Genomic DNA, 144179 nt, shown 5'->3' on the forward strand with positions numbered 1-144179 from the left:
TTCTCTTCAATGAGGCTAAGTCATTTGTAGTACAATTAATTTTTTTAACAATCTGTGTTCACTCCTGTGATTCTCCTGTGCTCCTGGCCAATGCTTTTAAATTTGTATAGATTAAATTTCACTCTATGCTAAGCATAGTTCTATGGGTTTTAACGAACCCATAGAATGAGTCCATTGCTCCATGTCCGGTTCTAACTGTTACATCCTGACCTTCATACAGATTTTCCAGGAGGGAGGTCAGGTGGTCTGGTATTCCCATCTCTTTAAGAATTTTCCAGTTTGTTGTGATCCACACAGTCAAAAACTTTGGCATAGTCAATAAAGCAGAAGTAGATGTCTTTCTGGAACTCTCTCGCTTTTTCGATGATCCAGCAGATTTTGGCAATTTGATCTCTGATTCCTCTGCCTTTTCAAAATCCAGTTTGGACATCTGGAAGTTCACAGTTCACATACTATTAATGCCTGGCTTGGAGAATTTTGAGCATTACTTTGCTAGCATATGAGATGAGTGCAATTGTGCCATAGTTTGAGCATTCTTTCGCATTGCCTTTTTTTGGAATTGGAGTGAAAACTGACCTTTTTCAGTCCTGTGGCCACTGTTGAGTTTTCCAAATTTGCTCGCATATTGAGTGCAGCACTTTCACAGCATTGTCTTTTAGAATTTGAAATAGTTCCTGGAATGCAAAAGTAGGAAGTCAAGAAATACCTGGAGTAACAGGCAAATTTGGCCTTGGAATATAGAATGAAGCATGGCAAAGGTTAACAGAGTTTTGCGAAGAAAACGTACTGGTCATACCACACAACCTCTTCCAACAACACAAGAGAAGACTCTACACATGGACATCAACAGATGGTCAATACCAAAATCAGATTGATTATATTCTGTGCAGCCAAAGATGGAGAAGCTCTATACATATACATTTTTACTATAAAGTGAATAACTGTTCTAAATTTTGACATATGTGCAGAGATAGCTGGAGGAGAATGAAAGGCAAAGGAAGGGAACTCATGATGACAATTTTTCTTGTTATCTGTCATTGTATTAGAAGGTTTCTATGTAAGCTTAAATTTAATATTTATAGCTTTGGGAAATAAGTATACTGGATATTATATAGATAGGACTTTTAACAGGAATGAAACTAGGATTCAAGGACTGGCAAATAATATTCCCAAAACCAACTCCATCTGAGTTGGTAATTGGTCACACTTATCTGTACAATCCAGGAAAATTACTAAAGTCCATGCAGTACCCTTGGGTAAATAGTCTCTGGGTATCTTCTCCTACATGATTATACTACACTTATAATCGGACAAATTGTTCCTTCTAATTCTTCTAAGTTTCCATATTTTCTCACTTTATCTCTCGTTTGTCTCTCTCCTTCTCTCTCATTCCCTCATTCAGTCTTTAAATGAGTTTTTGATTGTGACTTATGCTTTGTTAGTACTATAATATTATCAAATTTTATATTTATAGCATTTTTATTACTTTATACTTTTATCAATACAATACATTGCTGGGGTCCAGCCCCGGTGGATCCAGGGAATTCGAAGCGGGGACGGCGTTGGCGAAGATCAAGAAACAACTGCTTAATTAAACGTTAATTAAGGATATAAAGAGTAATAGAATAAGGATAGCTCAGTGAGAAAATTTAGTGGAGAAAAGAGGCTGAATAATTCAGCCAGAAGGTGAGAGAAAGAACCACATGGGGAGACCAAGTTTCGGTGAACAAGGCCCGCACTTTATTTTTCAAAGTAGTTTATACCTTAAGTTATGCACAGAGAATAATGTGGGAAGGGGTAGAGTCATGCAGTAAGCCAGGCTTTCTTCCTGAAAACATCATATGCAAAAGTTTAGGTGATTTGCATCATCTTCTGGCCTGGAGGCCTGTTAACATTTTAAGACCCTTTCTTCAGAAAACTTATTTTTCTCTAAAGGTGATTAGTCAGGCGCCACCCTTCAAAAGCATTAGATAAAGTTGCATTCCTATAGGGCAAAGGTGTGGTGGGCTATAACAAGAAAAAGAATTAACTCAAGGGTCCAAGGTTACAAACATTAAAGCTACTACTTACACCAATTATATTAATCAATACACTGCCAGGGACACAGTAGGTAAGGGATATGGAAACTTAGCAGCAAACATCAACCCAACAAGTGAAAAACCCTTCACCAATACAATTTCTAATCAATCTTTTAACTGCTCAAAGGAATCTGTATTCAGACAGTTTAGAACATCTCCTGCCTCTCACAGTTGGGAGGCTCTGAACAATCACATGTGGCCGGAAAAACCTATTCAGGCAGGCTAGAGGACTTCCAAAGGAGTTTGTAGGTTGAAACACTGTCACACCCAGGAATTATTAACTGGAGCTGTAAGCTAACTCTTTTTTCAGAGAGAGGTAGTGGGGGGCAGCCCCCTATAAAGTCAGAGGTGTAGGTGAGAGCACAAAGCAGAAAGTAGGCAGACTCTGGTTTTGGGGGTAGATGCTCGAGAATTTCCAGGGGGACTCCTGAGGCTCGATCCCACCTTTGCGTATGCCGAGCCTCCTTCCTCATGACCTTTGCTACCTGCGGAGCTCCTCACGCTGGCTCCCGGCAATCCATTGTCTGCTATGTTAGTTCTAAGAGCATTAATAGTACTAATAATAACAGCAGTACTATGAGGAATAGTAGATTTCTATACTACTATGGCTTAATTTACTCCACTCATCTAATTTAAGTGGGGAAAATGTTATTATTCTGATTGTTCGGATGAGAAAAGTGACTCTCAGAAAAGTTATTTAATTTGAACTGCATATTTAAAAGGACAATTAAGATTGTAAATTTTAGACAATTCTGCATGTATTCTAACATCATTTGAGAGCTGGAAATAAATGAAAGAAAAATAAGTGGTTATAATTTAGCAACACACAATATGAAAAGGAAACCAAGAAATCTTCAAAATAAAATACACATTAATAAAATATGCGGAGATTAAAGAAATACTTTTTAAAAATGGATCAAAGAATAAATCTCAAGAGAAATTTTAAGATATTTTGGGCTAAATGAAACTGATAACACAACTTATCAGAATTTGTGGGATACAGAAGTAGTATTTAGAAGGAAATTTACAGCATTGAGTGTATATACTGGGAAATAAAATAAAGATTTAAAATGCATAATCTAAGCTTCCACCTTAGGAAACAAGAAAAGAAGAACAAATTAAATCCAAAGTAATCAGACAAAAATAAATAATAAGAATTAGAGCAGAAATCTGGTGGCTCAGATGGTAAAGAATCTGCTTGCAATGCAGGAGACCCAGCTTCAATCCCTGGGTCAGGAAGATCCCCCGGAGAAAGAAGTGGCAACACACTCCAGTATTCTTGCCTGGAGAATCCCATGGGCAGAGGATCCTGGTGTGCTACAGTCTGTGGGGCCACGAAGAGTCAGACATGACCGAGTGACTAACACTTTCAGAGCAGAAATCAATGAAAGTGAAAACAGGAAGTCAATAAGAGAAAATCAAGAGAAGAGAAGTCAATAGGAGAAACTAAAAGCTATTTCTTAGAAAAGATTGATAAAATCAATAAGCATCAAACCAGACTTACTAAAACACACGGAAAGAGGACACAAATTATTCACATCAGAAAAGAAAGCTGGGATATCACTTCAGATTCCGTGGGCATTAGAATGATAATAAAAGAATAGTAGGAAGAGCTCTGTGCATACAGATTTAGTTACCTAGATGGAAATGATTAATTCCTTGAAAGCCACAGTTTGCCAAAACCACACAAGTAGACACAGACAATCCCAATAGGTCTATATATATTAAAGAAGTTGAACTAGCAATTAACAATTTTTCAGAACATAAATTTTCAGTCCAGTTTATTGAATTCTACCAAACATTTAGAAAAAATTATACCAATCCTTTGCAATCTTTTTCAGAGGGTAGAAGCAGAGGGAATGTTTCTTAACTCATTCTATGAATCCAACAATAACCTAATAACAAAACCAAACAAAGGTATTACAACCAAAAAAGACCAATATCTTTCACAAACATAGATGTAAAAATCCTCAAAAGCTATTAACAGATCAAAGTCAATGGGTAAAAAGAGTTATACATCATAGCCACCTGGGATTTATCATAGGCATGCAAGATTGTCTATCATTTGAAAATCAATTAATGTAATCCATCAAATAAAGAAGCTTAAAGTGCATTATCATATCAATAGATAAAAAGCTTTTGACAAAATCCAATATCCACTCATGATGAAAAAGTCTCAGTAAATAAGAACAGAATACTTTGGCCACCTGATAGGAAGAGTCAGTCAACTCATTGGAGAAGCCCCTGATGCTGGGAAAGATTAAAGGCAGGAGGAGAAGGGGGCAACAGAGAATGAAATGGTTGGATGGCATCATCGACTTAATAGACTTGAGTTTGAGCAAACTCCAGGAGATAGTGAAGAACAGGGAGGCCTGGTGTACTGCAGTCCACGCACATAAAGTCGGACATGACACAGCAACTTAACAACAACAAAATAAAAAAGTTTAGCCAACTCAACTTGATAAAGACTACCTACAAAATGTCTGTAGCTAACATTGTACCTAATGGTTAAGAAAATAGATTTCTCACTAAGATCAGGAATGTCCTTTTATATCATTTCTTTTAGCACTGTACTGGAAGTCCTAGCTAATGTAATATGGTAAAAAAGTGATATAAGAGGGAGAGAGACTGGGAAGGAAGAAATAGAAACTGCCTTTGTTCACAGATAATGTGATCATTAATGTAGAAAATCAGAAAGAATAGACAAAAAGCTCTCGGGACTAATAAATGATTAGCAAGGCTATAAGATGCAAGGTTGAGATGCAAAATGTTATCACTTTTCTATGTACTGGCAATGAGCAAGTGGAATTTTAAATTTAAAATGCAAGATTTTTTATATTAGCACCCCAAAAATGAAATACAATCATCCTTGCATATCAACAGGGGATTGGTTCAAAGGATCCCTCAGATACCAAAATATACAGAGACTCAAGTCCCTTATGTAAAACAGTGTAGCATTTGCATGTATACATTCTTTCATTTACTTTAAATCATATTTAGATTATTTAAAATACCTAATACAATGCAAATGCAATGTAAATAGTTGCTGTCATCTGACAAATTCATTTAGCTTTTTGGAAACTTTTAGGATTTCCTTTGAAATATTTTCAATCCAGTACACTGGTCTGTACAGCGACAATGAGTGCCAAGAGGAGTACCATCAGAGAACCTCCAGGAGGGTGATTTGGAGGAGAAAAGAAATCCATCTGACTACAGATCTAACTTTCCGATTGACTTATCAGAATTAAGGCACAATATATTCTCTCTCTGACACACATCCTATTTGTCTGCCCTTGGTAAACTTGGGAAAACACACATAATATTTATCAACTTCTTAACATTTCTAGTAGCCTAACATTTAGTTGTAGCACATAAAAGAATGGAAAGGACACAAACATAATAAAAATGTGACAGATAAGAAACAAATTAATTTTTAGAAATATATTTCAAGTATCAAAAATCAAACTAAATGTAATTTTTGTACTCTTGATCTTAATTTTTTAAGTGGGAGAAGAAAAGATACCAAGATTGCAAATACATGCATGTGCTATTCAATGTATCAAATTATGTCCCTGCACAGTTTACTTGTTTCTTCTTTATATCAAGTGGGGTGAGGAGAAGGGATTGCACACAGCTGGGCCCTCACAGGTGCCCTATTCTCCTGAGAGACACATGCCTGTACAGTTTTCTTCTTTTTCTCATTCATTAGTCTCTGAAATCCCATCTCGACTCCACTTGACATTGTCTTAAAAGGACCAGACTGTAGGCAGATCCCATTCTGTCACCACTTATTGAGATGAGCGTTTCTAATTTTAGTATATACCAGCTTCTTCCCAAACTGAATATTTGCAGTGAGTCTGAAACCACAGGCAAGGAAAACACTGTAAGATAAAAGTTAAATTTATTCATGTTGAAAAAGTTAAACCCTTCTTAAGATATTTTATAAAATTTACTTTCATCTGTTACAGGAAAAAAAAGTTCCAAAGTGGGTAGGGGAGAGAATTTTATTATCTCTATATCACAAATAAAATTAAGATCCACAGACGGTAAATACTTTTCTGAGTACCCAGAAAAATCTGCAGTAGATGTAATACTTAAATCCAGGCTTCTAGCTCAGGGATAATGATCTTTTCTTCATCTCTTCAGCTTCAAGGAACTTGGAATTTTTTGACCATTACATAAAAAAGACTTTCTCCTGTATTATTTATACATTCTTCTAAGGCTGAATTTCTGATTTCAGATCCACACTTCACTATTGTCTTTTCCTTCTTTTCAACAGCAAGGTAAGAATCTATATTCAATATATGCTTCTAATGAAAAATACAACTGATGCAGAAGCAGTGAAAAACCACATGTTTTGAGTCTTTGACCTCGTATCTGGTTGTTTGAGCACCTTTTCTGAAGCACTGGTAAAAGTGTAGAATTCAAATGCATAGCATTTTAACCAGCAGAGAATAAATTAATATTTATTAAATTCCATGCTGCTTTCCTTGTGCTGTGCTGGGCTTAGTCACTCAGTTGTATCCGACTCTTTGCGACCCCATGGATTGTAGCCCACCAGGTACCTCTGTACATGGGGATTCTCCAGGCAAGAATACCAGCAGAGGTTGCCATGCCCTCCTCCAGGCTGCTTTCCTTAAGTGGAAAGACCTACGATGGGCTTCCCCAGTGGCTCTGCCATAAAGAAGCCTCCTGCTATACAGGAGACTCAGGAGATGTGGTTTCCACCCCTGACTGGGGAAGATGCCCTGGAGAAGGTCATGGCAACCCACTCCAGTGTACTTGCCTGGAAAATCCCATGGACAGAGGAGCCTGACGGGCTACAGTCCATAGGCTCTCAAAGAGTCAGACACGACTGAAGCTACTGAGCAAGCACTCATGCAAAGACCTACAGTAGATGATCGGCTGACTGAGTGGGTTGCAAATTCTTTTTGTTTATCACATGTTAACTTGTCACTGAAGGGACAGATAGCCAAACAGGGTGTGATGGCACTTCTTTAAAAACCAGAAAGTTTTTGGTATGTCATGAAACTACCGAGATCCTTACTGCATTTTCACTATAATTTCCCCACAATCTCATCCTTTCACTACTTGCTTATGTAGAAAAAATCTGTCAATGCAGTGATTAAGTGTACAGGCATTGGGATCAGTTAGACTTGAGTTTGTATCTTGGATAGCTCATACTATTTGTAAAATTTCAAGAAGTCACATTTTAACTGCAAATTAGATTGTGTGTGTGTGAGTGTGTGTGTGTGCGTGTAGTCTGTATCTTTCTGCTAATGTCTATTTATCTATCATCTATTATCAGTGGCATCTGTTATCCATATATCTATCTCTCCATCTATGAGACAAACTACAAGTAAGTAGTAAATTTAAGCTGTTCACTAACTTCAGGAGACCTGTTCGTCGCGGTTTATATGTGTGTGTAGATATGGAGATCTACGTCTATATCTATACATCTTATCTTACTGTGTGGGTGAGGTTTTGACAAACACAAATAATTTAAGGGGCAGACATGTAAAGTAATGTTTTTCAGGGCTGAAAGGAAAATGGTAGAGAATGATGGTTACCAAGAATGTGTTCCTTTCTCCAATCTCCTTTTAGAATACAAAGATTTATGCTTGCTCACAAATAGATATGCAGGTTAGTATCATCCTCCAAACTATGACTTTTCAACCCTCCACACCTCAGTACCTATTTTCCAGCTAACTGTTGTTGGGAATGACAGCAAGATTGAGTCTAAGATAGAAGGGCACTTTCAACACAAGCTAAACTGTGGATCTCAAGAAAGACATTAACAAAAAGAGGATCTGAAGATGCCTGAGTTCTGACCCAAAATGATTGACCCAGCCAAGAGGACAGACTGAGAAATACAGGGTGAAGCAAAGTATCTGAGTGGACAGTATGTAGGAAAAGGCATATTAAAGATTAAGGTTGCTGCTGCTGCTGCTGCTAAGTCACTTCAGTCGTGTCTGACTCTGTGTGACCCCATAGACGGCAGCCCACCAGGCTCCCCCGTCCCTGGGATTCTCCAGGCAAGAACACTGGAGTGGGTTGCCATTTCCTTCTCCAATGCATGAAAGTGAAAAGTGAAAGTGAAGTCGCTCAGTCGTGTCCAACTCTTAGCGACCCCATGGACTGCAGCCTACCAGGCTCCTCTGTCCATGGGATTTTCCAGGCAAGAGTACTGGAGTGGAGTGCCATTGCCTTCTCCAAGATGAAGGTTATCGGAGTTCAAAGCCCACCCATCTGCGTCTGTCACCTGAATTTCCTAAACCAACACAGAGACCCACTGATCTATGCTAATCCATAATATTATAGCTAGCACTCATCAGAATTGTGTTTCAGACCCACATGGTGCTGTTTTCATGCATCAGTTCTTTTCACTTTTACAATAATCCTTTAAGGTAGGTCTCAACACCACCTTCATTTTCTGACAGATAAAATGAGATGCAGGGATAAGTTAGGACCAGTGTCTCCTAGGCAGTAAATGGTAGGTCTGCTCTGTCTAACACATGTTTTCTCAGAGTAAAGCTTCCCTGCTCAATGCTGTATCTTCTCTTCAGACCTGGCTTTGTTTGTTGCAGATACCTCTAATGCTGCATTTAGCCCACATCTAAATGGGCTTATCTACTGTGCATTTATTTGTGTGTAAATCAACCATACGACTCTATGCATTAAATTCAGGACAATAAAGATAACTAAATGTAAACTGAATGAAGGGAAAATCAATTCAAAATTTTTTTAAGGTTTTTAAAATAACATTTATTTCTTAAAAGTTGACATGTGCATAATAGGAAACCAAAAAGCACAAGAAGCAAAAAATGAAGTCATTCATAATCACAAGCAGTTTACCATGACGTGTTCTTCTAGGTCTCATTTGTGTATCTTCACAACTAAGCATCCATTTTTATGTAATTAAGACCATACAGTTATGTATCATGCTGTTTCACACATCATGAATATTTACCATTTCAAAGTCTCAAAGCTATGAGTATTTTGATAACCAAGAATACACTACACCAACTCAATCTGGAAGGAAAAAAATGTAATCTTGCCTTTCTTGGCAACAAAAATTTCAAAGACAAAAATGGCAATTCAAAAATTTTAATGGCATTTAGGTTGAGAACCACTCAGGGTCTAAAGCTTGGCTTCATTCATTAATAGCATAATATCTGCATAACCTTGAGTAAATTATTCCGTCTCTTTGTTGTCAACTTGCCACATGCAGCAATGAGAAAAATAAATAATCAATCATAGAACTGAGAAGAGAATTAAATGAATATGCACACATAAAGCATCAAATAAGTGAGCACTAGAGAAGTGTAAACTATTCGAAGCCTCAAAATGACTGACTTAGGAGATGGATTCACTGTCGGCATATGAACTTAGAAAGCTTTAGTTCTAGCTGTAACCCAGTTTACTCACATACAAAAACAAGAACTTGAGAAGGTGATCCACAAAGACCCTTCCTCTTCAAAGGTCTGCTACTGTATACATAAGATATCACTACACTGTGCTGTCATGCCCATGTTACAAAAATGGTAAATACTGATGAAAAACTGATTGTTCTAATAAAATAATACTGTGCATTTCAGCTTCCATGCAACTGCTTTTTGTTCATCCATGTGTCCCATTATTTCTCTTTGCCACAGAGCATCTTGTGACTCTCAAATCACATTCATGGAAAATAATACAGAGAGAGCTGATTTCATCCTGCTCGGATTCACAGATGACCCACAGCTGCAGGTCCCTCTCTTCATATCCTTCACCTTCGTTTACCTCCTCTCTCTGATTGGGAACCTGGGGATGACCACGTTGATCCTGCTCGACTCTCGTCTCCACATCCCTATGTACTTTTTCCTCAGTAACCTGTCTCTGGTGGACTTTTGTTACTCCTCTACCATCACCCCAAAGGTGATGGCTGGGCTCCTTATAGGAGACAAGACCATGTCCTACCATGCATGTGCTGCTCAGATGTTCTTTTTTGTAGCCTTTGCCACTGTGGAAAATTACCTGTTGGCCTCAATGGCTTATGACCGCTACACAGCAGTGTGCAAACCCCTACATTATACCACCACCATGACCACAAGTGTGTGTGCACATCTGGCCATAGGCTCTTATATCTTTGGTATTCTGACTGCTGCTATCAATGTTGGGGACACATTCTTTCTCTCTTTTTGTACGTCCAATGTCATCCATCACTTTTTCTGTGATATTCCAGCAGTCATGTCCCTGACTTGTTCAGATAAAGACATTAATGAGCTGATTCTTTTTCTTATTTCAAGCTTTAATATCTTTTTTGCACTTCTTGTTATTCTGATTTCCTACTTGCTCATATTTATCACCATTTTGAAGTTGCAGTCAGGTGAAGGATACCAGAAGGCTTTATCCACCTGTGCTTCCCACCTTGTTGCAGTCTCCATATTTTACGGGACCGTAATCTTCATGTACTTACAGCCCAGCTCCAGCCACTCCATGGACACAGACAAAATTGCATCTGTGTTCTATACAATACTCATCCCCATGCTGAACCCTGTAGTCTACAGCCTAAGGAACAGAGAAGTCAAGAATGCATTCAAGAAGGTTATTGAGAAGGCAAAGTGTTCTCTAGGTTTAACCTTTTAATGATGTGAAATACACAGAAGTTATTTCATCTCTCTTAGACCTACTCTATGTCATAACTCAATGTTCACAGCCATGTAGGGACTTGAACATAAAAATTTTGTCAAATTTTGTTTATTTCTTTAGTTTTGGAACAGGTCCAAGCATTCAAAATGCAGAAATATGATAATCATTTTGAATAAAATATTTTAATGAAGCAAATGTGGTTTTTGACACATTTTAATAAAATTAAATAATAACATCATCTTAGAAGTTCAAGTTTGAGTTGTTACTGAGGGTTTCGGTAAGAGAAAGCATGTTCACATGACAATTTCCAAAAGATAAATAGTCACATTAGACTAAAAGTGGAAAGAATATTAAGACTTTTTTTACATTAATTTTAAGACTACCATCTCTCTACATTATGTTAAAAATAGTGCAGTAATATTATTAAGGCTATTTTCTTTCATCTTTTCTTTTTTGCAGAAATGCTTTGAAGTGGCTGATTTCACCATAATACCTAAGTTGAGCTATTCCCTTGTCTTATCACTCTCCTACCAACTCACCCCCTTTACTCACACTGATTTCTTGCTTTCCTGGACAGTGCCATGCATGCCTCTGCCTCAGAAGCTTTGTATTTGCCCTTTTCTCTGCCTGGAATACTTCTCAAGTCATTTCAGATTGCTTGTTAGATGTTATCTGTTTAGGGAAGTCATATAGGCCTTCCCTGGACTACTTTATAAAATAGTCGCTTCGCTCCCTTTAGTGCTTGTTCCTCAGCCTGCTTCATTCTTCACATTTGCCACCAACACTCATTCTTTCATTTGTTCACCTGTTCATCTATATCCCTCAACTTGAACGGAAGCTCCCTGTGAGCTCTAGCTTAATCTAGTAATGTAACTGGAAATAAAACTTTGAATCTTAAATTAAAAGTCATTTTGTTTAGCATTAACAACTCATTAAATTTCAAGTTGTGTTGGTGGAAGTAAGCCATAAAAACTCTATAAACTTCAAGAGAGAGAAGGCACCCTAACAACCACTTGATAATGACTTCAAATTTTGTAATAAATTGACATTGCCTGTCACAACAAATATTTGACACATGAAGCAAAAATATCTGGAAAACCAAACATCTATCTACAGATACAACTACTGTCTTGATCCAAAGAAATTTTCCAAAGTTTATTATTTATGTTGTCATCGTTTTTCTTATTGTGTCTGTGGATTTTTTTTAAATTTTATTTTATTTTTTAACTTCACAATATTGTATTGGTTTTGCCATGTGTCTGTGGATTTTGAATAATAAGAATAATATTGATGATGATGAGGATTAGGTAGATACACAGACAGATAGATAGATAGATTTAGATAGATAGCATATTTGTTAGACAGTTTTTGCCTTCCAGGAATTGTGACATTTGCTATTTCTTGTTGTTGCTGTTTAGTCACTAAGTCACATCTGACTTTTTGCACCCCATGGACTGTATAGCCCACCAGGTTCCTCTGTCTATGGGATTTTCCAGGCAAGAATACTAGAGTGGGTTGCCACTTCCTTCTCCAAGGGATCCTCCTGACCCAGGGATTGAACCCACATCTCCTGCACTGACAGGCAGATTCTTTACCACTGAGCCACCACGGAAGCCCATGCTTGATATTTGCTATAGGACTTATCTAATTTAATAGTCTCCAGAACTCTTTGAGGCATGTTCTATTATTATCCCTGTTTACAGGTAGACGAGGTACCTGGGACTTAAAGTTGAGTGATTGTCCCAAGGTTGGCAAGGACATGCTAGAGTGGGGCTCCATGCCTGAGCTCTTCATTGTCATAAACACAATCTCTTGCTATGATCTCCTACCTATCCTATATAATCACTCAATCTGACATTTACTGCTATTCCATTTTTCTTTTTCCTTTTATGTAGTAAAGAAAAGATAAAAGTTTAATCTGTAGAGATAGGAAGCAGTCAACACCATGTATTTTGCAGCCCTGATGTGCTAGAACTTTGTGATGTGTGCAGCACATACAACTCACATACTCGTAGTTGTATGTGAGAAAATGAAGCTCCTAGATTAAATGGATAGTATCTTTTGAACTCTAGAAACTTTCATTTTGAGGACATAAAAATTTTAGAAAAGTGTTGCTTGGATGTGTCTAAGAAAAAATGTTGAGAAAAATCGCACTGGTGGCCACGAGATTGGGATTCACAAATCAGCCTTTGTTTTCTTTTTCTTGCCTTATTGCACTGGCTTGAACCATCAATACCAGGTTTATTTGTTTTTTATTCCAAATTTTCCCACCTGATGTGAAGAATTGACTCCTTGGAAAAGACCCTGATGCTGGGAAAGAATGAAAGAAGGAGGAGAAGGGGATGACAGAGGATGAGATGATTGGATGGCATCACAGACTCAATGGACATGAGTTTGAGCAAGCTCCAGGAGTTGGTGATGGACAGGGAAGCCTCACATGCTGCAGTCCATGGGGGTCACAGAGTCATAAATGACTCAGTGACTGAACTGAACTTAATCCAAGTTTGCTACCATGAGTTCTCCTTGGGTACTTCTTTCTGAGCCTCTGGGATATTATTTTGTCTTACATGTCTTAGTTAATATTTTTATTTATTTACTTAATTTTTATAGTTTTATCAAGATGTAACTGACACATGACAAAAATTTAAAGTGTACAAAATGATTTGATATATGTGTATATAGTGAAATGATTGCTACAATTACTTAACATCCATCACCTGACATAGTTACAAAATTTTTTTCTTGTGATGAGAACGTGTAAGATGTAGTCTATTAGCAACTTTCAAATATACAGAACAGTATCGCTAACTGTAGTCACCATGTTGTACATTACATCCCAGGACTTATTTGTCTTACAACTGGAAGCCTGTGCCTTTTGACCACCCCCACCCCAGTTCCCCCACCCTTCATCCTCACCTCCAGTGCCCCCACCCTCTATCCCTTGCCTCTGGAAGCCACAAATATCTATTTCCGTGAGTTTGAGTTTTTTAGATTCTACTTATAAGTGAGATCAGATAATATTTGTCTTTCTCTGGCTGACTTATTCACTTCCAATAAAGTGTCGAAGAGAAGTGATGAGAATGAAAATGCCTTTCCTGTTCTTGACCTTAGGGAAATCGTCAGTCTCTTGGCTTTCATTATGCACAGATGACTTTTTACCAGGTTAAGGGAGTTCCTTCTGATTCTTAGTTCGTTAATAGTTGTCGTTTTTTTTCCCCCTAAAATCAGGGATGAATACTAGGTTTTGTCCAAAATCAATTTCTGCGTTCACTAGAATGATCAAACAGTTTAATTTTTTGCTTATTAATGTGATAAATTAAACGGATTGCTTTTGAAATGTAAATAGTGTTAATTTTCTCTGAGAGAAACCATACTTGATTGCAGTGTACTAATACTTTTATTGTCAAAGAAAGCAGAGGATGTTCCTGAGTATTCTTGGCTGGTTAAAAATGGTCCCCAAGGGTATTGCCTAAAGTCATAGGCCAGTTTTAAATGGGATTTGTCGTTCTGAGTCATCTAAATTCCTCTGTTAAAAAGAGACTACAGAAAGAGACATAAGCTGTGGAAGGAAGACAGAGGCAAATAAGACATCTGAGATGTTTACATCTTCTGAGGAATATGTTCTGAAGGAGGCATTCCCAATCTGAATTCAACCCTGAGGATGTAGATGTGGTGGGGAGATGGCTAAGGATGAGAGCAGCATGGACTGGCAAATGCAGACGTGTGGTTTCAGGAGTGATGGTGGCCCCTGTGGTATTTGAAACAGTTGATCCCCCCTTTCTTTGGAAGAGCTCTCACTTCCTTCCTCCATCTTCCCGACTCTGTTCTGTCTCCTGCCTCCTGGGCTGCTGTCCTCAGCCTCCTTTGCTGGCTCCTTATTTCTGAATATCAGAGGCATCCAGGACTTAGTCATAGGCCCTACTCTCCCTCTGAGGCCACTCCTTGGGTAATTTCATCCCATCTCATGGCTTTAAGTGCTTGGGGTATTTGAATAAAATTCAGACTCTTTGTCATGACCTCCAGGACTATACTTACCTCCCCTTCCCCCTAGTCCAACGCACTTACAATCCCTTCAACATATCAGACATGTTCTCATATCAGGATCTTTATTTATTTATTAAAGGATCTGCTCTTCCCTTTTCTTGGAATGTGTTTTTCCAGATCTTGTCATGGCCACTCCCTAATTTTATTCAATTCTCAGCTCAAATACCTGAAGCAAGCCTTCCTCAACCCCTGAACTTCCTTACTGAAAATAGCTGTTTCAACCTGTGACAGTCTATGGCCTGACCTTCCTTTTCCTATCACAGGCCTTCCTGTCCCCGCATATGAAAGCCAGCACTGTGAGTCCATCATCTATCTCACGCACAATGAAGCAACAGTTAGGAAAGCAACGGTGCTGCCATTTTTCCTTTTGACTCACTATGTACTCAAAAAACATTTGTTTGGTGGAGAAATAACAAATATTTACTGACACTTTATGCATTAAGTTTTACAAATCATTTCTACTCGATGTATCGATTTTTTTCCCCCAGATATTTCTCTTGCAATTGTGTTACTTACACTTAGATGGCAGGATTTTCTATTAATTTATTCAGAAAGACTAAATTTGCTTTTCTCAGGGATAGCGAACACAAAAGAACAAGAATGTTATAAAATTTGGTTGTCTGTCTCTTGCACAAAATATTTATGCTTTCTAAATCTAATGAGATGAATTATTGATTAAATGCCATCTTTGCTTCTCAAGTCTTAAAAATCCTTAATTTTTTTTTCAGTTTCTCTCTTTAGTTTGTGAGTGCATTAAAGGCATAGACTGTGAATTATTCATTCTTTTAGTCCCAGGGCCAGACTTAGAGCCTGGTGAATAGAAGGTTTATAATAGATGTTCCCTGAAAATGACAGAGGAATGACACAGGGAAATATAAGAATTTAAGTACAGATTTATGTCTTTCTTCTGTAAAAATTGTCAAGGTTTTCATAAAAGTTTGTGATTCCTTATCTTCTTAATTAGTTGTCTTTTGTGTCCCAAATGATCTTAATTTAATTTCTCAAGAAACTCCCAACCTGCACTTAAATCTATTTCTAACCAGCCAACTTCCCCATTACTCACTGCAGATGGAGTGATATCTTAGAATGAATACACCTTCTGTAGGATCTATAAGAAAGAAGTAATAGAGGTCCAGGACAGGTCCACAGGGATGAGGCACAATTCAAACCAAATGAGCAAGATCTGACCATCATGGTTCTTATTCCATCACATATGGGCTCAATGGAATCACAATAAAGAGAGAAACTTATATCTCTGCCTAACTGATGTTTATGCAACCTAGAAGGTTCTGGCATGATGGTTTAGTAGGCAAGACAGCCTTTATTCCTTAAAATTAAATTTAAAAAGTGCTTTATTTCTTCCTAGAGTGATAGTCACTGTAAAATGTTAAAATGATATTATTAATATCATAGTATTAATAGATATAGTATTAATCACTTTACCCCATGAAACAAAACCACCATTTTGGTTACATGCTGCTGTATAACAAACCCCAAATGTAAGGGGCTTAAAATAATAGTAGTCATTTGATTGTTGTGTCTCAGAGTCCTAGGAATTGACTGCAGACAACCAGGGCAATTTTCACTTAGAGCTGTGAAACTTGACAACATTTTTGCCATCAGTGTTGAGGCTAGGATATCAGCTGGAGTCTCACTCCCTCACGGGGCAGGTGCCTGGCAGGGAGACTCAGAGGCTTGTTGGCTGGAACATCCGGGGTACCTTGTGCGTCTCTCTCTGACTCTCTGTGGTCTCTCCAGCAGGGTGACCTCAGAGTAGAGGGACTTCTTCCATGCTGATTCAGGCCCCAGAGTGCATTCTTGAGACAGTGCTACAGGAAAGTGTACAAGGTGTTCTAAGAGCCTTGGGGATCACGCAGCACCACTCTGGGATCCTCTGTTGGTCAAAGCCACCCCCACAGTCCTCCAGGTTCAGGGGAGGGACCTCAGACTCCACCTCTTGATGAGGAAGTGGCAAGTCCTTCAAGAGCATGTGGGACAGAAATGTTGTTGCGTCCATTCTTGGAAAACATAACCTGCCATGGCCACTGTTAATATTTTGCTGACTCTCCTCCCAAGCATCTCCTTCTGCATATTCTGTTTTACATAAGTGGATTTTAATGATGCAGACCATTATAAAACCTTATTTGCTCTTATTAGATCACTTGTTACATTGCAACTCCAGTACTCTTGCCTGGAAAATCCCATGGATGGAGGAGCCTGGTGGGCTGCAGTCCATGGGGTCGCTAAGAGTCGGACACAACTGAGTGACTTCACTTTCACTTTCACTTTTCACTTTCATGCATTGGAGAAGGAAATGGCAACCCACTCCAGTGTTCTTGCCTGGAGAATCCCAGGGACAGGGGAGCCTGGTGGGCTTCTGTCTATGGGGTCGCACAGAGTCGGACACGACTGAAGCGACTTAGCAGCAGCAGCAGTTACATTGCAGGTTAGTAATATGTCTTGTCACACAGTGAGTTAGCAGCAGACTTGGGCCAGATCCGAAGCCTCTTGAGGAAAAATCTAGCTCTCATGCTGATCCACGTGGAATAAAGAAAGCAGAGGTCAAGTGACAGTTCCTGTTGGAGCTATGGGATAAGGTGGATATTGAGGTACTCGAGGAAGGATGTTAAGAGGATGTTTGGTAACCTATAGAAAAGCAGGTGGATTTTACACCTGCTTTTTAGTAATGTAGTTTGAAGGAATTGGTAACAACTGTCCTCAAAGATGCACTAGCTAAACTATAGGTACTACATGCATGTCTTACTGTCGAAGTTATGAACAATTTTCACAGAATTCTCTAGTTGCATAGATTATAATCAGTATGTATGTTACTGTTGTGAGTCACCATGGTAATAAAGCACTCTGTTTCCAAGACCAGTGCTGTGTAGAAAAGCCCCAGCCCCGCAGTGACTGGAATAGGAAGCAGATTTCTGAAACTCCATCAAAAGTTAAACCATCACATCTATGCCATGAACTCTGAGCAGAATCATCCATTTTGCAATGGGGACAAAGGAATTCAGATGCTCAGGGCATCACAGGGAGAGCCCTTTTCCCATGGAGGAGTCTCCTCAGGGCCCCTTTCATGTCCTTGTTCCTCAGGCTGTAGATGAAGGGGTTCATCATGGGGATCACCACGGTGAACAGTACCGCCCCAATCTTGTCTCTGTTGTCAGGGTCAGAGGATGAAGGGAAGAAGTAGACCCCTGCGATGGTCCCATAGAAGAGGAACACAACTGTCAGGTGACAGCCACAGGTGGAGAAGGCTTTCCACCGCCCCTCTGTGAGTGAGAGTCTCAGGACAGCCCTGACAATGCAGACATAGGAGATGAGGGTGAGGGCAAAGGGCAGGGTGACGACCGATGAGCCCACGACAAAGAGCACGAGCTCATTGGCCATCGTGTCTGAGCAGGACAGCCTGAGCAGCGGGGCCAAGTCACAGAAGAAGTGCGGGAGGGCATTGCCATCACAGAAGACCAGTCGAAGGAGCAGAAGGGTATGTGTCAGGGCGACAGCATTACTGAGGACCCAGGGGATGGCAGTCAGCCAAAGGCAGAGCCCGGGTCCCATGATGGCCGTGTAGTTCAGAGGGCAGCAGATAGCCACAAAGCGGTCACAGGCCATGACCCCCAAGAGGAAGTTGTCAATGACAACAAAGACAATAGAAAAATACATCTGTGTGATGCAGCTCTCATAGGAGATGGATGGACTCTTGGTCTGAATATTCATCAGCATTTTGGGGACTGAGGTGGAAATGGAGGAAATATCAGCAAAGGCTAGGTTGGCGAGGAAGAGGTACATGGGGGTGTGAAGGTAAGAGTCCAAGCCGATGGCCAGAATGATGAGCCCGTTCCCCACCACGGTGGCCAGGTACATAGCCAGGAAAAGCGCAAAGAGGAGCTCCTGCTGCTCAGGTTGGGTGGAGAGTCCCAGGAGGAGGAATTCAGAGACACTTGTTTGGTTTCCTTGATGCATATTTCTGCTGATCTGGAGAAAGGAACACAAAGTCTTCACCCACACATGAAAACCCAATGTAATACTATTCAACTGGGGTCATGGCAGGGAGGTGGGCACTCCCTCCAGGCTGAAGGGGAATGAAGGGTGGAAAAAGGTTACTTAATAAGGGAACTATTTCAGCTGTGCAGAGACTCAGGAAATGCCTTAGAAAGAAAAGACAGGGACATGATAGATACTTCTCGATGAATATGTTTTAAGCTCTAACATGGTTCTGAATGTGATTTTTACAGTTGGCTCCAAATTAGTGATAAGCCCTGAACTGAGGACAATATATGAGGTATGTTCCATTCTCTAAAGATGTGAGATAGTTCTGAAGGAATTACTTAAAAATTAACTAACCAGTCCCAAGACCTTCCCCACCGTTCACTTGCATCCTTTTGAAGAGTCATGAAAGTGAAGAGTTTGGGGAGTAGCCAACTGAGTGTAGGTGTGCTCGTGAGAATACACTATATGTGGGTTCTCCTTCCCACTCAAATTCAAGGGACAATCCCAAAAGAACTGTTCTCGGAGAAGGTGTACAAGAAAGGGAGACCAGACAATTACTTCATTTATGGTTAGATGTTAGGTGAATGGAGAAAGTTTACGGGACACGTAAGAGCCTAAAGTCTTCTGTTTTCCTCTCTGTCGGAAGATGGGAGGCACAGTGCATCAGCTCACGACTGATACAGCAGGACCGTCCTGCATCCTCACACGGGACACAGCGCGAGTTGCCCACAGGCCAAGTGGTGGCTGCAGGAGCTCATTGAGCTCAAGCTTCCTTGTTGGGACTCCAACCAGGAAGAAGCCTTTTGGGGAAGAGGAAGTTATAGAATAAGGGATCAGGGAGGGGCTGTCTTAGGAAACGGGCAGTCATAGAGAGATCAGGGAGAAAGCTCATCGCCTTTGTCAAGGAAATGCTTCATGGACCAGTGCCTGAAAGGCCTCTGAAGAATCCCAAGTGTTCTCACGATGGAGCAGGCCTGCCACCCGCAACTCACCGCCCCCTAGTATTCCATGGCAGCAGACAGAAGATGTCCCTTTCCACTGCCAGCCTTCTCCTTGTGGCTCCCTGCGACACACCCCCACACTGCAGAGCAGACTCAGCTCAAAAGGGAGGACACAGACTGTGAAGGATGCGAAACTGAAGTTTCTAATTGGGCCGGGCTTTTGGCCACCTGGAAGTGAGCCTTTAGTTCCAAGGTAAAACTTATTTTTAAATAGTAAAAATGATCAGAAAATGATGAGAACCTCCCAAGGTGTTACCCGGGGCAGGGGTATTGGACTGAGTATGGTTTTTCTCGTGACTATTGGGAAGAACACTGGCTTGAGAGCCAAGAGGTTTGGGTCTCATCCTCTGCTCTCATAGTATTGTCTCCCTCTCATTTTTTCTCTCTCTTCTATTATCTCCAAAATCTTCATCCCTCAAAGATTAGAGAGAGAGCCAAGTCTCCATGTAGGTTTTCTTTCCACGAAGGAGTCAGAAGAAAATCAATTCTCAATCCCAGGATTCTGGAAAACTGAAGGCAGTGAAGACTGGAGTAGGAGGTCTGGGGTCTCTTTGCCCCCATGAAGAGTGGTTTACAGACTTAGAGAGAGACAGAGAGAGAAGCTTAGAGTGGAGGTGCCAAGGCAAAAATAAAGAGAGACAAAGAAACAAGCAGGCCAGACACAGACCAGACATCTAACCTCAGGGCCAGACACGGAGCAGCCTTAGAGGGTCCTATGAGGGTTAAGCCCTGGACTGGTTTGGGATTGACTAGCATGAGCAAGTGTGTATTTTGAGTGACAATCTCACCTTCCTGCCCTCCCTGTCCTGCCACCAGAAGTCCTGCAAAACTCGCCCGAGTCCCTGGGGCCCCTGCCTAACTAGCTGAGAGCCGCGGTGCTACAGTCTAAACGGGCTCACCTCTGAAAGACGCTAGGACCTCAGGAAGTCACTGGACTGTAGACCCCGCAGCATAGCTTGTTGATGACAAGGCTGCAGGGGGAGACAGAGAGCAGGTCCCGTGTACTTCCCAGAAGCAGGCTCTTTCCCCAAGCACAGAACTGATAAAGACACGGGCCGGACTCACAAGGGACAGTCAATTCCTCCTAGGCCCTGGGGACGGTGTCCCTGAAGGCTTTCCTCAGGACAGATGGTTGTTTTCACACCCCAGGCTCAGTGAGGTATACGGGGAATAGATGGGCTGCTCGGCTTTTTTGTTTGTTTGCTTTCAGATGCCTCTTCCCACCTGTGATTCCAGGTTTGTAACTTAGTCGCTTATTACCTTTGGTAGCAAGTGAATTGTTTGCTGCATGTCTTATGTTCCTAGTGAGGTAGATGGTAAGAATTTTGAGAGTTCCTTCTCTGCTTTCTCACTAGTGCCAAGTAGAGAGAAAACAGTAAACACCTCAAAAGCCAACTGTAATTCCTGCACTAGGGATTATGACTCCAAAGAGACACCATCTCTCGTGGAAGAGGGTAGGCTACAGTCTCCTTCCCACTTGAATGAATGTTGGTGTTGGAAGGGAATCTAGGGACCCAGTGATTTGGCCCTTGGGGCTCGTAGTTGCAAACTAAAGAAATAAACTCTGGGGTTTTAATGTTGAATGGAAACGTATTGCAATGATATTCAGTTGTTCACAGATACACTGGGAAGGCTGGAAATATAGACCCTGAAATAGACAGGAAAAAGAAGGCTGCGTATACAGTGAACATGAAAGTTGCTCAGTTGTGTCTGACTCTTTGCGACCCCATGGACTGTAGCCCACCAGGCTTCTCCATCCATGGAATTCTCCAGGCAAGAATACTGGAGTAGGGAACTACCATTCCCTTCTCCAGGGCAACTTCTTGACCCAGGGATTGAACCTGGATCTCCTGCATTGCAGGCAGATTCTTTACTGTCTGAGCCACAAGGGAAGCTCATATAGCCAGAAAGACAACCAAAATTAGTAGACTGCTACTTCTAATCACTGCACGTGCTTCATAATCTAGTCAGTTACTTCTCACCCAAACCAAGAACAGTCATCTCCTCCTCAACAGGAATCAGTGTAACCTATGGACTAACGGTATAGATATTTGTGACTAATATTTAAAATAACTGAGTAATGGAGAAAAAAAAGGCAAATTATTCTATCTGTCTGGTCATGACTAGGAAAAAAAATGTGTGTGAAGCCAGAATCCTTATTTCTATAACTTGACCACGAGACATATTTTTGAGTTCCTTCTCCTACTACTGCTATGGTCTGAATATTTGTGTCCCCTTAAAATTAATATGCTGAAACATGACCCCAGCTTATGGCATTAGGAGGTATAGTCTTTGAAGTTGATTAGGTCATGGGGACAGAGCCCTCAGGAATGGGATTAGCATCCTTATAAATGAGGTCTGAAAAAGCTCCCTTGACCCTTTCACTTTGTGATGATATAATCAAAAAATGGCAGTCCATAAACCAGGAGGCAGACTCTCACCAGACACTGAATTGCTAGAGTCTTGGTCTTGGACTTCTAGCCTCCAGGACTGTAAGCAATAAATTTCTGTTGTTGATAAGCCACCCGATTTATGGTATTTTGTTACAGCAGCCCAAAGGGACTATGATGACTACTATCTCATCACAGGTCTTCTCATTTCTAGAGCCTGAAGGAAGAATTTAAGTCTTGATATTTTATGGGGCAGATGAAATCCCAGGGGTTTAAGGAGGAGGACAGTAGAGGATGCAGAGGCTAGGCTAGATGCAACACAGTGCAATGAAAGACATTGTTGCGAGGGTGATTGTTCACATGGAGAGAGGTCTCCTTAGATATATTCAATCAACATACTCCTTGGAAGGAGAAATCCTAGCTGGGATCAGTCCAGGGAGAGAGGAAATAGATACTTATGTGCCCTGTTCCTTTTTGGCTCTTGCTTCCCATCAGCCAACGTCCATCCCATGGGGGCCTGACAATCTCGAACTTGCAAGTTGCATCACCTGTCCCCTTGGTGGCCACACAGGAAGTCAGGAATCAAATTCCACGAGAAGACTATTGGAGTCCAGAAGCTGAGGGAAGCTCTGCATGAGCATATAGGCTTAATGTGGGTGTCAGCCAGTGAGAGAGCTTGGAAAGAGATGGCAGAGTTCCACAGGGGAACTATGCCTAGAAAGACAAAGGCAATATAAGGCTTGTGTCCAACACCATCCAACTCTGTGCTACTCATATCTATTCACATCCTCTCATTATCTCTAGCTCTCTGGTATAATTTTTGCCAAGCAATGAACATACTCTGAGAAGGGAAGTTCAAGCCCAATTAGTGTAGAGCAAGGCTTCTCGTTCTTTTACCCATTGTTGCCCAGGCACGTTCTTAAGGAGCCTTTATAGATCCTTTAGCCTCACTTCTCAAAATCTCCCATGAAATCAAACACGATGACATAAGATTTTGTCAGACAGGGTTGAGGTTTGGAAAGGCACAAACAATTAAAATGTCTGATGTTTTCACCCCCGAAAGACTTTTACCCTCTTGAGGGTGAATATCATCCTTGTTGAGACCCTCCCAGGGCGGTGGCAAGTCTTGATCTCCTGCAAAATTGTCAAAAATGTCATCAGAAAATAGTGCTGTCCTCCTGTCTGCAGCTGGCACTCCCTCCCTCCACCAATGGCCTCCCCCCCACCACCATCACTCAGTAGATGCCCTCGCTCAGGGCTCATCCTGTGGCAGGTCTAGATGGTTTTCTGGGGAACCCAGAACTTTCCCCTAGCTCCGCCACAGTATGAGCCATGAGTGAGGGAATTCACCAAAACAAAGCCTTTGTTCACTCATACAAAAATTTAGCCAATCTTTAGGCCAGCTTTCTTTATAATCACCAAGCATCAGAAACAGCACAAAGGTCCTCACAAGAGGAAGGGAACAACAAGCACAGCAACAACGAGAAAACCACTGCATAAAATGTACATTACGGAATGCTACTCTGCAATTTAAATAGTCTACTATGGATATCAAGTAACAATATAGGGGGACCTCAAACTGAATTATTCTAAGCGGAAGACATCACAAAGACTGCGTATTCCATGATTCTAGTTAAGGACACATTCGCAAAGGCAAAATTATATGCAAATATGATGGGTTATGAGGGGCAATGGGTTGGCGACTGGGTTAACTGCAAAGAGACTCAGGGAAATGTATAGTGGGTGGTATGGTAGTGGCTACCTGACTCTGCGTTTGGTCAGATTCTTACAGGAAAAAGTACGCATCTTACTGTTTGAAAATTATGTGCCAATCAAAAATGAAAATAATATAAAATAACCAAAAAAAATGTACACACTCAAAATATCCAATGTGGTCCCCACAGATAGTCTAATTACTTCTTTCTAGAAAAGTAGGAAGAAACACTGTAGATGTTCTCATGGAGACAGCCCTTGAGAGCATCATGTCTCTGTAAGTCACTCCTGGTTCCCATGCATTAGCTTCTGAAATCCAACATGACTCTTGATGACCTCCCTTTAGAGGAACCAGACTGTGGTCCTAGGCTCTGTGATCACCCTGTATTCATCTAATGTTAATAATTGTTTGTACCCCCAGGTCCTCTTCTGGCTGTTAGGATTTCCTATGACTCTGCAGCCATAGCCGAGGAAATACTCCAAGGTAAAAATGACATTGAGTAAATATAATAAGCTTTACTTATATTTTGTATAATTTAATTATATTAAAAATATAAACCCTCCTCTCAAGTTATTTTATAGACATTTCTTTATTTGCTATTTATAAACACAATTCTGTGGATTTGGGGGGGAAAATAATTTATTTATTTTACAAATGAAGAGGTAAATGATTTCTCCAAGAGCACATAAAGAATGCATGGAGAATTCTGAACTTGAACCCATATTAACACAGTTTCCACTATTATTCCCTGACTTAGAGACCTTGAAATCTTTGAACAGCACTTGAGAGAGCTTCTCTAACAGTATTTATGCATTATTCCATGGCTGAATTATTTATTCCAAACAACTCTCAGGATTGGCTGCTGCTTGTTTTTAAGCAGCCAAATAAGCTTCTATACTCAATTGCTATTGTTTAGTAACTAAGTTGCATCCAATTCTTTGCAACCTCACAGACTGTAGCCCACCAGGCTCCTCTGTCCATGGAATTTTCCAGGCAAGAATACTGGAGTGGGCTGCCATTCCCTTCTCCAGGGGACCTTCCCGACCCAGGGATTGAACTCATATCTCCTGCACTGTCAGGCAGATTCTTTACTGCATTACACACTTTCAGGGAAAACCGTAATTCATGCAAAAGCAGTGTGGCAGCTACACCCAGTGATTTACTAAGCACAGATATGTTAACAGATATTTCAAAAAAAATTTTAAACATGGAGGAGTTTTCTTTTAAGAAGCTGCATATTAAATATCGGTAGGAAGTTAGGTGATACTTAGAAACATTATCATGATGTTGCTCTAAAAACATTATTGAAAAAAATAGTCTAGGTGATGCTCTGATTAGGTACTAATTTTATCTTGTTCACTATATGTGAGCCTCTTATTAGAGGCAAAAAAAAAAAAAAAAGGAGAGTTATATGACCCTTCTTTAAATTACAACAGAGACCAAAGCAAGTTAGTAAGATCCAAATTTCATTTTAATATTTTCCCAGAATTTTATTTTTAATATTTCTAGCATAGCTATCTATGTTGGCAGTGATATGGATAAAAATATAGACTTTTTTTCAGGATGGGGTTCAGGATGGGGTTCAGGATGGGGAACACATGTATACCTGTGGCGGATTCATTTTGATATTTGGCAAATCTAATACAGTTATGTAAAGTTTAAAAATAAAATAAAATTAAAAAAAAAAAAAAACAAAACTAGTTTTGATCAAAGTAGTTGACCCAATGTCATACAAGAAATATGGCTGTTACTGGAACTGAATAGTTTATTGCTAGAATAATAAAGACCACAAAAGGAAAAAAAAAAAATATATAGACTTTTGATTAGGTTTTAAATGGGTTTAAATCTTGAATCATCCTCATATCAGCTGTGTACTTGTAGAGCACCACATTCCTTCAGAAATCCTCAATTCTCCAACAGTAAAATAAGAAAAAGAATGCTACCTACCTTGCACACAAACACACTTTTATGTATTACGCTCTTAGCATTTGTTTCAGAACATAGTATATAATAACATGATGTGTACGTTAAGTTTGGCAAGCATAAAGCCTTCACGGGCTAGGCTTGTAAAGTGCAGTTGCTTTAGGTGGAAACTGATAGAGAATATGAGACAGCATCGGATGGCTGTCTGTCCAGAGGGCTCTGATTCAAATAAAAGGAATTAAAATATTGTTCCTTCTGGCTTACTTCACTCTGTATAATAGGCTCCAGTTTCATCCACCTCATTAGAACTGATTCAAATGTATTCTTTTTAATGGCTGAGTAATACTCCATTGTGTATATGTACCACAGCTTGCTTATCCATTCATCTGCTGATGGACATCTAGGTTGCTTCCATGTCCTAGCTATTATAAACAGTGCTGAGATGAACATTGGGGTACATGTGTCTCTTTCCCTTCTGGTTTCCTCAGTGTGTATGCCCAGCAGTGGGATTGCTGGATCATAAGGCAGTTCTATTTCCAGTTTTTTAAGGAATCTCCACACTGTTCTCCATAGTGGCTGTACTAGTTTGCATTCCCACCAACAGTGTAAGAGGGTTCCCTTTTCTCCACACCGTCTCCAGCATTTATTACTTGGAGAATGGCATTGAAACATGTAAAATGTCATGTATGAAACGAGTTGCCAGTCCAGGTTCGATGCATGATACTGGATGCTTGGGGCTGGTGCACTGGGATGACCCAGAGGGATGGAATGGGGAGGGAGGAGGGAGGAGGGTTCAGGATGGGGAGCACATGTATACCTGTGGCAGATTCATTTTGATATTTGGCAAAACTAATACAATTATGTAAAGTCTAAAAATAAAATAAAATTGAAGAACAAAAAAAAAAAATATATTGTTCCTACCAAGAACAGGTTCACATAAAATATTTAACAACTTGGGGTTTGCCGCTAAAACAGACCTGCAGGGTAAAGGCAAGCCACAAATAATTATTCACCTTCCATCTGTGGTGCAAATATGGGATTATCGTACTGAAAAAAGAATGAGTTTAAGGAAAGGAGCAGAGAATGCAATGGCAACCCCCTCCAGTACTCTTGCCTGGAAAATCCCATGGACGGAGGAGCCTGGTGGGCTGCAGTCCATAAGGTCACTAAGAGTCAGACATGACTGAGCGACTTCACTTTCCTGCATTGGAGGAGGAAGTGGCACCCCACTCCAGTGTTCTTGCCTGGAGAATCCCAGGGACGGGGGAGGCTGGTGGGCTGCCGTCTCTGGGGTTGCAGAGTCGGACACGACTGAAGCGACTTAGCAGCAGCAGCAGCAGCAAAAGGAGACTCTTTAAACACAAGTTAAAATATGTATTTCAATAAATATTTTTTTTTTAAGAAAACTAGCCACATGAAAGTACCAAACCAAGCAATTGTATGAGAGGAGCAGGAACAGAGTGAAACTTACAGTGACTTTATGGTGCGACAAAAGGCAAATTGAAGAAGAAGTTTCAAGATTTCACAGCTCACACATAAAGCACCACATATTGCACCCACCTTGCCAAATCATTGCAGAAACCATCATTCTCTCCTAACGATGTTATAGCTGACACTAAGCAGGCCATGATAACAGGCTTACTCATTGGTTTTTAATGCAATATCTCATTTAATTATTCGATAGCATCTTGAGTTAGATCTCATTAATATTTTTACTTTGTAAATGGAAAACTTTAGGTTCAGGGGACTTATGTTAGGATTCATGATTTCTGGACAGCAAACAGTAGGGCTGATCTGCACCTCATCCCAGAGTCCAAGCTCTATATGTGATGTTATGCTTTCCCTGCAGAATCACTAGTTGTATAAGTCCCTACTGCTCGAGTTATCCCACCACATACACTATGTATATAAGTCTCAGTAACTACACTGGGGAACTCCAAACACAGGATTTGAACCAATGGAACGAATGAGCAATTTTAAACTAAGTTAAATTTAATTTGATTTAAATTCAATTTAATTACAGTTAAATTTACTTATTTACAGTTAATACTTTGGCCACCTGATGTGAAGAGCTGACTCATTGGAAAGGACCCTGACACTGGGAAAGATTGAAGGCAGGAGGAGAAGGGGACGACAGAGGATGAGATGGTTGGATGGCATCTCCAACTTAATGGACATGAGTTTGAGTGAACTCAGAAAGATGATGAAGGGCAGGGAAACCGGGTGAGCTGTAGTCCATAGGGTTGCAAAGAGTCGGACACGACTGAACAACAACTTGATTTAAATTCAATTAAGACCATTTTGCTTAGGAATCACTCTATTTGGACCAGAAACTTGGCTTGCCATCAATACTTATATAAATATGAATCAAATCAGTCAGTCCTAAAGGAAATCAACCCCGAATATTCATTGGAAGGACTGATGCTTAAGTTGAAGCTCCAATACTTTGACTACCTGGTGTGAAGATTTGACTAACTGGAAAAGACTTTAATTCTGGGAAAGATTGAAGGCAAAAGGAAAAGGGGGTGGGAAAGGATGAGAATGTTAGATAATATCACAGATTCAATGGGCATGAATCTGAACAAATTCTGGGAGATAGTGAAGGACAGGGGAGCCTGGCATGCTGCAGTCCATGGGGTCACAAGGAGTTGGACACAACTTAGCAAAATTGAACAACAGTGACAACAACAAAATATGAATAAATTACTCACCATCTTGTTCCTCACTATTTAAATGAAAATAAAAACTAACCAACCTCTAGAAATTGCTGAAATGAGTCATGAATGGATATATATGCAAAGTGTCTAGAGCGATTATGGCAGTTGAGTAATGTAATAGTGTAAGCTTTTACTAGGATAGAAAAAACTGAATTAGCAGAGACAGAGTATCCCAGATATGTCATCTTGGACAAGTCATTAAATTTTCCAAATCTCAGTTTGCAAATATACAAAATTTTTAAACTAGAGAGATAGGGTCTCTGTTGGTTTGGGAAAGTTTACAATTTAATAGTTTTTAAATCTAGATAATTAATGTATTAAATTTTGTAGTTTGATATCAACAATCTTGAAATATGTATTCAGTTCAGTTCAGTCACTCAGTCATGTCCAACTCGTTGCAACCCCATGAATTGCAGGACACCAGGCCTCCCTGTCCATCACTAACTCCCGGAGTTCACCCAAACTCATGTCCATCGAGTTGATAATGCCATCCAGCCATCTCATCCTCTGTCGTCCCCTTCTGCTCCTTGCCCCTAATCCCTCCTAGCATCAGAGTCTTTTCCAATGAGTCAACTCTTCACATGAGGTGGCCAAAGTATTGGAGTTTCAGCTTCAGCATCAGTCCTTCCAAAGAACACCCAGGACTGGTCTCCTTTAGGATGGATTAGTTGGATCTCCTTGCAGTCCAAGAGACTCACAAGAGTCTTCACCAGCACCACAGTTCAAAAGCATCAATTCTTCAGTGCTCAGCTTTCTTCACAGTCCAACTCTCACATCCATACATGATCACTGAAAAAACCATAGCCTTGACTAGACAGACCTTTGTTGGCAAAGTAATATCTCTGATTTTCAATATGCTATCTAGGTTGGTCATAACTTTCCTTCCAAGGAGTAAGCGTCTTTTAATTTCATGGCTGCAATCACCATCTGCAGTGATTTTGGAGCCCCCCAAAATAAAGTCTGACACTATTTCCACTGTTTCCCCATCTATTTGCCATGAGGTGATGGGACCAGATGCCATGATCTTCATTTTCTGAATGTTGAGCTTTAACCCAACTTTTTCACTCTCCTCTTTCACTTTCATCAAGAGGCTTTTTAGTTCCTCTTCACTTTCTGCCATAAAAGTGGTGTCATCTGCATGAAATATGTATTAGCTATAATGAAATAAGCATGTGGTATATATGACAGAGGATGAGATGGCTGGATGGCATCATTGACTCAATGGACATGAGTTTGAGTAAACTCCGGGAGTTGGTGATGGACAGGGAGGCCTGGCGTGCTGCAGTCCATGGGGTTGCAAAGAGTCGGACATGACTGAGCGACTGAACTGAGCTGAACTGATATAAACATTTCAGTTTCACTGCAATTTTTATTTCACTTAACACTCTTGTCCTTACTTTCACTTGCTACAGGACATCTCACAATTCCCAAAGAACATCAATGGATAACAGGATGGAAGTGACCCAATGTGTCCTCATGTCCAGCTCTGCAACCCCAGGGACTGTCACCCGCCAGGCTCCTCTGTCCATGGGAGTCTCCAGGCAAGAATACTGGAGTGGGTCGCCATTCCCTTCTCCAGAGGATCTTTCCAGTCCAGGTTTTGTTTTGTTTTGTTTTGTTTTTCCAGTCCAGGTTTTGAACCCAGGTCTCCTGCATTGCAGGCAGATTCTTTACTGTCTGAGCCATCAAGGAAGCCCTCTTTGCAGTTTACAAGGTCATCTCCTATAATGCTTGTGCTGCTCAGATGTTCTTTTTTGCAGCCTTTGCCACTCTGGTGAATTACTTTTTGACATCAGTAGCCTGTGTTCACTATGCAGCAGTGTGTAAGCCCCTAAATTATACCACCACCATGACACCACGTGTGTGTGCACATCTGATCATAGGCTATGTTTGTGGCTTCCTGAAAGCCTCCATCCATGTTGGAAATACATTCTGTCTCTCTATCTGTAGACCCAATGTGGTCCATCACTTTTTCTGTGCTATTCCAGCCATCATGGCTCTGTCTTGTTCTGACAGGCATGTAAGGGAGAGGGTTCCTGTTTACGTAGCCAGCTTCAACATCTTTTTTGTTCTATTGGTTATCTTCATAGCCTACATAGTCATATTTATCACCGTCCTAAAGATGCACTCCTCTGCAAGGTACCAGAAGGCTTTATCCACCTGTGTCTCCCACCTCACTGAAGTCTCCGTCTTCTATGGGGCACTCATTTTCATGTACTTAGAGCCCAGCTCCAGACATCTGATGGACACTGACAAATGGCATCTGTGTTCTACAGTAGGGTCATCCCCAAGATCAATTCTGTGGTCTCTAGCCTGAGGAACAAGGAAGTCAAGAGTGCCTTCAAGAAGGTTCTTTAGTAGGCAAAACTGTAGGTTTGTGATTTTTGATGTCATAGGATTCATGTCAACCTTGTTTTATTTTTCTCAGGTCTTCTCCATGTACGCAATCACATTTAAAGGCCACACTGAATTAAATTCCTGAAGGGATATCCTTCTCAAGGAAAATTTATGTCCAGAATAATAAAACCTGAATGCAAATGGCTAAGATGAAGCACATCATATCTGTGTCCCACTTGTCAAAAGCTTTGTCAAGGAGATTTTTGACTAAATAACTTATTCTATATGCATGTCCTCTACCACACGCCACTCTAAAGATACGTGTGGAACAGAGGCACAGGTAAGCCTGTGAACAGAGGTCCATGTATGTGCCTCACATGGATGCATGTATATGGGATTGTGAAATTTGCCATATATGATGGAATGTGTCTGGTTTCTTTATCTACATAATTCAAGTAATTAATTGGAGTATTAAAACATCAATTTAAGTTTAATGCTGCTTATTTTTTTGTTGAATTTCATAAGTGTTATAGCACTTATAAATGTTATGTGTCCTAAAATTGAAAATAAAATGATAAACTTTAAATAAAAGTATTTGCTTTTTCACCAGCACATTTTATGTGTAGATTCATAAGTATAGCACATTAACTTAATTTTTATGAGTTGACTGAGTCATTTTATACAATCAACATGTTCACATTAAATTTCCCAAAAGAGCCAGAGTCCAATAAGAATGGAGAAAAAAAATTAAAACATTTTTAATTAGAAAATCACTGCATATAGGTTATAATTGACTGAAATTATTCTGAATGTTCATATAAATATAAACATGACATATCTGTCAGCATGTTTCTCATCTTGGAACCATTTCTAATTATTATTTTAAATGGTTCTTTAATTTAAGAACTATTTTAGATTACATAAAATTATCAAAAATAGAACCAAATGCTTCTATGTAATACTGTGGAAGGCTGAAAATAGCCTGCCTAAAGATCCAAGGCTTAATTACTGGAATCTGTGAATACTAATTTATATGGCAAGAAAAATGACTATGTAGAATGACTATTAAGAATTTTAATTTGAGAGGTTATCCTGAATTATCTCTTTGTATCCTAAACCCTAAGGAAATCCCATGTATTATTATAGGAAGGAGTTAGAGAGGATAGGATTCTGGGAAAATGCTGGAAGAGAATGCAGAAAGACCAGGAATATGGGTGCTTATCTAAACAACAACTGCACAGGCAGAATCTGTCTAATGTAAAAATTTGGGAACTCTGGACTCTGAAGACTTGCAACCTTCAGAGGAAGATTTCGATGATAAATTTTGCTTGATTTCAGCTTTTAGAGACCCATTCCCCACCCCTCGTGGTGTTACAGAGAGCTGTGTTTGTGTTCCTAGAGCAGCTTTCAGCAGCCAGAGTGGCAAAAAGGACTCTCATCTTCCCAATATTGGGAACTTGTGCCCTGCTTTCTGATCGTTGCTTCTAATCACAAAGTTGCAGAGATAGGCAGCCATTTTTGCTGCAATAGAGATCTCCTCAAGAAAATTAGAGATACCAAGGGAACATTTCATGCAAAGATGGCACTATAAAGGACAGAAATAGTATGGCTCTAACAGAAGCAAAAGAGATTAAAAGGTGGCAAGAATACACGGAACTGAAATGAAATGAAAGTCCCTCAGTCATGTCCAACTCCTTATGACTCCATGACTATACAGTCCATGGAACTCTCCAGGCCAGAATACTGGAGTGAGTAGCTGTTCCCTTCCCCAGGGGATCTTCCCAACCTACGGATAGAACCCATGTCTCCCTCATTGCAGGCAGATTCTTTACTGTCTGAACCACAAGGGAAATCCAAGAATACTAGAGTGGGTAGCCTATCCCTTCTCCAGCAGCTCTTCCTGACCTAGGAATTGAACCAGGGACTCCTGCATTGCAGGTGGATTCTTTGTCAGTTGAGCTACCAGTGAAGCCCAGAATACACAGAACTAAACAGAAAAGATTTCAATGACCCAGATAACCATGATGGTGTGATCAGTAACCTAGAGCCAGACATCTTCAAGTGCAAAGCCAAGTGTGCCTTAGGAAGCATCACTATGAACAAGGCTAGTGGAGGTGATGGAATTCCAGCTGAGCTATTAAAAATCCTAAAAGATGATGCTGTGAAAGTGCTGCACTCAGTATGCCAGTAAATCTGGAAAACTTAGCAGTGGCCACAGAACTGGAAAGGGTCAGTTTTCATTCCAGTCCCAAAGAAAGGCAATGCCAAAGAATGTTCAAACTACCACACAATTGCACTCATTTCACACACTAGCAAAGCAATTCTCAAAATTGTCCAAGCTAGGCTTCAACAGTACATGATCTGATAACTCCCAGATGCTCAAGATGGATTTAGAAAAAGCAGACAAACCAGAGATCAAATTGCCAACATCCACTGGATCACAGAAAAAGCAAGAGGATTCCAGAAAAACATCTATTTATTCTTCATTGACTATGCTAAAGCTTTTGACTCTGTGAATCCTAACAAACTAATGAAAACTTTTCAAGAGATGGGAATTCCAGACCACCATACCAGCCTTCTGAGAAATCTATATACAGGTCAAGAAGCAAAAATTAGAACAATGGACTGGTTCCAAATTGGGAAAGGAGTACGTCAAGGCTGTATATTTTTACCGTGCTTATTTAACTTATGTGCAGAGTACATCACGGGAAATGCTTGGCTGAATTAAGCACAAGCTGGAATAAAGATCGCCGGGAAAATATTAGTAACCTCACATATGCAGATAACACCACCTTTATGGCAGAAAGAGAAGAGGAACTAAAGAGCCCCTTGATGAAGTTAAAACAGAAGAGTGAAAAAGTTGGCTTAAAACTCAACATTCAAAAAACTAAGATCATGGCATGCGGTTCCATCACTTCAAGGCAAACAGGTGGGGAAACAATGGAAACAATGACAGACTTTATTTTCTTGGGATCCAAAATCACTGCGGATGGTGACTGCAGCCATGAAATAAAAAAAATGCTTGCTCCTTGGAAGAAAAGTTATGACCAACCTAGAAATTATATTAAAAAGTGGAGACGTCACTTTGCTAACACAGATCTATCTAGTCAAAGCTATGGCTTTTTCAGTAGTCATGTATGGATGTGAGAATTGAACCATAAAGAAGGCAGTCAAAGCTATGGCTTTTTCAGTAGTCATGTATGGATGTGAGAATTGAACCATAAAGAAGGCTGAGCACTGAAGAATTGATGCTTTTGAACTGTGGTGTTGGATAAGACTCTTGAGAGTCCCTTGGACTGCAAGGAGATCAAACCAGTCAATCTTAATGGAAATCAACCCTGAATATTCATTGGAAGAACTGATGTTGAAGCTGAAACTCCAATACTTGGGCCACCTGATGCAAAGAACTGACTCATTGGAAAAGACGCCAATGGGGAAAGATTGAAGGTAGGAGGAGAGGGAAGGCAGAGGATGAGATGGTAGAATGACATCACTGACTGGATGGACATGAGTTTGAGTAAACTCCAGGAGATGGTGAAGGACAGAGAAGACTGGCATGCTGCAGTCCATGGGGTTGCAAAGAGTCAGACACGACTGAGTGACAACCCCCTTCAGCTTAAGTGATTTCCAGGGAATTTAAAAAAGATGTGTGTGTGTGTGTTTGTCACTCAGTCATGTTTGATTCTATGTGACCCCATGGACTATAGCCCACCAGGATCCTCTGTCCATGGGATTCTCCAGGAAAGAATACTGGAGTGGGTTGCCATTCTCTTCTCTTGGGGATCTTCCCACTCCAGGGATTGAACTTGGGTACCCTGCATTGCAGGTGGTCTCTTTACCATCTGAGCCACCAAGGAGCTGCATTTAAAAATACAGTGCTCTTTTCATTTGCTCACATTATTTTTCTCTTTTTCCCCTCTTTGCGAGCGCCCTAAATTAAAATCTAAGACATTCAAAAATTACTACATATATGGAGACATTGGTAAGTGACCACAATTACCCAGGAAAAGTTCAGAAAAGATCTGAGAAGACCTTAAGTTTACATTCTAGGCTGATTGTTGGCATCCTACAACAATAAAAAAGCAAAAACAAGAAACAAATGCAATAACAGAAAGCATCAAACCCTAGGGAAAGAAGAGAATCTTATGTCCAGAATTGTAGATTAAATTGCTTAGTTTTAAACAGTAACAACAACAAATCACTTGGCAAACAAACAAACAAGAAAGTCTGTCCGATTCAAAGGGAAAAAAAATAAACAGAAACTGTCTCTGAAAAAGACCTGATTTTAGACTACTAAACAAAAGCATTAAAACAGTTGTCTTTAAAATGCTCAAAGAACTGAAGGAAGATGTGCAAAAAGTCAAGAAAACAACATGTGAACAAAATGGAAATCTCAATAAAGAGATAGAAAACCTAACAGTAGAAGCTATCCCTGAGGAAAACCAGATGTTACTCTAACAAGAAAAAATTTAAATTAGATAACACAAATCTGGTCAAAGAACTAAAGGATACCAAGTCTGAAAATTCAAAGGAAAATGTGAGAACAATGTCTCACCAAACAGAGAACATCAATATAAATATACAAATTATTTCAAAAACCAAATAGAAATTTTAAGTTGAAAATAAATGAAATATAAAATTTACCAAAGTTGATTAGTAACAAATTTAAGCTGAAAGAATAAAAAATTAAAGAGTTTTAAGATAACCAGTCTGAGGAACAAAAATTCAAAAGTAATGAAAATTAAACAGTCTCCGAGACAAACAGGATGCTATCAAGAGTACCAATATATGTATAATGGGGGATCTTAAAAGAAGAGAGAAACTGCAAACAGGATATTTGAAGAAGTGATGCCCAAAATGTTCTCAAGTCTGAGGAAAGAATGAAATATAAATAGATTCAGATATTTTAGCAAAGTGAGACTTAAAATATTACTGACAAAATTATTAACATATTTATAACATTACATATAATTTGTTGTTGCTTTAAGAATCCACCTACAATGCAGGCGACCCCGGCTCATTTTCTGGGTCGGGAAGAGCCCCTAGAGAAGGGATAGGCTACCCATTGCAGTATTCTTGGGCTTCCCTGGTGGCTCAGTTGATAAAAAAAAATCCACCTGCAATGTGGGAGACCTGGGTTTGATCCCTGGGTTGGGAAGATTCCCTGGAGGAGGGTATGGCAATGCATTCCAGTGTTCTTGCCTGGAGAATCCCCATGGACAGAGGAACCTGGCAGGCTGCAGTCCAGGGGGTTGCAAAGAGTTGGACACGACGGAGCAACTACGCATAGCACATCACATTGTAATTCTTGGTGCTTAAAAGCTTTAAATCAAACATTATATATTTAAGTCCATTAAAGTATGCCTTTAACTCTCCCTATCATATTAATCATTCTTTTTTTTCTTCTTACAAGATTACATTGCTTTACACGGGCATTTATTTTCCTAACTAAATTTCCATCTTAATAAATCATCTAAAAGGAATATATTTTACATGATAATTTTAATTGAGGAAACATGTAAAGCATGGAAACAAATGTAGTTTTAGGCCTGCCCACCCAACACTGTGGGAGCAGGCACACACAGTCTGGCTGTACTGCAGCAGCCAGGCCTTGGCTGATAGGGAGCCCTGCAGTGACATGGACTAGGCTTTTGTTTATTTCTTAGGTTTTATTTGTTTATTTCTTAGGTTTTATTTCTATAAAAAATAAAACTACTCTAAGAGGAACAAGATGGCAGAGGAGTAGGTGGATGTGGAATACATATCTCTTCACAGATACATCAGGAATACACCTTCAGACACAGAAGTGCATGCAGAATGCCAGCTGAGAGAAGACAGGAGTAGCTGACCAGCAGAAAAGAATATATAGACCCACACAAAACTCGAGATCAAGCCCTGAGCCTTTGGAGTAGGAGCACTGACTCCAAGACCCTAGACTACCAGAGAACTAACCCTAGGGTGTATCAAATAGTGAGAACTCATACAAAAGAAACCACTGGAATACAAGACCCAACATCACCCAACCACCAATAACAGCCTGCAAAGGACACTTCATCTAAACAACAAACAAAACAAAAATACAAACCCAATCATCAGCAGACAGGATTACTACCTCACTGAGCCTTGCTCATCAGAGGAAAAACAAACAAATAAACAAACAAAGTGAAAGTGAAGTCACTCAGTCATGTCCGACTCTTTGCGACCCCGTGGACTCAGCCTATAAGAAGCTTACAAACCACTGGACCAACTTTAGAGGGCAGAAACCAAAAGGAAGACAGAATTCAGTCTTGAAGCATGGGAAAAGGAGACCTCAAATACAATAAGTTAAAAAAAAAATAAGAAAAGGCAGAGAAATGCTACACAAATGAAGGAACAAACTAGAAACATAGAAGTCCAAATAAATGAAGAGGAAATAGGCAAACGGCCTGAAAAAGAATTCAGAATAATGATAGTAAAGATGATCAAAAACCTTGAAAGCAAAATGGAGAAAATGCAACAATCAATTAACAAAGACCTAGAAGAATTAAAGAATAAACATTCAGAGACAAACAACAAAATTACTGAAATTAAAAAGTCCTCTAGAAGGAATCAACAGCAGAATATCTGAAGCAGAGTGAATCAGTGAGCTGGAAGATAAAATGGTGGAAATAACTTCTGAAGAGCAGAATAAAGTAAAAAGAATGAAAAGAACTGAGGATGGTCTCAGAGACATCTGGGACAATATAAAACACACCAACATTCGAATTATAGGGGTCCCAGAAGTAGAAGAGAAAAAGAAAGGATATGAGAAAATTTTGAAGAGATTATAGTTGAAAATTTCCCCAACATGGAAAAGGAAATAGTCAATCAAGTCCAAGAGGCACAAAGAGTCCCATGCAGGATAAATTTAAGGAGAAACACACCGAGACACGTACATAGTCAAACTAACAAAGACTAAACACAAAGAAAGAATATTAAAAGCAGCAAGGGAGAAGCAACAAGTAACATACAAGGGAAGCCCCATATGCTTAACAGCTGATCTTTCAGCAGAAGCTCTGCAGGCCAGAAGGGAACGGCAGGATATATTTAAAGTACTGAAAAGGAAAAATTTACAACCAAGATTACTGTACCTGGCAAGGATCTCATTCAAAATTGATGGAGAAATAAAAAGGTTTTCAGACAAGCAAAAGTTAAGAGAATTCAGTACCACCAAACCAGCTTCAAAACAAATGTTAAAAGGACCTATATAGTTAATAAATACAAGAGAATAAAAAAGATCTACAAAGTTAACCCCAAACAATTAATAAAACTGCAATAAGAACATATATATCAATAATTACTTTAAATGTAAATGGATTAAATGCCCCAACTAAAAGGCACAGACTGGTTGATGGATACAAAAACAAGACCCATATATATGCTGTCTACAAGAAACCCACTTCAGACCTCAAGATACATATAGACTGAAAGTGAGAGGATGGAAAAATATACTGCATGCAAATGGGAAGCAAAAGAAAACTGGAGTAGCAATCCTCGTATCAGACAAAATAGACCTTAAAATAAAGACTACTAGAGATAAGGAAGGACATTGCATAATGATCAAGGGATCAATCCAAGAGGAAGACATAACAATTGTAAATATCTATGCACCCAACATAGGAATACTTCAGTACATAAGACAAACACTAACAGACATAAAAGGAGAGATTAACAGTAGCACAATAATAGTAGGAGACTTTAACACCCACTCACACCATGGACACATCATCAAAACAGAAAATTAATAAGGAAACCCAAGTCTTAAATAATACATTAGATGAGATGTATCTCATTGATATCTTCAGGACATTCCACCCAAATGCAGAAGAATATACCTTCTTCTCAAGTGCACATGGAACATTCTCCAGGATAGACCACATCTTGAGTCGCAAATCAAGCCTCAGTAAATTTAAGAAAATTGAAATCATATCAAGCATATTCTCCAACCACAATGCTATGAGACTAGATATCAATTACAAGGAAAAAAACTGTAAGAAACACAAACACATGTAGATTAAGCAACACACTTCTAAATAACCAACAGGTTACTGAAGAAATCAAAAGGGAAATCAAAAAATGTCTAGAAACAAATGACAATGAAAACATGACAACTCAAAATTTATGGGATGCAGCAAAAGCAGTCCTAAGAGGGAAATCTATAGCAATACAATCCGACTTCAAGAAACAAGAAAAACATTGAATAGACAGCCTAATATTACACCTAAAACAACTGGAAAAAGAAGAACAAAAAAACCCCAAAATTAATATAAGGAAAGAAACCATAAAGATCAGAGCAGAACTAAGTGGAAAAGAAATGAAAGAAATAATAGTAAAGATTAATAAAACTAAAAGCTGGTTCTTTGAGAAGGTAAACAAAATTGACAAACCTTTAGCTAAACTCATCAAGAGAAAAAGACAGAAGAATCAAATCAACAAAATTAGAAATGAAAAAGGAGTGGTTACAACAGACAATGCAGAAATACAAAGGATTATGTGAGACTATTATGAACAACTCTATGGCAATAAAATGGATAACCTGGAAGAAATGGACAGATTTTTAGAAAAGTTAAATCTTCCAAGACTGAACCAGGAAGAAATAGAAATTATGAACAACCCAATTACAAGCACTGAAATTGAAGCTGTGATCAAAAATCTCCCCAAAAAACAAAAGCCCAGAACCAGATGGCTTCACAGGAGAATTCTATCAAACATTTATAGAAGAGCTACTGCCTATCCTTCTAAAACTCTTTCAAAAAATTGCAAAGGAAGGAACACTTCCGAACGCATTCTACGAGGCCACCCTGATACCAAAACCAGACAAAGACAACACTAAAAAAGAAAACTACAGGCCAAATTCACTGATGAACATAGATGCAAAAATCCTCAATAAAATTTTAGCAAACAGAATTCAGCAACACATCAAAAAGCTCATACACCATGATCAAGTTGGGTTTATTCCAGGAATACAAGGATTCTTCAATATACAGAAATCAATCAATGTGATACACCATATCAACAAATTGAAAGACAAAAACCATGTGATCATCTCAATAGATGCAGAAAAAGCCTTTGACAAAATTCAGCACCCATTTATGACTAAAACTTTTCCAAAAATGGGCATAGAAGGAACCTACCTCAACATAGTAAATGCCATATATGATAAGCCTACAGCAAACATTATTCTTAATGGTGAAAAACTGAAAGCATTCCCCCTAAGATCAAGAACAAGACAAGAGCGTCCACTTTCACCACTATTATTCAACATAGTTCTGGAAGTTCTAGCTACAGCTATCAGAGAAGAAAAATAAAGGAATCCAGATTGGAAAAAAAGAAGTAAAGCTCTCACTGTTTGCAGATGTACATAGAAAGCCCTAAAGATAGTATCAGAAAACTACTAGAGCTAATCAGTGAATTTAGCAAACTTGCAGGATACAGAATCAATGCACAGAAATCACTTGCATTTCTATATACTAACAATGAAAAATCCGAAAGAGAAATTAAGGAATCAATCCCATTCACCATTACAACAAAAAGAATTAAATATCTTGGAATAAACTCACCTAAGGAGACAAAAGAACTGTACACAGAAAATTATAAGACACTGATGAAAGAAATCAAAGATGACATAAACAGATGGAGAGATATTCCATGTTCCTGGATAAGAAGAATCAATATTGTGAAAATGACTATACTACCAAATGCAACCTACAGATTCAATGTGATCCCTATCAAATTACCAATGGCATTTTTCACAGATCTAGAACAAAAAAATTCACAATTTATATGGAAACATAAAAGACACCAAATAGCCAAAGCAGTCTTGAGAAAGAAGAATGGAACTGAAGGAGTCAACCTTCCTGACTTCAGATTATACTACAAAGCTGCAGTCATCAAGACCACATGGTACTGGCACAAAAACAGAAATATAAACCAAGAGAACAAGATAGAAAGTCCAGAAATAAGCCCATGCACCTACAGGTACCTTATTTTTCACAAAGGAGGCAGGAATATACAATGGAGCAAAGACAGCCTCTTCAATAAATGGTTCTGGGAAAACTGGACAGCTACATGTAAAAGAATGAAATTAGAACACTTCCTAACAACATACACAAAGATAAACTCAAAATGGATTAAAGATTTAAGTGAAAGACCAGAAACTATAAAATCCTTAGATGAAGCCATAAGCAGAACTCTCAATGACATAAATCAAAGCAAGATCCTCTATGACCCACCTCTTAGAGTAATGGAAATAAAAACAAAGGTAAACAAGTGGGAAGTGATTAAATTTAAAAACTTTTGCATAGCAAAGGAAACTGCAAACAAGGTGAAAAGACAATCCTCAGAATGGGAGAAAATGACACCGAATGAAACAACTAACAAAGGATTAATTTCCAAAATATACAAGCAGCTTATATAACTCAATACCAGAAAAACAAACAACCCAATCAAAAAGTGGGAAAAAGACCTAAACAGACATTTCTCCAAAGAAGACATACAGATGGCTAACAAACACTTGAAAAAAATGCTCAACATCGCTCATTATTAGAGAAATGCAAATCAAAACCACAGTGGTATATCACCTCACATCAGTCAGAATGGCCATCATCAAAAAGTCTACAAACAACAAATGCTGGAGAAAGTGTGGAGAAAAGGGAACACTCTTGCACTGTTAGTGGGAATGTAAACTGATACCACCATTATGGAAGATGATATGGAGATGCCTTTAAAAACTAAGAATAACACCACCATATGACCCAGCAATCCTACTCCTAGGCATATATCCTGAGGAAACCAGGGTTGAAAAAGACACATGTATTCCATTGTTCATTGCAGCACTATTAACAATAGCTAGAATATGGAAGCAACCTAGATGTCCATCGACACATGAATTGATAAAGATGTTGTGGTACATATACAAAATGGAATATTACTCAGCCATAAAAAGGAACACATGTGAGTCAGTTCTGATGAAGTGGATGAACCTAGAACCTATTATACAGAGTGAATTGAGTCAGAAAGAGAAAGGTAAACATCACATTACAATGCACATATATGGAATCTAGGAAAATGGTTCTGAGGAATTTATTTACAGGGCAGCAATGGAGAAACAGACATAGAGAATAGACTTACGGACATGGGGAGAGGGGAGGAGAGAGTGAGATGTATGGAAAGAGCAACATGGAAACTTACATTACCATATGTAAAATAGATAGCCAATGGGAATTTGCTGTATGGCTCAGGAAACTCACAGGGGTTCTGTATTAACCTAGAGGGGTGAGATGGGGAGGGAGATGGGAGGGAGGTACAAAAGGGAGGGGATATATGTGTACCTATGGCTGATTCATGTTGAGTTTGACAGAAAACAACAAAATTCTGTAAAGCAATTATCCTTCAATAAAAATATAAATTAAAAAGAAAAGAAATTTTATTAAAAACAAGAACAAACAAAAAGGCAATAAGAAAGCAATACTCAGATCTTTGGAACTATTTTCATAAAGGTTAATTTTTTTTAATATAAAACCACAATAAGGTACCATTTCACGCCAGTCAGAATGGCTGCTATCCAAAAGTCTATAAGCAATAAATGCTGGAGAGGGTGTGGAGAAAAGGGGACCCTCTTACACTGTTGGTGGGAATGCAAACCAGTACAGCCACTATGGAGAACAGTGTGGAGATGCCTTAAAAAATTGGAAATAGAACTGCCATAAGACCCAGCAATCCCACTTCTGGGCTTTCACACTGAGGAAACCAGAATTAAAGAGACACGTGTACCCCAATGTTCATCGCCGCTCTGTTTACAATAGCCAGGACATGGAAGCAACCTAGATGTCCATTGGCAGATGAATGGATAAGAACGCTTTGGTACATATACACAATCGAGTATTACTCAGCCATTAAAAAGAATACATTTGAATCAATTCTAATGAGGTGGATGAAACTGGAGCTATTATACAGAGTGAAGTAAGCCAGAAAGAAAAACACCAATACAGTGTACTAACGCATATATATGGAATTTAGAAAGATGGTAATGATAACCCCGTGTGAGAGACAGCAAAAGAGACACAGATGTACAGAACAGTCTTTTGGACTCTGTGGGAGAGGGCGAGGGTGGGATGATTTGGGAGAATGACATTGAAATATGTGTATTATCCTATGTGAAATGTCACCAGTCTAGGTTCGATGCATGATACAGGATGTTCGGGGCTGGTGCACTGGGATGACCCAGAGGGATGGTATAGGGAGGGAGGTGGGAGGGGGTTTCAGGATGGGGAACACATGTACACCTGTGGTGGATTCATGTCAATGTATGGCAAAACCAATACAATATTGTAAAGTAAAAAAAAAAAAAAAAAGAAAGAAAGAAAAAATAAATAAATAAAATAGAATTTAGAAAAAAAAAAACAACAACAAATATAAAACCTGCTGCATTTTCATATGTGAAAGGACAAGGTGAAATATAATTTTAAAAAACTAAATAGATAATATTTATATACATTATATATACTAACATAGTCTATTTCCATAAGTCAAAATATTTATATTAACACTATATTCTCGGACACCAAAATATAGTTCTACATACTATAATGGTAGATCTACCTCATGTCTGTGTTAAGTTTTTCCATCTGTAGTTGTTTGGGTTTCATGAGTTTCTCGTGAGTGACATGCATGTGTGCATATGCTAACATAGGCATGTAAATGTACATGTTCTTGTGAGAGTGTGGGTGAACATGCTTATTAAGATGAATTTTTGTAACATGAACTCCATGTTCATGAGTGATTTTTCTTAACCTATTACTCCTAGGTCTGATTTTTTTTTTTTTTTTTTAAGATTTTGGGTTTGTAGACTTAATCAACAGTTGGAGAAACTACTATAAGAAATTAGAAAATTGGAAATAAAGAGTTACATATTTTTCTCAGATGAATCCCAAGTGGATGGACAGTGCCTTACTGTAAATTGAAGGTTTTTAAAGTATGAATCCTAGAGAAGACTTTGCCTTCCGCACCGCCGTCTTAAAGGCACTCTTGACCTCCTTGTTCCTCAGGCTGTAGACCAGTGGATTCAGCATGGGGATGACCATGGCGTAGAACACGGACGCCGTTCTGTCTGCGCTCATGGAGTGGCTGGAGCTGGGCTGTAAGTACATGAATATGACGGTCCCGTAGAAGATGGAGACAGCAGTGAGGTGGGAAGCACAGGTGGAGAAGGCCTTCTGGCGTCCTTCGGAAGAGCGCATCCTCAGAATGGTGATAAATATAGACAGGTAGGAGATGAAGATGACGAGGACAGAAAAAAGAGCATTGAAACCCACCACAAAGAAAATAACCATCTCACTGACGTAGTTGTCTGAGCATGAGAGAGCCAGCAGAGGAGGAGCGTCACAAAAGAAGTGATTGACCGCGCTGGACCTACAGAAGGAGAGCCTGAAACGTTCCCAGTGTGGACGGCGGCGTTCAGGAGCCACAGAAGTAGCAGCCTACGAGCAGACGTGCGCACGCTCTGGTCCTCATGGCCGTGGTGTAGCGCAGGGGGTCGCACAGGCGGCATAGCGGTCATAAGCCATTGCGGCCAAGAGGAAGCTTTCTACGGTGATAAAGGCTACGAAGAAGAAGAAATGGGTGACACAAGCCTCGTAGGAAATGGTTTTGTCTCCTGTGAGGAATCCAGCCATCACTTTGGGAGTGACAGCTGAGGAGTAACCCAAGTCCACCAGCGCGAGTTGGCTGAGAAAGAAGTACATGGGCGTGTGGAGACGAGAGTCCAGCAGGATCAGCTCGGTCATGCCCAGGTGCCCAACCAGGGTGAGGAGGTAGATGGGAGAGAAAGTGATGAAGAGCAGGATCTGCACTTCCGAGTCATCGGATAACCCCACGGGGAGGAACTCAGTCACCTCTGTAGTGTTTTCCATGGAGATCAACTGGGAATTGTGAGGCTGCTCTGTAGCAATGGGAAAATAGAATGAAAATAATAAATGAAAGGAAGGCTCCATTGAAATCAATTATCATGATCACTCTGTGCTTTATTTCAGCATTAAAATAACTTGTTCCCAGGAGTTTTTAGATTTAAAGCCTGACCACAACAGCTAAATTATAAGTTATTTAAAGGTCATAGAGTATCCCGGTTAAAAGGATTTGGAGGTAATGCATCCCAACCTCCTAACTTCATTTGTCACTCAGTTGTGTCCAACTCTTTGTGACCCCATGAACATTAGCCCACCAGGCTCCTCTGTCCATGGGATTCTCCAGGCAAGAATACTGGAGTGGGTTGCCATTTCCTTCTCCATCTTAACTCTATAGAAGACTGAATTAAGGTAAAGACAAGAAAAGAAAGAATTTATGCTATTTCATCAGATTGGTTGCTAACTAGAACAGCTCTGGCTCCCAATTCAAAGTTTCCAAAACAAAAACAAAAATTATTCTTTAAACTAAACTAAACTTAGTAAAATAAATATGAAATTGGATTAATTTTACTTCAGCTTACTTTTTTTGGCTTTCCATTGTGTCAAGAACAGTGTTGTATATAGCCTAAAATGTTCTCACTATACTGTACAATAAATAGGGTATATAATTTACCCCATAGTAGAAAACAGTAGAAATTCATGCCCAGGGAATAAAGACATCTATAAAATAACAGTTTTTAACTTTTACTAAATTCATGCAGCTTTTAACTTCTGCATTCAAATGTTCCTGATCTGGATTCATGTTATAGCCATATTAAAAGATGCAACTTCCAGCATCACCATGTACAGAACTGATGAACTTCTTTTCTGGTGGCATGCAACATCACTTGGCTGTCAATTATCCCATCAATTTTTCCCAGCAGCCAACTAGGTTGGTAACGCAAACTCAAACTATGTCAGTTGCTAGATATTATAATTCAAACAGCGGGTTTGATCTATCTGTATTGGAGAGGTGGATGACCTAAGATATGACTTGCCAATAAGGGTGAAATCAAAGGACTGATAACATCATTCATGTCATTTGTTTTCCCTGCAAATTCCTTCTACTATATGATTTTAAATATGGTGGCCTGGGATAGACTCATTCACAAAAATGAGAGTTTTTAGCAAATGCCTGAACAGAGTAGGGGAGCAGGCCTTGAGTATACGTGGGGGAAGAGCACAGCCCAGGCAATGAAAATGAAAATGTTCGTCACTCAGTTCTGTCCCTCTCTTTGCAACCCCAAGGACTGCAGTCTGTCAGGCTCCTCTGTCCATGGAATTCTCCAGGCAAGAGTCCTGGAGTGGGGACGTTCTCCAAGGGATCTTCCCAATCCAGGGATCAAACCTGGGTCTCCTGCATTGCAGGCAGATTCTTTACCTGCTGAGCCACAAAGGAAGCCCATAACCCAGGCAGAGGAAACAGCAAATACATGGCACTGGGATTTAAACATGACAAGATTGTTCCAGGAACAGCAAGAAAACCAATAAGGCTGCAGTTGGAAGATGAGAGAAGTACAGCAGTGTGAAGCAAAAAAGACTTCACACACTACTTTAAGTTATTAAACTTTTATTCTGAAAGAGATTGGAAAGCATCATAGGATTTGAACCCAAAGTGACCTAATCTGAATTCTTTGAACAGAATCACTCTGGTAGGTCTGTAGGTACTTGTATTTAGCAAGATAAAGATGAAAGTTGCAAAAGAAATTATAGGTTATTATATTATTCCAGGTAAGAGAAGATGATTGTTTAGACCAAGGTCGTAGTGAGAGAGATAATAAAAAGTTGTTCAATTTTGGATATATTTCAAAAATAGAGCTGACTGGATTTACTGATACATTGCATATTGATGGTAGAGAGAGGGGTCAATACTGACTCCTGTTTTTGAATAGTGATACAAAGAATGGTGGGAAAGGAGCAGATACTTGGGACAAAGAGAAAAAGAAATCATCATTAAGTTTGAGATTCCTTTTGGCCATCCAAGTAAAAGTATTGCATCAACAGCTCTGATACAGAAGTCTGGAGCTCAGAAGAGATGGCCAGATACCTCAGTTTAGTTCAGTTCAGTCACTCAGTTGTGTCCGAGTCTTTGTGACCCCATGGTCTGCAGCACGCCAGGCTTCCCTGTCCACCACCAACTCCCAGAGTTTGCTCAAGCTCATGTCCATTGAGTCGGTGATGCCATCCAACCATTTCATCCTCTGTCATCGCCTTCTCCTCCTAGAGAGAGAAAGTCTCAAATTAGATTAATTTTAACTTTCTTAGGCTTCCCTGGAGAAGGCAATGGCAACGCACTCCAGTACTCTTGCCTGGAAAATCCCATGGACGGAGGAGCCTGGTGGGCTGCAGTCCATGGGGTCGCAAAGAGTCGGACACGACTGAGTGACTTCACTTTCACTTTTCACTTTCATGCATTGGAGAAGGAAATGGCAACCCACTTCAGTGTTCTTGACTGGAGAATCCCAGGGATGGCGGAGCCTGGTGGGCTCCCCATCTATGGGGTCGCACAGACTCAGACACAGGTGAAGCAACTTAGCAGCAGCAGGCTTCCCTAGTGGTTCAGTTGGTAAAGAATCCACCTGCAATACAGGAGATCTCCTGCAATGCCAAAGACTTGGGTTTGAATCCTGGGTTAGGAAAATCCCCTGGAGAAGGAAATGGCAACCCAACTCCTGTATTCTTGCCTGGAAATGCCTTGGACAGAGGAACCTGGTGGGCTACAAACCATTGTGTCACAAGAGTCGGACACAACTTAGCAGCTAAACCACCACCATGAACTCTCTTGGAAATTTCTGATGGCTCAGCATACATATGTAATATTAAATCCAACACATTAAAACACCAAAGGTGCTTCCCTGGTGAGTCAGTGGTAAAAAAAAAAAAAACAAAAAAAAAACTGCCTGTCAGTGCAGGAGACATGAGTTTAATCCCTGACCCAGAAAGAGCCCACATGTTGCTGAGCAGCTAAGCCCATGTACCCCAACTGCTGAGCCTGTGCTCTAGAACCTGGGAGCCACGATACTGAGCCCGCATGACACAGTAGTGGAGCCACAGCCCCTAGAGCACACGCTCTGCAGCAGGAGACGCCAGCTCAGTGAGAAGCCCTTGAACTGCAGCTGGAGTAGCCCCTGCTCACCACAGCTGGACAAAGCCCGCACAGCGACGAAGACCCAGCACAGCCAAGGGTAAATAAATAAATAAAAGTTCTTAAAAGTAGCAAAGAAAGCGTTTAGACAGACCAATACTAGATTGCTCATAAGGTCTAAAAAATAAAGAGATTTAGTAGCAAAGGGAATATTGGAGAGGAGGTTACTGCCTCCTGAGATAGCTGACCTGTCCCAGGACATAGAGAGATTTTTGGTTACACAAGGGAGGTAGAGAACTTTTGAAGGAAAAGTTAAGCATGTATTGGGTTATCCTGGTAGTTGACTGTAAATTCCAGAGTAGAATGATATCAGAAGTTGAGCAGGAGTGGAGCTGGGATCAGTAAAGGAGAGATACAGAGATGTGTGGGCATGATTTCATAGGAGTTGAGGGCTGATATGACAACCCTGAGCTTCGTGCTGAGTGACAGCAATGAATGTAACAGTAAGGTGAGTCCTCTGGTCTCAAGGTAAAAATAGGGGTTGGAAGGTAATTAAACAGGTGAGGGTCATGACCGAAGCATGAAGATTTCTGGGCAAAGGTCACTCCTGAGGTTAGTGGTATGAGAGTCATTTATACAGAGCAGGGTGACTAGGATATCCTGTTGATTCCTTAAATACTGCTCACTTGAGTAATAGTGTAGATACAAATTTCTCAAATCCTGGAAACAAAATTTGTTCTAGGAATCAATATAAAACTCCCCACCCACTTTCTCCTCCACATGAGAAGTCTTAGGTTTTAGTACAACATTCTCCTGGAGGAAAAATAAAGATAAAGCTTGTTAGTCAAGATAACTACTATGATCACGTTCCCTAAAAGGGAAAATTGAGATTGGAATAGTTTAAATAACTTGTTCAAAGTCAAGCAAGCTTATACTTGGCCAAGCAGAGACTCAAGGTCTTCCTGTGCTTTACTCAGTGTCCCATGATAAATATACTTTGTAAATATATAGATATAAATATATAAAACATACAACATAAATATATAGAAGTTCTAATAGGACCTCTATAGTGTTTAGGCAAAAAACTTTCAATTGTATAAAACAGATAAAAGAAATATTCAGAGAACTTAAGCCCCAGCTCTGAATAAATCAAGGGATAAATGGCTTCCTTAATACATTTTCTTGACTATGTCTATTTATGCAAATTTATGCACTTTCATCCAGTTGATTTGTAGGCTTACCTGACTGCCTGAACAATGCAACATGCAAATCCAGTACCTTCATACGTGAGTTGACCTCAAATCAGAAACTCAGCTAATGAAAGCAAGTAAACATTCTGTTGTGATGCTTTTCTTTAGTGTTTGACCAAAAGGTTTAAAGTTCCCTAGCTGCAGAAAGAAACTGGAGGGAAAAAAAGTGGTTTTAGCCTTGGAAGCAGTGAACAAGAGTTCTACTCCTGGGTCTGGTCCTCACTCTTCCTAAATAAGTCACTTAACCTCTTTGAGCTCCAGTATCTTTATCTATAAAGTAGAAATAATAAAAAGGCAGTCCCAACGACATCTTGCCTGAGGACTACTGCTACGATAAGAAAATCCCTACAATACTTCATACTTGGTAAGGGGTGGTCATCACAGTCATGGTCATTATCAGTGTTATTTAGGACTGTTCTTCCCTGGACGTTGTTACTGCTCCTAGCAATATCACAACTGGGGGGAAGGTCATCGTTGCTACGTCGTTGTTGCTACTGGACAACTATTAACACACATCAAAAGAAAAACAAATGGCCAAAGTAACTCTGATTCTTGGGCTGCACTTTCTAATATGAGGACAATTAGAGTCATGTGGGAACCAGGAGGGAGTTTTGTAGACATGGAATTCTCAGAGGACAAATACCCTAAGAGGGCTATAATTCTTGTTATCTCACCTAACTAGGGAACACGTGATTGACCTGTCTAAGGGGATTCAGCTCTGCCTGTCGAGGGAGATCGTGAGTGTATGTTCACTATTTGCAGTAATTCTCTTTGCTGTTGTTTATCAGTTGCAAAGCCGTGTCTGACAGTTTATGACACCATGGCTGCAGAATGCCAGGCTTTCTGGAGTTTGCTCAAACTCATGTCCATTGAGCTGGTGATGCCATCCAACCATCTCATCCTCTGTCACCCCCTTCTCCTCCTGTCCTCAATTCTTTCTGATATTGCACTAATTCAACCACAGCATGACCTCCAGAGCTGCAATTTGACATAAATATTGGGGGACAGAGACACAGGCTCTGTCATTAAATAAGACATAGTGGACCCATGGAATTAACAGTTCACTTAATTCACCTTAAATGCTTGTACAATGAGAAGAAATATCAGCTCATTAAACTGTTTACCAATCCCAGATGGATATAAACTATAACTGTGAGACATGGGACTATATACCCATGCAAAATTAAATCATTCTTGCATATACGATGCTTAAACTTGGTGAAGAAGATAGGCATCAAACAAGGAAATAACCTAAGCCTATGAATATATATAGAAAAACATATATTTATATAGCCTATATAATTTTGTGTATATGTATATATATGTAACATTATGTATAGGATAAGCAAGTAATTGTACATGGAAAAATAAAAGAGACAAGAAGAAATCTGACTGGACAGAATGCTTTCTAAGGGAATATTAACATGTCAGCCAGGCCTAAAAATGACAAAGAACCAGTGTGGGGAAAATCATTCCATGGGAAAAAAAAAGCATGGGATCACAGTTCCAAATTTCAAGTAAATTGCCAGAATGTAAAAGAAGGCAATGTTGCTGCAGCATAGGTAGCAAGGCCTCTTCCTCAGCACTTTACATTTCAACATCCTCCCAGAATAAAACCCTGACGCATTCCCTAAGTGAAAGCTGGCGTCAGGATTACTGGCCTGCACCGCCGCACTGTGGCGGATGGCGTAAAGGAAAGCACTGCCATCGTCCTGCCAGAAGCAATGAATCTGGGATTCACACTTAGCTTGAAACTGGAAACTATTTGTTCTCACTAACCTGGGAATCTGTATCATCTGGAGAAAAGTCATCACTATGCCTTAAAGAGTATCCATCATGTCAAAAAATCATAGCAAGTAGTTTTAAGAACCCATAATAATATTAGTACTCTGCTGTGTGAGCCGAGGGTGAATGGGAAATCTCTCTACCTCCTGCTAAATACAGCTCTGAACCTAAAATTGTCCTTTAAAACATCTATTAAAAAATTAAGCTATTGGTACATTGATAAAAGGGCTTCCCTGTTGGCTCAGCAGTAAAGAATTCAACTGCAAAGCAGGAGAAGCAGGTTCAATCCCTCGGTCAGGAAGATCCCCTCAAGAAGGAAATGGTAACCCACTCCAGTATTTTTGCCTGGGAAATTTCATGGATAGAGGAGCCTAGCAGGCTACAGTCCGTGGGGTTGCAAGAGTCAGACGCAGCTTAGCGACTTAACAACACATTGGTAAAAATCAAGTTACATCATTACCTCTAGGGCACATATTTGACATAACCATGGGAGTATAGAGACACAGGCTCTAACATTAAACAAGCAAAATGAATCCCAAACTTACTGCAACCCCTCATTCCTTACATCTTTACACCACTGTTAAGAATTATCCATTCATTCAACTATTTCTTGATCCCAAGTGAGTATCAGCCACAGTTTGGAGTCTAAGAAGACATATTCATTCAAAACTCCAATATTAGTCTTACTAGTCTGCTGTACTTGAGTTTAGTGGAGAAGACAAACATGAAGCAAACACACAAATAAGAATATAGTTTAAATGGAAAATGTGTCCATATGACAGTGAACAGTAAAATTCTACTGTGAACTGAATGGTCAGAATATTTTCTCAGGAGAACCAACAGCTCAGCCAGTGCCTGAAGGGTAATTAAAAGCAGTGAGGCAGAGATTGCCCAAGAAAAGAGAAAAGTTATGGTAAGGCCCCGCGTTGTCAAAGAAGTCGGCAGAATCTAAGGAGGACGGAGTGGCTGCTGCACAGTTAACCTGTTCCTTGGCAGTTTCTTTTCATTGCTTTTTTTCCAGAACAAAATATGTATACAACATTTTTTTAATTTCGGTGTCAGGGTAATGCTGCAATGAGACAGAGATTAAGAATGAGATTGGAAGTATTTATTTCTCTTCAATTTTTTGGAGTAGTTAGAGAAAGATATTTAACTCTATTTAAATGTTTAGTAGAAAAAAATAAAATAAAATAAATGTTTAGTAGAATTCATCTGTAATGCTCTCTGGTCCTGGACTTCGGTCTGATGGGAATGTTTTTTTATTATTATTCATTCAATTTCATTACTAGTGATCAGTCTTTTCAGATTTTCTATTTCTTCCTGATTCAGTCTTAGAATATTGTATGTTTCTTGGAATTTTTCACGTCTTCCAGGTTGATGGATTTTTTGACATATAATTGTTGGTAGTAATCTTTTGTGGATCCTTTGGATTTGTGTGTTGTCTCTTGTAACGTTCTTTCATTTCTGATTTCATTTATTTGGGCCCTTTATTTTTCTTAATGAGTCCTGCTAAAGGTTTATCAATTTTGTTTATCTTTCTGAAGAACCAGCTTTTATTTTCACTGATATTTTCTGTTATTTTTTTAGTCTTTATTTACCTTGCTCTGATCTTATTTCCTCCCTTCTACTAATTTGGGCTTTATTTGTTCTTTCTCTAGTTCCTTGAGGTATAAACTAAGATTATCTTTCTGAGATTTTTCTTTGTGTCCTGAGGTAGGCCTGTATTGTTATAAATTTTCCCCTTAGAACTGCTTTTGCTGCATCCTGTAGATTTTAGAACATTGTGTTTCCATTTCCACTTCTCGCAAGGCATTTTTTTATGTCCTGTCTAGTTTCCCTGTTGGTTCACTGGTTATTTAGAAGCTCATTGCTTATCTTCTATGTGTTAATGTTTTTTTTTCTGGTTTCTTTCACAGCCACAGTGGCATGACACTAGAAGCTACTTACAAGAAGAGGCTATGAGGGGAGCTAGGTCAGAGATAGGGTTGACCACAGAGAAGTTTAGGAAAATTTATAATGAGTAATTGTGGACACGACTTGGCAAATCAACAACAACACGTTAGCAACAAGAATTGTGGTAGTGGCTACGTGACTCTACGTTTGACCAAAGTCTTAAAACCATAAACTGAAACGTATGCATATTACTGTTTGTAAGTTATACATCAATTTTAAGTGGGGGCTCTAACAAGAAATATAACAAGTAATACCAACAAATGTATTGACCCTCAAAATACCCAGCTTAGCCCCACAGGAAGTCACATCGCTTCCTCCTTTGGAAAGTAGGATGATGAGCTGTAGACGCCCTCTTGCTCTCCCAGGAGGTCATCCCTGGAGAGATGGATGTCTCTGTAATTCCCTGCTGGTTCTCACGCATTAGTCTCTGAAATCCCACCCTGGTTCCAGTCAACATCATTTCAGGGGAGCAGACTGCACGCTGAGCCCCTGTTACCACCATTTATTAATCTGCATGTTAATAAATGCGGGTTGTTAGTCTGGCGGGTCCTCAACTGACCTAAGGATTGGCTGTGAGCCTTCAGTCATCAGGGAAAATACCCCAAGGTAAAAATTATACTGTTGCTGCTGCTGCTAAGTCACTTCAGTCGTGTCCGACTCTGTGTGACCCCATAGACGGCAGCCCACCAGGCTCCCCCGTCCCTGGGATTCTCCAGGCAAGAACACTGGAGTGGGTTGCCATTTCCTTCTCCAATTCGTGAAAGTGAAAAGTGAAAGTGAAGTCGCTCAGTCATGCCCGACTCTTAGCGACCCCATGGACTGCAGCCTACCAGGCTCCTCCATCCATGGGATTTTCCAGGCAAGAGTACTGGAGTGGGGTGCCATTGCATTCTCCGAAAAATTATACTAAGCAACCTTAAAATAATAACCTCTTAGTGTTTTATAGACCTTCCTTTATTTGCCATTTACAGAGGCAATTTTGTGAATTCTATGGGAGAAGTAATTTAATTGTATTTATTTTACAAACAGGGAGGACATACGTGGCTCCTCCAAGGGCACAGAAAGAATGCATGGTAGATTCAGAACCTGACCACACACTAGTGTTCTTCCCCTCATCTTCCCTCCCTTAAAGACCTTGGAACATTTCTACCACTGCCTGAGAGACGACTTCTCTAACAGCATTTATGCATTATTTCATGGCTAAATTTCTGACTTCAAACTTACTATTCAGGATTAACTGTCCTATTTTGTCAAGGAGTAAGGTAAGTATCCATAGTCCATATATACATTTAAATTTAAAATATTTAAAACAAAAAGATTGCCAACAAAATAGATCTACAAACTAAAGGTAACCCACAAACTGTGAGCTTTCAACCCTCTACATCTGTGATTCAACTATTGGATAAACAGTAATAAGAAAAAAAGAAGAGAAGGAGACTATTTCAACTTAAGCTGATATACAAGTTAAAAAAAAATTAAGCCAAAGAATGGCTCACGTGGACTGACCAGAGCAGACAATTATACAGGCAGAGCATGAACAGAAGGTGATATACTGGAAAGCACCAAAAAATTGAAAGGACCTAAGTGGTGTGTGAGCAAAAAGCAAAATGAAGAGGAGGTTACAAGGACTCAAAACTCATCCTCACCTGGAGCCCTGCATACCATCATCCACCTTTCTCAAACCAGCATAGAAAACCACTATTCATGTTTAATAGTAATAGTACCTTCTTCAGACTGTGCTGAACACTCAGCTTTTTGCCCATTGTTTTTCATGTATTATCTAACTTAATTCTCAAAATAACACCTTGAGTTAAGTCTCCTTACTATCTTAATTTTTCAGTTGGAGAACAACTGGTTCAGGAATGTCAGTTGATGACCAAAGACTCAGGCTGTTAACTTGGGCTCTTCTCAGAGTCGAAACTCTCCACCTAATGCCATGTCTTCCTTTGAGAATTGCCTCTGCTGGCTGTACACGCCCCTATACTCCTCTAGTTACCCCACTACATACACTATGCATCTAAGTCTCAGTTACTTCTCTGTGCAACCTCTAACACTGAGTTTGGACCAATGAAGACAATAAATAATTTAAACAGAGCTAAATTCAGTTTAATTTAAATTTAGTAAAGACACATCAAACTTGAGAAATGCTTTATCTGAGCACAGAATTTGACTTGCCAATGAGTATTTGTGGAAATACAAATTACTCATCCTCTTGTGTCTACAAGGGCCTTGGCATATAAACAGCAAAGAAATGTGTGAATTTAATAGGCTAGGAAAAAGCTGAACTGTCAGAGTTATTAATTCCAAAATGATCGTGTTTTGACATATCTGAAATAATTAAAAACTGGAGAGATGATTCATTACGATCCCTCATTCAATCGTTTAGAATTCTAGATGAATAATACACTAAATTTCACTCTTAAGTCCATGCTTTAGATGTGGAGAATCTTGAAGCACGTATCATTTCTGTAACAAAAAAACGTTCATGAGATATAAACATTTCAGTTTCGCTGTTACTGCAATCTTAGCTAAATTTGACGCTCTGTTCCTTTGTTTCTCTTTGCTCTGGACATCTGATTCTTAAGTAACCCGGATGGAGAACACGACCGAAGTGACACAGTTCATTCTCCTAGGACTAACCAGCACTAGAAATCTGCAAGTTCCCCTCTTTATAATATTCGTTCTCATTTACTTGGTCAATGTGGTTGGAAACGTGGGCATCATCCTGCTGGTGCTCCTGGACTCGCATCTCCACACGCCCATGTACTTTTTCCTCAGTAACCTGTCTCTGGTGGACTTTGGTTACTCCACAGCTGTCATTCCCACAGTCCTGGCTGGATTCCTGAAAGGCCACGGGGTCATCTCCTATAATGTGTGTGCTGCTCAGATGTTCTTCTTTGCAGCCTTTGCCACTATGGAAAATTTCCTCTTGGCAGCAATGGCCTATGACCGCTATGCAGCAGTGTGCACGCCCCTCCATTACAACGCAACTATGACGACAAGCATGTGTGCTGGTCTGTCCACAGGCCCCTGTGCCTGTGGCTTCCTGAATGCCTCCATCCATGTTGGAATCACCTTCAGTCTCTCTTTCTGTGGGTCCAATGTGGTCCACCACTTTTTCTGTGATGTTCCAGCAGTCATGGTTCTCTCTTGCTCAGATAGGTATGTTGGTGAGATGGTTCTTGTTTATGTAGCCAGTTTCAACATCTTCTTTGCTCTCCTGGTTATCTTAATATCCTACATATTCATATTTATCACCATTCTGAAGATGCACGCCTCTGCAAGATACCAGAAGGCTTTATCCACCTGTGCCTCCCACCTCACAGCAGTCTCCATCTTCTATAGTACGGTTATCACGATGTACTTACAGCCCAGCTCCAGTCATTCCATGGACACTGACAAAATTGCATCTGTGTTCTATACCATGATCATCCCCATGCTGAACCCTTTGGTCTATAGTTTGAGGAACAAGGAGGTCAAGAGTGCTTTCAAGAAGATGATTGCAAAGGCAAGATTGTCTCTAAGATTGTCATTTTAACATTTTAGAATACATAATGATCCAGTTTTACTCTGCTCACATTTTTCCCATTCACTGAGTCACATGCAGAAATTAAGTGCTGAATAACACCCTTATTTTTTTCTAAAGTATATTGTCTAGAATAAGGAAACGTGTTCAGAAATCTAACAACTAAATGAGGATGGCCAAAGAGAAGCATAAAATATTGTGGTTCTGCTTGTCAAAAAGCTGGTTAAGGACATTAACATGTTCAACATGCATTTTACCTGCCGCAGGCCCTAGGGCACACAGGCAAAGCAGGAAGACAAGCCAGCCGTGGACAGAAGGGCGCACCTGTGGCCTTAGACACACACTCGTAGGAGAAGAAAAGTAGTGCGAGATAGATGGAGAGGGTTTGTTTTTATTAAAAATAATGAGAATAGTGAGTTAGTGGATTAAAATATAAATTTATATCTAATATGACTTTCCTTAGCTGAATATCTGTTCTAAAAGTCTTCGTCTGAGAAAAAAATAATAAACTTTTGATGAAACTATGTGCTTATTTTGTTGGCATAGTTTACTGACAGATGTATAAATATACCATCTTAAGTGAATTAATAATTGTCTTGATTGAGTCATTTTATTAAGCTGAATTTTCACGTCACAGTTTTCAAAAGGATACAATAGCCATAGTACAAGGAAAATGGAGGGAAAATAATATAATAATTTTTAAATTTTTCATCCATGACTATCAACATTCACCTTTTTTAAAAAATGCACTGATGTATAGAACAGTCTTATGGACTCTGTGGTAGAGGGAGAGGGTGGGAAGATTTGGGAGAATGGCATTGAAACATGTAAAATATCATGTATGAAATGAGTTGCCAGTCCAGGTTCGATGCACGATACTGGATGCTTGGGGCTGGTGCACTGGGACGACCCAGAGGGATGGAATGGGGAGGGAGGAGGGAGGAGGGAGGAGGGTTCAGGATGGGGAACACATGTATACCTGTGGCGGATTCATTTTGATATTTGGCAAATCTAATACAGTTATGTAAAGTTTAAAAATAAAATAAAATTTTAAAAAAAAATAAATAAATAAATAAAATAAAATAAAAAATAAATAAATAAAAAAAAATAAAAAATGCACTGAGATAGCAATAACATTGTATATTTTTCTGTTTGCAGTTGCTTTAAAATAAGCTAATGCTGCTTATTAATTCCCTTTAAATGGTTTATAGTCTTATATAAGTTTCATATCATTGTTGTTACTGTTTAGTCACTAGGTCATGTCCAACTCTTGCAACCCCGTGGACTATATGGCCCACCAGGCTCCTCTGTCCATGGGATTTCCCAGGCAAGAATACTAGAGTTGGTTGCCATTTCCTTCTCCAGGGGCTCTTCCTGACCCAGGGATTGCACCCATATCTCCTGCATTGGCAGATGGATTCTTTACCACTGGAACCACCAGGGAAATCCAAGTCTCATGTGTACAATGTTATATTTCCACTTCTGTATGCAGCACAGTACATTCATCACTGACAGCTTAGTTTCTACTCATCACCATACAGTTTACTTCCTTTAACCATTTCACCCTGCCCCTAGCCCTCTTCATCTAGAATTGTGTATTTGCTTTTATTTGGTTTAGTTTATTCAGCCATAAAGAGAATTAAAATTTGCCATTTACTGTAACATGGATGGACCTAGAGGGTATTATGCTAAGTAAAATAAGTCATAGAAAGAAAGACAAATACTGCATATTTTCAATTACAAGTGGGATAAAACAATAAAACAAATAAATGAATGTAACAAAATTGAAACAGACTCACAAATGCAGAGACCAAACTATTGGTTACTAGTGTGGAGAGGCCAAGGAAAAGGAGCAAGAGAGAGGAAGGAGATTAAGAAGTATGAACTAGGATATAATATAGAGCACATGGAATAGAGCCAATATTTTATAACTTTAAATTGAGTATAATCTGGAAATCTATTGAATCACTGTTGTATACCCAAAACTAATATAATATTGCAAATCAACTGTACTTCAATGCAAAATAATAAAATGAATAAAATAAAGAGTATTAATAGCCAAGCCATGCCTTAGACCCAAAACAACCCTTGAATCTACATTGCGTGGTTCCTTAGACTATGATCTGCATTGTTGTTCAGCCTCTGGGTCATGTTCAACTGCAACACACCAGGCTTCCTTGTCCTTCACCATCTCCTGGAGCTTGCTCAAACTCACGTCCATTGAGTCGGTGATGCCATCCAACCATCTCATCCTCTGTCGTCCCCTTCTCCCCCTGCCCATAATCTTTCCCAGTATCAGGGTCTTTTCAAATGAGTCAGCTCTCCTCATCAGGTGGCCAATGTATTGGAGCTTCAGCATCAGTCCTTCCAATGAATATTCAGGGTGGATTGGCTTTAAGTATATTTAGATCAAATTTAATTTAACAAAATTTTCAACTTCACCTCGTCAAGGGTTCACATTGAAGTAAAGGATACGTGCATAGAGCATGTGTAGAACTGGATCAGCGGGGGCCTGTCCATCAACAGAGGTGACTCTGAGAGGAAGGCGTAGCATTGTGCATGGAGGACAGGCTCTGGGATGAGGTACACACCAGGCTTCCATTATCTCCCTTAAGGCATTGTGAAAGTGAAAGTGAATTCACTCAGTCGTGCCCAACTCTTGGTGACCCCATGGACTGTAGCCTACCAGGCTCCTCCGTCCATGGGATTCTCCAGGCAAGAATAGTGGACTGGGTTCCCATGCCCTCTCCAGAGAATCTTCCTGATCCAGGGATGGAACCCATGCCTCTTATATCTCCTGCATTGGCAGTCAGGTTCTTTAGAACTAGAGCCACCTGGAAAGCTTTCATTTGGATTAGGCATATGTCCAAATCCACTAGAGAAAGAAATGGCAGCCCACTCCAGTATTCTTGCCTGGGGAATCCTATGGACGGAGGAGAACTGACGGGTTATAGTCCATGGGGTAGCAAGGAGTCAGACATGACTGAGCGAATAAACAGCCAACAGCATGTCCAAACCCATAGCGTGTAGAACACACAGAGAGAGCCAAGCTATAGAGTTTGGATAATTATTGTATCTTTTTAAAAATTATGATGGCAACATGTTGATTTAACAAAAATGACTCAGTCAAGACAGAAACACTGATTCATTTAAAATATGATATTTATGTATCTCTCAACAAAATCCTCCAAAAGAGTAGACACTTTCATTTAAAAGACTATAATTTTTCCTTCTATTCAGAATATTAAAACAGTTATTTCACAAAAGGAATAATTGCTATTAGACACAATTTTATACTGAATATCTCAACTAACAATTTAAATTATTTTTATCAAAAACTAGCCATGCTCCATTTACCTCTGACAAATTTCCCATTCCAGTGTGTATGTGCCCATAATAATGACAAATCAAATACATCAGTACATAATTAATACATTACTACACAATGAATCAAATATCAGAAGTAAGTTTTGACAAACAGGTCCCAAATTTTCTAATGCTTTTCCTTAGCTATCATCATTCAGATATTGAATTTCTGAATATGTTTTCTTTTTACCAAAATCAGACTTTTGAAAAGATAAGGATGCCATCTCAGGAATTTAAATACAGTGTGGGGATTAAAAAAATAACTCATTGCATGGGGAAAATCTGAGAGGAATTAATAAAGGTTCCTGTACTTACACCCCACTCCAGTACTCTTGCCTGGAAAATCCCATGGATGGAGCAGCCCATGGGGTCGCTAAGAGTCGGACACGACTGAGCGACTTCACTTTCACTTTTCACTTTTCACTTTCATGCATTGGAGGAGGAAATGGCAACCCACTCCAGTGTTCTTGCCTAGAGAACCCCAGGGACAGCGGGGCCTGGGGGGCTGCCGTGTATGGGGTCGCACAGAGTCGGACACGACTGAAGCGACTTAGCAGCAGCAGCAGCAGCAGCAGCAGTACTTACTGGGCTTCCCAGGTGGCGCTAGTGATAAAGAATCCACCTGTCAATGCAAGAAATAAAGATGTGAGTTCAATCTCTGGGTCAGGAAGATCGCGTCTTAGGAAATGGCAACCCACTCCAGTATTATTGCCTGGAAAATTCTGTGGGCAGAGGATCCTGGTGGGCTGCAGTCCGTGGACATGACTGAGCCACTGAGCACACACACTGGGCATGCTGCAATGTCAGAATCTATAGAAAATGTTGCCTTCTCAATGACTTTCTTGAATGCACCCTTGACCTCCATGTTCCCCAGACTATACCCCACAGAGCTCAGCATGGGGATGAGCACAGAGTAGAACACAGATGCCACTTTGTCTGGGTCTGTGGAGTGCCTGGAGCTGGGCTGTAAGTCCATGAAAATGATGGTCCCGTAGAAGATGGAGACAGCAGTGAGGTGGGAAGCGCAGGTGGACAAAGCCTTTTGATGCCCCTGAGCTGAGTGCATCTTCAAGATATTTACAAATGTTAATTGATGCTTTTGAAGTGTGGTGTTGGAGAAGACTCTTGAGAGTCCCTTGGACTGCAAGGAGATCCAACCAGTCCATTCTGAAGGAGATCAGCCCTGGGATTTCTTTGGAAGGAATGATGCTAAAGCTGAAACTCCAGTACTTTGGCCACCTCATTGGAAAAGACTCTGATTCTGGGAGGGATTGGGGGCAGGAAGAGAAGGGGATGACAGAGGATGAGATGGCTGGATGGCATCACTGACTCGATGGACGTGAGTCTGGGTGAACTCCAGGAGTTGGTGATGGACAGGGAGGCCTGGCATGCTGTGATTCATGGGGTCACAAAGAGTCGGACACGACTGAGTGACTGAACTGAACTGAACTGAATAGATAGGGAAATCAATATAATCAGAAGAGCAAAAGAGACATTAAAGCTCATGATGAAAACAAGAACCACTTCACTAATGTGCTTATCAGACCTAGAGAGAGCCAGGACAGCTGGAACATCACAAAGTGATGGGCTATGTTGGACTTGCATAAGGAAGGACCAAATATGTCCCCAACATGGAAAGAAGCATTCAGAAAACTACAGACATAGGATCCCATGGTCAGATGTGCGCACACATGTGTTGTCATGGTGGTGGTGTTATGCAAGGGCTTGCGTACTGCTGTGTGGCAGTCATAAACCACTGAGGCCAAAAGGCAAGGTTCCACACTTGCAAAGGCTACAAAAGGCATTGTAGGAGATGATCTTGTCTCCAGTGAGTAATCCAGCCATTACTACAGGAGTGACAGCTGAGGACCAGAGTTCACCAGAGACAGGTTACTGAAGAAACAGTGCATAAGATTGTGCAGACAAGAGTCCAAGAGAAGCAATGTGATCATTCCCAGGTTTCCAACCTCATGGATGAGGTAATGATGGCAAACATGATAAACAGGAGGACCTACAGTTCTGGGCACTCTCAGTCAAAGGAGGATGACCTGTGTCACCTCTCTCTTGGTTTCCACCAGTGCTCTTTGGGAATTATGAGCAGCACTGGCAGTAGTGAGGAATAAAGGGGGAGAGTGACAAACAAAAAGACAAACAAAAAGACATTGCAATGAAATTTAAATGCATTAGATTTCTAACAAAAAATAACAATTTCTACTTCAAAATTATCCTGGTCTAATATTAAGAACTTCACATGTAACTGTGTGTGTGAGTATGTGTGTGCTTCTGTGTGTGTTTATGTGTACAATGTGTAGTACCATTATTTTTATTTTGCTATTAAAGGAGTTAGAGACTTGAGAGATTATATGATATTCTACAATTCTATTGCTAGTCTAAAAAATTCAAGACTGAAGCCTAATTTTCATCTAATCAAAATCCAGGGGCTTTTAGTCACCTCACTGTCAACACATATAAAGGTACCAATAAATATAAGGGTGGTAAAAGGTTAAATTCCTGCTAGATCTTGCTAATTTATTTATTTCCTTTTGTTCTCTGTGTACTTTAAAGAATAGTCCCTTCACACTTATCCTTTTTTTAACTTTAATGAGAGACCAACTGTTAATGAACAAGAAAAAAATATCGCTACCTGCTCAATCAGAGCACCATCTGTCTTATTTTTTATTCTTCTTCTTTAGGGAAGCAACAGGAGGGTTCATAAGTACCATTAAATTTCTCACCAATGGAAATTTGGATATTAAGACTCCAATCTCAGATCACTATTTTGGAAAAAAGTTTCAAAACATCATTTCTATGCTCAAAAAACTCATAGTATGTATAGGCTTCCCATTGTTTTTGCATGAATTACACTTTTCACTAATAGTGTTTATGGAATAATTATCTCATTCCTTGAAGAGAAGGGACAGTCAATCCTGAATAGTGAGTGTGAAATCAGAAGTTCAGCCATGAAATAATGCCTAAGTAGTGATAAAGAAGCTGAACTGTGGGTAGTGGTCAAAAGACTCCAAGGACCTTAAGACAGTGAAAGATCAGGATGAAACACTAACAAGGACCCAGGAACCAGGACTAACAGGGACCCAAGAACCCAGGTTCAAGTCCCAAATCCACCATTAATTCTTGCTGTGCTCTTGGAGGCATCACCTTCTCCTAGTTTGTAAAATAAACATGTGAAATTACTCCTCCCATGTAGCTTACAGAATTGTGTCTGTAAATAGCAAATAAGGGAAGGTCTACTGAAAAACTCAGTAGAGAGGGTTACCATTTTAAAGTTATTCAACATAACTTTTATCTTGAGGTGATTTCCTTGGCAATAATGTAGGCTCACAGCAATTCCTCAGGCAGGAGGGAGACCTGTGTGCAAGGACAATGACTAACATGCGGGTGAGTGTCCAATGACCAAGGAGCTTGGCATGCTGTCAAGTCCCTCTAAACTGATGTTGCTTGGAGTGTTGTTGGTATTTCAGAGGCTGGTGTAAGGGAACCAGGAGTGAGTTACAGAGACATGGAGCTCTCCGGGGGTGCCCCCATGGGGCCATCTGCAGCTCCTCACCCCACCTTCCCAGGGAAGAAGCAACTGAACACCCTGTGGGGACCTTATTGCATATGAGTGTGCACGCATATTTTGGTATTACTTGCTGTTCTTTTTTTTTTTTCTTTAAATGCATAATTGCAAAACTGCAAAATCCACAAATTTGTGTGTATTATTCCAATAATTTAAATATGTATAGCTATCTAACCATTTATAGAACACTTCTAGCATGTAAATGAAACCCACGGTTCTTTGTGGTCCACTCCTTCTCCTAGCCACTGCCCCTGGAAACTACTTAATTGTTTTCTGCATATACTTTTTTAGCAGTACTCCATTTTTTAGACATTACAGATTGTTTGTTACTCAGATGAGGAGCGTTATATTGGTTTAGTGTTTGGTGATTATGAATAAAGCTGATCTAAACATATACCCTAAAGAGTTTTTCTGCAAATATAGGTTTTTATTTCATTTAAGTAAATATCTGTGAGAAAGATAGCTCGGCCATACAGTAAATATACGCTTAATTGAAAAAGAACGTCAAACGGTTTTCTGAATTTGTTCAACTAGGTGGGTCCCACCTGCAATGCATTCCACTTGTGTCATATCTTTCCCAGGGCTCAGTGTTTTATTGTGTTTTGTTTTTTTTTTTAATTTTATTTTATTTTTAAACTTTACATAACTGTATTAGTTTTGCCAAATATCAAAATGAATCCACCACAGGTATACATGTGTTCCCCATCCTGAACCCTCCTCCCTCCTCCCTCCCCATTCCATCCCTCTGGGTCGTCCCAGTGCACCAGCCCCAAGCATCCAGTATCGTGCATCGAACCTGGACTGGCAACTCGTTTCATACATGATATTTTACATGTTTCAATGCCATTCTCCCAAATCTTCCCGCCCTCTCCCTCTCTCACAGAGTCCATAAGACTGTTCTATACATTCTTGTCTCATATCTTTTCTTGCTCTTTCACAAATATGTCTCAAAGAAATCTCATAAAATCCTCTTTAAAATCCACATTTGCCTTACCACCACAGCTCTGTCCTAGGAACTTTCTTTCAACAAAGGAATTGGATCCATGATTTCGTCTGACCTTTTGCCTCTGATCTCACAACCCACTCCAGTACTCTTGCCTGGAGAATCCCACAGAGGGAGGAGCCTGGTAGGCTACAGTCCATGGGATCACAGAGTCGGACACAACTGAGCAACTTCACTCACTCACACGTCACCAAAAGACATCACACATTTTTTAGTGCAGCAAGTCTAGTGGTCACGCATTTGTTCTATGCACGGAGATGGTGTCACCCTAAATGTAATTAGTTATTTATCTCCTCCAAACTCTAGTTTCTCATCTGTAAAGAGGGAGATAATAGCACGTAATCATCAAAGGATTGTTAGGAGGATCATGAGACGACATCTATACCAAGGGTAGTACAATTTCCAGGAATATCAGGTGTCCCTTAAGGTTAAATATTACTCTTTTCTTAGTCTCAAAATTTGGTATAGGAAGTTTCACAAATATACTGGTGCTCAAACATTCGATTAGCTTTGCCTCATGTGTGACTGCTCCATTGCAACTCAGCAGAGATATTTGCTAATTGTAGACGATGGACTTTGGAAAAACGCGTCATGTCAGGGTGGGTGAAAGCATATACCTAATACACTAGTTGTCTCTTCTCCTGACAGACTGAGGCGGCTCAATTTTCTAGCTCAGTTTGCTTCTGTGGATGATGACACCTTCATTAACTGACATCTTTTAGTGACCACATTCAGAAGCGCTCTTTTTCACAAAGCAAACTCTGATGGACATAGTAGCATACTGAGAAGCAAATCTGGGAGAGGCTGAATAATGTCTCCAAAGAAATGAGCCCCTGATATCTTGGACCTTTATATGGCTACTGTTATGGACTGAATCATGTTCGTCCTCCCCAAATTTAACATAGGGAAGATATAGCCCTTAATGTGACTGTTTCAGAGACAGGGATGACAAAGTGGTAATGAAATTATGTAAGGTCATAACAGTTGGGCCTTAATCCAATAGAACTTCTGCCTTATAAGTAGAGGAAAAAGTATCAGAGCTCTCTTTCTCTACCATGTGAGGGCACAGTGAAAAGACTGGCATCTGCAAGCCACAAAGTGATTCCTCACCAGGAATTGAATTGCCCAGCACTTTGATCTTGCAATTCCCAGCCTCCAGTAATGTAAGAAAAGTAGTGTCTGTTGTTAAGTCACCCAGTCTGTGGCATCCAGTTATGGAAGTTCACGCTGACTAATACAGTTATCTTCTGTGACAAACACTTTGCAGTTGTGATTAAGTTAACAGTATTGACATGGGAAATTAACCCAGATTATTCAGTGGGTCCTAAATGCAATAGCCAGAGATAAGGCAGGAAAAATGGCAAATTAAGGAATTCCACAGAAACACCAAAAGAGCAAACAGAAATCTTCAGAATCAATTTTTTGTCATAACTCTGAAAAGTGTTCAAAGGTTTATAGCAATTAACAAACACTGTGGTTTTTCCAGTGGTCATGTATGGATGTGAGAGTTGGACTGTGAAGAAAGCTGAGCACCAAAGAATTGATGCTTTTGAACTGTGGTGTTGGAAAAGACTCTTGAGAGTCCCTTGGACTGCAAGGAGGTCCAACCAGTCCATTCTAAAGGAGATCAGTCCTGGGTGTTCATTGGAAGGACTGATGTTGAAGCTGAAACTCCAATACTTTGGCCACCTCATGCAAAGAGTTGACTCATTGGAAAAGACCCTGATGCTGGAGGGGTTGGGGGCAGGAGGAGAAGGGGACGACAGAGGATGAGATGGCTGGATGGCATCACCGACTCAATGGACATGAGTTTGAGTGAACTCCGGGAGTTGATGATGGACAGGGAGGCCTGGTGTGCTGCAATTCATGGGGTCGAAAAGAATCAGACATGACTGAGGGACTGAACTGAACTGAACTGAAATCATAAAAATCATGACTTAATCATGGAGTTTCAGTCAGTTCACTCAGTCGTTTCCAACTCTTTGTGACCCAGTGGACTGCAGCACGCCAGGCTTCCCTGTCCATCACCAACTCCCAGAGCTTGCTCAAACACATGTCTATATAGTTGGTGATGCCCTCCAAGCATCCCATCCTCTGTCATCCCCTTCCCCTCCCACCTTCAATCTTGCCCAGCATCAGGGTCTTTTCCAATGAGTCAGCTCTTCACATGAGGTGGCCAAAGTAATGGAGTTTTAGCTTCAGCATCAGTCCTTCCAAAGAGCACCCAGGACTCATCTCCTTTAGAATGGACTGGTTGGATCTCCTTGCAGTCCAAGGGACTCTCAAGAGTCTTCTCCAACATCACAGTTCAAAAACATCAATTCTTTGGCACTCAGTTTTCTTTATAGTCTAACTCTCACATCCATACATGACTACTGGAGAAACCATAGCCTTGACTACACGGACCTTTGTTAGCAAAGTAATGTCTCTGCTTTTTAATATGCTGTCTAAATAAGGGCATTTAGTCCCCACCTTATTAACTCCCCACCTTCATGATCAAATCTAACTCTAAATGCCTCTCAATGCTGCACCTCCAGATGCCATGGCACTGTGTGTTAGGACTTCTACATATGAACTGGGAGGAGGAGACACAAGAAATTCAATCTGCTGCAGAGGGAAACATAACAGAGAAATAATAGTAATTGTCCTAAATCAGTTTTCTTATTTTAAAAAATTTGAAGTGATTATTCAGCAGCCTGATAGCTTTAAAAAAAATAGGACAAAATAAATATCAATCTAGATTTCTATAGCCAGATAGACTACTATTTGAATGTGATGGCAAAATCAAACTTTATCAAAGATACAAAAATCAAAAGTTAATATACAATCCACAGGTGCAGAAGTTCAGTGAAAGTGCTTCAGCAACAGGTAAGAGAGTAATTCATCAGATTGGGGAATTTGGAAGAGGAGTAGAGCATAATTTGTTCTTTCTTTTTCTTCACTCTTATCTGCAGCAAAGGTGTCTTTTGATTTTCTATCCTGCTTTATTTATGTAGAAAAAGTAATGGGATAGAAACTGCCCGTCAAAGGAGAGACCACTAGTCCTAGGATAAATATTAGGTTAGATTTTCCATAAGCAGACCCAGAGTCAAGGAATGTATTTCAGGAAATTCCCTGAGGGTCCAGTGGTTAGAACTCTGCACTTTCTGAGGTACTGGATTCAATCCCTGGTTGGGAAACTAAGATACCACAAACTGAGTGATGTGGCTAAAAAAAGGAGAGGGGGGATTTCATTTCAAATAGTTGTATTTTAGAGTTAACAGAAGAAAGCACTGAGTGAGTAGCAAGCAAGTGAATCAGGACCAGAAACTTGGCCAATACAGGCATCATGAGCGAGTGTGTTACCTGTGTGGACAACTAGGGCTCAGTTACACCAGGGGTCACTTGAAGACAGTATAGACCTGCCTCAGAGTTTTACTACCTGAAAGATGAAGAATCTGAGGGATTTATCACTCTGCTTCTATCTGCCAACTATTGATGCCTGCCACCAGAGAAATTATATGGCTCATACATAGACTAAACATATTCTAGCAGCAAAAATAAGCCCTCATTGTTAAGAGCTGGTACTCTACACAGACAAAATGATTGCCATGGGTTTGTAGATAGGGTACCACTAGCGTATACAAGAGGGTAATTCCAGATCAAAAGAAGCCCATCTTCCTAGAGACCTAAACCAAAATTTTAAATTATCAGTATGAAAGTTGATTTAATTCCCATCTTTCTTATCCCTGTGCCATATCTGTGTGTTCACTGCAAACCCATAAAAGAAATCAAGATATTGTTTGTCAGCCTCCTAACACTTGCAGTAGCCTGATCTTTGGCTAGAATATTTAAAAGAAGGAAAGGTGAAAAAGGAAAATGTTTTGTCCATAAAAACAAAATAAAATTTTAGTAGAGACTCTGATTCTAGGAAAGATTGAAGGCAGGAGGAGAAGGAGATGACGGAAGATGAGATGGTTGGATAGTATAACTGGCTCAATAGATCTGAGTTTGAGCAAGCTCCCGGAGTTGGTGATGGACAGGGAAGCCTGGTGGGCTGCAGTCCACAAAGAGTTGGACACAACTGAGCCACTGGAGTGAACTGAACTGATAGTTCAAGTCTCAACAGTCACAGTCAATTAAATGGATTAAATCTGCTGTTCATGTACATAAATTACATCTTAATAAAATATGGGGGTGGGGGGGGTGACATGAGTTGCTGAAAAATGTATCCGTGTGCTCCTCAACATACCAAGCTATGTCCCTGTGGGCAGTTGAATGGTTTCTTCCCCAGATAAGTGAGGAAAGAAAAATCGCTTGCTCTCATAGGACACCTGCTCCCCCAAGAGCAATGCACCTTGATAATTTTCTCCTGCTCCCACTTATTAGTCTCTAAAGTCTTATGATGACACCACATGGCATTAGCTTTTAAAGGCTAGACTGAGCAGAGGCCATTAGTTCACTATTTATTTAGGTGAATGCTAATACATTTTAGTCAACACATTGGCCTTTCCTTAAGCTATTTATAGAGAGTCTTTAAAGACAGCAGGGGAAATGCCCTATGGTAAAAATTCTATTGATTCTTGTTTAAAGGAAGAGGTCTAAGGTCTTTTATAGACCAACTCTCATTTACTCTTTTTTTTTTAATTTAAATTCATTTATTTTAATTGGAGGCTGCTGCTGCTAAGTCGCTTCAGTCGTGTCTGACTCTATGCGACCCCATAGATGGCACCTCACCAGGCTCCCCCGTCCCTGGGATTCTCCAGGCAAGAACACTGGAGTGGGTTGCCATTTCCTTCTCCAATGCATGAAAGTGAAAAGTGAAAGTGAAGTTGCTCAGTCATGTCTGACTCTTAGTGAGCCCATGGCCTGCACCCTATCCGGCTCCTCCATCCATGGGATTTTCCAGGCAAAAGTACTGGAGTGGGGTGCCATTGCCTTCTCCAAATTGGAGGCTAATTACTTTATAATATTGTATTGGTTTTGCCATACATCAACATGAATCAGCCACTGGTGTACACGTGCTCCCCATCCTGAACCCCCGTCCCACCTCCCTCCCCGTACCATCCCTCTGGGTCATCCCAGTGCACCAGCCCCAAGCATCCTGTATCCTGCATTGAGCCTGGACTGGCGATTCGTTTCTTATATGATATTCTACATGTTTCAATGCATTCATTTGCTCTTTATAGGTGAAATATTGCAAAGTATGTGGGAGTGACAATTTTATTATTTCTTTTTTAAATACCATAAATAAAAAGGCTGAACTTGGCAGAAGATAAAGAACTCTTCCAAATACTCAGAAAAACCCACTAGATGTGAGACTTGAACTCAAGCTTTCTAGCTCCATATTAATTATCTTTTCTTCATTTCTTTATGATTCAGGAACATTGGAACTTTTGAAGCAGATCGTGAAAGACAATCTCTACAACTAATTTTGAGGATGATTTCTGACTTCAGATTCATATTTCAAGATTGCCTTTTCCTTTTCTCAAAGAACATGGTAAGCTCCTATATTCAATATTCATTTTTAGTGAAAAATGCAATTCATGCAGAAGCAGTCACATATTTTATGAGTTTCTGAGCTCATATCTGGCTCTTTGAATACTTTTCTGAAATCATCATATGGATCTAGTATTTAAATGCAAAGATATTTCAATCAGGAGGTAGTACAGTAATATTTAGGATATGTCAAGCTGCTTTCCTTCAGAAACTGAGCAAAAACCTAGATTAAATGATGCTCTGATTGAATGGGTCATAAACGCATGTTGTTTTTCCATGCCATACCCTCCTCCAGGGGATCTTAGGAGCTTATATGTATATGGATATGAATATGTATGCACAAACTCTCCTTCTCCTGTCTAATCTCCTATCTCTCCATCCATGCATTCATCACCCAGTCATGCATCCACTATCCTCTATATTTCTGTCTATCTGCCTGCCCACTTGTCTGATTTCTGTCTAGCTGAGAGATAAACTAGCGCATAAGCATATGTCAGAGCTCTCACTAATCCCCATAAATGTGATTTGGGAATGGATTCATTCTACATATATGACTTCAGACAAGTTAATACTTCTTTTTGCACATCTGTTGATTAATAGACACAACTAGGAATTTGGCCACACGATCTATGAAGACACCTCGGATTCAATAATCTCTAATTCTATAGATAATTTATCTATTGTATACTTTTTCATTCCCATTGTAGCAGTCTAAATAATGGCTCCCAAATATGCCCACATTCTAACACTAGAATGTGTGTTTATGTTCTCTAATGTGGTGACAAGTATTGTGTGCATGTGACTAAATTCGTGAATTTTAAGAAGCCAGTACTTTACTGGATTGTCCATTTGGGCCCAATAAGAATTGACCTGTCATCATAAAACATAGCAAATGCTAAACAAAAAATTATAGCTTATATTATGATTTGAGTGATGTGTTTATATACAAATACAATCAATTCAGACACATGAAGGAATGTGTGGAAGGGCCAGGAAGAGAATGGTAACAAGTAGTAGTTACCAGAAAATGCGTGCCCTCTCAAAGACTTAATGTACAAATTAATTGACTTAAAACATTTGTCTTGCTCTTGAACAATCTGCAAGGTTAAAGTCAATGCCACAGACATGAATTTTCAGCCCTCAGCATCTGCAATCCAGCTAAAAGTTGACAGTAATGACACTAAGAATGAGTCTAAGAGAGGAGTCATTCAACACAAGCTAAAGTGGGTATCAAACTAAAAACAGAACTTAAAAGAAGTCTTGCAGATCCCTGGGTTCCTGCATAGAGTAGTTGACAAAGCCAATAATATAAGACAGGAAGACAGACTGGGAAACAGTGTAAAAAAATAAAAAAGAAAGAAAGAAAGTTCCAAATGGACATAGTGTATGAAAAAAGTAGAAATCAAAAATAAAACTACAATACTTAAAAACCCATCCATGCCTTAAAGCCCTGCATGTTGTCACCAACCTTTTCTAAATCAATAGGCTCCATCATTCTATCTTAATTATAAGATTATAGATAGCACTCATCAAGATTGCACTGAATACCCACATTATATGAATTGCTTGTCATGATTATTCCATTTAACTCTCACAAGAATTCTGAAGTAGATTCCAATATCACCTTCATTTTATTGACAGATAAAAAAGAGCTTCAGGAAACTTAGTTTAGGACAAAGGTCTCCCAGGTAGTCAATGGTAGGGTTTATATGGGAATACATGTGCCTGTCTCCTCAGAACCCAATATCTTACATCCAATTCCATACCTTCTCTTTAGCCCTTATTTTGCAGGCTGTATTTGTCTCTAATGCTGCATGTATCTTACTGCATCTATGCACATATTTGTGACTTACTCTAGTGTGTCATCCCAAGCATAAAACTTGGTGGAATGGATACCATAATCAAATGTAAATTGAATGAAATTAAAGCCAATTCAAATTCATTAATGTTGTTTACTTTGGAAACCATTCTGATGGCTCTAAAGCATTGCTGTCTCTTAATAGCCATGTAAACTTGAATAAATTACTCAATCTCTCTTTTGCCATGTTACTTATATATAAATAGTCATAACAACTATCAATTTAATAAGAATAATGAGAGTATTGGGGAAGGCAATGGCACCCCACTCCAGTACTCTTGCCTGGAAAAATCCCATGGATGGAGAAGCCTAGTAGGCTGAAGTCCATGGAGTCAGTAAGAGTTGGACATGGCTGAACGACTTCACTTTCACTTTTCACTTTCATGCAATGAAAGTGACTTAGCAGCAATGAGAGTATTAAATAAATACACGTGAGCACTATAAAAGCATAAGCTCGTGGGCTGCTAATTCACTTCAATCGTGTCTGACTCTTTGCAACCCCATCAACTGTAGCCTGCCAGGCTCCCTGTCCATGGAATTCTCCAGGCAAGAATACTGGAGTGGGTTGCCATGCCCTTCTCCAGGGGATCTTCTGCCCCCAGAGATCCAAGCGGCATCTCTTACCTCTTCTGCATTGGCAGGCAGGTTCTTTACCAGTAGCTCCACCTCTTGGGAGACTCAAAAATCTAATTTAGAGATCAATGCATTCCAGGCATATAATCTTCCAAGCTCATTATCCCTTCCTGTAACTCAGATTATTCATATAGAAAATTTACATGTTGGAAAGGTGTCTATGAAGAATCTTCTCTGTGAATCCTATTGTAATAAATAATGCTTGTGCATTTCAATTTCTGTGCAACTCTTCTTTCTGCATCACTCTCTCCCTTATTTTCATTACGAGAGCATCTTGTGATTCTCAAATCCATGAAGAATAGCACAGAGGTAACCGATTTCATCCTGCTCGGACTCACAGATGACCCACAGCTGCAGATTCCTCTCTTTATAATCTTCACCTTCATTTACTTCCTCACTCTCATTGGGAACCTGGGGATGACCACGTTGATCCTGCTGGACTCTAGTCTCCACACTCCTATGTATTTTTTCCTCTGTAACCTGTCTCTGGTGGACTTTTGTTACTCCTCCACTGTCACTCCAAAAGTGATGGCTGGGCTCCTGAAAGCAGACAAAGTCATCTCCTACCATGCATGTGCTGCTCAGATGTTCTTTTTTATAGTCTTTGCCACTGTGGAAAGTTATCTCTTGGCCTCAATGGCTTATGACCGCTACACAGCAGTGTGCAAGCCCCTACATTACACCACCTCCATGACGAAAAATAGGTGTGCTTGTCTTGTCGTAGGCTCTTATGCGTGTGGTGTTCTGAATGCCTCTGTCAACACTGGAGACACGTTCAGTCTCTCTTTCTGTGGGTCCAACGTGATCCATCACTTTTTCTGTGATGTCCCAGCAGTCATGACTCTCTCTTGCTCGGAGAAACGCATCAGTGAAATGGTTCTTGTTCTTGTCTCAAGCTTCAATGTCTTGTTTGCACTTTTTGTAATCTTGATTTCCTACCTGTTCATATTTATGACAATTTTGAAGGTGCACTCACAAGAGGGGTACCAGAAGGCTCTGTCTACCTGCGCTTCTCACCTCACTACTGTTTCCATATTTTATGGGACTGTCATCGTCATGTACGTACAGCCCAGCTCCAGCCACTCCATGGACACAGACAAAATCACATCCGTGTTCTACACGATGCTCATCCCCATGCTGAACCCCGTGGCCTACAGCCTGAGGAACAGAGAAGTCAAGGGTGCATTTAACAAAGCTGCTGAGAAGGCGAAAGTTTCTCTAGATTTTCTCTTCAGGTAGGTAGAGTCTACAAAAGCTATTTTACCCCTTTGAATCTGCTCCATGCAATGACTCAAATGACAATGGCCATTTGGGATGGTAGGATATAGATTTTGTCTCATATTTTTTCTCTCTTTAGTTGAGAAATAGTTCCAACCATTTAAAACGCAGACAAAATATAATAATAGCTTTTAATGAAGTATGTGCTTTTGTTGGCATATTTTATCTAGAGCTAAATAATTATAGCAGCTTAATAAACCAATGCTTCAGTCATTACCAAGTGATTTGGAAAGAAAAAGCACATTCATGTGAAATTTACCAAAGGTAAATAGCCCTATTAGAATACAAGGAGGCACATGATTCACTCATTTTTACCTTAATCTTATGGGCACTAACTCTTCACATTTTGTTTTGAAAATTTCACTGGAAATAATAATAATGCTACCCATTTTGGGGCAATAAATGTCTTGAAATTGTTAATGCCACTCTGTCATTTATGTTCTAGTCAGCTATCTCATATCTTATCAATATTCAACTCATTCACTCTACTTCATTCACACTGATTTCTACCAAATCTGGACCACTCCAAACTTGCCCTTTTCTCAGCTTCTTTGCACTGATGCTTCCACTGCATGGAATATACTTCCACTCATTTCAGATTTCTAGTTAAATTTTACCCACCCGGGAGTTCATAGCGGCCTGCCATGAGTTACTTTATAAAATAGTCAATTCCCTCCCATGGACTTTTTTTCCTAAGCATGCTCTCTCGTCTCCATAGTCATTCTCAACATACAGCTCTTATATTTATTTACTCACCTGTTCATCTCTTTTTCTCAACTTGAATGGAAAATCTCTTTGAGCAGTAGCTTAACCTGGTTATTGCACTGGAAATAAAGCTTTGAAACTTGATTTTTAAATTATTTTATTGAGCATGATGACAACTCCAGAAATTCCAAATTATATATAAAAAAGCAAGCTGCAAAAACTTTAAGGGGAGAATTCACCAATATCCACTTGACAATGACCCCAATTTCTTGCACCTGCTAACATTTAATAATCCCTGTTCTTTTGAAATTCTTCAAACTGCTTGCTCACTTGCAGCCAACCAATCACTGACAAATGTACCTGAAGACCTCTCCCACTTCTAAAAACCATGTCTTAATAAAACGCTTGTATTCATACACTGACTCAGTATTTATTCATTTTACTCCACAAGTTGTGTGGCACGGCCAAAAAACCCCATGGATTTATTTCTGACAGGTCTGGAGGCCAAATGTCAAAGGTCAGTTTCATTGGGGTGAATTATGGTATGTCTGCAGAGGTTCCAGGGAAGAATGTGTCCTCCTATGCTGCATCTCCAGGTACTTGCAAGCACGCCTTGACATGTATCTGTATCTATGCCATCCCTGCCTTTGTAGTCAGATTAGGTTTCTCCCCTTCAGTTCAGTTCAGTTCAGTTCAGTTGCTCAGTCGTGTCTGACTCTTCGAGCCCCCATGAATTGCAGCACACCAGGCCTCCCTGTCCATCACCATCTCCTGAGTTCACTCAGACTCACGTCCATCGAGTCAGTGATGCCATCCAGCCATCTCATCCTCTGTCATCCCCTTCTCCTCCTGCCCCCAATCCCTCCCAGCATCAGAGTCTTTTCCAATGAGTCAACTCTTCGCATGAGGTGGCCAAAGTGCTGGAGTTTCAGCTTTAGCATCATTCCTTCCAAAGAACACCCAGGGCTGATCTTCAGAATGGACTGGTTGGATCTCCCCTTACTGTCTAATTTCATCTGCTTCCATCTCTTAGTTGATATGAAATGTATGTAACATTAAATTTAACTACTTTGAAGTGTACAGATTAGTGGCGTTTAGTACATTCACAGTGTTGTACAACCATCACATCTGTCTGGTTCCAACGTATTTTTCACTCACAAAGAAGACTTTGTACCCACTTGGCAGTAACTCCTCCTTCCTTTGCATCCCTCAGACTTTAACCAATAATTGGCTTTCAGCTGATTAACTTACGGGGGAGCCTGGTGGGCTGCTGTCTATGGGGTCGCACAGAGTCGGACACAACTGAAGTGACTTAGCAGCAGCAGCAGCAGCAGTAGCAGCTATATCATATCAATGAAATGATACAGTATGTGACTATTATGGATCAAATGATTGCACTCTTTTCTGAGATTTTTTTGATGTGGACAGTTTTTAAAGTTTTTATTGAACTTGTTACAATATTGCTTCTGTTTTATGTTTTGATTTTCTGGCTGAGAAGCAGGCGGAATCCTAGCTCCCAGACCAGAGATCGAAGTCACACCCCTTGCCCTGGAAAGGGATATCGCAATCACTGGCCTGTCAGGGACGTCCCAGTGGTTGTCCTCTTGAGTCTCCCTTGAGAAACAGCTAGAAATGGACATGAAATAAAACCAAAATACAAATTTTAAAACCAGTTTAGTATCAAGTGCTGGCAAAGAAGTTAAGCAACTGTAATGCATGGCTGGGAGGAAGTGCAAAATGTCAGCACAACCTTGGAAACAGTGTGACAGCGTCCACTCAATTAAAGGTATACTTATTGTCTACCCGGGCACTAGTGGTAAAAAATCCACCTGCCAATGCAGGAGACACAAGGTTTGATCCCTGCATCAGGAAGATGCTGTGAAGTAGGAAATGGCAACCCACTCCAGTATTCTTGCCTGGAAAGTCCCATGGGCAGAGGATCCTGGTGGGCTACAGTCCATGGGGCCATAAAGAGTCAGACATGACTGACCAACTTAGCACATTATCTAGCCAACAAATCTAACTCACATATATTTACCCCAATGAAATTAACACCTATGTTCATACAAGTTTAGGTGCTTTTCCTTTTTTAATCTCCAGACATTAGAACCAACCCAAATGCACTTCAAATGAGAAAGGAATAACAATCTGCAGTTTCCATATAATGGAAGACCATCTAGCAATAAGAAATATTTCTTAATTGATATATTGTGGGTTGAATTGTGTGCCTAAAATTTATATGTTGAAGATCTAATCCCCAGGACCTCAGGAATTGATCTTGTTGAAAATAGGGTCATTAGAGATATAATTAGTTAAGATAAGGTCATACCAAAGCAGAGTGTGCTCCTAGATCAATGTGACTGGTATGCTTACCAAAAGAGAAAATTTGGACACACACACACACATAGACGTCTCATACACACAGAGAGAGAACACATGTGAAAATGAAGATGGGGATCAGGATGAGGCAGCAGAAGTCAAGGAACACCAAAGATTGTCATCAAATACTACCCAGTCACTAAGAAAAACATAAAAGCATCTTTTCCCTTTCAGTCTTCAGAAGGAACAACAGAACCAACTCTGCTGATACCTCAGTTTCAGATGTCCAGGCTCCAGAAATGTGACACAAGCAATTTCTGTTACTTATGCCATCCAGTTTCTGATACTTTTTTTATGGCATCTTTAGGGAATTCATGGGCTTCCCTCATAGCTCACGTGGTAAAGAATCTCCCTGCAATGCAGGAGACCGGGGTTCAGTTCCTGGGTCAGGAAGATCCCCTGGAGAAAGAAATGGCAACCCACTCCAGTATTCTTGCCTGGAGAATCCCATGGACAGAAGAGCCTGGTGGGCTACAATCCATGAGGTTGCAAAGAGTCGGACATGACATAGCAACTAAAAGAGAAAGAGAGAGGAAATTCATACAGGTAACCATATGGATATGGATAAGTCTCAAATGCACCATGCTAACTGAATAAAGCCACAATCAAAGTTAACCTACACTAAGATCAGATCAGATCAGATCAGTCAGTCGTGTCCAACTCTTTGTGACCCCATGAATCACAGCACACCAGGCCTCCCTGTCCACCACCAACTCCCGGAGTTCACTCAGACTCACATCCATTGAGTCAATGATGCCATCCAGCCATCTCATCGTCTGTCATCCCCTTCTCCTCCTGCCCCCAATCCCTCCCAGCATCAGAGTCTTTTCCAATGAGTCAACACTTCACATGACATGGCCAAACTACTGGAGTTTCAGCTTTAGCATCATTCCTTCCAAAGAAATCCCAGGGCTGATCTCCTTCAGAATGGACTGGTTGGATCTCCTTGCAGTCCAAGGGACTCTCAAGAGTCTTCTCCAACACCACAGTTCAAAAGCATCAATTCTTCGGCACTCAGCCTTCTTCACAGTCCAACTCTCACATACATACATGACCACAGGAAAAACCATAGCCTTGACTAGACGAACCTTTGTTGGCAAAGTAATGTCTCTGCTTTTGAATATGCTATCTAGGTTGGTCATAACTTTCCTTCCAAGGAGTAAGCGTCTTTTAATTTCATGGCTGCAGTCACCATCTGCAGTGATTTTGGAGCCCCCCAAATAAAGTCTGACACTGTTTCCACTGTTTCCCCATCTATTTCCCATGAAGTGATGGGACCAGATGCCATGATCTTCGTTTTCTGAATGTTGAGCTTTAAGCCAACTTTTTCACTCTACACTTTCACTTTCATCAGGAGGCTTTTGAGTTCCTCTTCACTTTCTGCCATAAGGCTGGTGTCATCTGCATATCTGAGGTTATTGATATTTCTCCCGGCAATCTTGATTCCAGCTTGTGTTTCTTCCAGTCCAGCATTTCTCATGATGTACTCTGCATATGAGTTAAATAAACAGGGTGACAATATACAGCCTTGACAAACTCCTTTTCCTATTTGGAACCAGTCTGTTGTTCCATGTCCAGTTCTAACTGTTGCTTCCTGATCTGCATACAAATTTCTCAAGAGGCAGGTCAGGTGGTCTGGTATTCCCATCTCTTTCAATTTTCCACAGTTTCTTGTGATCCACACAGTCCAAGGATTTGGCATAGTCAATAAAGCAGAAATAGATGCTTTTCTGGAACTCTCCTGCTTTTTCCACGATCCAGCGGATGTTGGCAATTTGATCTCTGGTTCCTCTGCCTTTTCTAAAACCAGCTTGAACATCAGGAAGTTCACGGTTCACATATTGCCGAAGCCTGGCTTGGAGAATTTTGAGCATTACTTTACTACCATGTGAGATGAGTGCAATTGTGTGGTAGTTTGAAGATTCTTTGGCATTGCCTTTCTTTGGGATTGGAATGAAAACTGACCTTTTCCAGTCCTGTGGCCACTGCTGAGTTTTCCAAATTTGCTGGCATATTGAGTGCAGCACTTTCACAGCATCATCTTTCAGGATTTGGAATGGCTCAACTGGAACTCCATCACCTCCACTAACCTTGTTTGTAGTGATGCTTTCTAAGGCCCACTTGACTTCACATTCCAGGATGTCTGGCTCTAGGTCAGTGATCACACCATCGTGATTATCTGGGTCGTGAAGATCTTTTTTGTACAGTTCTTCTGTGTATTCATGCCATCTCTTCTTAATATCTTCTGCTTCTGTTAGGTCCATACCATTTCTGTCCTTTATCCAGCCCATCTTTGCATGAAATGTTCCTTTGGTATCTCTGATTTTCTTGAAGAGATCCCTAGTCTTTCCCATTCTGTTGTTTTCCTCTACTTCTTTGCATTGATCGTTGAAGAAGACTTTCTTATCTCTTCTTGCTATTCTTTGGAACTCTGCATTCAGATGTTTATATGTTTCCTTTTCTCCTTTGCTTTTCGCTTCTCTTCTTTTCACAGCTATTTGTAAGGCCTCCCCAGACAGCCATTTTGCTTTTTTGCATTTCTTTTCCATGGGGATGGTCTTGATCCCTGTCTCCTGTACAATGTCACGAACCTCATTCCACAGTTCATCAGGCACTCTATCTATCAGATCTAGGCCCTTAAATCTATTTCTCACTTCCACTGTATAATCATAAGGGATTTGATTTAGGTCATACCTGAATGGTCTAGTGGTTTTCCCTGCTTTCTTCCATTTAAGTCTGAATTTGGCAATAAGGAGCTCATGGTCTGAGCCACAGTCAGCTTCTGGTCTTGTTTTTGCTGAGTGTATGGAGCTTCTCCATCTTTGGCTGCAAAGAATATAATCAATCTGATTTCGGTGTTGACTATCTGGTGATGTCCATGTGTAGAGTCTTCTCCTGTGTTGTTGGAAGAGGGTGTTTGCTATGACCAGTGCATTTTCTTGGCAAAACTCTATTAGTCTTTGCCCTGCTTCATTCTGTATTCCAAGGCCAAATTTGCCTGTTACTCCAGGTGTTTCTTGACTTCCTACTTTTGCATTCCAGTCCCCTATAATGAAAAGGACATCTTTTTTGGGTGTTAGTTCTAAAAGGTCTTGTAGGTCTTCATAGAACCATTCAACTTCAGCTTCTTCAGCATTACTGGTTGGGTCATAGACTTGGATTACTGTGATATTGAATGGTTTGCCTTGGAAACGAACAGAGATCATTCTGTTGTTTTTGATTGCATCCAAGTACTGCATTTCAGACTCTTTTGTTGACCATGATAGCCACTCCATTTCTTCTGAGGGATTCCTGCCCGCAGTAGTAGATATAATGGTCATCTGAGTTAAATTCACCCATTCCAGTCCATTTCAGTTCGCTGATTCCTAGAATGTCGACATTCACTCTTGCCATCTCTTGTTTGACCACTTCCAATTTGCCTTGATTCATGGACCTGACATTCTAGGTTCCTATGTAATATTGCTCTTTACAGCATCGGACCTTGCTGCTATCACCAGTCACATCCACAGCTGGGTATTCTTTTTGCTTTGGCTCCATCCCTTCATTCTTTCTGGAGTTATTTAAACAGAGCCTACACTAAGGCTCTGTTTAAATGACATGACATTCTTGCAGAGGCAAAACAATATGGAGAGAAAATACAGGTCACCACAGACATTGGGCAGAAACAGTGGAGTACAAAGACAGTCCAGGGGTTTGTTTAGATGATGGGCCTCTTCTATATCATGGTTATGTCAGTGGGTGCGTGATCTTATAAAACTGACCAAGCTGAGAATCTGTGCACATTGCTGTTTATGAATTATAATTTAATCTAAAAGTAGGAGGAAAATAAACAGCAAGTAATACGAAAGCATGTGTGTACCTTCAACCTATCCAGCTAGATCCCCACAGGCAATGTTTCTGCTAGGTTTTCTGCTAGGAAAGAGGGATGAGAGCTGTAGATATCCTCTTTTGGGGAGAGGGGAGGCAATCCCCAAAGAGCTCCATGTCTCTGTAACTTTCTCCTGATTCCTAGGAATTAGCCTTAGCCTCTAAAACCCCAACATGACTCAATGTGATATCATTTTAGAGGGACTAGACTGTGTGCTGAGACCCTCTGGTCATCACTCATTTGTTTGAGTGTTAGTTGTTAGTATATGCAGCGCTTTTTCTCCTACCCCCAAATCCTGACCTTAACATTTGCTATGCATCTCCAATCATGGCCAGGAAAACATTTCAAAATGAAAATATACTGATACGCTTTTAAATGATCACTCCTCAGTGACATGCTTTATAGAGCTTCCCAAGTTTGCTATTTACAGACACTAATCCTTGAATGATGTGAGAGAGGTCATTGTATTCTGTTTTGCAGATAAGAAGATAAGAGACTCCTCCAAGGGTACTCAAGGAGTGCTTGGCAGATTTAGGTTCCTGGCTCCAAGTCATGTTTTCCCCTCCTGCTTACTTGCCTTAGAGACTTGGCAATTTTTGACCATTAACCGATAGAGAACATGTCTAAGAGTATGTATGCATTATTCCACAGCTGAATTTCTGATTTCAGACTCACTGTTCAGGATTGGCTGTCTCTTCTTTTCCAACAAGGTAAGTTTCTATATTCCATATACACTTTTGGTAATAAGGATAATTCATGCAAAAGCAATGGGACAGCTATACCTACTATGAGTTATTTAAGAACAGAAATAGATTTTTTTGGATATTTTCCAAAGCAGTGACATAACAAAATTTCAAAATACACTTCTGAAACATTATCATGCTGCTCTCCTCAAAGAGATTAGTGGTGAAAAAGTGGATAGGTAATGCTCTGATCAGTTCAGTTCAGTTCAGTCACTCAGTCGTGTCCGACTCTTTGTGACCCCATGGACCACAGCACGTCAGGCCTCCCTGTCCATGACCAAGACCCAGAGTTCATTGAGTCAGTGATGCCATCCAACCATCTCATCCTCTGCCGTCCCCTTCTCCTCCTACCTTCAATCTTTCCCAGCATCAGGGTCTTTTCAAATGAGTCAGTTCTTCGCATCAGGAGGCCAAAATATTGGAGCTTCAGCTTCAGCATCAGTCCTTCCAATGAATATTCAGGACTGATTTCCTTTAGGATGGACTGGTTGGATATCCTTGAAGTCCAAGGGACTCTCAAGAGTCTTCTCCAGCACCACAGTTCAAAAACATCACTTCTTCAGCACTCAGCTCTCTTTATGGTCCAACTCTCATATCCATACATGACTACTGGAAAAGCCATAGTTTTGACTAGATGGACATCTGTTGGAAAAGTAATGTCTCTCCTTTTTAATGTGCTATGTTGGTCATAGCTTTTCTTCCAAGGAGCAAATGTCTTAATTTCATGGCTGAAGTCACTATTTGCAGTGATTTTGGAGCCCAAGAAAATAAAGTCTCTGTTTCCACTGTTTCCCCATCTATTGCCCATGAAGTGATAGGACCAGATGCCATGATATGCATTTTTTGAATGTTGAGTTTTAAGCCAACTTTTCACTCTCCTCTTTCACTTTCATCAAGAGGCTCTTTAGTTCTTCTTCACTTTCTGCCATAAGGGTGGTGTCATCTGCATATCTGAGGTTATTGATATTTCTCCTGGCAATCTTGATTCCAGCTTGTGCTTCATCCAGCCTGGCATTTCACATAAATACTCTGCATATTAGTTAAATAAGCAGGGTGACAATATACAGCCTTGATATACTCCTTTTCCTATTTGGAACCAGTCTGTTGTTCCATGTCCAGTCCTAACTGTGGCTTCTTGATTTGCATACAGATTTCTCAGGATGCAGGTCAGGTGGTCTGGTATTCCCATCTCTTAAATAATTTTCCACAGTTTGTGGTGATCCACAGTCAAAGGCTTTGGCATAGTCAATAAAGCAGAAGTAAATGTTTTTCTGGAACTCTCTTGCTTTTTCAATGATCCAATGGATGTTGGCAATTTGATCTCTGGTTCCTCTGCCTTTTCTAAATCCAGCTTGAATGTCTGGAAGTTCTCAGTTCACGTATTGCTGAAGCCTGGTTTGGAGAATTTTGAGCATTACTTTGCTAGCATGTGAGATGAGTGCAGTTGTGTGGTAGTTTGAGCATTCTTTGGCATTGTCTTTCTTTGTGATTGGAATGAAGAGACTAAAGAACTCATCTATAATTGAATCTTGCTTTTCACCAGCCATGTTTCTCAAACAAACATGTGCTGTGTGCTTAGTCACTCAGTTGTGTCCGACTGTTTGCTACCCCATGGACTGTAGCCGTCCAGGCTTCTCTGTCTGTGGAATTCTCCAGGCAGCAATACTGGAGTGGGTTGCCATGCCCTCCTCCAGGGGATCTTCCCAACCCAGGGATCAAACCCAGGTCTCCTGCATTTCAGACAGATTTTTTACTGACTGAGCCACCAGGGAAGCCCCAAGCAAACATGGAGGCAATCATTTCACTTTAATTCTAATAGTAAACCTAAGATAATCAGACTCTGCTCAATATCTGGTATTTTACTCACAGTTTTTTATACATTTTATCTTGTTTAATTCCTACAATAATACCTTGAGTTCTGTCTCATTAGTATTTTCATATTGTAGATGAAGAATCTGTGGGTCAGGCTCAGTGATTTCCAGGTAGTGAATGGTAGGGCTGTGGAACTGCAAATTGAATTAAGTTCAATTCAGTTAATAGCATCCTTGGAAAACAGTACAGAAGTGACTGAGTTCATCCTGCTGGGACTAAACAATGCCCCAGAGCTACAGGGCCCCCTCTTTATAACGTTCACTCTCATTTATCTCATCAGTGTGGTTGGAAACCTGGAAACGATCCAGTTGATTCTCTTGGTTTGTCGTCTCCACACTCCCATGTACTTTTCCCTCAGTAACCTGTCTCTGGCGGGCTTCGGCTACTCTGCAGCTGCCAATCATAAAGCCATGGCTGGATTCCTTGTGGGAGACAATGTCATCTCCTGCAACGTGTGTGCTGCTCAGATGTTCTTTCTTTCAGCCTTTGCCACTGTGGAAAATGTACTCTTGGCTTCCATGGCCTACAACCGCTTCAGAGCAGTGTGTAAACCCCTACATTACACCACCATAATGCCGACAAGCCTGTGTGCACGCCTTGCCGTAGGCTCCTGCATTTATGGTTTCCTGAATGCCTCCATCCGTGCAGGGACACATTCAGTCTCTCTCTCTGTGCGTCCAAACTAACCCGTCGCTTTTTCTGTGATGCTCCAGCAGTCATGACTCTCTCCTGTTCTGATGACACATTAGTGAACTGGTTTTTATTGTTGTGACAAGTTTCAATATCCTTTTTTGCCCTCCTAGCTATCTTGGTCGGAGAAGGCAATAGCACCCCACTCCAGTACTCTTCCTTGGGAAATCCCATGGACAGAGGAGCCTGGTGGGCTGCAGTCCATGGGGTCGCAAAGAGTCCTACATGACTGCGCGACTTCACTTCCACTTTTCACTTTCATGCATTGGAGAAGGAAATGGCAACCCACTCCAGTGTTCTTGCCTGGAGAATCCCAGGGACGGGGGAGCCTGGTGGGCTGCCGTCTATGGGGTTGCACAGAGTCGGACACGACTGAAGCGACTTAGCAGCAGCAGCAGTTATCTTGGTTTCCTACCTGTTCATGTGTATCATCATCCTGAAGATCCACTCGGCTGAGGGATACCTGAAGGCTTTATCCACCTGCGCGTCTCACCTCACTGCAGCCTCCATCTTCTACGGGACCGTCATCTTCATGAACTCACAGCCCAGCTTCGGTCATTCCATGACGCAGACAAAACGGCGCCTGTGTTCTACACGGTGGTCATCCCCGTGCTGAATCCTGTGGTCTACAGCCTAAGAAACAAAGCCAAGAGCGCTTTCAAGAAAGCTGTTCAGAAGGAAAAATCGTCTCCAAGTTTCATCTCTTAAAGGTATAGAATTGACAATAACCTACATCTTTTCTGTCAGAGCATCTCCATGCATTAAATCATATTTGCTCACAGTGCATTAAAATTACTGAGATAACCTTTCTCCCCAAAACCTGTCGCTTAGAAAAAAGAAAATAATATGTCCAGATAAGTAATATCTGAATGAGGATGGCCAAAGGAGACTATGAATTTTTTTAGATTTCATTTGTCATAAATTTTATTAATCATCCTTGATATATTCTTATGTTCATATTTTCTCTACCATATTCTATGCAAGTGTATAAGACAGGGCTAAAACTCATCAATAGAAGCACATGAAAGGGTCTTGTGTGTGCACATACAGGGGTGAGAAATTTGTTAAAGGAGTCAAATGGACTATGGCTAGTTTTTAATTAAAAAGTTTAAAAATAACTATGCTATCAGAATATAAATTTAACATTTTCCATTTCTCTAGCTTAAAAAGCTAGAGAAATTCTAAAATGAAGAAAAACATGACGTGGATTTTTTTTTAATAAAGGTATACGTTCTGGCTCTTTTTTGTCGTCTTGAGTTTTTCCTAACTGAAGTACAGTGGGTTTACAATATCATGCTGTGTTAACTTCAGGTGTACAGGGCAGTGATTAGCATTTTTCCAGAGCTATGCTAGTACAGCGTCATAAAGGAGTCCATATTTCTGCCTTCAGTAAGTCATTTGGTTGAAAAAGTATGGTCACATGATAATTTTCAAAAGCAAGAAAACCAGAGAGCACACACTAAATATAACTTTATCCTGAAGTCTCTGATATAACCCGTTTTGTTTCAGCCTTCCCTCTTATTTGTCTGACCAACTCTTTTTTATGTGTTTGTTAACTCTAATACCAGGTAAAGCCATTCCAGCATTGTCAGCTGGTATCCCGTGAGCAACAATTTTAACACTGCAATTCAGTCTTGTTGTAGAGTTCCTTTTACTTTTAGACTATGGGGTTAACAATTTCCAGTCAGTATATATTTTTTGACATTAGTTAAATCAGCTCTTTTTGCTCCTCCCCTTTCAGTGACTTAGATTCTTTTGTAATAGTCTTCATTCTATCCTGGGGTTGTCCAACTTCCAAATTGATTCCATTTGTTTGTCTGTAAATGTTAATAAGTCACTCTTCATGACGAGCAGTTCTATGGGCCTTGATGAATGCATACATTCATGTATCTGCCACCTCGAAAACATACAGAATAATTTCATCACTCAAAAAATTCCCATAGTGTCCCTTTTATAGACAATATCTCCCTGTTCCCCTAGCCCTTGATTACCACTGAATTATTTTCCATCTCTACAGTTTTTCCTTTTTCAAAATGTCATGTGAATAGAATCCAATGATGTGTACTGTTTTCATCTCTTTTTCTTATCAAAAGTGAAAGTGAAAGTCGCTCAGTCGTGTCTGACTCTTTCCGACCCCGTGGACTATACAGTCCATGGAATTCTCTAGAACCGAATACTGGAGTGGGTAGCCTTTCCCTTCTCCAGGGGGTCTTCCCAACCCAGGGATCAAACCTAGGTCTCCCACATTGCAGGCAAATACTTTACCAGCTTGGCCACAAAAAATACACTTTAAATTCATTTATGTTTTGTACAAATCAATAGCTCACCTCTTTTTTATTATTTGATAGTATTCCATTTATATCTATTAATACCACAGTTTGTTTAGCCATTCACCTTTAGGAATATATCTGTTTGCTTCTAGTTTGAGTGAATCTCGATAAAACTGCGATAAACATCGACAAACAGGATTTTGTGAAACACATGTTTTCAGTTCACTATGGGAAATACTTAAGAGAGCAAACACTGGATCATACGAGAAATCCATACATAATGTTATACGAAATTGCTCAACTGTCATCAGAGGTGATTGTACTTTTTTGCATTACCACAACAAATCAATGACTGAGGTTCAAATCTTTACTAGTATTTAACACTATCAGGATTTTTTGCCATTTTAACAAATGCAGAGTAATTTATCTTTGTGCTTTCAATATTTATTTTCTTAATGAAAAATTCTATGGAGCACAATTGTGTGTACTTCTCATCTGTATATCTTCTCTTGTAAAGGTTCAGATCCTTTGTGCATTTTTAATTGAGCTTTTTTTTTTTTTTGCCTTTAAAGGACACTCTATATATTCTATAAAACAAATCCTTTATACAGTGACATCAACAAGATAAGAGAGTATCTTTATCCTCCCAAGTAAAACAACAATTAGATGAATAACTGCAGACAGAAATAGCTCTGGGAGGGCTCAGGAGTCCAATTAAGAATCTGCAGTAACACAGTGAAGGAAAAAAATAGAGAATAACTACAGAGAAAAGGTCATGGGGGGAAATTGGCAGAGATGAAGCGTCTGGCTGGGAACAAAGGGAGTGTTGATGTCAAGGTCAGGCACAGGCTGAGGGCCACTGGGCTGCAGTGCCCCCTGAGGACCCCACGCAACCTTTGCCACTGAGGGTCTCAGCAGGGATGCTACCACTCCCCACAGCTTTTGCAATGGGGGAGCCCGGTGAACCCCACAGTGTTCATTAATGTAGATTCCACCGAGGACTCCTACCACTTAAGCCACTGAGGTAACCAGCAGCCCCTGCAGCTGCAGACTCTGGAGAGGGAGATGCTGACCCCACCCCCGGACCCCTCACCCAGGGAAAGAGCCCACAGCTGGACTTCTCTGGGCCCTGGGCTCACTCCCCACTCCAGCCCTCCACTTGCCGTGGACCTTGGAGCCAACCTTACTTGGAACACTGGTTCTGAGGCAATTCTCCTTGTGTCTGCACTCAAGATTCTGGCTGCATAGCTGCTCTGCACACACCCACATTCAGTCACCAGGACCACTGTCAGTGCTGACTAACCTGTACCCAGGACTTCAGGATTGTGAGCTCTGCACACGCCTGCACCCCAGACCCCAAGTGCACAGCCACTTAGGGAGTGCCCACATCAAAGACGCCTAGAAACATCACTGCAATGGGAATGTCCCCACTCACATAGAGCTCTGGGCACAGCCCTGAACGAGTAGACCTCAAGTGAGCTCATGCAAAGAAATCAATGGTAACTGTGTGAGGTGATGGATATGCTAATTATCTTATTGTAATAATTTCACAATTTTACACATATATAAACATTACATAGTACCCCTAAAATATACTGAATTTTTATCTTTCATCCTCAGTAAAGCTGGAAAAAATGTAAAGAACCATCTATATGTAAACTGAAAATATGATATGCAAAGACATGATTTGCAAATATTTTCTCCTGGCCTATGCTTTCTTTTATAGAACAAAAATTCTAATTTTGATAAGTAAAATTTGTCACTTTGTTCTTTCCTAGACCATCCTTTAGACGATAAAGAATCCCCCTGCCATGTGGGAGACTTGGGTTCGATCTCTTGGTTGGGAAGATCCCCTTGAGGAAGCCATGGCAACCCACTCCAGTGTTCTTGCCTGGAGAATCCCCATGGACAGAGCAGCCTGGGGCCCACGGGGGTAGCAAAGAGTCGGACACGACTGAGCGACTGAGCACACAGCACAGCACCAACAAATTCAATGCCAAACTCAGACATTTCTCATTTTCTTCTATATTTTCGTTTAAAAGTTTTATAATTTTATGTTCCACATTTCAGTGGTATCCATCTTGAATTAATTATTGTTTTAGGTAGAAGGTATACTTTGAGGTTCATTTGCTTTTGTATATAGACATCGTGTTGCTGCACGAAAAAGAATATCACTTTTCCATTTAATTGCTGTGGCAAAAACTAGTTTGCTATATTGTATGTTTCTATTGATGAAATCTCTATTCTGTTCAAATGATTTATGTGTCTATTCTTTCACCAATATACACTTTCTTGATTAATGTAACTTTAGAGTAAGTCATGAAATCAGTTAAGGAGCATATTTCAACTTTGTTCTTCTTTTTAAGAATTACTTTAAGTATTCTAGTAGCTCTACCTCTTCATATGAATCTTTCAACTTGAAAGATTGTTTCCAAAATTCTTGCTTGAATTTTTGTTGAGATCACATTGAATCTGTAGATAAATATGAAGAAGCTGATATATTAAAGTCATCCAATTCATGAAAAAATATATCTATACATATATACACACATACTTGTCTTCTTACTATACAGTTATAATATTTCTTATCAGATACATGATTTGCAAATATATTCTCGCATCCTTGGGTTATATACTCACTTTAGTGATGGTATAATTTGAGACACAAATGTTTTTACTGTCGATAAAGTCCGATTTACTTTTTCTTTTATTACCTAAGTTTCTGCTGTTGTATGTAAGAACCAACTGCCAAACTCAAAGCCACTGTATCCGTTATCTAGGGCTGCTGTACAAAGTACCACAAATTCTATAGTTTAAAACAACAGAAATTTCAACTATCACACAGGTCTACATGTCTGAAATCAAGATGTCAGGAAGACTACATTCTTTATGAAACCAGTAGGGAAACGTGTCCTTGTTCTTCTTAGTCTCTAGTGGTTTTATGGCAAACTGTGAAGATCCTTGGCTTGAAGTTGCCTAACTGCATGGCCTGAGCCTGGGCACTGATGGAGTGGGGGCACTGGCCAAGCCACAGCAGCTCCAGGGTATGAGGCGTGGGCACTGGTGCTCTAGATATGGGTGCTTGCCAAGCAGTCACAGAGCTAGTGTCTGGAGAAAGACCAGGCAGGGAGCAAATACTGCTCTGGGGTCCAGTGCACGGGCATTCCTTCTGCAACGTTGGCTCCAGTGTCCTGCGTGTGGGCACTTATGGAGTGGCTGTACGATTATGATAAACATAAAGTAAGTGGAAAGAAATTAAAGACCTGAATAAGTTGAAAGGCATCTGATGTTCATGGGAAGGAAAACAATATTATTAAGATGCTAATACTACCCAAAGTGATCTCAATTCAGTTCAGTTCAGCCACTCAGTCGAGTTCAACTATTTGTGACCCCATGGACTGCAGCACACCAGGCTTCCCTGTCCATCGTTAACTCCTACAGCCCACTCAAACTCATGTCCATTAAGTCAGTAATGCCATTCAAACATCTCATCCTCTGTCATCCCCTTCTCTTCTTGCCAGCATCCTTCCCAGTATCAGGGTCTTTTCCAATCAGTCAGCTCTTCACATCAGGTGGCCAAAGTATTGGAGCTTCAGCTTCAGCATCAGTCCTTCCCATGAATATTAAGGACTGATTTCCTTTAGGATGGACTGGTTGGATCTCCTTACAGCCCAAGGAACTCTTAAGAGTCTTCTCCAACACCACAGTTTCAATTCTTTAGCACTCAGCTTTTATGGTCCAACTCTCATATCCATATATGACTACTGGAAAATCCATAGCTTTGACTAGGACCTTTGTTGGCAATGTCTCTGCTTTTTAATATGCTGTCTAGGTTGATCATGGCTTTTCCTCCAAGGAGCTAGCATCTTTTAATTTCATGGCTGCAGTCACCATCAGCTGTGGTTTTGGAGCCCAAGAAAATAAAGTCTGTCACTGTTTCCATTGTTTCCCCATCTATTTGCCAAGAAGTGATGGGACAAGATGCCATGATCTTTGTTTTCTGAATGCTGAGCTTTAAACCAACTTTTTCACTCTCTTCTTTCACTTTCATCAAGAGACTCTTTAGCTCCTCTTCACTTTCTGCCATAACAGTGGTGTCATCTGCATATCTGAGGTTATTGATATTTCTTTCAGCAGTCTTGATTCCAGTTTGTGCTTCATCCAATCCAGCATTTCACCTGATGTACTCTGCATATAAGTTAAATAAGCAGGGTGACAATACACAGCCTTGACATCCTCCTTTCCCAGTTTGGAACCAGTCCGTTGTTCCATATCTGGTTTTCACTGTTGCTTCTTGACCTGCATACAGATTTCTCAGGAGGCAGGTAAGGTGGTCTGGTATTCCCATCTCTTTCAGAATTTTCCATAGTTTGTTGTGATCCACACACTCAAAGGCTTTGGCGTAGTCAACAAAGCAAAAGTAGATGCTTTTCTGGAACTCTCTTGCTTTTTTTATGATCCACTAGATGTTGCCAATTTTATCTCTGGTTCTTCTGCCTTTTCTAAATCCATCTTGAACATCTGGAAGTTCTCAGTTTACATACTGTTGAAGCCTTCTTGGAGAATTCTGAGCATTACTTTGCTAGCGTGTGAGATGACTGCAATTGTGCTGTAGTTTAAACATTTTTGGCATTGCTTTTCTTTGGGATTGGAATGAAAACTGGCCTTTTCCAGTCCTGTGGCCACTCCTGAGTTTCCCAAATTTGCTGGCATATTGAGTGCAGCACTTTAACAGTATCATATTTTAGAATATGAAATAGCTCAACTGGAATTCCATCACCTCCACTAACTTTCTTTGAGAGGACCAGTATAATTTCTTTCAAAATCCCAGTAGCTTTTTTTATTTTTGCAAAAGCTGAAATGTCAATCCTAAAATTCATATGGAATTGCAAAAAAATCCAGAAATGTCAAAGCAATAGTTGTGGAAGAATAGCTCTAAAACCTTGCTGGTAAGAGTGAAAAATGATGTAGCTGCTGTTGAAAACCATTTGGTGAGTCTCAGAAAGTCAAACACAGAGCCACCATATAACCCAGTAATTTCACTTCTGAAAATATACCCAAGAGAACTGAAGATGTATGTTCAGCAAAAACTTATATATGAATATTCATAGAAACATTATTAACAATTGCCCAAAGGTTAAAAGACCCCAGATAGTCATCAGATAATGAACCCACTGTGGTGGTATATCTATACAATGGAATATTATTCAACTATAAAATGAAATGAAGAATAAGAAATGTTACCACACGGAAGATCTTCAAAAGCATTATGCTAAGTGAAAGAAAATGACATAAAATGACAGAAATTATATATGCCCACTTTAATAAAATATCTAGGCTAAGAATACAAATAAAAACAAAGTTTTGATTACTCGGTGACAGGGGATTTAGGAATAGGAAGAATGGGACTTACTAACATATATGGGGTTTATTTTTGTGGTGATGGAAATATTCAGGAATAAGATTCTTGTGATGATTGCATAACATTGTAAATACAAAAAAATTGATTGTACACTTTAAAATGGTGAATTCTATGTTATTCATAGAAGAGTGAAAATGCAAGTTTAAAACTCAACAGTCAGAAAACTAAGATCATGGCATCCAGTCTCATCACTTAATGGCAAATAGATGGGGTGAAAAATGGAAACAGTGATAGATTTCATTTTCTTGGACTCCAAAATCACTGCAGATGGTGACTGCAGCCATGAAATGAAAAAATGCTTGCCCCCTGGAAGAAAAGCTATGACAAACCAAGATAGCATCTTAAAAAGCAGAGACATCACTTTCCTGACAAATATTCATATAATCAAAGCTATGGTTTTTCCAGTAGTCAGGTACATAAGTGAGACTTGGACCATAAAGAAGGCTGAGTGCCGAAGAATTGATGTTTTTGAATTGTGGTGCTAGAGAAGACTCCTGAGTCCCTTGGACAGCAAGGACCTCAAACCAGTCAATCCTAAAGGAAATGAGTCCTGAATATTCATTGGAAGGACTGATGTTGAAGCTGAAGCTCCAATACTTTGGCCACCTGATGCGAAGAGCTGACTCATTTGAAAAGACCCTGATGCTGGGAAAGATTGAGGGCAGGAGGAGAGGGGGATGACAGACGATGAGATGGTTGGATGGCATCACTGACTCAATGGACAAGATTTTGAGCAAACTCCGGGAGATCGTGAAGGACAGGGCAGCCTGGCGCGCTGCAGTTCATGGGGTCGCAAAGAGTTGGGCAGGACCTAGCTACTGAACACCAACATCTAATGTAATCTTTAGCACTCTCATATGTGTATGTGCTAAATCACCTCAGTTGTTTCCAATTCTTTGTGATCTTACGGACTGTAGCCCACCAGGCTCCTCTACCTGATTCTCCAGGCAGGAATACTGGAGTGGGTTGCCATGCCCTCCTCCAGGGGATCTTCCCGACCCAGGGATTGAACCTGCATGTCTTATGTCTCCTACATTGGTAGATGGGTTCTTTATCACTTGCACCTCCTGGGAAGCCCCTACTCTCATATGAGGGATATTCAATATTATTGCTCCTCTTCTTATAGGTGATATACTGATTTTTGGAGAGATTGAAGAACTTGGCCAAGGTCTCCCTGCAACAGATGATAGAACTAGGATTGGAAGGGAGACCATACTACCACAGAGCCCCAATTTATAAAAACTGTACCTGTCAGCACTGATAAAACAGAGGTAATTCCACCTGGGTGTTTAGGGACAGAGAGGACTATGCAGAGGAAAGAATGAATCCTTCTTCTTAGTTCTAAAAAATAAGAATAAAGGTTTCCCAAAATATGCCCAGTCCGGCCCTGTAGTGGTAAAACAAATGGGTATTTTGTTTAAAAGAATTGAGGAGAAGACAGATTTCCAGGTTTTTATGAAAGAGATAGAGAAAGCTTGCATAAGGTTCTGACACCACATAGGACAGAGATTTTAAGGAAGTTTTAACCTGCATTGCCTAACTTGTCTGTGAGGCTTCCCTGATGGCTCAGCAGTAAATAATCTGTCTGCCATGCAGGAGCTGCAGGAGACTCTGGTTTGAAACCTGGGTGCAGCAGATCCCCTGGAGAAGGCATGGCCAACGCACTCCAGTATTCCTACCTGGAGAATCCCAAAGGCAGAGGAGCCTGGTGGACTACAGCCCACGGGGTCACAAAGAGTCGGACACGACTGAAGTGATTTAGCATGCACGCACGCAACTGGGCTGGGGCGCTGCTGACTTGCTGGCTAGTTGCTCCTCCTTCTAAGTTTCCATCCTCCCTTGCCTTCATAAACACCCTCAGCTAAAATGCATACAAACATTATCCTCTGCCTCTCCCAGTCAGGTTCAGGTTAGGAGGACCAATCTGGGACCCAGAGCCTCATGAGATATCTACTCACTTGATACTAAATGTTTCCCCTGAGATTGGTTGTGTGACAAGGTCATTTTCTCTGCCTTGATATTTGCAAGAGCACAAACCCAAATTATGTTCCACCATACAGATCTCCGAGGATGGGGAGGGAGCTTCTCCAGCATGAAGCCTTTCTGGATGGGGACTTCTAGTCAATAGCCTGAGCAAGAAGGTTGTCCTTACTGTCTGCCTTGTACCTTCATCTGTCGAGCCTAGGACAAAAGTAAGTATCAAGAAATCACACCATCATAGCTGATTAGAACGGGAAGGACCTCTAGAAGTTTCAACTGTTTTAATTCTGGTAAATGAAGATGGGAAAGGCCCAGAGAGTTTAAAGTTAGAGCTGGGCATCATCGCACTCCCAGTTCAGCACTCTTTCCAGTCTGCTGTGCCAGCCTCCAGCATCCATATTTCCAGGTTCATTATAATCAGCTGTCTTATATAAAAGGTGGAGTGATGGTTAGACTCAAAAAGGGAGACTGCGTCCCCTAATTTTTGTTTGTTTGTTTGTTTAGAATGTACTACAGGACTAGATAGAAACATCATAGCTCCCTTTCTGAATATCAGGGCTTGGAGGAAACTTTCAACATCTGTTTGTGATCTCAAATATAAAGCCATTTTCCTTAGAAACATCAAAGTTTGGACATTCATTATTATTGACTGAATACCCTGCAGTAACCAAGAAAAGGTGTGATAGACTACAGAAAGCAACTTGTCTCAAACTGTCTGATTTTAAAATGTTAGTACCTTTAGGGTTTCTAAAGAATTTTTATATGTATTGTCACGTCAGAGCAGGATAACAGCTTACAAGAGAGATAAAGAATGTTTTTCATCTTGTGAAATAAGATCTAGCCAGTGGCAGGCCTACCCCTAGCTGGTTATTGATAGAACTAGGATTAGAATTGGTCTTGTGTTTGTGGTACAATCCTATCCACAGTCCCACACCTCTGAATTTCTGGATCAAAAGGAGATATTTTGTGTCTGTTTGTACCTGTAAGTAGTATAAATAATGTATTTGGTCAATACAAATGTATTTGGCCATTCTTATCACATTCAGTCCAGTTCAGTCACTCAGTCATGTCCGACTCTTTGTGACCCCATGAATTGCAGCACGCCATCACTCTCTGTCCATCACCAACTCCCAGAGTTCACCCAAACTCAAGTGCATAGAGTTGGCAATGCCATCCAGCCATCTCATCCTCCGTTGTCCCCTTCTCCTCCTGCCCCCAATCCCTCTTAGCATCAGAGTCTTTTTCAATGAGTCAACTCTTCGCATGAGGTGGCCAAAGTATTGGAGTTTCAGCCTCAGCATCAGTCCTTCCAATGAATACCCATTAGTGGAATACAAAAATTAACTTTTTTTCCCAAAAATATATTTAACCAGATTTACATGTTTATGCATTTGGGGCAAATCTGGCAACTCTAGCAAGCACAGACATAAGAACTGATGAATAATCCTCAGGAGAAAGTAATTCATGGTGAGTAGGGTATTTTGGCATACTCTAGTTACTTTACTGATCATTTCACTAGATTTATACACACTTTTATTATATCACTTATCACGCTGGGGAGGCAATTTGTGGGTCTGGTTGTCTCTACCTCCTTAAAAAGTCAGGAGTCGGGTTCTTCATCTCGTGACACTTGCTCCTGGCACAGAGCTGGTTTATGTGCAAAGCCAACTGGGGAGACGAGACGGAGCACAGTCCGCGCACTGGCGTTGCATTAGCAGGGCTCCGTGTGCCACTCAACCTCAACTTCTCAGATCGCTAAAATAAGTACTTTGGGCATTACAAGAATGACTGAGATTCACAGAGTGTAAGTAATTTTCCCATAGCCACATCCTATCCAAGTTACTAATTAGTGGCTTCTGCTGCTGCTAAGTCACTTCAGTCGTGTTTAACTCTGTGCGACCCCATAGACTGCAGCCCACCAGGCTCCCCTGTCCCTGGGATTTTCCAAGCAAGACCACTGGAGTGGGTTGCCATTTCCTTCTCCAATGCATGAAAGTGAAAAGTGAAAGGGAAGTGGCTCAGTCATGTCCGACTCTTCGCGACCCCATGGACTGCAGCCCACCAGGCTCCTCCGTCCATGGGATTTTTCAGGCAAGAGTACTGGAGTGGGGTGCCATCGCCTTCTCCATAATTAGTGGCACTTATTGACAAAAGTAAACATGTTTTGAAGTTGTGGTTGTGCCTGCTCTTTTATTGAAACACAGTTGATTTTCAGGGTGGTGTTAGTTTAAGGTGCACAGCAAAGTGATTAAGTTTTTTTCATATAATACAGGTGTATATTCTTTTTCAGATTCTTTCACATTATAAGTTATTATAAGATATGGAATATATTTCCCTGTGCTATACAGTAGGTCCCTGATGTTTATCTGTTTTATATATAGAAGTATGTATCTGTTAATTGCAAGCTCTTAATTTATCACCCCTTTCCCTTTTGGTAACCCTAAGTTCATCTTCCATGTCTTTGAGTCTGTTCCTGTTTTGTAAACAAGTTCATTTCTGTCATTTTTTTTAAGATTCCACACATAAATGATATCATATCATATTTATCTTTCTCTGTCTGACTTACTTCACTTAGTAATGATAATCTCTAATCCCACCCATGTTGCTGCAAATGGTATGATTTCATTCTTATTTATGGCTGAGCAATATTCTACTGTATATACGTGCTACATGCTCTTTAGTCACTGATCAGTCCATGGACGTTGGGGCTATTTTACGTAGTGCTGCTGTGAACACTGAGGTGCATGTATCCTTTCAAATTAGTGGATTTTCTTCCTTTGGCTATATACCCAGGAGTGGGATTGCTGGCTCATATGGTAACTCTATTTTAGTTTTTTAAGGAACCTCCATAGTGGCCCACCAACTTACAGCCCCACCAACACTGAAGGAGGGATTTCCGGAAAAAATATATTCTTGTTATATTTGATCTAAATAGTCACTTTAGACTCTGCTAAACAGTTGTATTATATCTATAATCGGATACATTTTTTCTCTTTTAGGTCTCAATCCTAGTTTCATGTCTACCAATTACTTTTGTACATCACTCTCAATTGAGGTTTGATTTAGTAATACTTATATACTTATAATTGTCTATTTATACAGTGGTGTTTGCCAGTTCATACCTTTATGCATGATGTTTCTTCTGCCTGGTACAGTAGATGCAGCAGTAATAGTAGCAGTGACATCTTAAACTTCTTGAGTACTTGCTATGCAATTAACACTGCTTTAAATATTCTACATGATCTAAGTTATCCTACTCATCTACCTTAAAAGTTGAAAACTGAATTTCCCACTTGGAAGATGAAGAAACTGAAATATAGGAAGATTAGTGAACTTGACCTACTGTTTCGAGAAGGATGCTTAATATTGCAGATTTTAGATCATGCTGCCTGGATTCCAATCCCAGTTCTACCATCAAATATGCTACTTGAGCAAGTAATTTACCTCTTTAAATTTTGGTTCCATATGAAGCAAAATGGGGGTAATAATAGTACCTGCCTAACAGAATTGCTCTGGAGAAGGCAATGGCACCCCACTCCAGTACTCTTGCCTGGAAAATCCCATGGATGGAGGAGCCTGGTGGGCTGCAGTCTATGGGGTCACTAAGAGTTGGACACGACTGAGCAACTTCACTTTCACTTTTCACTTTCATGCGTTGGAGAAGAAAATGGCAACCCACTCCAGTGTTCTTGCCTGGAGAATCCCAGGGACGGGGCAGCCTGGTGGGCTGTCATCTATGGGATCGCACAGAGTCGGACACAACTGAAGTGACTTAGCAGCAGCAGCAGCAGCAACAGAATTGCTAACTGAAGTAAATGAGTTAATACATGTGACCAGCTTAGAACAGTTTCCCGACCCAAAGTAAATGTTATGTGTTTGCTGTTATAATAACTAATATATTGTTACTATTATTTCTTTAGTTTCCAAGCCACAACTGAGGAGTCCTGATCTCCAGAAATCCTTCCTGAGTTCTTGTGTTGGGCAAACCAAACATGTTTTCTAATTCCAAAGACCACGGGTGTCCCTCCACTTCAGAAATACATTATGACTAATGTATCTTTTGGATGTAGGTCTCTCCCACTAAGCAATCCTTAAAGACAAGGGCTACATCACATCCTCCCCTGAATATTTCATAATAGTTAATCCAGGAGGAATGAATGGGACCTAATATGCCAGAGTCAGAAGTGTCTCTCGGATCAAGACAGTCTCTCATATTGTAACTACAGCAGCTACCATAAGCTGTGTGCTGAGTTACCACTGGAGGTGAGAGCAGCCAGATATACCACGTGGTATGGCAGGAGGCCTGTGGTCTGGTTGATGGTACAGAGTCTCTAGGTGAGGACAAAACTAATCCTTCCATCTCCCCTATTCTCTTCACCCACAAATAAGGCAAAGGTGTAGATGACAGTGGAAGACAGAAACTGAGGGCCACTCAGCTGAGGGCCCCATGAATTAGAAAGATAAAGAAGGTTGGAATCACTGTAGATCGCCAGGGAAGTGAATGAGGATCCCTCAGAGATGGAGGAGGCAATTGAGGAGGGCTTGTCAGCGTTACACACCAGTGACTGACAAAATGTTTCCTGTATCTTACTTTCTGTTGATTTAAGCCTTCGATGTATACCTTAGACAAGTGTGCTTGTAAGAGAGGAAATAAGAAGAGTCCTACATTGTTTAATAGAAGAGGATATAACATGCAGCAAGCAAGCAAGCTGAAATGTGACCCAGAGTCATCATATGGTCCGCTCTTGGCAGCCACAGTCAGTAAGGGCATTCTAGCGTTTTCCATGCCACTTCTAGATGAACAACCTCAGTCAACCCAGCACTACCCGTCTGGCTCAGCTTCTCACTCACGAGCTCCTTCCCTCCATAAGAAGCTGACAACATGACTAGAGGCTCCATCTACAGTGTACATCCCATGAAGATGATCGGATAGCATCAACTTGTACTTGCTGAGCTTGTCATAGGTGCCGCTCACGTTGACTCCCCAGTTGATGGAGAACCTTTCAGAGGTGACTGAATTCCTTCTCGTGGGGTTAACAGATGCTCTAGAGATGCAGGTCCCTCTGTTTACAACCTTCACTCTCATCTACCTCACTACTCTGGTTGGAAACCTTGGGATGATCGTGTTGATTCTGTTGGACTCTCGACTTCACACGCCCATGTACTTTTTCCTCGGTAACCTCTCCCTAGTGGACTGTGTGTATGCCTCCTCTGTTACTCCTAAAGTAATGGCGGGGATTCTCACAGGAGATAAGATTATATCCTACAATGCATGTGCTACCCAGATGTTCTTCTTTGCAGCCTTTGCCACTGTTGAAAGTTTCCTCCTGGCCTCAATGGCCTTTGACCGCCAGGCGGCCGTGTGCAAACCCCTGCATTACACCACCACCGTGACAAGAGCTATGTGCGCCTTGCTGGCCACCAGCTCCTATGTTTGTGGACTCTTACAATCTTCCGTCCATGTTGCCCTCACTTTCCACCTCTCCTTCTGCCATTCCAACGTGGTTAATCACTTTTTCTGTGACATTCCCCCACTGCTGGCTCTCTCTTGCTCTGATATCTACACAAACGAGATTGTGCTCTTCACACTGGCAGCGTTCAACACCTTGTTCTCTCTTTTGGTTATCTTGGGCTCGTACCTCTTCATTTTTACTGCTATCCTGAGGATGCGCTCATCTGAAGGACGCCAGAAGGCCTTTTCCACCTGTGCTTCCCACCTCACTGCTGTCTCCATCTTCTATGGGGCAATCATCTTCATGTACTTACAGCCCAGCTCCAGCCACTCCATGGGCACAGACAAAATGGCGTCCGTGTTCTATGCCATGGTCATCCCCATGCTGAATCCACTGGTCTACAGCCTGAGGAACAAAGAGGTCAAGAGTGCCTTTAAAAGGGTGGTTGGAAAAGCAGTCTTCTCTAGGCTTAGCTTACTAATTAGGAATCACATGCAAACCATGTGAATCTTCTATTGGACTTCTGTGGCCAAGAATGCTGTTTGAAGGTTAATTCTTTCTTGTCTTTTATTTCTTTGAGCAGTTCCTCCCAGACAAAACTGATTCTATTCACTCTTCACGACTGTAACTGGGTAGAAGAAATTCCGGATGTCCCTTTCCAGAAATATAACATAGCTTCTATCTTAAGATAAAGATTATAATCCTTGATATTACAGGATCCCACATTACATCAGTTTGTTGGTTTAAGGTGCTTTGCAGGTAAATCACATAGGTGTTTGACACTAGAGTCCCATTTTCATTTTCTAGAATTAAGAGAACCCTAAGAATCTTCCACACAGCACAGGGCCATGTTTCTTAGACATTTATACTCCTAAGAGTTACCTTGAAAGACTGATGAAGAAATAGAATTTAGGGATCTAATCCAGATAATATAACTTAGCATTTTTCTGGTAGAGCTCAGAAATCTTTAGGATTATGCCCCGTTATCCACATATACATGGATCCCGAACTTAGTGAGAATGCCAGTTGTAAACCTGGATAATGAGGGATAGTATACAAGCTAGATCTATTTTATTCTTGAATCTCAGAGAGAAAAACATGCTTCAAAAGGCTGAAATATATCCATACCTATTCCTTACCTGAGTTCTAATAGATAAAATTCATATAAGAGTCTGGCTAGGGAGAACTACCTGCATTATTAACAAGCTTCCCCTGTATTTCAGATGAGGTCGGGGTGCAGATTACACTTTGAAAACTGTTTCCCTGGAACAGTGGTTCAAAAGCATCATTACCAAGCCAGCAGCATCAGCATGACCTGGAATTTTTTAGAAATGCCAATTACAGGAACCCTCATCCCAAACCCACAGAATTGAAACTCCAGGAGCACAATCAAGCTATCTGTGTTTTTTAACAAGCCCTCCTGGTGATTCTGACGCAGACTCAGGCTTGAAAACCAATGCATTCAAGCAACCAAGAAACATTTAGCCTACAGCTGCAGTCCATGGGGTCGCTAAGAGTCAGACACAACTGAGCGACTTCACTTTCACTTTTCACTTTCATGCATTGGAGAAGAAAATGGCAACCCACTCCAGTGTTCTTGCCTGGAGGATCCCAGGGACAGGGGAGCCTGGTGGGCTGCCATCTGTGGGGTCGCACAGAGTCGGACACGACTGAAGCGACTTAGCAGCAGCAGCAGCAGTGGTTCTCAAACTCAGCTGCACAATAACCGGGGGAGATTCTTAAAATACTACTGGCCGGATCCCACTTCCAGAGAGTATGATATAATAATATGATTCAGGAAAATTTGATCTGGGATAAGACCTGCACACCAGGAGATTGTAAAATGCAGTCACTTCCCTGGAGCCTGATATATAGAAAAGATTAGGACCAAAAAAGAGGTACTATTCATTTAGAATCTAGTACCTTTCCAAGTATTGCGTATGCTATCTCATTAAGGTCTCACACTAACTCTGAGAGAGTCAACCAGGTAGAGAGGAGGAATGCAGTCTCAGATATGGGTGTGTGGGTAATGCGTTCTCAGTTGCTCAGTCATGTCTGACTCTGCAATGCCATGGACTGTAGCCCACCAGGCTCCTCTGTCCATTGGATTCTCCAGGCAAGAAAACTGGAGTAGGTTGCCATTTCGTCCTCCAAAGGATCTTCCCGACTCAGAGACTGAACTGGCATCTCTGGCGTCTCCTGCATTGGAGGCAGATTCTTCACCACTGAGCCACCTGGAGGATGTGGGTAGATGGTGGCAAAGTGAGAATTTTAAGTCTGTGGAATCCTGAAGCAAATCCTTTCCAGCTTAGTTCAGCTAACAGTTGTTTGATACCAGGGCAGACTGTAGGACACATAAAGTATATTAAGACAAAAACATCTTTTTATTAAAGAACACTAGTCTTCTCAGTATAACAAAACTATCTTTTTTATTGAAGTATAGTTGATTTGCAATGCTGTGACAATTTCTTCTGTACAGCAAAGTGATTTAGATAGCATAATTATCTTTTATAACTAAGACATTAGAAGGACTGAAAGAGAGAAAGAATATTATTAATTTAGCATCTTTCTTGAATCTGTTTAAGTCTCCTTCCTCGTTGATATTCTGAAGACTGCCCAAATCCCCATCATTTGATCACAGGTCTAAGTAGGAGCACATTAAACAGCACGGTTTCTGAGGTCATCAGAGGTATATACAGGGGACTGAAACCCTTGTGCTCTGTCCACGTGTTGCTATGCTCTTGCAGTGAAGCCCTTGTTAACTGAGAAGACTTGCCGTCCCTGTTTTCTAGACGTTTTGAACTGCATAATTCGAAGCTTCACTTGGATAAAAAGTTAAGCTAGAAACTGTGCACACTCCAGTGAACATCCACGTTTAGGAGGACCGCAGGCCACAGACCTCGTAATATGATGTGCTCACCTGCATCAATTCCCAAAGGCACCCTTGCCTCACTGAGAAGACGTAGGAAAGAGCAGTAAAAGACAAACGCACGCCCGGAGTGCCCCCACGCCCTGACCTTTGCAGTCTTAGCGCATCGGGGTGAGGCATTAGTCACACTGGTGCAGCGCACACAGCCCACAAGTTCAGGCAGCGGTCTAACCACGCTGGACCTGTGGTGTTGGCAACAATGGAACACTAGAGCAGTTCATCCATCTCCAGTCAAATATGCTACTGTAACTTTTTAAATATGAGTAATGAACATATGTTAATACAATTGAAAGTTTCTGTCTGGATTATTTCTGAGAATAGATGTTGCTGTAGACTGAGTATCTGTGTGTCACCAAAATTGCTATGTTAAATCCTAATGCCCAGAGTAGTAGGAGGTGGGGTCTTTGAGGGGACGCAGATCCAGTGTCTAGGGGAGCCTCCATGAGTGGGCTTAGTGTTCCCCTGAAAGACCCCAGAGAGCTCTTTTGTCCCTCACGCCATGTGGGGATACAGCAAAGAGACGGCAGTCTATAAACCAGTGCCTTGATCCTGGACTTCCTAGCCTCCAGAACTGTGAGAAATACGTCTTTATTGTTAATAAGCCACCTGGTCTGTGGTATTCTGAAGCATGGACAAACCAAGATGGAAGCCTTAGCAGCAGCAGAACGAGATCAAACCTGCCCCAAACTATGATGATTTTGATTCTAATAAGACATTGAACTCGGGATAATCAATGAGGGGAAAGAATTTTAGGCAGACTGCAGAGGAATTAAATAATTTCCTTATTCTTCATTCAGAGGAGTTCAATCAAGCTGAAATGGAATTTACTCGAGTTAAAAAATTTTCTCTGAAACTGGCATCTAATGGGAATTTTACACTCCTGAGACTGGGATGGGCTCACACATCAGCCCTCTCATTCTCTATCAGGCTGGGGTTCTCATGAGTAATCAAATGTTCATTCAATGAAAAAAATAATAAATGGATGGATGAGGATATGTGTGCCTGTATGATAGCATTAGTTAGTAAACAAGCGAGTGAGTGAACTGAGGTTGAATAAATGAGTCAACACCAAGCTGGGTACCTAATGGCCAACTACAGGATTCCAGATCTACTCTTTCTGTCCCCAAAGAGAGGACATCTTTCAGACCATCCCATAGAGCTGTCTCTTCCATCATCCCATAGAAGTACAAACCATGCTCCTTTTCACTAACTAAACCCAGTTGGAGCTGGGATATGGTTTAATCACTTTGGTGACAAAGATTCATATAGTCAAAGCTATGGTCTCCAGTAGTCATGTATGGATGTGAGAGTTGGACCATAATGAACACTGAAGAATTGATACTTTTGCACTGTGGTGTTGGAAAAGACTCTTGAGAATCCCTTGGACAGAAAGGAGATCAAATCAGTCCATCCTAAAGGAGATCAGTCCTGAATATTCATTGGAAGGACTGATGTTGAAGCTGAAGCTCCAATACTTTGGCCACCTGATGCGAAGAGCCGACTCACTGGAAAAGACCCTGATGCTGGGGAAGATTGAAGGCGGGAGGAGAAGGAGGTGGCCATGGGTGAGATGGTTGGATGGCGTCACCGACTGGATGGACATGAATTTTAGCAAACTCCACGAGACAGTGGGCTTCCCTGAGAGCTCGGTTAGTAAAGAATCCACCTGGAATGCAGGAGATAGTGAGGACAGAGCAGCCTGCTGTGCTGGAGTCAGCGGGGTCACAGTCAAACACAGCTTAGCAACTGAGCAACAGCAATGGTCTAATGGAATAATACATTTTACATGCTTAGCACAGTGCTCGGTGTATTACAAAGAAGAAGGATTAAGTATTTTTTATTTTATCTTTAGCAAAAATAGAAGAGAGAGAATCTGAACTATATCTCTCTGCCTTTCTCCAATTTCAGGACCACCTAATTTTATTTCTTCTCTCTTTCATGATCTTGGACTTTATGAACCAGATCTATGTTCTTATACTATCTCCATCTGAGGACATCTTCCTGAGGCCAAGGACCTATGGGGAAACCATAACAAAGACCAATTTCTCTGTCTGACTTTGTTTAACCCAAACAGTCAAGATATGTTTAATATTGTGAGCTGAGCCACAGAATTGTATAATTCTTCTCTCTCTTTTGTGTCCAGGAAATGCATTGAGAATGGAAGAAGTTAGTGCCTTCTCGTCAGCAGTACTAACATTCAAATGTTTTAAAATAATGATGAGATTAGTGATATTCTTATGTCACATGTACTCAAAACATATGCACACTCTCAAGGCTCTTTATGAGTTACTTCACAAACTTAGCTCTCTCCAATGTCCTAGTGAGAGAGAGTCAGATGTGCTTTGCAATAGCATGCGTGCATTTTATCCGCAGCTTTCCCATGAGAGTACTACATAAGATCATGTAATCTGCAGATACAACTGTATTCCTTTCCGATATGAATTGCTTTTATTTCTTTTTCTTTCCTAATTGCTCTGTCTAGGACTCCCATTACTATGTAAAACTGTAGTGGTGAGAATGAGCATCCTTGTCTTGTTCCTGATCTTAAAGGAAAACATTTCCACTGCTGAATATGAAGATAGCCATAGGCTTGTCATACAAATGGCCAATAGGTATATGAAAAGACGTGCAACATCACTAATCATCAGGGAAATGCAAATCAAAACCACAATAAGATATTAACTGTCAGTACTCAAAATGGCTATCATCAAAAAGATAAGACAACAAGTGTTGGCAGAGATGTGGAGATAAGAGAACACTTGTACACTGTTAGAATCCTTGCACTCCTTGGAAGAAAAGTTATGACCAACCTAGATAGTGTATTAAAAAGCAGAGACATTACTTTGCCAACAAAGATCCATCTAGTTAAAGCTATGGTTTTCCAGTGGTCATGTATGGATGTGAGAGTTGGACCATAAGGAAAGCTGAGTGCTGAAGAATTGATGCTTTTGAACTGTGGTGTTGGAGAAGACTCTTGAGAGTCCCTTGGACTGCAAGGAGATACAACCAGTCCATCCTAAAGGAAATCAGCCCTGAATATTCATTGGAAGGACTGATGTTGAAGCTGAAACTCCAATACTTTGGCCACCTGATGTGAAGAGCTGACTCATTTGAAAAGACCCTGATGCTGGGAAAGATTGAGGGCAGGAGGAGAAGGGGGCAACAGAGGATGAGATGGTTGGATAGCATCAGTGACTCAATGGATATGAGTTTGAGTAGGCTCCAGAAATTGGTGATGGACAGGGAGGCCTGGCACGCTGCAGTCCATGGTGTCGCAGAGTCAGACATGACTGAGCAACTGAACTGAACTGACTGTACAGTGTTGGTGGGAATGTAAATTGATGCAACTATTATCGAGAACAGGATGGAGGTTTCCTCAAAAAAATTAAAATTAGAACTGCCATGTGATCCAGCAATCTCATTTCTGGGTATAAAACCAAAGGAAATGAAGTCAGTATATTGACAAGATGTCTGCACTCCAATGTTTATTGTTGCATTAGTCTCAACAGCCAAAAATGGGAACGATCAAAGTGTCTGCTGATGTACACACAATAGTATATTATTCAGTCTTTTAAAAAAGAAGGAAATCCTTTCATCTGTGACAACATAGATAATCCAGGAGGATATTATGCTAAGTCAAATAACCCATACAAAGACAAATATCATACGATCACACTTGTATGAGAAGCATTTTTTAAAAATAGAAACTCCAGATAACAGAGTGTTGATTACCAGAGACTGAGATGTGGGAGGAAAGAAACAATTTTTTAAAAGAAGAAAGAATGTAGAATTGGGGTTGCTAATAGGTAGGGGGAGGGGACCAGGGAAAGCTTATTGTTTAATGGATACACAGTTTTGGTTTTGCAAAATAGAAAGAGTTCTGAAGATGGGTGGTGGTAAGGTTACACAATATGCATGTACTTAATTAACACTGCAGAGCCAAACACTTAGAGTGGTAAGATAGTATTATGTTATGTGTATTCTACCACAATATAAATGAATAAAGTGAGTTTACCCTTATAAATTTAAATAATAAAATATGTACATTTTTCAAATTAATTATATCTCAATTTAATTTTTAATTATGTGCATTTTTTAAAAGAAGGAAAAAAATACTCTAAGATCAAAGGGTGGAAGCCAGGAGACCAACTATGAAAAAAGATGCAGAAATTCAAGCAATAGACAATGATACATTGGAGCAGACCTGCAGAGATGATGTAGGAGAAGCAGTCACATGTTGAATCATTGGGAGTCTGGAGCTAAAACCTGGAGCAGGTTGGATGTGCGGGTGGAAAAGAAAGAAATGACTCTTACAAAAAATTGTCGTTTCCCTCATAAAGGTAGAAGTGGAAGAGGAGCAGGTTAGTGAGAAAAATCAGGGGCTAACTTAGATACTGAAGAAGGCAATGGCACCCCACTCCAGTACTCTTGCCTGGAAAATCCCATGGACGGAGGAGCCTGGTAGGCTGCCATGGAGTCGCTGAGAGTCGGACACGACTGAGTGACTTCACTTTCACTTTTCACTTTCATGCATTGGAGAAGGAAATGGCAACCCACTCCAGTGTTCTTGCCTGGAGAATCCCCGGGACGGGGAGCCTGGTGGGCTGCCATCTATGGGGTCGCACAGAGTCAGACACGACTGAAGCGACTTAGCAGCAGCAGCAGCAGCAACTTAGATACGCCAAGTTAAAGTTCGACGTAGAGAAGAAGAAGAGACAACATATGCACTTTCCAAAGTTCACAAGGCAGGTTTGAGACAAAGCCACAATTCTGTGAATTGTTAGCACGTACAAGCGTTCACATCAACACTGTCTCGCTTTTCATCCTACCTGAAGGGTGCTGACTCCTTCTCACTCTGCTTGCTTCACCCTCAATATCTTCCCGAACCTTAATGTCAGTGTGGCCCACGGCTTAATGCTTGGACCTCTCTCCTCTGCCCTGTCACCTAGATTTCAGCCAGGTTCATGACTCACAATGTATCCAGAGGCCTTACAGTGAATGTCTGACTCGTAAATACTACACATTCTGCGCAATCTTTATATGAATCGCTGACCACAGACAGGTTCCACAGTACCAAACAAGACAATTTGAACCTTATAATAGTCAATTTGAACATAACTAATTGTTTTTAAAGGACATAATTAATTTTTAAGAACATAACTAAGTTGTTTTTAAAGTATTATGGATATTGTAATATATCTGCTGCTGCTGCTAAGTCACTTCAGTCGTGTCCGACTCTGTGCGACCCCATAGACTGCAGCCCACCAGGCTCGCCAGTCCCTAGGATTCCCCAGGCAAGAACACTGGAGCGGGTTGCCATTTCCTTCTCCAATGCATGAAAGCAAAAAGTGAAAGTTAAGTCACTCAGTCATGTCCGACTCCTAGCGACCCCATGGACTGCAGCCTACCAGGCTATTCCATCCATGGGATTCTCCAGGCAAGAGTACTGGAGTGGGGTGCCATTGCCTTCTCCCTGTAATATATCTAGCATATTGAAAAAAGTGTGATTTTATGAGTGATAAGAAGAAAGAGTTTTTAATTTAACCTCTCTAAGCCCTTGATTCATGTATGAGTCATCCATGTTATTCCTCAAAGGAAGACTCTCTTGACTGACCATCATAACAAACAGCTGCTGCTGCTGCTGCTGCTAAATCACTTCAGTCGTGTCTGACTCTGTGCGACCCCATAGACGGCAGCCACCAGGCTCCCCTGTCCCTGGGATTCTCCAGGCAAGAACACTGGAGTGGGTTGCCATTGCCTTCTCCAATGCATGGAAGTGAAAAATGAAAGTGAAGTCGCTCAGTCGTGTCCGACTCTGTGCGACCCCATGGACTGCAGCCTATCAGGCTCCTCCATCCATGGGATTTTCCAGGTGAAGTACTGGAGTGGGGTGCCATCGCCTTCTCCATAACAAACAGCATTCAAGTCCATATGTTGGTTTTTAAAAATATGTATCTAACACAGAAAAATCTCTGATAATCCTGACTTAAATGGAAGGTTTGCAAAGAGTTACAGAATTCGATGGAGAGGTTGAAAAGTGGAAGTTCTGTTAGCAGAATCAGGGTGGAAACGGTACATGAAATTAGAGAGAGGTCACTAAGGAGAAGCAATGGAGCAACTTGGTTGAATGAGAATTAAAATGATAGTTATCATCACAGAAATGAGTAGGAACGGGGACGGTTCAGCAGAGAGAAATATAAACATGATTGACAGGGGAAATGAGAAAGCCAGAAGTGATGGATGGACAGCGATTCTTCGATGTGTTCTGTGTCTTTTGAGAGAAGTAGAAACCGTAGAATTTTGAGGTTAGAAAGGACCGTGAGGGACTTCTCCTGTGGTCCAGTGGATAAGACGCCACACTTGCTATGCAGGGTGCCTGGGTTTGAACCCGCATCAGGCAACAGGATCCCACATGCAGCAACTAAAGACCCTGCGTGCCACAACTGAGCCTTGGCACAGCCAAAAAAATAAATATATTTTCTAGAAATCAAAAGGACCGTGAATGTCATCTAGTCCAACCATTTATAATATAGATGAGGGAACTCAAATTTTACAGTTTCACAGTTTGCCTGAGATAATTCAGCATCTGAGTGGCAAAGCCATTCCTAAAATCCGCACCTCCAATATTCTCTGCAAATGTCATTTTAATGCTCTCTGTGCCTGACATGAACATTTCCCACTGTGTGGATTTACCAAAGCACAACCCCACAGGTCCCTGCCGGGTATGGGCAGGAAGGGGGACAACAGCCACCTGTGACTATCAGGCGAAAAGCTGCCCGCTCCCTTTGTCACAGTTGATCAACCCAAGTAAACGTTCCCAAATATTATTTAGTTGGATTTGTTGTATGAAAGGCCACTGGGGAAATTTCTCCTCTTTTGGACCCATGATTTTCCTACATCCATTAGGGCACTAAGTAAGTTCTCTGGTTAAATCAGGTAAGAATGGCGTCTTAGTAAAGATGAGAATGCAGCAGATTGGTCTTCCTGTGCAGGACTGGCTTCGGATAACCCCTTAGTACCCCTGCTGCTGCTGCTAAGTCGCTTCAGTCGTGTCCGACTCTGTGCGACCCCATAGACAGCAGCCCACCAGGCTCCACCATCCCTGGGATTCTCTAGGCAAGAACACTGGAGTGGGTTACCATTTCCTTCTCCAATGCATGAAAGTGAAAAGTGAAAGTGAAGTCGCTCAGTCGTGTCCAACCCCCAGGCTGCAGCCTTCCAGGCTCCTCCATCCATGGGATTTTCCAGGCAAGAGTACTGGAGTGGGGTGCCATTGCCTTCTTCCCATCCATACCTAAATATTACATGGACATCACCTATAGGTCACTTTCCATTTCTAGGGAATTGCATACATCTGGAGCCCACGTATTCCTATTTTACTTCATCATTAAAGACAAGATACATAGGGTCAGAAAGCATTCCAAGAGAGCTCTCTTAATCATCTATGGCAGAAACTCTTAGCATTTCAGGAAAAAAAAAAAAGTTTGTTTGTATGAATATTTTCATGGCTGATAGAATGAAGTAAATTTCAAAAAGGTAAGGGAACACCTTCAGAAACTTTTAAAGACTAATTAGCTATCCTTTTTCCTAATTGATCTTAATTTACTGTGTATAATAATTTAGACCAAGGGCAGACAAACTAGATAGAGATCACATTTAGTATTTTTTTTTTTTTTGGTATGGCCCTTGAGCTAAGCATGTGTATTATCGTTTAAGAGAAAAGAATGTAAAAAAGAAATGAAGGAGATGAGAGAGATAGAGATCAAAATAGAGACTGAGAGGAAGGAAGTTAGGAGTGAACAGAGGGAGGAAGAAAAGAATTTTAAAAGAATTTAAAAAAGAAAAGCCTACTGTGACCTCAGCAGTGCCTAAACTATCTGCATCTGGTCCTTTATGTAAATGTTTGCCTATCTACTTTAGAGAGTAAAGATAATTTGCTAGTACACTCAAGAAGAGCTGAAGCAGTCAAATTACGTGATGGATTGGATAAATATCCATACTTCCCAGATGCTGAAAACAAGGCTTACATTGTGACTTGTCCAACTCCATATAACCACAAGTAGTGAAACCAAGGTTCAGACTCAGGTCTGTCTTTTCTGGACCCAAAATGCATAGACTTGAATCTTGATTCCACTGTAGGCTAGCTGTTTAATCTCAGACCAGTTAATCTGTCTTTTCTGTGTAGGTCTGTCTTGAATAAGTTGCAAAGCAATTGGTATAGAATAAGAAATGGAATTAAAGAACCAGACAGCATGAGTAGACTCTATCTTCTAACAACCAGTCTTTTTGGATTGAGGTCTTACTTTTGCGCTTAACTATGTCATCTTCTGGGCTTCCCAGGCGGCACTAGTGGTAAAGAACCCGCCTGCCACTGCAGGAGACTAAGAGATGCAGGCTCAGTCCCTGGGTGGGGAAGATCCCCTGGAGGAGGGCATGGCAACCCACTCCAGTATTCTTGCCTGGAGAATCCCAAGGACAAAGGAGCCTGGTGAGCTACAGTCCATAGGGTAGCACAGAATCAGACATGACTGAGCATGCATGCAAGTGGTCTTCTAATTCCCTTGTGATTTCGCTTCCTAAGAATGTAAATTTTGGGCAATCTGAAATAAATTTCAATATACGGTAACTTAGGGAGTTCATGGCAAAATGAGTATTACTCCATTATTCCATACCGTGGTTATTTGAAAAATAACTGAGTAAACATTTACTGAATGCTTATAGGGACTGGCACTCTATTAAGTGCCTTTCATTTATTTTTTACTTTATCGTCACAGAAACCCTATAGGGCAAGTACGCTTGTGATCACATCCATTTATAACATAAATGAGGAAATCGAGTTGTAGAGATTTTATCTGTGTCCAGTATTACTTTGAATCCAAGAAGTCTAACAGCAGAAAGCAGTCTCTTCACCCCTCTGCTATGCTGCCTTGCCTTTATCATGTTTTGAAGACTCATATGTTCATGGGTATTTTCTGTTTTATTGAAATATCTCCCTATCCCACACTTATTTTTGAATTGATATAATTTAAAATATTATATATTTCTGACATATGATAATAATATACTACAATTTAGTATTTAATGTAAGCCTCACTCTTGTTCTTTCTTTGGATGTCTATTTATTTTCACTTGGTTATCCTTCCAAATAAATTTTAAAATCACATTATGAAGCACATGTACATGCCCACACACAAAAACACACACAAATACATTCTACTTCTCTTGGGATTTTATCAGATTCACTCCAACTGTATACATTACTTTGAAGATAGATATTTTAAAGTATAGAGTTTTCCCATCCCCCGAATAAAAGCTTTAGTGATTGATTTTTCTTTAATTTTGGGGAAAATATTTTTCATACAATTGGAAAAATACATTTTACTTATATTAATATTAAGTGCTATTAAGAATATGAGAAAAAAAGCTATGGTTTTTCCAGTAGTCATGATGGATGTGAGAGTTGGACTATAAAGAAAGCTGAGTGCTGAAGAATTGATGCCTTTGAACTGTGGTGTTGGAGAAGACTCTTGAGAGTCCCTTGGACTGCAAGAAGATCCAACCAGTCCATCCTAAAGGAAATCAGTCCTGGATGTTCTTTGGAAGGACTGATGCTGAAGCTGAAACTCCAGTACTTTGGCCACCTCATGCAAAGAGTTGACCCATTGGAAAAGACCCTGATGCTGGGGAAGAGTGAAGGCAGGAGGAGAAGGGCATGACAGAGGAGGAGAGGGTTGGATGGCATCACCGACTCAATGCACATGAGTTTGGGTGGACTCTGGGAGTTGGTGATGGACAGGGAGGCCTGGCGTGCTGTGGTTCATGGGGTCACAAAAGAGTCAGACACGACTGAGTGACTGAACTGAACTGAAATGAACTGAAGAATATGAAAAGAATGAACTTTCCTCCAATTATACACATCTAAATAATAACATGATTTTTACTGAATCACTCTTTATACAGTTTGAGGAAATTAATATAATTTTGCCTGTCTCTCTTTTCTTTTACCCCATTTTTTGTATTTTAGATCTAGATTGCTATTAAAATTGTTTTCATAATGAATTTTTTATAGAATATTTGAAACAATTATTTAGACACAAATGTGTTTTACTGTCTTAATTCTCTTGACTTGCGTTTTTTAAAATTCCCCACAATTAATTTTTAATTATTTATCAAACTAGATTTTTTTGAGTTACTGAGTTACTGTTTCCAACATAGATGTAAACAATATAATCCACAGCATTTGCAAATCTGAGAAAAATTTTTTTTGATCTTATATCCAAGAATAATGAAGGCTTCCCAGAAGACTCAGTGGTAAAGAATCTGCCTGCCAATGCAGGATATGCACGAGAAGTGGGTTCGATCCCTAAATCAGGGAGATCCCCTAGAGGAGGAAATGGCAACCTACTCCAGTATTCTTGCCTGAAAAATCCCATGTACAGAGGAACCTAGCAGGCTACAGTCCATGGGATCTTCAAAGGGTCAAACATGACTGAGTGACTGAACAACAAAAATCTGAAAGCATTTTGAAAGCAGAATCCCTTTCCTATTTTTTAATTTTTAATTTTTTAACTTTTAATTTTTTAATTTCTTTTTTATTTTTTAATTTTAATTTTACAATGTTGTGTTGGTTTCTGCCACACAACCACACGAAACAGTCATAATTATATATATATATATATATATATATACCCCCTCCCTCTTGAGAACCCCCCTATCCCACCCCTCTAGATCATCACAGAGCCCCATGCTGGGTTCCCTGTGTTACACAGCAACTCCCCACTAGCTATGAATTTTACATGTGGTAATGTGTATATGTCAATACTACTTTCTCAAGATTCCCCTTCTTTTCTCTAAGTATCTTTAGTCAATTGGATGAGGCCCACCCCATTAAGAAGAGTAAGTTGCTTTACATATAGTCTACTGATTTAGTTTTATTGTACTTCATTTTTTTTCATGTTTTCTAACATTTTGTCATGAAAATTTTCAAATAAGTAGCAACATTGTTAGAATTTTACGGTGGACACCCACATTCCCAGCACCTAGATTCTGCTATTAACATTTGATTATACTCAACTTATTACATAACTACAAATTCATTAACATATCTTATTATTTGTGATGTTCTTCAAAGTAAATCAAAGACATCAGTACACCTCCCCCAAATCCTTCTGAGGCATATCATTAATATTAGAGTTTAATATTTGCTGATGTTTTTCTTTTGATGTAAAATTTGCAATGAAATGCACCATCTTACAAGTACATTCACTGCATTTTGACAAACATATACAAATATAAGCTACCAAGATACAGAATACAAGTAGTTCCCTCGTTCCCCTTTCTAGTGAATCCCTCCTCCAAGCCGCAGTGGTAACCCCTGTTCTAATTTTTTTGCACAGTAGGTTAGTTTTATATATTTTGGCATCATGTCAGTGAAATTACATAATATATACTCTTTTGTGCAACACTTCTTTCAGTCTGCGTAATATTTGTGAGATCTACCCATGGTCTTTCATGTATAGGTCACTTTTCCTTTTGCGTTGCTGGATTCATGGTTCACCATCATGTATTTATGTTTTTCTCTTGACAGACACTATGACTCTTTCTAGTTATTGGCTATATGAGTAAAGCCATTGTAAACATCTTGAGTCTTTTTTGTTAACATATTTTTGTTTATATTGGGTAAATATCTCTGTATGGAGCTGCTGGTCATAGAGTGGGTGTATGTTTCATTCTAGAAGAAGCTGTCAGACCTTTTCCCGGGGTGGTTATGTCATTTACCCTGCCAAGGACAGCCCTGCTCCAGGGGCTGTGTCCCTTCTTCCATAGGTGGCTGATGTCAGCCTCTTTGATGGCCTACTGATTTAAATGTGAATTATATCTTAAAACAAAAACACACACATAAAAAAACCTTAGTGCACCAGCTCCATTGGCGTTTGACCAAACTGCTGGGCACCATGGCCTAGCCAAGTTAACATGTAAAATGACCACCACAATCCATCCCTTGTCAACTCAGCACCCCTACTCATCTCCTTAAACCATACCTGATCTCCAAGTAAAGATAGTAAAAAGTGTACTTAGGCCTAATCTGATACAATTATACTGCATATAACCGAAAACACACAAACTGTTTCCACATGAGGGGGATGCAGAGTCTTTGGGTGATGGTCATCCTTCTCCTTGATAGTCTGTGTATTAAATACTATGCTGTAAAGTTAGCGATGCTAAACACTAAGGTGCAAAGTCAGCACATTTTGTTATATGGCAAAGGTTTAAGGGATGGAAGGACACGCACACCAACATATGGATTAAAAAATAAAGAAGAAATATGCATAATAATTACAGCCCTCATTTCTGTAACTGGCCATGTACTCAAAATTGATATTTATAAAGCACTTCTTCCAATACCCATTCCATATTCCCTTTGTCCTCAGGAAGGACCACAATATTTGGCAGTATTGGAGTGGGGAGGTTGGCAGTATCAGGGGCTTCCCTGATAGCTCAGTTGGTAAAGAATCCACCTGCAATGTAGGAGACCCTCGTTCCATTCTTGGGTGGGGAAGATCGCTGGAGAAGGGATAGGCTACCCACTCCAGTATTCCTGGGCTTCCCTGTGGCTCAGCTGGTAGACAATCCGCCTGCAATGCAGGAAACCTGGGTTCGATCCCTGGGTTGGGAAGATCCCTTGGAGAAGGGAAAGGCTACCCGCTCCAGTATTCTGGCCTGGAGAATTCCATGGCCTGCATAGCCCATGGGGTCGCAAAGAGTCGGAGCAACTTTGCTCAGTCGGCTGAGCAACTTTCACTTTCATTACCTTCTGTATGAGGACCCAGCCTGCCCTTAATTCAAGGAGTTCTGGGTCTATAAACTAGCTCAAGTCTGAGAACTGATTCTCTGTTTTATGATTCAAGTTAAGACTTTTGATCACTTGACCTAAAGCTCTTCCGCTTAATAGACTTCCCATCTGTTTTACTTCCCGGAGCACTATGATCAACTAGCCAAGGTCATTCACAGAAGTCTGAGTCATAATATCCTGATTGCTGCTTTGACTTCATGTGCATTAGGACAACCGTATCACCTTACCTTTGGCAATCAGATACCACACTTGGACCTTGCCACCAAGAATCCAATTATCCCCATTACATTTAAGCTTCTCAAGTCAGTGGCAGAAGATCCCACTGTAATTTCTGAGAAGAGCAATCACAGAACTCTTCAGAGACTCTGGAATTCCGCTTGTGAATTTGTTCCTCATGGTCATAGTGAAAAGTGTGCCCTCTGGACCCTCCTGGGGTGGGTGAGCAAGTCTTAAATGACAAATCCTCTAACTTTCTAAGTTCTAAAGTGTGTGAATTGCTCTCTCAATGTGATACCAAGGCACTCTGGTATTTCTACTTTCTCTGGTGTAAGCCACCCTGTGGTCCATGTTTCAGCCAAAAAAGCAAACAGTTAAAGTCCTTTATAACACCCCAAGCTGCCAAATTAATTTCAAAATCTATGCCTAGTGTTGTTGTTGTCCAGTTGCTAAGTCGTGTCCAACTCTTTGAGATCTCATGGACTGCAGCACACCAAGGCTTCCCAGGTAGCTTGGTGGTACAGAATCTGGCTGCCAATGCAGGAGACACAAGAGATGTGGGTTCTATCCCTGGGTCAGGAAGATCCCCTGGAGTAGTAAATAGCAATACACTCCAGTATTCTTGCCTGAAAAATTCCATGGACAGAGGAGCCTGGGCTACAGTCCATGGGGTCACAAAGAGTCGGACACAACTGAGCAACTGGCATGACTGGAATATATTGATCATGAGAGTAAACAGTGTTCAAAATAAGCTCAGAAATTTAGGCTTGAATAGGTTATTGCAAAGATACATGTGCCATGCTTGTAAGACTAGCCTTTATTCCAAAAATGACAGAAAACAAATAAATTAAGCAGAGCAGTATCATGATTTGATTCTCAGTGGGCTCATCTCAATAAATTCAGCCCAATTCAGGTTTGTGTTTCTTTCATCATTAATCCACATATTTAATATAAATTTCCTCACATAGTCCTCACTTTTGTTTGTGTAAAATGGTGGGGGTGGGGGGAATTGTGATTCTGTTGTAGTTTTGTGTAACTCCTCCTCAGTCAAACTTTGCACTTCACCTTTTGGGGCCTGTGGGGAGTGGAGTCTAGTTTTAGGTCCAGAAGTAAAAAGGGTAATGGGTGTGGGTCCCGTAGAGAATTACCAGGGTTTTGTAAGGCAAATGCCACAAGAAAGGCTATTCTAGGCAAAGTAGGATTGATCTCTCTTGCAATGTTCCCTTGATGTTTCCAGTTCTCTTGAAGAGCTCTCTAGTCTTTCCCATTCTATTGTTTTCCTCTATTTCTTTGCATTGTTCATTTTAAAAAGGCCTTCTTATCTCTCCTTGCTATTCTCTGGAACTCTACATCCACCTGGGTGTATCTTTCCCTTTTCCCCTTCTATTCCTCAACTATTTGTAAAGTCTCCTCGGGCACCACTCTGCCTTCTTGCATTTCTTTTTATTCGGGACGGTTTTGGTCACTGCTTCCTGTGATGGTTTTGAATGGTGGTACTGGAAAAATTTGAGTCCCTTGGACAGCAAGGAAATCAAACCTGTCCATCCCAAAGGAAATCAGCCCTGAATATTCATTGGAAGGACTGATGCTGAAACTGAAGGTCCAGTTCTTTGGCATTCTGATGTGAAGAGCTGACTCATTGGAAAAGACCCTGATGCTGGGAAAGATTGAGGGCAAAAGGAGAAGAGAGCACCAGAGGATACGATGGTTAGACAGCATCACCGACTCAACAGACATGAATCTGAGCAAACTCCTAGAGACAGTGGAGGACAGCGGAGCTTGGCTGGTTATAGTTTATGGGGTCACAAAGGGTTGGACATAATTTAGTGACTCAACAACAACAAGGATGATCTCAGATGGGAGTGAAGCAGCTGCTGCTTCTAGCAAAGAAGACTCATCCGAATCAGGAATTCTATGTCCCCAGTCTTCAGATTATCTCATTGGTGCCCCTTACAATTTTCAGGATCCCATTCTTTTACAATTAATACCCTTAGTTAACAGTATAAGCCCCGTGAGGTTAGGAATTGAATTTGCATTGTAAATCAGCCACTCAAAGAATGAAATTCTGGGTTGGGTTTTCAGCTCTGCAACTATAGGATGGTTAAGTCATCCCTTAGTATCTGCAGGGTATTGGGTCCAAGACTCCCTACAGATAGCAAAATTAGTGGGTGCTCAAATCCCTTATATAAAATGGCATCGGTTCAGTTTAGTCACTCAGTTCTATCCAACTCTGCGACCCCATGGATTACAGCACGCCAGGCCTCCCTAGCCATCACCAACTCCCGGAGTTCACTCAAACTCATGTTTATCAAGTCAGTGATGCTATCCAACCATCTCATCCTCTGTTGTCCCCTTCTTCTCCCACCCTCAATCCCTTCCAGCATCAGGGTCTTTTCAAATGAATCAGCTCTCTGCATCAGGCCAAAGTATTGGAGTTTCAGCTTCAACATCAGTCCTTCCAATGAGTATTCGGGACTGATCTCCTTTAGGATGGACTGGTTGGATCTCCTTGCAGTCCAAGGGACTCTCAAGAGTCTTCTCCAACACCACAGTTCAAAAGCATCAATTCTTCTGTGCTCAGCTTTCTTTATAGTCCAACTGTCACATCCATACATGTCCACTAGAAAAACCATAGCCTTGACTAGATGGGCCTTTGTTTGCAAAGTAATGTCTCTGCTTTTTAATATATATTTTATATATTATTTCATCTCTAAGCTACTTATAATACTTAGTACGTATAAATGCTATGCAAATTGTTGCCATCATGTAACAAATTCAAGTTTTGTCTTTTGAAGCTTTTTGGAATATTTTTCGCAATAATTTTGATAATTGGCTTATTGTTATCTGCAGATGTGAAGCCAATGCACATGAAGGGCTTACTGTGTACTAGTCTCTTTCAGGGCAGACATAACAGTTTCCAGATCATTTACTCAGTAGTTGAGCTGAGAGGGTGAATCCTCCAGCTCATCCTTTTCTTTCTCACTTACTCCTGTGCAATTAGAAGCAACCCACCAATCTCATTACATTTGCCACTTTGACAAAAGCATTTGCGGGTATCATATGCATGCTGACCCCAAATCTCTCCTGCTGTAAGCATTTGATCGTTGTACCCAATGTCACATTCTGCATATCTCTACTCCCATTATCTACCATGCCTTCTCAGTGCTCTGCTACTGGAAATAGAGGCATTAGTATCTTTAACTCTAATCATAAGAGAGAGCCATTTCCACAAAACCCAAAACCAATTCAGAAAACTCACTCTTGAGATTTCTTTCCTTTAGAGACAGTTATTGCTATCAAAGGGCTTCCCAGGTAGTGTTAGTGGTAAAGAACTCACCTGCCAATGCAGGAGACGCAAGAGACAAGGATTTGATCCCTGAGTTGGGAAGGCCCCCTGGAACAGGAAATGGCAACCCACTCTGGTATTCGTGCCTGGAGAATCCAATGGACAGAGGAGCCTGATGGGCTATAGTCCACAGGGTCACAAGGAATCAGATACGACTGAAGTGACTTGGCATGCACTCGTATGTTGCTGTCAAAAGCTGTATTAGTCAGGGTTCTCCAGGAAGCAGAACCAACAGGATTTATTTAGAGAGAAAAAAAGAAAGAACATTTGATGTTAAAGATTTTCCTTTCTTAGTTGAAGAATCTGGCAAGTTCAAAATGTGCAGGGTAGGCCAGCAGGCTGGAGACTCAGAGAAGAACTGATTTTGCAGCTTGAGTACAAAAGCAAGCTGGAAGCAGAATTCCTTCTTCTTCAGGAAACCTCAGTCTTTCTTTTTCTCCTTAAAGTTTTCAACTGATTAGATAGGACCCACCCACATCACTGAGGGTAATTTGCTTTACTCAAAGTCTAATTTTTTTGTAATTGTAAATCTCATTTGTTAAAAATACTTTCACAGTAACATGTAGACTGATATTTGACAAAATATTTGGGTACTGTGGCCAGCCAAGTAACACATAAAACTGACCATCACAACCCAGGAAATAAGAAAATATCTGATATAACTTTAAATCCCAATTGTGTTATGTTTCTATCTCAGAAAACTGTAATGAAATGCTTTTAACAATATTTTATTCTGTCAGATACTCATCATACAAGCATGACTTCAAAACATATAGTCATATTCTGAGCCTTAGAAATAAGTATATGCATGCTCAGTCATGTCTGACTCTGCAACCCTATGGACTGTAGCCATCCGGGCTCCTCTGTTCATGGGATTTTTCAGGCAAGAATACTGGAGTGCTTGCCTTGCCCTCCTCCAGGGGATCGTCTCAACCCAGGGATCGATCTTTTATATCAGATCTTTCTTATTTCCTGGGTTGTGATGGTCAGTTTTATGTGTTAACTTGGCTGGCCACAGTATCCAAATATTTTGTCAAATATTAGTCTATTTTCTCAAATATCAGGGATCGACTTTGCATCTCCTGCATTGGCAGGTGGATTCTTTTACCACTGAGTCATCTTAGAAATATATTTAATTTCAAACAAGTTTGTACACTAATTAGTTTTAATTGTCAGGGAAAAAGGGTAAATCCTTGGTCTAATGACTTATTGAAAGTCATATGATATTCTCTTAAAAATAGATACTTATTGTCCACCCACTTCCTTGGTGACCCTGAAGAGCTGATGAGTTTTATCACTTGATAATCAGCAGACAGGGAAAAAAATTTTCATTAGCAATTTTAATATGGCAAAGTAGTAGTTGAAAAGGAACATGATCACGCCTATGAAATCTATTTGGTACATTGAGTGAATATCTCTATTTTCTTCACATTCTGGAAGACTATAATAAAAGTTGTTGTTTTTTTAAGTAACAGAGAAGAGCTAACTATCCGCCTAGTGCTCACCTTCACTTTGCTCCCTTATGCATGGCCAAGATCGCCAGTGCCCCTTTTGCATAAAAACATGGGACACAGTGCCAGTGCTCCTGCGCAACAATAATGCAAGACCTGGGCTGAACCCGGCTATGACAAATCTGGTGAGAATTAACTCCAACTTTATATTTTGGGGGAGATTATTTTGACTGAGAATACTGATAAAAGGTTTAATACTGGCCTTTACTTGGACGAGCACGTGCCAAACCTTCCATTGACAGCCGATCATACAGGGAAGAACAGATTTAATTTTGGACTAATTATTGGTAACAAGGGAGAAGATGAGCAAACACCAAAATACCTTCTGGGAGATGTAATTTATGAGACAAAATCCTAAATAGCAAAGCAATTTTCTGCTTCCACTGCTTTTGTTTGGGGAGATTACTGAAGTCTCGGTCTCACTGGGCAATCTCTCCAGGCTCACGCTTCTCCCTTCTTTACCCACCAGAGCAGTCAGATATCACTTTCCAGGTCCTGTCCTTCGTGAATACAACTAAGAAGACTGGTTCAGTGTACTCCTTTCTCTTCTGATGGTACAACCAAGAGCTTCAAAGCCTTTGGCAACCTCCTTCTTGATTTACAAAGTTCCAGGTGCCAACTGACTTTGAGTTAGAAAAGTGAGTAATGGCTTTACAAGTCAAGACTCCAGTATTTCAGAACTAGTGCAGACCATGACCTGCAGTATTTTCTCTGAATCCACTTGGAAGACCAGTTTATCTGAATAGAATGGCAATAGCTAATCTCAGTCAAAGAAACAGAGAGAGAATAAATAATATATATTGTGGTATAGCTTAAGATTATTAAAAAAAAAAACCCTCTTCATATGGTACGTCATTTAATCTTGACAGAAAATAAAGCAGATATTATCTGTTAATATTAACTTTTCTATAGAGTCAAAGAAATAAGGGAAGAATTAGCATTTTATGCAAATTAATGTTTCCTACTTCCGAGATTGCTCAGTGGTAAAAGAATCCACCTGTCAATGCAGGAGATTCAAGAGACTCCACTTCGATCCCTGGGTCGGGAAGATCCCCTGGAGAAGGAAATGGCAACCCACTCCAGTATTCTTGCCTGGAGAATCCCATGGACAGAGGAGCATGATGGGTTACAGTCCATGGGGTCACAAAGAGTCAGAGATGAAGAGCAAATACACATCAAGCCAAGTGTTCTAAAAGCTTTATCTCATTTAATCTCATCAAATTCTGGATATGGTAAGATTTAGTATTTGCATCTTTTAAACAAGGCAACCAAAAGTAATGCAAGGTGATCTCCCCAGAGGATAATGCTATTAATAGGAAACTGAGATTTTAGCACCGATCTGCTTATTGCCACATTCTCTAACTCTCTTTTAAAATAATGCTAATTAGACTGCAAAGAGATCAAACCAGTGAATCCTAGAGGAAATCAATCCTGAATATTCATTGAAGGATTGATATTGAAGCTGAAACTCCAATACTTTGGCCACCTGATGTGAGGAGCCAACGCTTTGGAAAAGACCCTGATGCTGGGGAAGATTGAAAGCAGGAGGAGAAGGGGATGACAGAGGATGAGATGGCTGGGTGGCATCACCGACTCGATGGCCATGAATTTGAGCAAACTCTGGGAGATAGCGAAGGACAGGGTAATTTTTCTCCTAACATCCTACCAACTGGGGCTGGGCTGGCTGGAGAAGTAAGAAGGAAAAGAGGGTATGACATGGGCTGTGACTTGGACTTGCTGATATGCGGGTGGAACCATGAACAGGTATCACTCTGGGCAGATTTCTAGAGATGATGCTAAAGTGCTCTCACCTTGCCTCAGTTGTATGCAACGTATTTGAAAGCATCTTGGATGAACAAGTTGATGATATGTTGATATAATATGTTTTACTTCTGGGAACCATGACTACCCCTATTTCATCCATTTAGAATATGGACTCCATGACTCAGCCTGTCCCTCTGCTCCTGGTTAATTCCTATTTTTCAGATCTAAGCTTAAATATGATTCCGTCTAGGAAGACTTTTCAGAATTGCTTAATCAAAAATTTTGTCAGAGCCCCATGTTGCACAGTCTTATAACACACTATTTTTTTTTAATATTTATTTGCCTGAGTCAGGTCTCAGTTGCGGCACTTGGGATCCTCAGTCTTTGTTGTGGCATGCATGCAGGATCTTTAGCTGTGGCATGTGAACCCTTAGTAGGGGCATGTGGGACCTAGTTCCCTGAATTGAATCCCCCAACCCCTCTGCAATGGGAGCATGAGTCTTAGCCACTGGACCACCAAGGAAGTCCCTATTTTTTCTAGATAGCAGTTAATTATATACATATATTTATATATATATGCCGGATTGTTTTATCAACAGTATCTGCCTCTCATTAGGATAGACTATCCAGCTGAGGTGCAATCATCCCATTTGGATCACCATTGTATGTGAGTTGGACACTTAATACATAAAAATTAAACGTGAGTGACTTCAAAAAGGTAGCTAAGATGTGAAGTGGATTTTTTAAAGTCTCAGGTATTGGCAGACTAGAACAATGGGCCAGTGTGACAGGAATGGTAGACGATGTTCTGATTCTCTGAAAATGAGAAAAATAATCAGGAATTTTAGCGCTAAGAAGTTAATATCAGTCAAAGTGTGAGCAGACCACCAAAACCATCAAACACAAAGATATAAATTAACCTGATTTTTATTAGATTGAAGATATGGACTGCCTATTATCATATTTTTAAATTAATTTTACTGGAGTATAGTTGCTTTATGATATTATGTTAGTCTCCACTGTACAGCAGAATGAATCAGCTATATGTTCACATACATCCTCTCTCTTTCAGATTTTCTTCCCTTTAGGTCACCACAGAGCACTGAGCAGAGTTCTCTGTGCTATAGTGTAGGTTCTCTTTAGTTATCTATCTTACCGTATCTTTTTAATGATGATCATTTCTGTGATCTGCCCCTTCCAGCACACTTTTAAGAATGATATTTGAAATAAGAGGATTTCCAGGATTTGAAACATATCAAAACCATGTCAAATGATGAATAGCTAAACAAATCAGAATTAAAATGTAGGGCTGCATGATAATGGCTATTCAGTATCTGAAGTGTTTCATGTAGAAATGGCCCCATTGCATAGAACAGAATGAATGAACACGTAGAGGTTGCATAGAAGAGTGTGTCTGCTCATTATGAGAAAGGACTTTCAGAGCATTGACCCAACAGTGGGGCAAGAGAACCAGGACATAATGAATGGAAATTCCACTAGATGTCCAATGATGAATCTTTCCATTTTTGGGTCGTCAAAAACACATAACATAAAATTTACTATCCTCGTGTACAGAACATTACAATTAACCACATACACATTGTTGTGCAAAAGATTTCCACAAAATGTTCATGTTACAGGATTAAGTTCTATCCATTGATAGAATGGTTTGATAGTTCTATCCATCGCTTTTTCCCATCACCCCTACCCCCAGTAAACACATTCTATTTACAGTTTCCAAGGGCTTGACTACTTCGGATACTATCTATAAGTGGAATCATGCTGCAGTTTTCTTTTTGTGACTGGCTGGTTTCACTTAGCATAATGTCCTCAAGGTTTAACCATGTTGCAACATATGACAAGATTTCACTTTTTTAAGATTGAATAATATTCCTTTGTATATTTATATCACATTAGCTTTATCCATTCATTTGTTGGTAGACAATTACATTGCCTCCACCTCTTGGCTATCATGAACAGTGTTGCGATGAACACAGGTGTACGAATATTTCTTCAAGAAATTCATTTGTTTTAGAAATATACCAAGAAGTGAAATTGCTGGGTCATATGGTAATTCTATGTTTAATTTTTCTGACGAACTTCCATACTGTTTTCTATAGTGGCTACACCATTTACATTCCCACCAAAAATACAAAAGGTTTCTAATTCCTCCACATACTTGCCAAAACTTCTTATTTTCTATTTTTTTATAGTGGCCATCCTAATGGGTATGAGGTAACATTTCATTTTGATTTTGTAAACCTGATGATTAGTGATGAGCATCTTTTAACATGCCTGTTGGCCATGCGTGTGTCTTCATTGAAGAACTGTGTATTCAAGCCTTTTGCCCATTTTTAATTGCATTGTTTGTTACTGAGCTAGGCAAGTTTTTTGTATATTCTGAATATTAAGCCTTTATCAGACATACAGTGTGCAGATATTTTATCTGAATCCGTCAGTTGACGTTTCACTCTGCCAGCTGTTCTCTGCTGCACACAGCACTGCTCTTTCTAGAGCAGCACTCTGATGATGTCATTCCATCACTGCTACTCTTACCAAACGGTATATACCCTCCTACCGTACTACACCAAGTATTTAACCTTGTAAAAACTTGTGGCAATCTCCTCTTTCCGTTCTCCTTTGTAGCATCTTACACTCCATCCAGAATGAATCAGTTTCTCATGACCCTCCCATTGTTACAATTTTAAATTGTGTTTTCCATAAATTTCCTTTCCTCAGTCATCCTTCCATGCTTTCTCTCCCATGAAGTCTTGACTGACTCCCAAAATTGAAAATGCATTCTATCTATAAAACTTAATCGTCTAATTTATACATCTCTTATGACTCTATCTAGTTTCTATTACAATCTTGTTACATATATTTCACACCGTATCATGAACTTATGAATATTGTACCCATATATCTCCAACTGAATGTCTTAGGAGGTACTGAGAACACATACAAATGAATTAAGTGATGAATAGCTTCTGCCCTCCCCTTCATAATCTCTGAACTTTAAAAGCTGTTGACAGTTTCTTGGGAGTTAACTGAAATAATCTTCATTCCACTTCTACTGAAAATAGTTTGAAATTCCACAAACTTCCTCTGACTCTTTTCCTCAAAAACATCTTACACAATTTAGCCCAACTTTTGGCAGTTAGAAGTATAATTGTAGATATTTAAGTGAAGAAGCTTGTTAAAAGGGGGGAAGAAAAAGGGAGTAAGTCTTAATTCTTGTAGTTTCTAACTCAGTCTTAGATTACATAGGGGCTCATGTAATATAATCTTAGATTACATCATCATGATGCAGATTACATCATACATAATGGGAACTTTGTATTAATAACTCTCGACAGAGAAAGTCTATTAACTCAATGTCCTGGGGAAACCGCTCATTGTGGATAGAATTCGTGTTCCTGGCCTATCCCTCCCAGTCAGAGCCGCGCGTCTTGTCCTTCCTTGGGGTCAGCGTGGTTTATACATGGGTCATCCCCGGGAATGTCCTCATCGTGGCGGCCATGCAGATCGAAGCCCGCCTCCACACGCCCATGTGCTATTTCCTGGGCAGCCTCTCGGGAGTAGAAATCGGCTACACTGCTGTGGTGGTGCCCACCTCCTGGCCAACATCCTACGGTCGGAGAAGACCATCACCCTGCTGGGCTGTGCCACTCAGATGGGCCGCTTCATGGGGCTGGGCAGTGCCGACTGCTTCCTCCTAGCTTCCATGGCCTACGACCGCCACGCTGCCATCTGCCACCCGCTGCAGTACCCTATCATAATGCCTCGGACGCTTTGTGCCCACTTGGTGGTGGCCTCCGTGGTCCTCGGCCTCTGCCTGTCCTTCCAGCTGGTGGCCTTTGTCTTCTCTCTGCCCTTCTGCCCAGCTCGGGGCATTCAGCACTTTTACTGTGATGTGCCCCCAGTGATGTGTCTTGTTTGTGCCCAGAGCCACAGGCATGAACAGTCAGTGCTGGTGGTGGCCACACTGGCCATCGCGGTGCCTTTCCTCCTGATCACTGCCTCCTACGCCTCCATCGTGGCCGCGGTGTTCCAGGCCCACTCAGCCGTGGGCCACTGCCGGGCGTTTTCCACCTGCTCCTCCCACCTCACCGTGGTCCTGCTGCAGTACGGCTGCTGCGCCTTCATGTACCTGCGGCCCAGCTCCAGCTACCACCCCGAACAGGATCAGTTTGTCTCCCTGGTGTACACACTGGGGACCCCATTGCTGAACCCATTTGTCTACACCCTGAGGAACAGTGAGATGAAAGGGGCCATAGCAAGAGTTCTTGCCAGGAATTGCCTCCCCCAGGAAAGCTAGGCCACCCTAAAGGAGATCAGTCCTGAATCACTGGAAGGACTGATGCTGAAGCGGAACTCCAATATTTTGGCCACCAGATGCGAAGAACTGACTCATTGGAAAAGACCCTGATGCTGGGAAAGATCAAAGATGAGAGGAGAAGGGGAGGACAGAGGATGAGATGATTGGATGTCATCACCAACTCAATGGACATGAGTTTGAGTAAACTTCGAGAGTTGGTGATGGACAGGGAGGCCTGGCGGGCTGCAGTCCATGGGGTCACAAGAAGTCAGACACGACTGAGCAACTAACTGAACTGAAAAACTAGGAGAGGGTCTTACCTCTCAGACAAGGGTTAGTTTCCAGCTCGTGCAAATTCCCATGCAACAAGGATTTCTCTCAGTTGATATTAAAATTATCTTTTAAAAGGGTACAAGTTATTTGGACACTATTTAGCTAAGTGTACCAGAGACCTTTAAAATGTTTCTGCCATTTGACTCAGTAATTTCTTTTTTTTTTTTTTTTAGCTTATATGGCTGTGCTGGGTCTTAACTGCGGCACACAGGATCTTAGATCTTTGTTGGGGTATGCGGGATCTTTACCTGCAGCATGCAGAAAATTTCATTTTTTTAATTGTTCATGTGTGATCTAGTTCTCTGATCAGTGATGGAACTGGGGCCCCTGCATTGGGAGCAAGGAGGCCCAACAACTGGACCACCAGGGAAGTCCTGACTCAGCAATTTCTATCAATGTAATACATAAGCATCATAAAGTAATATAGAGTGGTACTTATAAGGCAATATCCAGATATCAGTTGGAAGAAGATGGCCCATTCAATAGATTTTAACTGAAAAAAAAGTATTCTGATTATATGGAGACATATGAGTAAGGGAACCAATAATCGTAGTCAATGCACTTACGTACTACCAATAGCAGGAAGCCATTATCACCCCTACACCTAAAAGGCAAAAGGATGATAGAGTATTATCTGAGACCAATAAGAGCAAGATTTATCGAAAAGAGACTCTTGGTGGAACTCTGGCCTCAGGGGGAAAAGCCTATTATAGAATAATGGCCATGCAGGAAAAGAGCAGGGAGATAAATACTTAACCCACTCTCTGACTGCATCCTCCCATCTCTTGCCTTTTCTCCCATTGGCTGAGTCCATCTGGAAGCAAGAGGGCAGAGAGGCTGAGTGATTCAGTCCACAGGAGTGAGACTTTGGGGACAGATGGGAGCACAGAAGGTCCTTGAGAACTGGGACAAGAAGATAATAATCAGAACAAGTTGGTCATTAGCATATTAGAAATAACAATGAAGATACATTAACAGTTCAGTTTCCCCATAATAAAGGATTGGTTAAACAATTACTTATGAGATAATATTACGTAGCCTTGAAATATGTTTTCAAATGCTAGTTGTTAGTTCCTAGTTGCTAGTTGTTAGTGATGGCTAACGTTAAGTGCCTTCTGTCTGCCAGAATCTGTGCTAGGGGGCTCACTTTCTCTCCCTTTCCTTCTCCCTCTCCCTACGCCTCTCCGTCTCAGTCTATCTATCTATCCATAAAAGTCAGCAGATGGAGGAGGTGATGGACTCGTGTCCTCAAGAACCATCTTAATTTGGGGTAGAATTTAAGCGTCTTTCCTTGTTTTTTCTGAGGATAAAACTGAATCAAAGAGATTAAATAACTGGTGGATGTCAGACAGCTCACGAGTGGAAGAGTTGGGATTTGAACCCAGATTCCAATTTCAGAGGCAATGTTAACACTTACAACCAGTGAAAGCTGTAAAACTACTTCTACAGCATGACCCAACGTTTGAAAAACACACCATGTGCACATTTTAGGAAAAAGTGGCCACAAATGGACCAAGATGTTAACTATGGTCATCTCCAGTTTGAGGGATAATGAATGATCTTCATTATATTCACTGTCCATCTTTATCTTTTTCCAGACTTTCTATATGACAAAGCTATTATTTTTAATTCAGAAAAAAATAACTGTTGAAAAGCATTTTCATAAAGAACCGATGTTTATGCATTAGCTTGAACCATGTGAAATGACTACCGTTTGACCACTTGTGATCTAAAGACAGTGATCTCACATGTTGCAAGCTAGTGCACTTATTTAGCTTTAATCTTCTATTCCTGCAAGAATGCCCTTCTACTTTTCATATAACCCTGTATTGATAGTGTTTCCTTTTTTCTCTTCAAACCCTTGATGATTTCTTAAAATGAGGATAATTATTTTAATATAATTTGACATAGAAATAGTAAGAAGGACTTTACATTTTGTAAAGTGTAAGGCATTCTCCTCCTATCCTCTCAAGACATCATGCATCAATTTTATCTGCAACAATTTTCTGGGCATTGAGAAGAATGTAAAAAGGTAGGGGGAGGGAAAGCAGGGAAGAAAGGAGAAGGTAAGGTTTTCAATTACAGTTCAATGTGACATTTGATGTCATGAATCATATTTCTCATTAACTTATAACTCAAAACAGGTAAGTCAAGAAAGAAAGGATGAATTATAAGGCCAGTGGAGAAACGTCGCTGAAGGATTGATTCCAAATTATTGAGTAGCTCCAGTCCCCCACCATCCAGACATATAATAAAGGATGAGGTTTACTTGCTTATCGAAAATCACTTGGCAAACTCATGTATCTAGTGTCTAGTTAACAAGAGTCCTTTCATAGAATCATTAGCCATCAAAAGTACATAGTACAATAGAATCATGGAAGAGAGCATGCCTACATCTGCCTGGAGGTATTTTTTTTTACTAGGTCCTCATAAAGCCTATATTTTGCCAATCATAATAGGTGCCCTAGGATTGTTTTTCTCTGACTGGATAAACTAGACATCTATGATCATAAATGCCTGAAAAGCACTTCCTCTGTCTAGAGATGGGGCCATAAACACATAACTAACAGGCTCTCTGACTGTGTATCAGTGCCTCCTGCTCTAAATTCTGATTCTTATTATTTTCCTTGTCCCAAGTCTTCTGGGATGTGTATCATTGACCCTCGCCTAAATTACTCGACCTGTGGAGCTTCCCAGGTGGCACTAGTGGTAAAGACCCTGCCTGCCAACGCAGGAGACACAAGAGACACGAGTTCAATCCCGGGGTCGGGAGGATCCCCTGGAGGAGGGCCTGGCAACCCACTCCAGTATTCTTGCCTGGAGAATCCCACGGACAGAGGGGCCTGGTGGGCTAGGGTCCATAGGGTCTCACAGAGTGGGACACGACTGAAGTGATTTAGCATGCATGCATGTGAAGCTTATTTGGATTGACTTTCTGAAGTACTCTTGGGCCTGATGATTCTTTACCTCAATTGTCTCTAGTGATTATCTGTGGGTCTTTATCTGTGGTTCTCTCACTCCTTTCCTGTGTGCTTCAACTCTCAAATCGCAGCAGTTTTATCACCCAAATCCCATTAGTCTGGAAGGGAATACTCAATAAGAAGTATAGCCAGTGCCTTGAGGTAACTAAAGAATAAACTTTTCATCTATCTCTGCATCAAAATCACTTTGTCTTAATCACTGTGGATTCACAGTAATGCCTGATAAAAAGTAGAGCAAGCCAACTCATCATGTTTTTCTTCAAGAATGCAGGAGCTCTTCTTGGTCCTTCAGAAATCCTTAAGATTTTAAGATCAACTTGTCAAGTACCTGCCTCTCTCTCACTCACACACACATGCACACACCCACATACACACATACATATACACACCCCTACTGGAATTTTTATTCAGATTGTGGTGAATCTGTAGATTTGTAAATCAATTTCAGAAGTCATATCTTTAAAAATAGTATACTATGATCCATGGCCATGGCATACGTTTTCATTTACTCAGATTTTAACCACTATCTTTCAATGAAGTTACATACTTTTGCAGACAGAAGTCTTGCATTTCTATTATTTTGGGTTAATGGTCCTTTACTGGGATATAGCATCTTTGCCATAAAATTCACACATTTAAAATTTCAGAGCTCAATGAACTGTGATAAGTATATCCAGCTGTGTAAACTTGGCTCAGCCCAGGATAACACAGAAAGTTGCTTTGTACCTGTTTCTAGTCAATTCTGCACTTCAGAGGCAACCACTATTTATTTAATTCTTCTCATAGAATAGTTTTACCAATTCTTAAACTTCATAATTTAGAGTAAACAATGCAACAGTTATCAATCTCTTGCCCCTCAGCTCCCAATTCATGCTCTTCTATTCTGCTTCATGACGTCCCACGGCTGCTTTGCTAACTGGCAGAACATGGAGTGTCCTCTGTAGAGAGATTCCTTAGAGGGACACATCGGGAGGAAGCAGCGTCCTTCCAGGTTCTGGTAGGCTCTGCTCTGCTGATGCTCAGCCATGTCTGACTCTGAGTGACCCCCTGGACTGTAACCCACTAGGCTTCTCTTTCCATGAGATTTTCCCAGCAAGAATGTTGGAGTGGGTTGCCATATCCTCTTCCAGGGGATCTTCTCGACCCAGGGAATGAACCTGTGTCTGCTGCATCTCCTGAACCGGCAAGTGGATTCTTTACCACTGAGTCACCAGGGAAGCCCTCTGGTAGGCCGTTTCTGTTCTGTTCCTGTAAGTCAAGGCTGCCAGTGGTGTGTGGGACACCCACAGACACTCATGTTCCAGTGGCTCTTGCTAGAATTCTAAAGGATGGTTTTGCATTGAGTTTTTTTCCAACATCCCAGCTGGTTTCCTAGCAAGTATCACCAGTGCCTCAGTGGACAGCTTCCCAAAGACTTTTACCTGCATTTCAAGGAGTATATTTCTGTGACTTCAGCAAACTTCTCAAACTTTCTAGAAGGCTACAATCACATACTCTCCAGGTAGGTCAGAATCCCAGCCTTGGGGGTAGGGGGATGCCTTCCTAAAGTTGTTTCTTCTTTGATTCTTTTTGTTCCAGTGGTGCGGGCCTTTTGGTGTCCACATAAAGGGTGGATAATTGGGTGGGTGTATGATGTGTGGAGCTTTATATTTTACTGGAGTGTATGTAGCCCCTTCACAATGTTGTGTTAGTTTCTGCTGGACAGCAAAGTGAGTCAGCTATACAGACCCCTCAGCCAGTTGACTCCCAAGGGGATTTCTAAGTCTTCACATGCCTTTCTTTTCACCAGACAAGTAGGGATTTCTTTTCTCTTTTCCCTCTGTAAATAGGCAATACATGTCCATGTACAGTGACCCCTGTCACCCTCTGTCCAGTCTGCACCAAAGTAAGCATCATTTTACTATATATATAAAACATCATTTATATATATATATACACACACACACATATGTGTATATATTTACATGTATATCTCTTTCTTGGGGCTTCCCTGGTGGCTTAGATGGTAAAGAATCTACCTGCAGTGCAGGAGATGCAGGTTCAATTCCTGGGCCAGGAAGATCCCCTGGAGAAGGAAATGGCAACCCACTCCAGTATTCTTGCCTGGAGAATCCCGTGGACAGAGGAGCCTCATGGACTAGAGCTCATGGGGTCACAAAAGAGTCGGACACGACTTAGCAACAAAACAATAACAAAAGCATACATTTCTTGATTCTTTAGCCTCGACTCTAGAAGCCAGGGATACTCCTTTTACCTTCAATTCCTGTGTTAAAGTTCCCTTTGCCCTTTTTACTAGATAACCCCCTATCACTAGACTAATAATTCCTTTTATATTAAGTTTTCCCTGTTCCAGTATTAGTCTGGTTTCCGTCTGCAGCCTGAATCTTGACTGCTGCATGTAGTACATACTCTTTTGTGTCTGGTTTATTTTGCTGATCAGTGTTGCATTGTGTAAACAGGTAAAAGGTTATCTATCCTTTCTCCGGGAAACCATACGGAAAGACATTAAAGGAACAAAATACGCATAAGCCCTTGGGATAATGAGCACAGATGAGGGCAGGCAGCAAATAAATATGCTTTTTGGAAAATGTAAGACAAACAGGTAATTTGTAAACAAGTTAGTAGAAGAGAGAAAGTATTAATACCTATCAGCTTGAAAGGAAAGAACCCAGTAAAAATAAATCTTGATTGCAGAAAGTCTGGATGAACACAGTAATTGGAACCCTCAGGTTCTTCAAAAAAATTAGGGAGGGACTAAAAGCAAGAAAAGTAGTTGAAAATCTATATTGTTATAGAGACTATTAAGTATGTTGAGGAATAAAGCAAAGACGTGATTATGTTTGTGTCATAGAATCTTGGAAAGGAAATACAGATAGAAGGCTGAGGTAAAAGCTGGATAGTTCTAAATTTGAATGTGAGAAAAGAACATTCCTGTTCTCCGAAATCAAGACAGAAAAAAACTGCTTAGAGGTCGCATGTGTCAGTGGTCCAGTGATCAGCAAGATGTTTGATGCTTTGCTAGAAGGACTCATAAGATTTAGCTTATAACTGTACTCATGGCTGACATCTATTAGACTCAACAGAATACACAATAGAAGCAGAAAGGGCGTAACAGTGCGGGCTTCCGGCGTTCTTCCTGACGGAGTCGCACAGAGAACACTTCCTTCTACAGAGGCCAAAGGCAGCAACATGTGTGCGATGCTTCTGCCGGAGGAAGCCCACTAGAGACTCAGAGCCCTACTGTCTTATCTGGGGCTGGTCACACAGACATGCTACACTTGTATGATAAGGCACAATTATCAAAATTCCAGGCTCCCAGTAGGAAAGCAGGTTGCCTGAAAGCAGAAATATGTCAAAGCATCCCATTCAGACTCTGTGACTAGAAATCACCTCTCTCCATCATTGCTAGATCAACTGATATCTCAAGAGAAACTGTACGTCTGAAATTTTTTAGCTATTGATTTAAGTGCTTGCCTAAATCAAGAATGACTCCTCCTCCAAGCTAAAATTATTTTTGCTTCCTTAAAACTCATCTACTCATAAGACCATCTACTCATAAGGACTTCCCTGGTGGCTGAGACGGTAAAGTGTCTGCCTACAACATGGGAGATCCAGGTTCAATCCCTAGGTCAGGAAGATCCCCTGGTGAAGGAAATGGCACCCCACTCCAGTACTCTTGCCTGGAAAATCCCATGGATGGAGGAGCATGGTGGGCTACAGTCCATGGGGTCACAAAGAGTCAGCCACAACTGAGCTACTTCACTTTCTTTAAAACCAATCAGTGAAACAGAAATTTCCATTCTTCAAGGGACTAAGATATCAGATTTTAAAAGTGTTTTCTTAACTCTTTATTCTCTATTTGAAGAATATGATAAAACTTTATAATTGCTGCCTGTTATCCATGAGATAATCACCTTTCATATTTTTAAGCAGAATTGGATATGCATTCTGGGGGGAAGGAGACACAGAGGATTTTTGCCAATAACTGGACATCCACTTTACAGAGGGGAAGCTTTGTACTCCATGTAGAAAAACACCTGCATCAGATACCATTGATGATAAAAAAAAAAACTCCCAATCATAACCTCATTGTCTCATTTTGGCCACATTTAATAAGCTATTTGCTGTCCAGATTTCTCATGGGACTTCTGCAAGCATTACACTTCTTACAAATAATATTTTGACAAAAGTGAATGTACATTTGATGAGACATACTGAAGCAGAAAAGAAAACACCAACAATGTGCATCTATATATTTTCCTGAAATAAAGGGGGGAAAATCCAGGAATATGTGGTGGTCGATGAGAGGGAGGGAAGGCTTGGGTCTATAAAGGAGAATTTAATCAAGGATATCCTAGAATAACAAATAATTATGCTTTCTAAAATCTCTGGGTGGATGAGTAGTGGAGGTTGGGAGGTGGAAGGAGATGTATCTGCATGCAATTTTGAAGCCAGTTTAGAGTTTGAGATTAAAGCATATATAATTTTTAAATTATGAAGATTTACCAACTTATGGAGAGTATTCATCAAGTCAAAAGGAAGAACATATTCTAACAACTAGTTCCCAAAATAACAAATTCTTCTCCTCCAGACATTAGAGAATCTAGAATCAACAGACCTCTTTGTTTAGTATTAATTTAAATGATTGCAAAGCAAGACAAATGAATATACTGAAATCCGGAAAGGAATGCCTCCTTGAAGAAGTACTAGATGCAGGACATCCCTCAATCCCCAGTGTTCAGAAGCCAGCTTGGAGTCAGGTCTGATGTCTTCATCCTTGGCCCTCCTCAAGAGCATTATCTATCACTCAGAGGTGACCATTTGATGGCACGCCACAATCACGCTGGCATCCATTCTTCATGTTGCCCCGTGTCCTGCCCGCAAGATGAACTTGACAAATGTTGGAGGCATGTTAAAATGCAGTAAAGTCAGGCAAAAATCAGAATGATGACATAAGTATTTTTCCCCTGGTAATTCACATGCGCCCTTTCCAAGAAACTGAAGTTTGTTTTTCAAAACAAGTGCTTTTAATTTAATCATTTTGAAAGCGTATCTAAAATACACTGGCAGTGCCTGGCATGGCACATAGAAGTAATGTGATGATCCCACTCCCGGGCACATATCTGGAGAAAACCGTGGTTCAGAAGTCTACAAGCACCCCAGTGCTTATTTCAGCACTGCTAATGATAACCAAGTCAGGAAAGTAACCTAAATGACCATCAACAGAGGAATGGAGAAGGAAGATGCAGTACGTATACACAATGGAATATTCATTTCAGTTGCTCTGTCAGGTCCGACTCTTTGTGACCCCATGGACTGCAGCATGCCAGGTCTCCCTGTCCATCACCAACTCCCAGAGCTTACTCAAATTCACGTCCATCGAGTCGGTGATGCCATCCAGCCATCTCATCTTCTGTCGCCCCCTTCTCCTCCTGCCTTAAATCTTTCCCAGCATCAGGGGAAAGGTGGTGGTGAGGGACAAATTGGGAGTTTGGGATTGACATATAGACACTGCTTTATTTAACATGGATAACCAACAAGGACCTACTGTATACAAAAAGGAATTCTACTCAAGATTCTATAATAACCCAAATGGGAAAAGAATTTGAAAAAGAACAGGTAAGTGTGTGTATATATATAAGCCTGAATCACTTTGCTGTGCCCCTGAAACTCACACAGCATTGTTAGTCAGCTGTGTGCTGTGCTGTGCTCAGTCACTCAGTCGTGTCCGACTCTGAAACCCCGCGGACTGTAGCCCATCAGGCTCCTCTGTCCATGGGGATTCTCCAGGCAAGAACACTGGAGTGGGTTGCCGTGCGCTCCTCCAGGGGATTTTCCCAACCCAGGGATTGAACCCAGGTCTCTCCAATATAAAATAAAACTTTTTTAAAAAGAGAAGTAAAGTGATGGTAGCAGGCAGTCTAGTCCACACAGACTCACCCAAAGCTGGAATGAGCCATGTGAGCCTGGAATGCAAAGATGGACGTGTCCTGCTTTGTCCCAGTAAAGTCCCCATTGTGTCAGGCATCTTGGACAGAGAATTTCTTGAACACCGACAGGCTATCAGAAAGCTCTTTTAAAATGCCTAATACAAAATAATGAAATAAGCAGAAGGGTTCTGGTACAAACCTGAGTTCCTCTAGAGCAATGTATCTCTAGGGGCGCCGTCAGCTGGATCCCTGCATCAGAATCAACAGCAGTAATTGGGGAAAGTGTTGCTCCCAGCATCCCTTACCCAATGCCACCCATTCAGACGTCTATAAAGAATGAGAATATCCTTTTGAAACAAACATCCAGTGGCTCTGTGTAAACTCAAGTTTACATATCAAAGATGTGCAAACCAATCTTCTTTTCATAGTGACCCACACTGAGAGCCTGTTTATCTTCACTCTTGCTGATGTTCCTCAGTCATCGATGATAGTCCTGAGGGTTCAGCCGTTGAGGTCACACCCCAAGTGACCCTCTGCTAAGCCTCCTGCTGAAGTCCTTACGTTTGCTTTGTGCTTGTCTCAATTAGGACATGAAAGTTCCTGGAAGATGGCATGTGCGGGAATTGCACAAGGAATTTTTCTGCATTGATAATTTATATCCCCTATTCACATTCTTTAATTTTTTTTTAAGTTGCTCTTTAAAAATAGTTTTCTTGAAGGAAAGTATACCAGTAAGCTTTCCTTCTTCACCCAAATTCCCTTTGGGATTAATTAAATCCAGTCCCTGAAAATCAGGGAAGAGAAGTAGAGCTATCGCAGCAACAAATTTCTCCTTCCATGCAGTGCATGGTCCATCATTCAGTTCAGTTCAGTCGCTCAGTCGTGTCCGACTCTTCGAGACCCCATGAATCGCATCACACCAGGCCTCCCTGTCCATCACCAACTCCCGGAGTTCACTCAGACTCACGTCCATCAAATCAGTGATGCCATCCAGCCATCTCATCCTCTGTCGTCCCCTTCTCCTCCTGCCCCCAATCCCTCCCAGCATCAGAGTCTTTTCCAATGAGTCAACTCTTCGCATGAGGTGGCCAAAGTACTTCAGCATCAGTCCTTCCAAAGAAATCCCAGGGCTGATCTCCTTCAGAATGGACTGGTTGGATCTCCTTGCAGTCCAAGGGACTCTCAAGAGTCTTCTCCAACATCACAGTTCAAAACCATCAATTCTTCGGTGCTCAGACTTCTTCACAGTCCAACTCTCACATCCATACATGACCACAGGAAAAACCATAGCCTTGACTAGATGGACCTTTGTTGGCAAAGTAATGTCTCTGCTTTTCAATATGCTATCTAGGTTGGTCGTAACTTTCCTTCCAAGGAATAAGCATCTTTTAATTTCATGGCTGCACTCACCATCTGCAGTGATTCCTAATAGTTTCTTGATAAAATATGGGGCATGGGAAACACATTCTTAGGTAATCAAATATGTGAGTTTCCTTCATCTACTCAAAGTGTTTTTCCCCTGAGGGTTAATGAATGGGAATTGGGGACTGGGGGCAATGGCTCCAACAGTGTACACAGGCTCTGACAGGCAGCCAGTGGCTTGAATCAGGATGCAAACCCAGGTCAAGACCATCCCAAAGTCTAGGCCCTTCCTAGTTTTCTGTGGTCAGCTATATGGAATGAATGAGTGTGCGTGTGTGTGTGTGTGTGTGTGTGAGTTCACTGTCATAAGTCCCCTGTCCAACCTCCCCTTACCGTAGATGTGTCTTGAATTCTTAGCTGTTGAACTGTTCAGTTGTTCCCTCATTCCCCCCAAACAAGGACCCACATAGACAACTTGCTGCTACTGCTGCTAAGTCGCTTCAGTCCTGTCCGACTCTGTGCGACCCCATAGACGGCAGCCCACCAGGCTCCCCCGTCCCTGGGATTCTCCAGGCAAGAACACTGGAGTGGGTTGCCATTGCCTTCTCCAATGCATGAAAGGAAAAGTGAAAGTGAAGTTGCTCAGTCGTGTCCGACTCTTCACGACCGCATGGTCTGCAGCCTACCAGGCTCCTCTGTCCATGGGATTTTCCAGGCAAGAGTACTGGAGTGGGGTGCCATTGCCTTCTCCAATAGACAACTTACTTCTATTTTTACATATTCTTTTTTTAATGTTCTTTTCTATTATGGTTAACACAGGATACTGAAAATAGTTTACTGTGCTACACATCAGGGCCTTGTTGCTGACCCACTCTAAATGCAACCGTTTTCATCCACCAGCCCCAGATCCCGAGTCCAGTCCTCTCTTCCTCTCCTTCCTCTCGGCAACCTCAAATCTGTTCTCTATGTCTGTGAGTCCGTTACCTTACTTCTGAAGAAAACTTTCAGACAGAAGTTAATCTGTGTTACTTAAAATGAAGAGTTGGTAAGAAAGAACTGATGCTTCCTTAGAAATGCATGGAGAAGAAGAGGCTCTGGTTTTAACTGAGGTATCTTTACAACAGTGAGGAAAATGCATCAGACAATCTTAGGTGGATAGAAAGATGTATTCCATATACGACTCAGTTAGCTACAATTCTGGGTTCATATACTAACCTCTCAATCGTTATCTTGAATTGAAAATTTAATTCCCATAGAGTCCCAGTCCTGGGAGACTTGAGCTATTTATTCAAATATTCAACAAATAGTTGAGGGGTTTTTGGCCACTCTCTGTGTCATGTGGGATCTTAGTTCCCTGACCAGGAATGGAACTTACAACCCGTGCATTGGAAGCGTGGTGTATTAACCATGGGACTGCCAGGGAAGCCCCAACAACCAATAGCTGTGAGCACCTTCCATATGCCTAGCCCAAAGGGTCTCAACTGAGGGCAACTGAGGCTCCCAGAGAAACATTTACAATGTCTGGAGAAAGGTTTGGTTACCATAAGCAGAGCAGAAGCTACTGCACTGCCACCCAGCAAGCAGGACCCAGGACACCGTGAAATCCTACAGCAAGCAAGACAGCCCCTCACAACAGAGGCATCCAGCCCAAGCTGTCAGCAGCACCTAGGCTGAAAACACCTTCCATTATAGACACAGTATGCATACAAGTTGGAGAAAAGGAGACTCAGCCTTGGCCCTCATTGAGCTTACACACACCCAGTGGAAATAGAAGGTAATCCATAAATTGTATAGCAATGATAGTTGCAATAATGGATGGATACTTGAGATTAAAAAAAGGAACATTCCAAAAAGTGCTCTTGACCCTGACGTTACCAAGGTCAGGGAAACCTTCCCTGAGAAACTTGTCATGAAACTGGGACAGAGGATAAGAGGAGTTAATTTATTAAAGAGAAAAGAGAAGAGGGAGCCCCAGCAGAGTGAACACCATGTGCAGAGGTCTCGTGGCTGGGAAGAGGTGTGGTGAGAAGGAACTGCAAGAGACACAGTCGCTGGAGCAAAGAACCAGGAAGAGGCTAGAAGTTAGTAGGGGCAGCCATTATACGGCCACGTAAGCAACATTGCAGTTCATCTTTGACAGAAGAGCCAGGGTTGTTGTTTTTTTTTTTTTTTCAGAACCCTTAAAGTTAATTTTATTTTATATACTACCTTCACAAAATGACAGTTCAAATGGCAGTGATATACAGTGAAAACTTGACCACAATTCCACAAAAGTCAGAGAAAGAATAATGTAGGGGGATGCTTTCAGGCAATGTGTTTGCAGAGGTGGGAGGTAAACTAGCAAGAAAACACGACGTCAAACAATATGTCATCACTGCATACACACAATTCACAATACATTGTCCCTTCCCCGCAAGCACCTACAATTTACTTGGGAAGATGCCATGCATGAAAAAAGCTGCACCGAAGACTATTATATAACAATCACTCAGGGCAGACAAGCTAGCACAAAGAATACCAAACAGCACATGTCCTTAGAGTTTATACAATGTAACGCTCTTATTGGCCTTCCCTCATAGCTCAGTTGGTAAAGAATCCGCCTGCAATGAGGAGACCCCAGTTCAATTCCTGGGTTGGGACCACCTGCTGGAGAAGGGATAGGCTACCCACTCCTGTATTCTTGGGCTTCCCTTCTGGCTCAGCTGGCAAAGAATGCCCCTGCAATGTGGGAGACCTGAGTTCAATCCCTCGGATGGGAAGATCCCCTGGAGAAGGGAAAGACTATCCACCCCAGTATTTTTTTAATTTATTTTAATTGGAGGCTAATTACTTTACAATACTGTAGTGCCTTTTGCCACACATCGACACAAATCAGCCACAGGTGTACACGCGTTCCCCATCCTGAACCCAAGAGTCAGGTTTTACTTTCACTAAGAGATAACAAAGCAATGTGGTTGGATGACGCTTGATGAAAAGGGAAAAAAAATATGCTTTAGGGTTAAGCAAACTTCACCTCAGCGGCTTGCTGCATATCCTTTCACAAATTATTCAAATTCTGTTGGTGTTTTACCTTTGACTCTCGCCTATTAAATAAGGATAGCACTCACTCTCCACAGTTCTTATAAGGATTAATAATATAATATGTAAGTGGCTTGCCTGGTGGTTCAGTTGGGAAAGAGTCTGCCTGCAATGTGGGAGACCTGGGTTCAATCCCTGGGTTGGGAAGATCCCCTGCAGGAGGAAATGGCAATCCACTCCAGTATTCTTGCCTGGAGAATTCCATAGAGAGAGGAGCCTGGTGGGCTACAATCCATGGGGTCACAAAGAGTCAGACACGATTGAGTCCTTTCATTTCATAATATGTAAATGGATACCAATAGTACCTGCTTCTTAGAATTGTTGTGATGATAAAATGAGTTAATACATGCAAAGTGTGTGAAATTTATTAATAGTAAGTACAACATAAGACTTAGCTATTGCAATTATTGCAATCCTTGAACAAAAGATACCTCAAAAGTCATTGAGTAGCTCAGCGACTCAGGTAGCTCAGCCCTGTATGGCTGTTGAGATCTGACTGTCCTACAGAAGCACACACAAACACATACACACACGTGCACACACATCAAAGAACTACATTAATCACTCCAGACCCATGCAGAGTACTTGCCCTTGAATAAATGAGGCACATGGAATCATACATTCATACACAGGTATTTAAACATTTGTATACATACAACCAAGCAACATTTTTTCAAGGAATAAGCTACTTTGCTAAGACCTAAGGGAGTGTCTCTGCTCACTGGGAGTTAAAGAAAGATACCATGGTAAGTATTCATTGAGGTAAACATTCATTGAGGACCTATTAAATCTAGAGCCAGACATCCTGGAAAGTGAAGTCAAGTGGGCCTTAGAAAGTATCACTACGAACAAAGCTAGTGGAGGTGATAGAATTCCAGTTGAGCTATTCCAAATCCTGAAAGATGATGCTATGAAAGTGCTGCACTCAATATGCCAGCAAATTTGGACAACTCAGCAGTGGCCACAGGACTGGAAAAGGTCAGTTTTCATTCCAATCCCAAAGAAAGGCAATGCCAAAGAATACTCAAACTACCGCACAATTGCACTCATCTCACACGCTAGTAAAGTAATGCTTAAAATTCTCCAAGCCAGGCTTCAGCAATCTGTGAACCGTGAACTTCCTGATGTTCAAGCTGGTTTTAGAAAAGGCAGAGGAACCAGAGATCAAATTGCCAACATCCGCTGGATCATGGAAAAAGCAAGGGAGTTCCAGAAAAACATCTATTTCTGCTTTATTGACTATGCCAAAGCCTTTGACTGTGTGGATCACAATAAACTGTGGAAAATTCTGAAAGAGATGGGAATACCAGACCACCTGATCTGCCTCTTGAGAAATTTGTATGCAGGTCAGGAAGCAACAGTTAGAACTGGACATGGAACAACAGACTGGTTCCAAATAGGAAAAGGAGTACGTCAAGGTTGTATATTGTCACCCTGTTTATTTAACTTATATGCAGAATACATCATGAGAAACACTGGGCTGGAAGAAGCACAAGCTGGAATCAAGATTGCTGGGAGAAATATCAATAACCTGAGATATGCAGATGACACCACCCTTATGGCAGAAAGTGAAGAGGAACTAAAAAGCCTCTTGATAAAAGTGAAAGAGGAGAGTGAAAAAGTTGGCTTAAAGCTCAACATTCAGAAAACGAAGATCATGGCATCTGGTCCCATCACTTCATGGCAAATAGATGGGGAAACAGTGGAAACCGTGTCAGACTTTATTTTTCTGGGCTCCAAAATCACTGCAGATGGTGACTGCAGCCATGAAATTAAAAGATGCCTATTCCTTGGAAGGAAAGTTATGACCAATCTAGATAGCATATTCAAAAGCAGAGACATTACTTTGCCAACAAAGGTTCGTCTAGTCAAGGCTAAGGTTTTTCCTGTGGTCATGTATGGATGTGAGAGTTGGACTGTGAAGAAGTCTGAGCGCCGAAGAATTGATGCTTTCGAACTGTGGTGTTGGAGAAGACTCTTGAGAGTCCCTTGCACTGCAAGGAGATCCAACCAGTCCATTCTAAAGGAGATCAGCCCTGGGATTTCTTTGGAAGGAATGATGCTGAAGCTGAAACTCCAGTACTTTGGCCACCTCATGTGAAGAGCTGACTCATTGGAAAAGACTCTGATGCTGGGAGGGATTGGGGGCAGGAGGAGAAGGAGACAACAGAGGATGAGATGGCTGGATGGCATCACTGACTCAACGGACATGAGTCTGAGTGAACTCCAGGAGTTGGTGATGGACAGGGAGGCCTGGCATGCTGCGATTCATGGGGTCGCAAAGAGTCGGACCCAACTGAGCGACTGATCTGATCTGATCTGATGCTAGGTCTCGTGAAAGCTAGATAAGATACAAAATATGGTCTCAATTCTCCAGGGTGATAATAATTTGACACTTGGGCTGAACCCAGCTGTGATTATCTGGTGGGAGGACACTCCTTGGAACAGGAGGTTCAAATGACCTTGATTATGCAACTTCCTAATTCTCAGAAAATTATTTTGGAGTACTGAGAATGTTGATAAAGAGTTTAACAGTGGTCTCTTCTATGACAAACATACCCAAGATCTTCCGTTGACCAGATATCCCAAGTGGAGAGACTGTTTTAATTGGACTGTTTATCCAGTAACAGGGGAGGAGCTAGGCAATCACTACACCACTTTCTTCTGGGAGATGGAATTTACGAGACAAGATCCTATGTAGAAAGGTAATTTACTGCTGCCATGGTTTCTACTTTGGGAAGGTTCACTGGAGTCTCAGTCCCACTGGGCAGGCTCTCTGGGCTCTTGGTCCTCCTTCCTCCAGCCATCACATAGGTGAGATATCACCTGTGAGGTCCTGTCTTTTATGAATGTAACTGGGAACACTGGCTCACTACCTTCTCATGTTAAAGGTAAAAGGAAACTTTTTCTACCTCCTTGTAGATTTGCAACATACTTGGCACTTGCTGATGCTGCCTAGGAAAGCATGTAATGGCTCTCCAAGTATTTCAGAACTATTTCAGCCCATGACTTAGCAGTGCTCTCTGAATTCACTTGGAAGGCTTATTCTTCTGGTTAAAATGATAATTACTAATCTCAGTCCAAGAAATATTGAGGGAATGACTAATATAAATCTGGATAAAGTTTAAGGATTTAGAAAAAATTTTTTTCCTCATAAGGTACCTCATTTAATCCTCTGCTATCAAGAAGTTATTATTATCCTTTCCTTAAAAGATTCAAAGGAGAGAAGAATTAACATTTATTACGCAATTTTAAAGGTTTCATACATCAAACCAAGTGTTCTAAATACTTTATCTCATATAATCTCATCACAACTCCATTAGGTAAGTATTATTATTTATATCCTTTAAATAGGCAGAAAGAGAAATTAATGTAAGATGATCTGCCCAGGTGACAATAATAGATTGAGATTCTACCACAAGTCTGGTTTTGCTAAATCTCAGTTCAGTTCAGTTCAGTCGCTCAGTCATGTCCGACTCTTTGCGACCCCATGAATCGCAGCACACCAGGCCTCCATGTCCATTGCCAACTCCCACAGTTCACTCAGACTCACATCCATCGAGTCAGTGATACCATCCAGCCATCTCATCCTCTGTCGTCCCCTTCTCCTCCTGCCCCCAATCCCTCCCAGCATCAGTCTTTTCCAATGAGTCAACTCTTTGTATGAGGTGGCCAAAGTATTAGAGTTTCAGCTTTAGCATCAGTCCTTCCAAAGAACACCCAGGACTGATCTCCTTTAGAATGGTACTGGTTGGATCTCCTTGCAGTCCAAGGGACTCTCAAGAGTCTTCTCCAACACCACAGTTCAAAAGCATCAATTCTTCGGTACTCAGCTTTCTTCACAGTCCAACTCTCACATCCATACATGACCACTGGAAAAACCATGGCCTTGACTAGATGGACCTTTGTTGGCAAAGTAATGTCTCTGCTTTTCAATATGCTATCTAGGCTGGTCATAACTTTCCTTCCAAGGAGTAAGCATCTTTTAATTTCATGGCCGCAGTCACCATCTGCAGTGATTTTGGAGCCCAGAAAAATAAAGTCTGATACTGTTTCCACTGTTTCCCCATCTATTTGCCATGAAGTGATGGGACCAGATGCCATGATCTTCGTTTTCTGAATGTTGAGCTTTAAGCCAACTTTTTCACTCTCCACTTTCACTTTCATCAAGAGGCTTTTTAGTTCCTCTTCACTTTCTGCCATAAGGGTGGTGTCATCTGCATATCTCAGGTTATTGATATTTCTCCCAGCAATCTTGATTCCAGCTTGTGCTTCTTCCAGCCCCGCATTTCTCATGATGTACTCTGCATATGAGTTAAATAAGCAGGGTGACAATATACAGCCTTGACATACTCCTTTTCCTATTTGGAACTAGTCTGTTGTTCCATGTCCTGTTCTAATTGTTGCTTCCTGACCTGCATACAAATCTCTCAAGAGGCAGGTCAGGTGGTCTGGTATTCCCATCTGTTTCAGATTTTTCCACAGTTTATTGTGATCCACACAGTCAAAGGCTTTGGCATAGTCAATAAAGCAGAAATATATGCTTTTCTGAAACTCTCTTGCTTTTTCGATGATCCATCGGCTGTTGGCAA

General features: G+C 40.7%; 6 protein-coding genes and 4 pseudogenes across 6 annotated transcripts; 7 read left to right on the forward strand and 3 right to left on the reverse strand.

Moving 5' to 3' along the window:
* The first annotated feature begins 9629 nt into the window (after nucleotides 1-9629).
* LOC102411491 (olfactory receptor 5B3-like) lies at nucleotides 9630-10706 on the forward strand. The gene has a single exon (XM_006056650.3). The coding sequence runs from the start codon at nucleotides 9705-9707 to the stop codon at nucleotides 10704-10706; it is 1002 nt and encodes a 333-aa protein (XP_006056712.3). The 5' UTR covers nucleotides 9630-9704.
* A 7071-nt stretch (nucleotides 10707-17777) lies between these two features.
* Nucleotides 17778-18758, reverse strand: LOC102411828 (olfactory receptor 1S1-like). Its single transcript, XM_025266293.3, has one exon. It carries the CDS (start codon nucleotides 18723-18725, stop codon nucleotides 17778-17780), a length of 948 nt encoding a protein of 315 aa, XP_025122078.3. The 5' UTR covers nucleotides 18726-18758.
* Nucleotides 18759-19398: 640 nt separating this feature from the next.
* LOC102412147 lies at nucleotides 19399-31077 on the forward strand (annotated as a pseudogene).
* Nucleotides 31078-43820: 12743 nt separating this feature from the next.
* On the reverse strand, nucleotides 43821-44958 carry LOC102412469 (annotated as a pseudogene).
* A 10497-nt stretch (nucleotides 44959-55455) lies between these two features.
* On the forward strand, nucleotides 55456-56403 carry LOC112579402 (olfactory receptor 5B3-like). Its single transcript, XM_025265835.3, has one exon. The coding sequence runs from the start codon at nucleotides 55459-55461 to the stop codon at nucleotides 56401-56403; it is 945 nt and encodes a 314-aa protein (XP_025121620.3). The 5' UTR covers nucleotides 55456-55458.
* A 2434-nt stretch (nucleotides 56404-58837) lies between these two features.
* Nucleotides 58838-63184, reverse strand: LOC112577716 (annotated as a pseudogene).
* Nucleotides 63185-72312: 9128 nt separating this feature from the next.
* Nucleotides 72313-73545, forward strand: LOC102412788 (olfactory receptor 5B2-like). Its single transcript, XM_006056651.3, has one exon. The coding sequence runs from the start codon at nucleotides 72505-72507 to the stop codon at nucleotides 73543-73545; it is 1041 nt and encodes a 346-aa protein (XP_006056713.2). The 5' UTR covers nucleotides 72313-72504.
* Nucleotides 73546-83225: 9680 nt separating this feature from the next.
* Nucleotides 83226-84549, forward strand: LOC102413138 (annotated as a pseudogene).
* Nucleotides 84550-98495: 13946 nt separating this feature from the next.
* On the forward strand, nucleotides 98496-99473 carry LOC102413472 (olfactory receptor 5B12-like). Its single transcript, XM_006056652.3, has one exon. It carries the CDS (start codon nucleotides 98505-98507, stop codon nucleotides 99471-99473), a length of 969 nt encoding a protein of 322 aa, XP_006056714.3. The 5' UTR covers nucleotides 98496-98504.
* Nucleotides 99474-124959: 25486 nt separating this feature from the next.
* Nucleotides 124960-125903, forward strand: LOC102413783 (olfactory receptor 10W1-like). Its single transcript, XM_025266295.3, is given in 2 exon segments — nucleotides 124960-125191; nucleotides 125194-125903. Coding segments are annotated over 2 exon segments (942 nt in total).
* The last annotated feature ends 18276 nt before the right edge of the window (nucleotides 125904-144179 follow it).

The sequence above is a fragment of the Bubalus bubalis genome, chromosome 16, assembly GCF_019923935.1.
Source record: "Bubalus bubalis isolate 160015118507 breed Murrah chromosome 16, NDDB_SH_1, whole genome shotgun sequence".
NCBI lineage: Eukaryota > Metazoa > Chordata > Mammalia > Artiodactyla > Bovidae > Bubalus > Bubalus bubalis.

Coding starts and splice junctions, on each gene's coding strand:
- LOC112579402 (XM_025265835.3), top strand. CDS start 55,459: ATGGAGAACACGACCGAAGTGACACAGTTCATTCTCCTAGGACTAACC.
- LOC102411828 (XM_025266293.3), bottom strand. CDS start 18,725: ATGCATCAAGGAAACCAAACAAGTGTCTCTGAATTCCTCCTCCTGGGA.
- LOC102412788 (XM_006056651.3), top strand. CDS start 72,505: ATGCTTGTGCATTTCAATTTCTGTGCAACTCTTCTTTCTGCATCACTC.
- LOC102411491 (XM_006056650.3), top strand. CDS start 9,705: ATGTGTCCCATTATTTCTCTTTGCCACAGAGCATCTTGTGACTCTCAA.
- LOC102413472 (XM_006056652.3), top strand. CDS start 98,505: ATGGAGAACCTTTCAGAGGTGACTGAATTCCTTCTCGTGGGGTTAACA.